The sequence below is a fragment of the Gasterosteus aculeatus genome, chromosome 4, assembly GCF_964276395.1.
Source record: "Gasterosteus aculeatus chromosome 4, fGasAcu3.hap1.1, whole genome shotgun sequence".
NCBI classification, from domain to species: Eukaryota; Metazoa; Chordata; class Actinopteri; order Perciformes; family Gasterosteidae; genus Gasterosteus; species Gasterosteus aculeatus.
Window position 1 is genome coordinate 12,920,138 of NC_135691.1, and position 106,334 is coordinate 13,026,471.

The 106,334-nt window shown below is 43.5% G+C and overlaps 1 protein-coding gene across 4 annotated transcripts; it reads left to right on the forward strand.

Moving 5' to 3' along the window:
* Positions 1–9,474: 9,474 nt before the first annotated feature.
* Positions 9,475–81,391, forward strand: LOC120817163 (glutamate receptor 3). Of its 4 annotated transcripts, XR_013467606.1 has the most exons (17): positions 9,475–9,807; positions 10,260–10,418; positions 31,816–32,055; positions 47,071–47,258; positions 55,872–55,925; positions 56,837–56,998; positions 57,886–58,053; positions 58,459–58,563; positions 60,457–60,561; positions 62,233–62,439; positions 64,637–65,010; positions 65,473–65,671; positions 72,697–72,944; positions 73,734–73,848; positions 76,561–76,675; positions 78,055–78,302; positions 79,605–81,391. XR_013467606.1 is itself a non-coding variant. In XM_040173040.2 (16 exons), the coding sequence occupies exons 1-15, from the start codon at positions 9,729–9,731 to the stop codon at positions 78,298–78,300; spliced, it is 2,649 nt and encodes an 882-aa protein (XP_040028974.1). In that variant the 5' UTR covers positions 9,475–9,728; the 3' UTR covers positions 78,301–78,302; positions 79,605–81,391. The 4 variants fall into 4 exon arrangements, 3 of the variants coding, with proteins under 3 accessions (XP_040028974.1, XP_040028973.1, XP_040028975.1); XM_040173040.2 differs by lacking the exon at positions 76,561–76,675; XM_040173039.2 differs by lacking the exon at positions 73,734–73,848.
* The last annotated feature ends 24,943 nt before the right edge of the window (positions 81,392–106,334 follow it).

Consider the following 106,334-nt stretch of genomic DNA (forward strand, 5'->3'; position numbering starts at 1 on the left):
AGGATCCTGGGAAATCACTACAGCTGCAGATTGTCAGTGTTACTCGGGTCCAGACGGCAACACGAGCTGGCGGAAATCATATAGCTTTATTTTGAATTGAGCAGACGTTACACAAGCAAAAAAGAGGTCCGGCTTTCCGTCTGATGTTGACCAAGGGAGAAATAACATAAATATTTGCTGTAATAATTCTGCTCGCGTGCCAGTTAGAAGGGGAAATGCTGCCGTGGCCGAAGGCTCGCAGGTCACGAGTGGTCGAGGTTATCTGTGTCCGTGTGGAGGACACGAGGGAACATTGTTACATTGTTTTGTCAAGAACTAATGTTTTAATATGAAATCAGCTGAGCACACCTCTTGTCACTTCACTGCACAGTGGGGGCGTTTTATCAGTGATGTAATTATTATGTAAGATCCTACCACTCCGATTAGATCCGATGGAGCTGTAGGAGTATTGTGCAGAATCTTGAAGGCTGGTACTTCGTGCTATGGTGTTTAAAAAAAAGCTATCTGGGTTTCTGCATTAGGAATTTCTGAGATTCTTTTCATAAAACATGTACTATTTTTGTTTTTCTACAACAACACAGATATTGCATTGAAATATGAAAATTAAAACACAATACTGTGGCTGTCTGCCTCAAGCGCAATAGATGCACCACAAGACAGTGTTTAATGATGTAAAGAAAATAAAATAAATCATCATCTAAACGTTTTTTACTCTTACTACTACCACTAACGCTTCTCGTTGAGCAATTCAAGCTTGGCTGGCCTGCTGTGCCCTTTAATGGTTACTACGTTTTGAATGGCCAATTGGTTTTTCAGTGAGGGCTTCAGTCATTTCTTGAGATGTACTAAGAAAAATTTCCAACAACGACGGTTAAACTGCAAAATAAACTACGTTGATAGTATTTCCACCCCTCTGTTGTTTCCAATGTGACATTCTGCTTCAACAAAAGAGCTGATGATCTTATATTTGTGAGACCTGTTTCCACAGTATTTAGATGGGATTTCTATATCTCTTTGAGAAGAAATCCTTTGATTACCTCGGCCTTTTCAGGGAGCCCAACCTTTTAAATGTCAGGTGAAAAGGTTTTAAAATAAGTGTGCAAAATCTCTGAAGATCCCTGTTTTAGGGGCTCATGATGACCTATAAGAGCGACAAAAAAGAACGTCTGACAGTGATGAATCTCACACCTCAAAGCAATTTGTTATAGTTCAGATATGTTTCTGGAAGGTCCCTTCCAAGAAAGAACCCACTGGGACGGACTGAGCTGAGTGTGGACCCCCTTTCTAAACCCCTCAGTAACTCAGGGAATGTGTCAAATTAGCTTTGTGCTCGGTTTTATTTCTACATAACATTAGACAGAAATCGAGGGTTTACTAGATGGGAAACAGGGGAAGCGGTAGAACCGTTCCCCTCTGTGACAGGGCCATTTGTCGCCTCTCGGGCAGATCAATCCAACTCGATCTTCTCTGGATTTCCTCCGCCTCTGTTGTCACCGCTCTAGCTGCCTTTAGTAATAGATAGCTTTCATGTCAAATAAATGAGCTGTTTTATTGCCAGTGTTGCCGCAACTCCACCCCTGTTCAAAATAAATAGAAACGAATTAGGTTTATTTTGCTAGTACGTATGCACGTGCAAAATGAACGAGGACGAGCAATAAAGTCTCCTGTGAGAGTGAATTGGTTCACACGGATGACACATTTGGTGCACTTTCCCTCTAAAAGAGAAAGAGCAAATATGTAAAAATGTAATGAGTCTAAGAGGAATGTGGTGTTCAGGAGTGACATGAGAAATGTGATAAACTGCAGGTTGTCAAAAAAATGCCACGTTTTTTTTTTTTTTAAACTAAAGATTGTGGGAGAAAAAAGGCTGCTTGCTTTGACACAATAAGTGTTAAGATTATGATCTCAATTTGATCATCCTTATTTTTATTGTCAGCACATGACCTTTGTAAAAACACAGCCACTTCAGCTCCACTATCGGTTGAACTGCAGGCAGCATCTTTAATCTCTAGAAGAGCTTGTAGAATCGCCCCTCCAGCTACCAGGTGTGTACCGTATGTTATAGACATTCAGAAGGGCATCCGCGTCTCCTCTGTTGGCATCAGTAAATAATGCACTCCCGTGCATCTACGGCGCCACATATAATGTATTATTCCCACAAGGTAGGCAGCGAGGCAGCCCTCGTGCCATTCATAGTGCACTGCTAAAACCCACTGCAATATTTTGCCGCTGACTTTTATTTGCTCCTTGAAGCGCTTTGTGGCAACTTTGTTTTTTTTGTTTTGCCAAGAGGACCATTATCCTTAGCTTTAACACCTCTTTTTGCTTTGCACCATTACATCACCTATTGATAGAAACCTCTCTGAGAGAATATTTTTAAACACGTGCAGATATGACGTTGAAGGTCTGAGGCTGATTTTTGTAGGCAGGCTTGCAGATGCCCCAAAAATGATCACAGCAACGGTTTTCCTCCGGACCGTTCAAACGCAGAGGCTTCTCTGCGCTCCGACGCCACCCGCTGCTGCCACCGACGGCACGCAACATGAGCATATGCAAATGTAAACAAGGGGGGGGGGGGGTTCCATTAAGCTTCATCTTCCAAGGTGAGGTTTCCGGGGTGATTTGTATTTGAAAAATGCTTCATTCTCATTCACGTGCAGACGAGTGGCCTGGTCTCGGCCTTGTCAAACACTCGTCACTGTAGAAAATACATTTACAAATGCTGCAGTCCAGACTGGTTGGGTTCTTTTCAGCCGGGCAAATGGGGGAAAAAGTGCCTTCATTTCAACTTGCACTGCTAAACTGTTGTGTTGGGAGCATTGCATTAGCTAGATTACAGTTTTATCTGTCAAATGAATGCGCAGAAATAGCTGACATAACATTGTGTTTGCAAATCCAATTTCGTATTGATTGACGGTGCAAGATTCACCAAGCCCACGTTACGGCTTCCTGCACTATTAGAGCGTATTGCGGCATTATTTTTGCATTGGAAAGAAGGGCCATTTGCTGGGAGTAATTAGTTAAGCTCCTGTGACTTTGGAAATGTGATTGCAGGTAGAGTAGAAACGACTAACAATGGGATAACTGAAGCATTACAGTCTGTGAGGGACCAACAAACAGCACTGGAACACACATAAAGACAAACACTAAACCGGCACAGGCACACACATTCTCTTTAAAAAAAGTATTAAAAGAAAAAAAGAAGAAGCATACATCGTCTCCTGACCTCTTGATTCTTTGATCCATTAATAAAATGCAATATTTATACTCCCAGCTACTGAATGTTTCATTATAACTGCAGAGATGTGGAGTGCATTTTTAAGAAGTATGGCACAGACTTTGTACAAATTGTTTATCATTTATCATCTGCTGTAGGCTTAGTGTGTTGCTCTGCTGAAATGCTCGACCTTGAATGCTGCTTTCATGCATCCCTTTATGTTGTAAATGAAAGCATGAGGGACTATCATTAGGTTCATAGCAAGCACTGAATGCCTGAAACCTCTATGTCTGGTATATAAAGATAAATGTTTTCTTTACTCTTTCTATAGTTGTCATAATTTCATGCTCTTTCTGAACACGTCCATTTAGTGCTGCTCATCGTGACTGCAGTTCGGCAGCCTACATAAAACCTTATTTAGGTGTATTGTTGAATCACATTAAACTGCTTTGTTTACTCAAACACAATATCTATCGTTCATTATTTTTACGTAAGATTGATTTATTAGCTGGTTAATGTTAAAAGCCACAATAGCTGGAACATCAATCGCAGGACCAGAGTGTTAATGTTACACAGTGGACACTGTTAATTATTTAAAAGGATCACTGACTGTTAATGGTATTTCTCCTCACCTTTCCCATTATCTGTAGCAACCAGTTTGTTTTCTTCTCAATTAGGCACGCTGGCAATGAGCAACACCCATCTCCTATTACTGGGATATGGCAACAGAGGCCATGGGGGAAGGGAGAATAACACGCTGCTGTTGTTGTTATCACTGCTGCTACTGCTGCTGCTGCATCTGAGGGATTGTTTTTACCATTTTCTTGGCTGGATTTCATTTCATTCTTCTTGCCACCGCACTTTGCCTCTGCTATTAAACCTCTGTCACTCCCTTTTAGAAAGTGACCATGTCACGGAAACCACACCAAGTCAGAGCCACGATGTGCTCAGATTTTTCTCTGGTACTTGGCTGGTGCTGTTGACATACATTTTTTCACCTATAATTAATATTATTAGAATAATTTTTTTTTGTCTTTTGAAATTTACTTTTTACGTAACTACAGTGTTTCAAATAGTTGATCCCATTTGGGTTTTATTTCTTGTTTTTTCTTCTTTCTCGTAACCCTAACCCCATAAGCAAAAATGGGAGCATCTTTATATCAGATATTTATCTTAGCCTGGCGACAGTTTAGCAGGCTCTAATGGCGCCAACAGCCTGAGCAGCAGCAAAAGTACAGTGTTTACCTGAGGGAGGAACCGGATGGTCCGGATGGCGTTTTTCAGCCATAAGCGCCGCCTGATTCGGTGAAAAGAGGCGGCCGTGAGCTGGCCAGCGGGCCACGCGTCGCCGGCCCCGGCCATGTCAACAAAGCTCGGTAAAACTTAGATTACGACGCACACGGTTAAGCGGGCGGACAAGAGGGCACTTCAACGTGACAAATTAAACTCCCCTGCACAATTATTTCCTAGGTTCTTGATTACTGGTTAAGCTGACACTTTCCAAAGGTTGCTCAGCCCTGCAGCGCTGCACAACTCAAAGGCTCTGAGAGCATTTACAGCCAAACGTGCCCTATGGTTTCATTTGTGCACATGTGCGTGAACATCTATGTCCAACACACATTTGCGTACCCTTCCCCCATGCAGATGGCCCGTTCCGTGCAGCTTATACCGCGTGCGGTGAAGATGTCTTCCTTGCCGCGGGTGAGAGTGAAATGTGTCAGCCTGTGCAGCTGATAACGCCGCCTCCGTCACACTCAGGGCCAAAGAGTGTTTGCCGGGGAGCCAAAGCGCGTGATGGGTTTTGTGACGCGGTGACGCGGCGGCGTTCAATTTCCAAATTTTGCCTCGTCCCTTGAACTATGTCACGTAAATTGTTGCGTGCGACGCCAAATCTTTCCATTTTTTTCTCACGCGGAGTTCACAGCGATTCCTCCCAAGCGTCTGGCCCACCAGTGGTCACTTACTTTGAGTTTCATCTCACTGGAAATTTTCTTTTGTGGTTTATTTATCACTGTTGTTAAGCAAATAGGATTTGCATATTTACATATTTGTTTGTACATAAGGTTATTTTACACTAGATTCTACAATGGTAAGTGCTTCATATTTCCTTAGGCCATTGTTGTCCAGGAGTCTCTTTTATAGGAACAGGCACTCACAGAATAAAAAAGCACCTCCTTGAGAGTCTTTTATCAGCTTCCAACATCTGGCCGAGGCTGATAGGTCCTTGGAGTAGCTCTCCAAATATTGTTTGAGATGCATAATGCTTCCCACAATAATTATTCAACCCCTTTCAATAAGTGTCTTTCCCATTTCTATGATTACTGAATTTAGTTTCTCAGCAGGGTCGTAATAATGTGATAGAGTGTAGTAAATGAGAAGAAAAATACAATTTAAAAGAGTCAAGTCACATGTTTGAGCAAAGAACCTGACTGTGTTAACTGTTTAAACGTTTGACATGAAAAGCAATTTCCTTTTGGGAGGTAATCTCGAGGCGCCTCATGAACAATTTCATTTGAGGGCTAGAATGCAAATATTTAACGATTTTTGATTCCTCTTGTTGCATCTAAAGTTTCCTTTGTAGTCATTATGACTATCTGGTATTTTTAAAACACCATGTATTTGTAATGATTCATAATTTTAAAAAAGGAGGGTTACATTTCCAAGCTTTGCAAAGAAAACCGACAAGAAAATAAATCGAATTGGGCCTCTAACAGCATCCTTGGAATGAAAACACTGAATTCTGTGTGTTCTGAATCTTTTGATACGAATAGCTGCCCTTCTTCCCAAATAATTCATGTAGACTTGTTTTCAGAAAAATGTCTCTGTCGTAGTCAGACCTTTCTGCTCCTGTACAAACTTAAATTTAATTTAATTTAATTAAAACGTGGAGATGAATGCTGTATCACCGTCCGAAAGTGTGCAAGTTTCCGTCTACTTCAAGATTCCCTTTGTCCTTTTAGGGTTTGGCAGAAGAAGGAGCTAGATGCTTTCATGCATAAGCTTCTAAGCAAGGGGGTGCCGGTCGGATTGTATCCAAATTGGATTTCTCCAGCTGAGTCCTGAAAACTCCTGTAAACTCTTTTGGTATTCAGTTTACAACGAGAACAAGACTGTCGGTTGCGTTGAAGGCCAGTGGGAAAGGACGGCCCGGTGACAGAAGTGTCACGGGCGATCATAGCGATTAGAACCGTGCCAGGGATTGTGGGTCATTGAGTTTCCTGCTTCGAGTCATAATCTTTCAAGAGAGCATCTAAGAATCTATTTACCCCCCCCATCTCACCCCTAATGCGCCGTTTTAATTGCAGGAAAATGAGCCTTGTTAAAGCTAGTCATCACTCTAGATTAAAAACGTATGCTCTTGCTGCACTGCACCACATTAGATTAAAGCTCTGAGGTAATCTGCAGCTGATATAGGAATTCATCCCAACAGCTGGTTCTGTACTTGAGCCTCTGAGCATATGTGTGATACTGAGACACTCTCGTTTCCCAGCATAGAAAGGACGGACCTTTTTATTAGCCTCATTTTTTAGTCACAGGTTGTTCTTCTCACAAAATGTTATGCATTCTTGTGATCATAAAATAATAATTCCATAACACAATGCAATGACCTAACAATAAAAGGTGAAGATTGGGATGTTGTTATCTAATCTAGGCTCACTTTATTGTGAACGCCAGTTGCAGCCACAGTCTCCTCTATAATAGTGCTATCTGCTGTTGTTGTTTTTTTAATTTATAGGTTTTATTTTTGTCCTTTTTCCTCAATTTTAGAGGAAAAAATCCCCATGCGGTGCAGACCCTGCCGTGGTACCTACTTGGGAGAAAACACCGATACGCATTGGAGCCCCTCTGTTTCGTTTCACCTTACAGCGCGGAGGGTGCAGCACAGGCAGAGGTTCAAAGAATCTCCCACAGATGTTGATCCAACTGCACACAGCTGTCCTGACCAACCAGTAGGAGTCACCAATGCGGCTAAAAGGAACTTCAGCTTCTGGGTTCCCACTCTAGTTGCATTTGAGCAACAACATTGGCTTTTCCGTTCTTCCGATGTCACAACACTTTGCTGTTCAATCGGTACTCGAGGAAAGAAATTTACTTTTCATGAAGAACCATTCTACTTTTCCGTGGTTCTGTTTGAATGAGGAACTATACAGCTCTTTCATTGAAGAAATTAGTCAAAAGTAGGTCTACTACACAATACACAATGTATTTATTTAAATACCAGATACTTACACCTCCTTAGGCAACAAAGGATTCTTAGTTTCCATTTATTTCCCTTCATTTGACAGTCTTATAGATTGAGACTGGAAACATGAGGTAATTGCATTTATGTGCCCTGCATGCTCACAGTCGGACATACTTCTATATGTAACATTGCTTCATTCTCAACGCCACCCCCATTACTTCATTTTTCAATCAGTAAGAAAGGACCAGTTTAATTTTCAACTAAATCGTCCCAACCAGCACAGTCTCAAATCTCAATACCAATTTCTATATTATAAATATAAAGTATCAGCACAAGCCGTAAAGTTTTGTCATTTTGCTGAGTAGTATGACTACTTGTGTTTTTATCGCTAGACCACAAGAAGACTGTTTGTGGTAAATCGTGATTTTGTGCTCACAAGAAAACGCAAGCTTGTTATGTCAAGATGACAACATGATTATACAGTAATCATGAGCAAAACAACCCTAAAGATAATCACACCACTGGCTGCTGATTGAGACAATAGTTGTTTCTAATGAAAGTTTTTTGTTTTGAACTTGTTTGCTTGTGCAACCGTAAAGATGAAAATATAAAGATTTCTCCCTGTTGTATTAGAACAAGATGGCAGGGAACAAATGGATTATTTTGGCTTGTTGAGCCTTGCAGTGCTCAGAGCTGTGGCCCGTGAATTATCATCATCATGAGATAAAAGGCAACATCTTTTCATCTATTTTTCAGTCTTTCTCACTTTGCCTGTGAGAGTAACACTACTGGGAGAGTTTTCCAATCCAGAAAGGTATAACAGGAAAGTATTTGTTTTCATGTGGTTCATATCTAAGAATTTCCATATAAAATTGAATTTCTTGCAGAGGTTGAGCTTCGAGGATAATGCAGCATGGCCAAAATGCCCTAATTGCAAATACAGCCGCGCAATCATCACCATTTAATTTCAATTACATCCAGGCCTTATCTCAAATGCTCCGGCTCCCCTGGTAGGGATTTTTTTTTTTTCTTTTCTGGTTTTGTTTGAAAGGCTGCATGATTAACTCAAGTCACAGTGAGCACCGGCATGCACTGTAAATGACCAATTAAACAGCTTCTTTGGTATTCTGTAAACTAAACAGCCTGTTTAGAGACCAACATCACAGGTGGGCTTTTATTCTTCAACTAAGAGCAACCTTGAACATCTCGGAGCAAGGTATAACGTGTTATGAAAATGATCCAACTCACCATCCTAATCTCTCGACTCTCAGGTAGTTTATGTTCCTTTGAAGACAACATGTGGATTTATACCCCCTGTACTCGGTAAATCACCTCTCTTCTGTAGTTTCTGTACAGATATATTTTTTTTAAAGTTGAGAACCTGACCCAGTCTGTCATCTGTTAAAAGACACTGCCGTATCAGTGGCTGAAGCCTAAGCCATTTCCGATGCAATTAAAAAACTCCATTTTCAAAGCGTTTTCCCAAGAGCGATAAATGGGCAAGCGATCCCTCGATTGTTCTCCCTGAGGCGGAATGGCGGGAATGATAGACGTTTAATCGTCGACGGGCAAAATCGAGAAGTAAATAAAATAGGGTGGATAGATATCGACTAGTTTGCCATGTAAGAGACCTGAACATGAGGCTGAACGTGTTGCCGGCGAGACAAAAAAAACAACAACTAAACATGGAGAGCCGGAATGTTTTCAGGACCACGGACAGTTCTGCACTTCTCCTCTCCGCTTAGTGCCTTACCTCTTTCTAACCCTAAAACAGCTGCAAAACCCACAAAGTTTATCGTTGTGTAACCCCCCCCCCCCCTCCACCCCCCCCCTTACACACCCCCCCCCTCCTCTCTGGGGACGGACGCCGGGCCATAGTCGGGATCATCGTCCCCCGGAGACTGCAGCGTTTCTCTCGGTCCGGCCGCCGGAGGGCTGCGGAGCGCTGGGAGGTTGAGCCCCCCCCCTTTAAATTTAACGTCAGATCAAGTTTTCACGAACACTGGACCGCCGCGAAGGGTCCAATCGGAGTACAGATTCCCCCCCCCTCATCCTCACGCACCAGCCCTCCCCTTCTCTCAACCTCCCGTCTCTCTCTCTCTCTCTCTCTCTCTCTCTCTCTCTCTCTCTCTCTCTCTCTCTCTTAGTTGCCAAAAAAAAAGAAAAAAAAGCTCTGCAGCTGGACTGCACCTCGATGAACCTAATTGGTACACTGTGAGCGACCACCATCCCTCCACCGGATTTCCCCCGCGCCCGACTTCCACCCAGAACCTATGCATCTGCTCAGACGGACCCTTTTGAGGAGTTGAACAGATCGGTTCGGAGAAAATGGCACAACGAGTGGTTTTGTTGCTCCTGTGGCTCTGTGACGGATCATTCGCAGGTTTCCCCAATCAGATCAATATCGGTAAGTGTCTTTGTGTGTGTTCAAAAAATAAAAATAGGCTGCGGACTGTGATTTGTATGGACAAAGGTTGCAGTTTTATTGGGGGGGGGGGGGGGTGTGCACGGAGCGCGCAGCTCTGCGCAAGGATAGATAGGAACTTGATAATACGCATGCCGCGATCTGACAACGCGCTAAATCCGGTAAACTGTAAGATTAAAGCCTCCCGCATTGTTGTATGTGTGTGTGTGCCAGATATAATGGTGGTAATAACGATAAGGAGGAGGACGGGAGACGATTAGTTGCCCCGCTCGATGTGGAGACTTTCAGACAGGCGCACTGGTCAAAAAAAAAAAAAGCCAGCTAGTTATTCTTTCAAATACCAGTCAACCTCCTTCTTTTCCCCAATGAAATGAGGTGTTTCACTTGACGATGGCACAGATTGTCTGATCTTGGTTTTCATCTTCTGAATGAAGGGGGGCTGTTCATGCGTTCCACGGTGCAGGAGCACAGCGCGTTCAGGTTCGCCGTCCAACTCTACAACACCAACCAAAACACCACGGAGAAGCCTTTCCACCTCAACTACAACGTCGACAACTTGGAGTCCTCCAACAGCTTTTCAGTCACCCATGCGTGTAAGTGTACTTCTATTTCAGTCATGTCCAGCCCCCCCCCCCCCCCCCCCCCCCCCCCCCCCAGACCCCCTCACTTATGTCTACAGCGCGGCGCGCAGAATCATTTATGTCTTGACTCATCCATATGGAGCTTATAGAGGCTCTGATCTCAATCCAGGGAAAGCACTCAAGTTTGCCTCATTTCACTTTCTCTCAAAAAATCCCAGTGGGAATTTACAAATACAGATTTGTCAAATGGACAGAGTGTTCCCTGTCACATGTATCCTTGGTTTTGCTTTCATCATAAAATGAAGACATCTTTCTTCCTTAAATGTATGGTTACTTTTTAAACATTTGGACCGTTTGTAGACAGAATATTTGGTTGGAAACCAGATTCACCGTGTTTGTGGCTCCCTGAGTTTTCCAGAATTGATTAAAAATACATGAATTGCACATTGTAAAATAAGTACCATCAACATATACACGCTGGGCGTGAGAATGCAGCCAATTACACAAACCCTGTGTCAAGGATTCAGAGCTGGAGGAGTTATTGCGCAAATGGAGCAAAGTTGGATGTTTATTTCATATTGCATATGTTTTATGAATATCTTTATTTTTCCAATAATCCACTATTCAAAGGAAATGACATAAACAAGTAAAGTATCCATACAGTCCATAACACCTGATGCTTTTATATGTGCCCCCGCTCCCTTTCTTTGGCCTCAGTTTCTGGAAATGAAATCCGCAAGAAACAAAGTGGACATAAAGGGGAAAAGATAGAGCCGGGAAGGCCAACATTGTGGTGTCATTTTAAATGATGCGTTCAGCTCAGCTGAAGACGCGCTCTGTCTGACTGGTGCGTTTGAGTCCCTCCGAACCCTGTGTGGCTCGTTCATAATGGCCCCTCTGACATCTCCTCCTGCGCCCTCCTCCGACTCCCCCTGTGTTACAGAGCATCTACTCCAGCATTGCAGAGTCAGCTCATTAGCACCCAGCCCTCATAGCACCTCACATGCTGTCATTGGGTAGAGGGGGGAGGGCGGGAGGGGGGGGGTGAATCGACTGCTCCCCAACCAACATCCAGCAAATGAGTTGTGCTCAGACCTGCAGAGGAGGTGGGTCTGAGCAGCAAGCATCATATCACAGACAGCAGAGCTGCAGGGGCCCTAACGAAGGCATCCGTAAGAAAACAATAAGCAAATGAGAGTGAATAAATAACAGATAGTGCCGTGCAATTTCACGCATGTTGAAGAGGAATGGAAGCTTAGTAGAAAAAGGATTGATATCAGAATCCAATTAAATTCAGGGGCAGACAGCGCTTTAGTGAGAGGAAGGGGCTCCTGTGGGAGCCGTGGCCCCGTTTCTTGTTTCTTGCCGCCACGTCTTAGTGTATCCATCAGGAGCTCTGTCTCTGGACTGGCTTGAACTTCTGATTGGAGAAAACTATGAGCTTTTAATCACTCAAAGTAACGCAATGCTGAAAAGAAATGTACTCTCAGTGTTGCGAGAATAGGAGAGCGATTTAAAAGTTTGGTGAGAGCGTCTCTTTTGCTTTGAAGTTCATATAAATCTGCGCAGTTGCAATTTTGTCTTTTGTTCAGTCTGCTACATTATACGATAACACAATTTATTATGGATAAACCAAAAGCCATATTTGTTGTATTTGTAAAATAATATACAAACACATGCAAAGACGGGCCTTAAAATTGTCTGATCTGTGGTTTTCTCTCTCGGATCTGATTTGTGTAATGTATGATCAGAGACTTTTGTTAAGATAGTGCCCTGAGACTCTTGTCAAACTGAGCTCTCAAACCGCAGACAGCTCATGCTGAGCTCACAACAGTGCGTAAGCACCTCGGATTGTCTCTACCAATGTAGTGAACAAAATAGAGATGACGGTTATTAGATATCACTTATCTGCTGACTTCCAGGTCTTTGAGGCTTCGCCTCTGGTGAGTTCTGTATTTTATATTTGTCGTCGCACATGTTTGTTCTGCAAGCTGTCATGATTATTTAGCGGACATTCAAATTTCCTTCGTCATCAACGGCCCCCTGTGGTTTACTCAGACCTTTGTCAGCAGTACATCTGGTTTATGAACTGGTCTTTTTTTTTTCTTCTTTTCTTTACACACGTGGCATTCACGGTGGTTCGGTGAATAAATCTATTTTGAAGTTGCAGTGCGTTGACCAAGATGCGTTCTGGCTGCCTATACTGCCTTGCAGAGTGGTTTGAAATAAGAGCTTTTGTGTTGTAGTGTCCGGAGACCCCGTTTCCTGAAACTGACGTTCTGCTTCAGTGTGCATTCTCTCTTTACAGGAGGACAGATACCGCCACAGCCCTCTGACTCATTATGTAGATCGCTCCTCCTCGTGTGCTGAACATCCTTTAAAAGTACCATGACACAGAGGACATGCGTGCGGCAAATCAAATGAAGCTTTGTGGACTTTTCTTTTCCTTTTAGAAACAAAACGTGGGAAATCTTAGACGTGATGAAGGCACAGACTTGTGGCGCCACCACTCCTTTCAAGTTGCTTTAAAACGTTATGCTATTAATTGAATTAGTGGCTGGCAGCAATACAATGTGTGGCTTCAGTAATCCTTAAGGCTCAGCTTTGTACTGCAGAGGCATGGTGTGTGCTTTGGTGACAACAATGTTGTTGCTTTGAAGTGACATCAGAAATTGTGAAATGTGTAATTACTGGTGCTGGGTCCTTAGTAGCGATGGAAACTAGGAGTCAGGTCTGCGCACAGAGAAGACAGGGGTAGTTCAAAGCAAAGAGTACCGGTTTGAAGGAAGCAGAGTCGACAGCATTAATGTTCCTGATGGTCACGGCCAGCCAACTTAATGACACCCCCATCCTTTTCCCCACTGTTTACCCTTCTTCTTCTTCTTCTTCTACTCCTTTTACCTGAGGCGCAGAAAACACCCTGCCCGCCTTCTCATAGCCTCTCCATGCAATTTGTTAGATTATTGGCCTTGATTTGTGTAAAAGGCACATTTCGCAATGCTTGGCTTTTGAATCTCGTCTCACCGTTCCTCGTTCCTCATTCTGTCATTAAGCTAATGGTCTGTGTCCCCTTTCTGCCAGCCCTTTTACATGTGCCTACCCCATTTTTTATTGAATACTCCAGGTCCTTAAAGCCGGGCAGTAGCAGATGCTTCTTTGGCAGCACAATTCAGCCACTGTCTCCCACGCCAGTTAGCTACTGTGGGCGAAACCACTTTGCTCAAATACTGCGGGGAAAATAACATTTTGAAAACAGTCACTGTGAGTTTTATCATTTCTTAAGGGGAGGAAGAGGAGGGGCAAGAGAGAAAGCAGAAGGACTGCAAGGTGCGATGCATCTTATTGTGATTAGAGACAAGAAGCAGTTAAAGGAATGGTATTACATTTTGGGAGATTGGCATAGGACATTTTTTACTAGGAGATGGACTTTCGTCATCCCATTGAATTTCACTTAACACAGAAAGAAGAGAAAGAAAACCAATGCAGATGTTTCTATGTCAATGTGGGATATCAAGGTAATTGAATGAGGTCATTTTTATATTTTGTCTAGACATTTTCTTAAAAATGTATTTTTTTACTGACCGTTACGCCGACCCAGAGAGCGTTAGCTTCGCGCATTTGGGCCAGAAACACCAACGGTCTCTTTACACCGGCGGCCCCACACTTTGACTGAGCACATGTGGCAAATGGCATATGTTGTGAAGCACAGACAAAAGGGCCCGCACCATATCTTCGCCTGTATTGTTCTATGCTCAGCTTCTGGGACAGTAGTTGCAAGGATACATCAAAATTTATTTTCATACAAAATACCCCTCAAATGAATGTAGTCCTATTCAATAAAATACAAAATACTGGTGGCAGAAAATGTAACAAAATACCATTATTATAATTTTTTAACACATGGACATCTACTCTCATAGCTTGGCTGCATAGCCTGAACTGTGAACTATATTATCTACCAGTGTGGATATGGCATTATGACGATAACGTTAACTTGCTAGGCACTAGCCTAGCACTAGCGTAGACAGCATGCTAGCGTCATTAGCATTGATTGCTAGCTTGCTCTAATAACCATCACCATGTATATACAATAGGCTTTGTTTCCAGACCCAGACATCAATTATACATCAACCTAGCTGTCACACTCAAATAAAATATTTACCCTGGCAGACAATCCGTTAAACTTGAAGATCTGAGACTGAACCTTTTTTGATTCCTGGAGAAAGTATTTTGAGTATTTTAAATACAAAATTACTCTGCTCTAAAGTATTTTGTTACAAATTACTTTACTTTATTATTATTTTTTTCGGCCCCTATGAATTACAAATCATAAAATTCTAAAAGGAATTGAAATACGTATTTAGAATACGAGTAATTGAAATACTGCCTATTCCTGCATGGTGGTGACGGTGTGTGAATGGACGGTAAACACAGCGACAGGAAGGCATATTTTTGCAGCGGATGGCCTGACAGATACAGGCTATGGTCGACAGAAGCTCCTCAGGTGATTGTAGTGGCGCTACACTTCTTGTCCTTGCAGGCTGTAACTCAGCTTGAAAGGTGTGACTGCGAAAACATGGCAGGAGAAAGTTGGTGATGGAGAGTAGTAGGGGTGGGAATCTTTTGGCACCTCACGATTCGATTAGACTCCGATTCAGAGGTCAACAATTCGATTCTAGACCGATTATCGATTCTAAACTGATAAAAAGAAAATCAACAGATAAATTACCTTCTCTCATTTTTTATAAGAGAAAAAAAAATCTTTGTCACAAATATGATTTTCTATCATCAATGCAAGAACCAATGCAGCTTGCATTTCAACACAATATGGAAGTAGCCTATGTAAAAAAAAATTAAACAGATTCATTTTTCTTTTAAATGAATAAAAAGCTGCTCTTAGTCTCAGACCGGTCCGTATTTGTAAAATACCGGGAAAAAGTCCAAATCTGTGAATATCTTTCAACTTTCAATACGGATCGACTTTTTGGAAAATCTAAATAATGAGGTGAGATATGCGCAGGCTCCTCCATAGTTCGGTAAAGTTGGCAAGATATTCAGATTCAGACTGACGGACCGGTCTGCGAGCTGGACGCATTGCTCTTAATGTGCCGGTAATGATGGTAAATGATGGTTGTAGCTGGTTGTCATCTACGGTCCACTACGATTACCGAAGGGGGGCATTTGTTTTTTGACAACGTTTTATCTCATAATTTCGACTTTCTATCCCCTTACATTAGTGCGGAAATGGGCTTCTATAGTTGTGTGAATGCATCACTCCAGCCAATCCAAAGACGGGGTTTGAAACCAATCAGGTGTAGAGACCATGGTGACTGGCTCCGCCCCCTTACTGTCAAAAAGAAAACCAGCGAGCGCGTAGAAAACACCTTCGAGCGCGAGCAGAGACTAACCTCGCACCAGACAAACCTTTTTTTTTTTTAATTCCGATTAATAACTTTTCTGAATCGAGACCGAATCGTTCTAGAGAGAATCGAGAGAAATCAAAAAAATGTTCCCCCACCCCTAGAGAGTAGGGGGGAGGAAAGGGACACAGCCTGCAGTGAGAGAACGCAAGATGAAAAAGAAATCTTTTGGATAAAGGATGTTTTAGAAGTTGCTTTTACTGACTAGCTTTGTGCACACGCGAACGCCTGTGTGCGTGTGTGAGTGAGTGAGTAGGAGAGTTCTCCGGGCTATGAGGGGAGGGAGGGGAGGCCGGCACACGCCATCACAGTCCAGTTGTGTTGGAGGCACAGATGGAGGTTTGTTTATGGACGCACATGCTTGTGCATATGCATTCGTGTGTGCGCACATATGCACACAGCCACGCACACAGAGAATGTAGGCGAATGCAGTCACACATGCGTGGACAGAGACACAGCCAGTCTCCCATCCTCACATTCCAAATTCCACCGTTTTTGTGCCGTAGCTCCCTTGACGCTCTTCATCATTCATTTCAAAGTAAAGGTCACAGTAAAAAATATTGCCGGCTCTCTTTGTGCTAACACAATTTTAGGAGGTACACTGTTTTGAAGGGCTAGGATTTGTGTGAAATGCAGAGAACAGATGAGCATATTTGATGTAGCACCGTGACTGTGCAAAAAATGTTCTAAGAGAAACACGAGCCGACCGCAGTTTAATGTGATGGTGTGATTTGGAGGCCAGCAGGCCAGGCGGTCTCAGAGGCAGCCGGATCACGGGTCAGATGAGTCGTACTGTAACGGCCCCGGCTGAGGTTACACGCTGTGGGAACAGCACTGCCTCTGAGAGGGGAGCAGGACGTCAGCAGACGGGGATGACTGACAGTGTAGTTAAGGTAAGGGAAGAAAAAAAAAATGGATGAGGCAGGGAAGGGGAAGAGTTTCTGTCACATGCAGTCACATCTTACTGTCTGACTCAAGCTTAAAAATGTCTGGCAGAATTACAATCTTTTTTTTTTCTTTTCGGAACATTATGTCAAAAAATTCAGAATTGAATTTTACTTGTTAATACAAGTGTAATCGCCTCTATACTACAGAATAAAACTATTCATGTCCTGCTGAAATTCAGCACTTATCTTACATTTGTCTGGCTTGCGGAACTGCAAACGCTGCTAGCGTTTTGATGCGGCCATATGAGGTCACATCTTTCTCTTCCATCCAGAACTTAAGAGGCCAAAAATGAAACATTATTTTGACCTAATTTTCCGGCCATGAGATGCCATCCGCTGTATTTCCTATTTATTTATTCTAAAGTCAGGCACACAGCTAAAGCTGTAATGAGATTCAGACTGGAAAACATAGAACACACTCCGAGGCAGATTCAACACAATGAATTTTTAATCAGAATATCAAAAGATCCTCTTAAACCCAACCTGAGGAGAAGTGTTGCTGTCAGACTGCTATTTGTCTTGGAATCAATGACGCTGGCAGCTGTTGTTTGATAAAACAACAGCTTTCCTCCCTCATTGCTGTGGTGGCCTCGAATCTCCATATATCTTTAACAAACACCAGCTATGGAATATAAAAAAAAAGGAATCAGGTGCAGGGACAGAATTTTTGATTTAAAAGATAAGCAAATCACATATAAGCACAGATATATATATTGGTAGATTTATTCAGCCCTGACGCTTATCAATCATACTGTATGTGTAGCGTTAAGACCTGTGAGGAGGTTGGTTTCCAAGGATGTATTTGCATTTTTCTTTCTATTCATATGCCGGATCTCCAGCGGCATATGGGAGAAAGAGGGAGAAGAGGAATAAAAGGGAAAAGATCTTTTTAAGATAAAGCTTTAACACAAACATGTCGACAACAACATTTCCAGAGCTATAAAAATAGCCTCTGCCACAGCTGACAAATAAAAACCTGGATGTTACCATTAACCAACCAGCCTGCCAAGAATGTATGAGAATAATCTGTGCACCGCTGACCCATATGTGAGCTTTATGGCAGGCGCACAAAGGCGTCGACCGATTCCGCGGGTGCAGACGTGATGCAACATGATAGCGCGTCCATGCGCCGCACTTCTTTTCCCCACTGTTCAAATAATAGGTGGGTTTCTGAACTATAAGTCAACAGCGACGGGCGAAGCCTGTGTTCCCTTATTGAAGATGATATCAGCGGCATGTTGTGATGAACAGGAGGCGCTGGCTGACCGTACAAAAGGCAAATACGACAAACACACCATGAGGGACCGCACACAGTGCTAGTGGTGCATGAGATGAAAAGCTGCTGTGCTCCGTGGGAGGAACAAAAAAGGGTTGATAGGAAAAAATAGCCTGCACTCGTGGTGCATTTTGAGTCAAATGAACAGGGGGCAAGCTGCCATGGTGAACTATTCATCTCAGGTGCATCGGGGATGCGTCTGCCAGCAGCTCAGCTCCATCGTCTGATGGCTGTTTTCCATTTTGTTTCCTCAGCGAGCAAAAGAGAGTGGAGCACGTTGTTTGGGGCACAGATTACTTTTCATTTGAAAATGTAATTTACCCGCAAGTTGTGAAAGGACAGGTAGTAAAGAAGAATAAAAGAAGACCATTTGAAAAATCTCCTTCAAAGATCTCTTACATTGCAGTCAGCGTTTTACTCTATTTTTTACTTTTTCTCTGTCTTTCTCATTTCTCTCTCCCTCCTTTTATATGTACTTAATCCCTCCCACAAAGACCATTACAGCGATGTCCCCGCAGTCATTGCAGTCACACTCAGCCATTCACTAGACTCCCCTACAATTCCCCTAATCACTGAATCAGTAATCCCCTACTTGAGCTGGAATAGCACATCCGCATCGTGCCTCATCGGAAGTTGCTGCATTGGCCCGGCTTCACTGGGTCCGAAAGAAGCTCTGAAGTCGTGTTCAATAGGAGATGCTGACTGCATTGTCCTATGCAAGGTCAGAGCAGCTTATGAAATGAAATACTTTTCAGCCTTTTCTGGCGCAGAGAAAAAGCATTAATTGGCACCTATGTGCTGTCCAATCCTTTCGGTCCTCTTGGACTGCGTTATTAGCTGTTTATTGTTCGCTTCCCCTCCCGGTGTGTGTGTGTGCCTTCTTGGGGATGATTGTGTGCTAAAAATGGTCCAAAAAAATCCTAAGACATCGGGGCGGCGTTGTGGTGAATACCAAACATCAACAGGGAGTATCACGACGTACTCTCCCAACTAAATATTGGATCGCAGTGCGACGGGGCTTCCAGCATCCAGCCCTCCGTCTGCCGACTGAGCAGATTGATCTGCGCGTTTTTTGGCCCGCTTCAAAAGAGACAGTCGCTATCAGAGCTCCGCCAGAGCTGCATGTCTGTGCAGAAACAAGGGCTCCATCATAACTGATTGCTTGTGACAGTTCACAGTCGCCGGGCCACTGGAGCATTATAACCTTGTGAAACTAGTGTATGGGCACTCTGGCATACGAGCTGAAGGAGAGGAGGAAGAAAAAGGAAGATATTAGCATATACCTCGCAGTGACGCCGAAAATGCAAATCAGACTTGCCCCACCTTCGTGTTTAACATCAAACGCATCGTACGCAATGACCGGGACAATGCAGACCGACACGTCTGGCAACAAGCAGGTTTTTATAGACAGATGTGATAGAAAAAAAACCTGCTGATGATACCGAGGCAGAAATATCTCCCGGTGGGTTTGAGGAGGAGCGGACCCAAACCACCCAAGTCGTTCTATCCGTGTCGTCACCATGACAAGCGGTGCCTGTTCACTGATTCACGTGAGCTTTTTTCCAACTGCGGACTGAGAAGGCGTTTTAGTGGTGCGTGTGCCGGAACAAAAGATTAGATTGTGACGCAGATGGGGTTCTTCTACTTTACATGCTTCTTATCACGGTTCTCCTGTCTTTAGTGCTCACTATCCCCATGAGTGAGAATTAAGTGAACATGATGTGCTCGCTCAACCAATCCACCCTCCGATGGTTAATTCGGAGAGTACTGTTGTGTGGCTCTTGCCATTTCACACATGGATACATAAAACCTGTGGGCGGTTGCTCCCAGGCCTCTGTCCGTGTTTGTGTTTCCATGCATGGCCGTGGGATGAAATATTGAAGTGTTGTATCATCGACCATTGGGTAGCCGCCGGGGCGATTTCCGTCCCTTAATTTAGTTTTTTCCTCCAGTCTTTATCTCGGTGGCGTGGATCTATTTTCTCCGGCGTGGCGTGCAGATCAAGAAGGCAAACCTCATCTGGACCCATGACAGAGCTAATCCATTGCAGCTGCTGAATGAAAAGGCCGTTTGGAGTGAATCCATTCCAGAGGCCTCAATGAAAAGCTGCTCTCAAATGCCGGTGCCCTTTGCAGCTCTGACAGTGCAAAAAAAAAAAAAGAGGAGGATGAAAAGGGACTCTGGAGAGTTCAGTGGCTTATAGCTATGTTTATGAGAGGAGGGAACAGTGGTGGGTAGAGGCGCAGTGCTGGAGACGGAGAGAAGAAGTGACCGGCCATTGTGTTTGCGTGTGCCCGTGTGTGTGATGTGAACTGGATCGCAAGACCACAGCACGTCTCCCTCCCTCCCTCTCTCCCTCCCTCCGTCTGCCTGCCGTCTATCGCGGGCTGAAGCCAGCTGGATGTCCAGAGAATGCGGTCTGGTATTGTTAACTACGCATCTGTAGTTGAGCCGTACAGATTGAACAGCAGACGCAGAAAAGTCAGTGACGTCGCCAATGTTCAGCGGCAAGATGTCCACTTCCAAAATGAGCGTACTGGAAAGGAGCGTACAATGTGTGTGAGATAGCGCGTTCTTGTGGAAGCGGGAAGCAAGATTTTCCAAACAAGTATGCCGAGGGCACCGAGAAGTCTCTGCTTTGTTTCTCTTTAGCAAAATGCACATTGCACATTGTAGGGCCGCCGCCTTCCCAAGTCCCATCCCTGAGCTGTAAGGGGATAGACTTTAGGTCTTTACGCATAAAGAAGCTTAAGTTTGGAAATTGCTCTCAAGTGGCCAAAGTTTATGAAACGTCGGTGAACATTTCACCCCCCAATTTCAGGGGTTTGTCTCAGAGTTAAGCTTTTCAGCCCAAGACTCCCTGTAACTGAAAGGAATATTTAGTTGTTATGTGAAAGAGTGGGATTGGCACAAGGTGCAGGTTTAATACAAATATAAATAAAACTTGTGTATCACCATCTTTAAGAGTCGGTGGACTCACTGTTACCTCCTCCCGCCTCCACCCAAATACGATGGGTATGATTGGAATATTTATTATAATATGAATAACCCAGAAAACAACCTTTTATAACAAGCTTGGTTTTGGATTTTACCGAATAATAATTTGGCTTGTTTGTCTGACAAAAAATGCAACAATAACATACATGACCAAAAATATAAAAGTTCTAATAAACCCTAGCTTCCCTTTCAATCTTTTTCTTTCACTGTTTCCCTCAAGAAGGTTTAAAGGGAACCTTGGATTACCCGGACTAATAAACACATTATAATACAGGATTGTGGTTAAACTAAAAATCCATTTTATCTGGCAACTTCATGACCCTACTTTGAAAGTTAATTTTCTTCAAAGCAGTTTGCTTTTGATCCGTCTGCCATGTGGACCCCGTCCATTTCAGCGTGTCTTTATCACGCTGTCGTGAGACGGACAGCGTCAAACCCGAGACTTATTCTGACTCGAGAATCCATCTTTTCATCTAATATGAGAAAACCTCTTGCTCTCCTCTCTTTCCAAGCGGCTTTGTGAAATGGCTCTAAATCCGCTCTCTAAGAATCTTTTATATTTTTTTTGCGAGAAAGTTTGCTTCAGAAAAGTAAGGTGAGTAAGGGTTTAAATGCCAGGGCCTCGGCATATACAGGACTGCAGCTCGCTCAATGTCATCGCTCTTTGTTTTCCCATATGTCACTCTTTCTCTCTCCCCCTTCTACCTCCAGCATTATCATTCAGGGACGAAGCGTCATCTCAGCAAGGGCACTAATAAAATGAAAAGTGGTGCTGGACTCTACCTACTTAACCCAGCCTGGATTGAGGCTGAAAAACGAGAGGGGAATGTCTGAGAAGTGATGTCTTCAAGGTTAAATAACTGGTGCCTTCTTATTCTATAATCCTCCGCAGAAAGGCGACGATACGGGAGAGGTAATAATCAGACTGCACAATGCGTTTTGTCTCATCGACGTATGGATGTGAAACGCGATATGTAATTTGATTAGAGGCACTGGGGGGCAAAGGCTTGGTTTACATGCGCTGGAAGTGGAACTTGAGAGTGGCAGATCGTCATCTCATCTTGTTGGACCTGTGCGAAACGCGAGAAATTACGGATCCAAAAATCCCCCATAGGACTGAATCTAGCAGTCAGGAAGCATTACACTCAGATGGTTTGCGCTAACCGGAATATAGACATTTCAAGACTAGACGCAGCCTCGTCTTGCAGATCAGGAAAAGAGAGGATGACAAACAGAAACTAGTTTATCCTGCAGAACAGATAGAATTGATGCAGGGCACAAAAAAACAATCCCGCGTTTTGACAGTGATGGAAAAATATATGTGCCTGCCAGACATTTACAAAGTTCCCTCTGCTCGTTTTCTTTTCTTCCTTTCTCAATCATCTAAAACAAGGAGCCCGCGAGGATTTCACCTCACAAGTTATTTCTCCCGCCGTGTACAATTGGATCCAAAACAAGTCAGTTGAGTGGATACGCGAAACAACGGCACGCATCTTCACCCAGGCGAGCCGAGCTCCGCCGAAGTCAGGTCCAATCAGTTCGAGGCGTCGCCTTAAACAATCCCTTTAATCTCTTTGATATGGCTGAGAGTGTCCTCTGTGTGTCCTCTTCTCTCGGAGGCATCTGTCACGGAACCTTAAAGTGAACCGTTTCCTGTGATTCGGCAGAGCTAATCCCCCCCCCTCGTTTGTTGTGAAGGCAGAACCCCTGACCGCTTCTGACAGCAACGGTTCCAATGTTTGCCGCGTTGGTTCCGACACGTTGAACTCTCCTCTAACCGGCCTCGCTTCCCATAACGCGGAGACGCTGATTAAACACGTCGGCATGCCTTCATGCGGCGCAATTCACACCCCCTCGCGGTTCCCCCGCGTTCTTCCTCCTGGGTTCATGCCGCTTCCTCTGGCCTCCGTCCTCTTCCCGCTCCCTTCCTTCCCTTCACATTCATCTGCGGAGAAGGGCACGCTTTAGGCCCGCAGTGTTGATCGGGAGGATTAGTGGTGTGTGAGGGACTTTGTCACCAGCTTTCTTGGAAATCCAATTACAGAATATCATAAGCCTTACATGTTTCATACGCTGCTGAATCCTCTTTAAAAAAAAAAAAATTAAAGAAATGCACACACTCAAAAGGGTCAGTGTTCAGCAGCGGTCCTCGCCTTGCTGACATCGTCCTGAGAGGTGAGAGGAAGTGATCGTCTCTGTAAAGGAAAGTCCTGTAGCACTCCTCTCGCCTCTGCATTGCAGCAAATGGTGGCGTGCGAAAGAAGAAGAAGAAGAAGAAGAGAGGGGATTCTCATTTGTTCAAGCAGATGGGCCGGGGAGTCCAGAGAGCGTCTCTCGAGGTCGAAGGCGAGGGCCAAGGGGTTTATGCCTACTACCCACTCGCATAGATAAGTCTTTAATTGCATGTGTCGAGGAAATAAAATGCAGCGGACGGGTGCAAAGTGAGGCGTCTGCATGCAAATCCTCCCGAGGTTGAACATATAGAGCAGTTGCTATGCGAGCTACCCAGTGTTTAAAAGCCGCAGAGTGTCTCGCTCTGGGTTCAAACAAAAAGCATTAGGGCAGGACCTTGAAGGTGAACAAGGTCTGTCAGAAAGGAGACGGAGCCGAGAGTCATCGACTCCCTTGAGGATTGCTCACCGGCCACTCTCACAAGCACAGGACTTTATCATCAAGATGGCAGGTGGAGAGGAGAAGGAGTTGCTGGTTGAGGGCTGCAAAGAAAAACATGAGAGGAAAGAGAAAAGCTGATGTACTGCAGCGATGGGGAAGTACATGCTTGCAGGCCACACCTCGACCTGACCTGACACATCTATGAAAACCTTCTATGAGAATCAAGTGTAGAAGAAGCGTTCCGTACAATGAGTATAGGATATAGTTGTATGCACTCATACAAAACTATAACGATGCGTGACACGAAGAAGCATTTTAAAATGACTTACCGGGAGAAGTATAATAATACTTAAGTGCTAGTCACTCAATGACATTTTTTGCAAGAGTTATAGTGTATGACTATTACTATAATTGTAACATAATACAACGCTTTTACGATGCATTACATCACTGCTGCAGTGCATTGTAATGTGATTATAAATTGCTTCAAGAGCTCATTGCTTGCTTGATGTAAAGTTAAAATAAATTGTTCTGTCTTGCATAGATTGAATTAATGTATTTCCACTTTACTGCAAGCAAACAATGCCCAATTAAGCATTATTAGTACATAATAATGTATTACAGTGATGATTACAGTCACTTACAAGTGTTATTGTACTTGACATTATATGACATTATAGAATGCTTTATAATCCACAATTGCTAAAATTGCTTTAGTATAATGGATAATAGACATAAAAAGTGTATATTGCCAAAGTGAGTTACATTGGGTTAAACAAGGTAATATCAAGGAACAAAGAAAAGCTTATTTTAACTTGATAATAATATCTCTGTTGTCAGGAAACCTGTTATGAAAGTTTGAATACAGTGTTTAACATCTAGAATAAAACGATCGATAAATAAATACATGTTATTGATAAAATAAACAAGAGTCCTACTTGGTTTTATTAGTATTTATTTTTTAATTCTATTAAGACAGATTTCAAAATTGGAGTAAAATTGTCAACAATCCGGTTGAGTGTGAATATTCTGTTACTGAAAAAGCAGCTAGTTCAAATTGTCATGAGTAATCTTTCCTTTGATGGACACAATAACGACACATAATTCATATCTGGTGTCTCAGTCGTTGCTCCTTGCTAACAGAGCAGAAGTCCACTCACATCTCATTACAACTGACTGGGCTTGTACTTGAGCCTTCAAGGTGCAGGCTGGTGTGGGATACTTTTTTTCCCTATGGATGCCTTTTCAGCCCAATTCTTGAAGCTTCAAAGAGAATGTAAATCGTGCTAACCCGAGTCAGAATGTTACGCCTTCACACAGATTTCCATAAGGTCCTCGTCAGTTGGATTCCCCACTCTTCAATCAGCTCAGAGAGGATTAAAAAAAAAAATCCTAATCGTAAATTTAAATTTTATAATTTCATAAAGATTTCCATTAATTGCTTCTCAGAGGATATTCTACTAGTTACCTGCACCATGAGCGCGTGTGAACCATCTTTTCTTATGGAATATACTGTGATCAGTTTCAGGAAATCCTCAGCTAAAATGAATACTGTTCATGCAGTTTTGCTCAGTGTATAAAATTTTAGTAATGAAAATAATCCTGTCAATATTGTCCGATACTACTTATTTATATATTTCTTTAAATATTCTTGATATTTATAATAATGGTAACTGTGAGCGAGAAACTCGACAGGACTGCCGTGCTCTTCTAGTTGGCCTTCTTTCTACTCCACAACACAACATTTATACGAGTCTCCTTTGTGTAGAGTGTGCCAGCATTTACAGAGACACACTCATTTCAGCCATTCAAAGTTATTGGCCAGTAACCTTTTTTGTGACTTTTACTAATGTATCGAGGGTCAAACTGCAGGTTCACACACAGAGTAAGATACAACAAAAGGTACACGTCCCTTTTCTGTAATCAGATCTATGCATATGCATAACCACAGCACAACATTCAAGCATATATGAGTTTATTCGGTTACAAAAGGAAAAAGTTCAAAACAACAAGAGGGGGGAAAGGCAGTTCGAGACCTCTCCTCGGTGTGTGGAGATGCTTTTCTCTTACTGGGTGAGCTCCTCCCAAGTGATAGAGCGTTCCCGGCACAGGCTCCCTACCCCCTATCATCCATCATACACTCCGACAAACACACGAAGAGGCGCATGAAGACACACACGGTCTGAACTAGCCAGGGGATTGCTTGTATTTTGTGTTTTTTCAAAGCCAAACAGCAGATGAGCTCTCTAGCGGACCGGCTACTTAAAGGAGCGCGAGTGCCTCCTTGTTTATCGCTCTCTCCCCTGCAGTCGGCACAAGTATTAACTGGGCTTCTCGGCCCACCGCTGCCACCAGGAAGCAGTGCTGCTGCGTACCGCTACCAGTTGTCAAACATTGTCTTCTTTTGTAATTTTAATGAAAGGTCATTGAGGGAAATATTTTGTGTCTGTGCGACAGTAAGTGTTATGACACTGCTGTTACAGTACTGCAGGGCCCTCCGTGGCTTGGTTGAAGCAGAGGTGGAAGAAGGTGATCATGATCTTCATCTTCCATGATTCAAGTCCAGCAAGGCCACTTTGTTTCTCTCCCTCTTACTTTCTGAAAACACTATTGATATCATATTGAAGCATAAAATGCTCCAAAATCGTATATATCAATATCAATATTGAATGAACTATAAATAGACAATGTATCAAAATACGACAAATTTAGGCAACATTTTAGAATTCACTGTTATGCATTACACATGAAAACTCTATGTTTATTGTGTTGAAGAACATTGATTACAGTGTGAAATGAAACCAATCTTTTTCTCTAACGATTCACTGAACATCCAATATCAATAACATCCAGATTCGCAGTGGCCCTGCTAGGATACATTCCCTGTATGCAGGATGAGGGTATATTTGTTTCCTCTCTTTCCACCATGCGCCAGTCGCTGTCGTTGAGCCCAGCAGGTGATTTAAAGAGGATGTTGATGGAGAAGGACTTGTAACAGCTTCCTTTTAACGTCTCGCGGCACCATTGCGGTTGAGTCGTTCGTGAATCTAGGTCTGCCATTTGAGTTAACAGTTAGAAGCTCTTCACGTATATGACAAGAGCCGATGCAATCCCCCGGGGCACTCATGAGCTATCTCCCAGTGGCAGCATCCCTTCTTTAGAGCAGGACAGGCTGGTCCTGATGAAGGCTGGTGAAACAGGGAGAGGGGGGCTACAAGAACCGGAAACAACGGAGCCAAAAGGAGAATGCGGGGTTTTTTTGCGGGAAAAAGACAAGGCAAACAGCTGAAGAAATACAATCATCGTTGACATTTACTGTTCCCGGCATCATTCCCAAGGCTGTGCAAAGCTATGGCTCATGGAGCCGCAAAGAGCCTGGGTTCCCAAGCACTTTGAGTGAAAAAGGGTTCTTTTAATATCATTTTTTTTCTCCACGAACTACAGCTCAGAATGCCCGCCGGATACCACATGCCCCTCTGAACTAGCATTCCAGGCCAGCCATCTCAAGTGATGCATCAGAAATGTAACATCCCCGTAGCACTGCCGAGTGTCCTGATTATAGAATGGGAATGAGGGCGGCACGCTGTGTGTGTTTGACCAGTGAACTGGAGATGGGATGCATGGTCCCCTGCAGCAGGAAAGGGGGAGGAGGAGGAGGAGGAGGAGGAGGAGGAGGAGGAGGAGGAGGAGGAGGAGCAGAAGAAACGCGGTTAGCTGCAGAGGAAGAAAGAAAAAAGGGAAAATGAGAAGAGGCAGATGAGAGGGAATTTTTGGTTGTGTTGTTTACCACTTGGTCCCCAAGCAAAGTCCTCTAAGCTCCGTGTGGACGCACATGGCTGTCTGGGGACTTGTGGGGGAAATTAGCATTTCTTAAATTCAAGGTGACACGTGCGGAATCATCGAATTATATTAACGCGTGTGTTATTCGGTCCGAGTTGGAGAGCCGTTCGGTCGTCTTATTTCCACCCACAGAAGATTTATTTGTATTATATTAGACGGTGCGTTTCTCCACAGCAACTCTCCCTCCTGACTGTGCCGTGCAATTTTTCTTCTTTGTCGTTATTTTTTAAACAAAAGTCCATCTCCAATCTGTGCTCCGCTGATGGAGCGGAACGATATCACCGGGAAACAATGTGAGAAGGGAAAAAGAGAGAGAGAGAGAGGCAGTCAGGTGGAGAGATATACTGCCAGGCTCGAACGAGGATGTATGCTTTGGGGGATGACCAGATGGCGGAGGCAAAAGCAGAGGTCAAATAGAGTGATGAGGAAAGTTGAGAGAGACAGTGAAGCGTTGAAGGAAGAGTGGGGATCAGAACTGCACGGGGGAAGTGAAGGAACACACATATATATATGCAGCTCTTTCCAAAGAATCTGATGAATCTTTCAAAAAACAGTTGAAGTTAGGACTTTGCCTCTTAAGAATCGCAAATAATAGGGAACTCAATATGAAACACTTCAGGAATCATGCTGCAACCAGTCCTTTGTGTTAAAACTGTGTGCATTTGTTTGTTTTATACAACTTATTAAGCTGAAATCTTTGTGCAATTCACTCTTATTTTCACTTCAAAGAAATATTAAATTCCTTGAGGTCAATATGTTTCTAGTGATTTCTCTTTTTCCTTTTTTTATGGTTGCTATTTCCTATTAATACACTTAGTTGTATGTGTTTATATTCTGCTTATTTTTTCTGCTTTCATGCTAGTCACCCTCGACTGAAAGGTTCACTGTAATTTAAAAGCGTAAGAAATATGAACGCGGCAGAAAATAACAAGGTAGCAAATTGGTTCAGCTTCTTATGTAAATGCAGATCAATTAGAAAGCGATGCTGAAGGAGGTCAGAAAAAACGCTTGTTCATTTCTGTGAGGAATGAACAAGCGTCTTTTGTTAAGCTGATTTGCGATAACAGCCAACAATCTTTCTTTTTCCTCCAACATCACTGGGTTTGTTCTTTCACACTATTTTTCCACAGCAGTTTGTGAAAGTGATGGTTGTAGCCTTGAAGAGGAAGCGCCATTTTCACTGATGATGGGGCGACATTTGCTTAATTAATTACGATGGACAGTTTCTGCTGGTTTCACCTGAAGGTTCCTGGACATTCAGATCATCTACATGCTACAAACGCCTCATGAAACGCCTCATTTGTTGGCCAGTACTGATTAACAGTGAGAAAACAGGGTTTCTGTAAAGCACAGCTTGTGGCCTAATGAAAATAAAACAACATTGCCTCCATTGTTTGTGTGTAGCGTAGCATTAACTGTCTGGATCTTCTTACAGCAATGTGCATTTGACTTCCACTCCTGTGAGCCACGGATTGCTCGTGAGGACAGAATCCGCCGAAGCTGGAGGCGCCGATGGTGCGGTGCTGTTCTTGTGGAAGGACGCCTTGTTTCTGATGAGCAGAGCTGCAGGATGCTGGCAGATCTTGTTCAGTGAGCCTGGCAAAGCGTGTGCCCCAAAAAACAGAACAGGTCATTCTTAGTCAAGAACATCCACTGCCGTTGGGTGGCCAACACCAGGACCTCAGATCGCACCCTGCAACGCGCTACCATTCCCCGCGCAACAAGGCGGAAGCCCGGAAAAGAGTGCAGCTTCAAGACATCTAATGGGGGCAAGAGGGGTGTGACGGGGATATATCTGTTTCCGAAGCTTGGGTTTGCTCAAAGCTCAACCTAATAAGCAGAGGACAGCTGAGCAGAAAGAAAGAGGCTGCCAGGTTTGGTCCCCCTGGGATAGGTTCTGTGTCAGAAGTGGCCCAAATTAAGAGAGAGTGTAGAGAAAACTGGGCCTCAACGAGGACTGCAGCTCCTTCTGCCTCCCATTCAGTGCGGGAGATTGCACCACTCGCCCTGCAGCACTTGCCCACAATGCCGCTGTCCATCTGTTGATTCACTTATCAAACAGTAGAGTTTGTGTGTGTGTGTGTGTGTGTTGCTGAGAATGGATCCCTATACTTTGGGAAAGGGGTCTGTACCAGGACAGATAGGGAGGGAATAGAATTGAAAAGGATGAGGCAAATCCCGTCAGTGACTCCATCGCTCGTTCTCACAGCATCTGTGGTGGAACACGCGAGCACCCGACGCGGCGTCCTCTTGAGTGTCTAAATACTGTCGCCCTGTTTTTCACAAAGACAAACAACAAAAAAACAAAAAGGTTGTTGCGTGCGTACACGTTTGGTTCCAGGTTCACAGCCCAACGTCTCCAGCACGGATCACCTTGATGAATTTGATGTTCAGAGCAGTGTTTGAACAGGGGCCTGTAAGATGGCTGATGCGTCACATCCTTAACAATTGAATCGAGATGAAAACTCTTCAGCCAATCAGAAACAATAATTTAAGACAGCAATTACATTAGATTGGATAGTGCCTCCCTTCCCCTCTGTCGTACTAGAATCTTCAAAGATTACCCGACTATTGGGCCATTGGGAGCGCTTGATTCTTTTTTCTCCCCGTTGAAGTTTTTTCTGGGGGAGTTCTCCTGTGTTCCCGAAAGAGGGTTTTGGGACAGAGGACGTTGCATATGTACATATGGACTGTAAAGCCCTCTGAGGCAAATTTGTCATTTTTGATTTGGGGCTATACAAAATAAAATGAATGAACTGAAATAGCATAAAGCACCTGTAGCTCCGAACGTTAGTTTACACATTAATGGCTTGTGACGGACTGGAAGTCAGTCCTGCCTGACGAGTTACGCCGTCCCACTAGAGCACAAACACGTTTCCATTTACAAATGCAGTAAATGGAAATGTTTTTTCCTCTCAAGAAATGTCATCAGATGCACACAATAAATGCAAGAGGAAAAAAAGAACATTGGATTTGTGAAACGTTCATTCCCTGAAGTGGTTGTTATAGATTTGTTCGAGCAAAAACATTCAAATAATGGTGTAACTGTTTCTTTTCTTCTACGTTTGGTGGCCCCACATGCTCATTTTCACAGAGAAGTCTACAGCTTGTTGACATTGACATTTTCTTTGTTCCTTTCTTCCTCAAAAGTGGAGTCAATCTCATCGAAAAAATGTGATATCTATTTGTATACCTTGTATTTATGCAAAGCTACCTCTCAGGTACGTGGCTGCATCAACAAACAAAGACGTCGTGGGCTCAAGGTTGCGGAGAGGGAGGCGGCGTTCACTTTACACCGGAGGCAGAAAAGAGCGGCCTTTCGTAGGAGGCGAGAGGAGCGGCGACGGGCAGCTCGCGGCTGCTGCAAATGCTGCATCTATGTTTGATGAGGGAACAGAGCGATCACCGGTGGGAGCTCCTGGTGGGGGACGGAGACCTTCGGTGATCGGCACGGCTTGTCCTATCCATTGGCTGTCACTGTCCCCCCCCCCCCAAAACAAACAAAGCACACTCTGTTCCACTTGCATTTACTGCGGTGGGATTATTTGCCGACATCCTGTCGAGATGCAGATCTGTTTTCCTTCTTATGCAACGCATGCTGTCTTTTTGTGCAGTGTGCACATACGTGCATTTTTCACATTAATGAACGCTATTACGGGGTGTCAAATGGGTTTTATATTGTGATCGCTAGGGATGGGTTTCATTCAGTGCCGCGTCACAAAAATCCTTCCAATTTCTACCATTATTTTCTGGATCTAACGGCCATTCCGGTGGTTTGATAATAATACAAAGTACTACAAAGAAAACGGGAATGGTCAAAAGCAGCAGAAATAGAGATATCCTCACTGACTGACTGACTCAAACTTTGGATCATACATTTCCTACAATGCAACTTGGTTGGGTTTTTTTTTGGACGCTACCTTCTCCTCACCGCCAATTTTATAACACAGCATTCATGTATCATTTTTTGGTGAGTCCAGATGTCATGTCATCATTAGTTGAGTAGTTCTCCTTATCACAATGACAATTCATATAAACCAGGAACGCTAATCAAAGAATCATAGAAGATCAATCAGTTAGCAAAATACATTTTTAACCATGTTTTTAGTAGTTTATTTTGTAATTCATTTTAATACATCACCTTGGGCTGTCGGTAATTAAAATATCCATTGAAGTATTCATATTTTTACAGGACTTGGTCAAATGTCTGTCTACAAGTGCCTGATGTTTTGAGACACACATGTCCATGAATGTCCATATTGTGCCGGCTGACGTCCTAACACTTGTGTCCTCCTGACCTCTCGTTGACCCCGCAGTTTGCTCCCAGTTCTCCCGCGGCGTGTACGCCATCTTCGGATTCTACGACAAGAAGTCCATGAACACCTTGACCTCGTTCTGCGGCGCCCTGCACACCTCCTTTGTCACGCCGAGTTACCCCACCGACAACGAGGTGCAGTTCGTCATCCAGATGCGCCCCGCCCTGCGCGGCGCCGTCCTCAGCCTGCTCTCTCACTACAAGTGGCAGAAGTTTGTCTATCTCTACGACACGGACCGAGGTAAGCGACATGCGTGGGCCTCCGATCGTGACTCCCGGCTCGAGTTGCAGAGCGGAACCACGGGAAGCGCTTGGGAGGCTCAGAACAGCAGCGGCACACCGGGGGTTAGCGGAGGATAGATTTCACTTGTAATAATTCATGAAAGCCCTGTAAGAGCTTGAACTGTTAACACTGCACTATTTTATACAGTAGTTTTGGTTTTATGCAAATGTTAAACTGTATTGGCTGGCAGCTCTTAACTCTCGTAATAGCACATCCCACTTAAAGACGCAGCGCTACAAGGGATGTTCTTTTGGTGTCATCTAATCTTCTGTTTAATTAAAGTTGCAGTCATTGGCTAGTGTTGCACCTGAGATTAGCTGTGGCGCGGCTGTAACTGAAGTGTTTTGTGCACAAACCAAAGTCTCTGACTGTTGGTTGCTGCTTATTGCGATGCGTCAATGAGGGTTGACAGGTTGGACAATAGACGCTGGTTTCATGCAGCAAGACCGACGTGGCGAAGTGTTCATTTCCGTTTCTTTTTTTCACGTCAAACAAGAAATTTCATTATCATTATCTCTCAATGGAATAATGATCCCCTCCTCTTGCAGAAACCAGCACGTGGTCTACAGGGATATATATATATATATATATATATATATATATATATATATATATATATATATATATATATATATTCAGGAAATGACAGACAAAGCTACAATATTTCTTTCTCTTTGCAAGGGTGCCAAAAGGGGGGCTGCGTATTCCTCCCGTACCGCGCCCAGCAGTTCGGATGCCCGTGTTTATTTCCTCATTACGGAAAGGTCCAAAAGTGCTCCGAGCTATCTGCTCCGTCTGTGTTTTTTTCCGGCCGAGCGTCAGGCCCCCTCCTCTCCGTGTCTTGCTCTGAGGCAGAATATGAAGTGTGCTTTAGCGCACAGTCCTCACTCTTTGGGGCTCCGGGCCTGTAGGGTCTAGAGCCGAGGGCCTTAATCCTCCACGCAGCCTGCAGATAATATGTGGTTAATTAGGGTCACTCTGACTAGAACACTCATTGGATCTTTCCCTGCGGATGCAAGCAACCCACGCGTCCTTCAGCAGAGCCAATACTAGCCATGCCTCTACTTCTCCTTCTTCTTGCTGGCAAGTGAGACTGTCTGGGGCAGAGTTGGAGACAAAGCGGAGGTGGTGAAATGAGGCTGAAAGACCAAAAACAGAACAAGTGTTAGAAAAGAGAAATGAGCGATGACAAATAGCCATATACTTTCAAGAGGGCATAGAAGGACGGAGGGCAAAAGAGAGGCAGAGAAAGTGAGAAGGAGGAGGGAACAAAACACTGTTAGAATCCAACAATTAAGCCGACAGCAGGCGCGTGTGATTTACAGGCTGTTACCTGTGTACAGACAATTCCCCGCGTACCAGACACACTCGTGCTGAGGCCCATGCCAAGCCACTTTTACCTCTCTCCTCTCTGCCAGCGGTGTAAGACGATCCCTTATTAGTAGGAGGACATTGGCCCCAGGAGGGGATTAAAGTCGTTTATTGATGCACTCCATCCAGCACTTTGGGGGGCTTTGACACTTGGCTCATCAAGCAGACAGATGTGTCAGGGAGCCTCTACCTTCGCTTATCAGGTATTGCAGCTCCCAAGGCAATATGGACACTGACTGCTGGCTAAACCAGAGGGAGCGACAGGGGAAAATAGTCTACAAGGGTGTATGTTTTTTCTACCCGACGGCCCTGAGGCAAATGTAAAATTGTCAAGACAACTGCTTTTGTCTGTATCATTTTCTAGATTATTTGAGCTATTTATATTTATTCAATGTATTTGTTTACAGGTTCCCTTTTTTTGTCTGACAAGTAACCCTTCAATTGACCAAATCCGCCATGTTCAGAATGTATGTTAGGTAACAACAAATAACAGTTAATATGCAAAATGTATAATTCAACTTTTGAGATTAATAAGCGGTTTTAAGTATCTATACATCACATTATTTAGTTAATTAGTAGCTATTAGGTTGCTGATTATTGTAACAATAAATTTAAAAAAAATTGAACTCAGTTTTAAGAATTTTGGATTGAACGTTCCTCCTTAAAACAATCAACTGATCATCATTTTTGAATACTAGATGATCCACCCCACAATCGTCTTGCAGATGCAGAAGTGTACACTGGAGCACAACTACCTGGTCGGGTGTCACCAATGTTTAATTCTTTGTATTATCTAAGTAATGCTGCTTTGTATCACTTAATTGGGAGTTAATGCAATAGCATTGCCTTGATAGCTGTGCTATTGCATTATAAAAAAGCGGCCAAAATGTAGAAGAAAAGCCACTAAGTGAACTCTGACCGTACCAATACAACCTCATAAGCGATTGGGTGGGTAGAATTAAAATGTTGCCATATAAACTTTGCTCAGGATGCTCGACACAAATTACCTGTACAATTATCTTGAGTGCTTTTTGGTCTACTCATTTGTGTTGGATAAAAGCATTGATCATCCGCAATCGTGGAAGCAACTTTTCAATTATTCTCCAAACTCTGCTACCCAGGAGAGAAATTGCAGCGTTTTCACTTGCTCAGTTCCACCAAGAGATTTCGGTCAATAGAAAAGATTAATTACAGCCACACTATTCATTTGGATCGTATATTGGGCTTGCAAAAAATGCTTTTAGTCCTTAGTATAGTGCTTTCAGTCAGAGAATGATGGTTCATATGCCTCAGGCTCAGATGTACTGGAGGGAAATTAAGGTAAATTTGTACCCTAAATGCCATTACGAGACCGCGGCATGAAGGCAGAAGTTATGAGGAACTGGAAGCAATTGGAGCTTCTGCAGGCAATGATTTTAATGATTGGTTCCTCTTCTTTTATATGATGTAATCTATTGACAGGGAACTCTATGTGTGTGTGTGTATGTGTGTGTGTGTTTCAACATTTCTCTGCGTAGCCAGAGATGAGAGGTCCAGACAGATATGACCACTGGTGCTTTTGAATCACTCCCAAACATCACACATGACTCAGTGGCAAGAACTGAGTGTCCCCGCAGCACTCCTTCATACAAACACCTTCCTTTACCGAGTCCTCGGCTCTCCAAGAGTGAATGTGGTTTATTACGTCCTTCCAGTTTGCATCAGCAGACAAACATCCCCATAAAAACCTCGAGCTGGATAGGGTGAAGGTAGATGGACCTTGCCCTTTCTGTTCTGGCGGTCAGGTATGGGCAGATAATTGCCAGGTCGGTGCAGCAGAGACAGATGATTATAGGCTTTATTATCTCTCCCAGGCACAATCAACCCTGATTCAGCAAGCTCACCTCTACTTGATTTATGAGTCATTGTCCCTCTCTCTCTTGCTCTCTGCACTGTGTCTTTTTAAGCGTTCTCTTGTTTCCCTCCTACTTGAGAGTCGTGTGAGAGTCAGCCAGCTGTGACTGCGGTAGCACAAGAGTCAAAACCTTTCCCAGTTTTAAGTGCTGCAAAGTGGTCAGGAAGAGACATAAAACAAACCTCAAGTGCTCAGTTCAAAATGACTTAAGTGGAAGATTTAAGACCAACAATTCATGCTCTTTTTAGAAACAGTTCAGACAAAGGTAGACAAAAGTGTGCTTGTCATTTATACCTTTTGTTTTCACAACAGCCCCACGGCTTTCTGAGGCAGATTTTATCAGCTAACGGGAACGCCGTCTCCAGCTGACCTCTTCGTTCTTCAAGCCGACCCTATTTTAAACGAGTCAGTAGCAAAAATTATGTTACGAGGTGTAAGACTTCCTTAGAGGTAAGTGTCGATGGAAGCCGAGTGCCATCCCTGAGTCGCTAGAGGGTTTCCAAGAGCATCCTAGTTTGAGGCAGAGGGCCACTGACCTTCCCCCATATTTGGAACAGATACTTCATTACTTACTTTTTGTGCTTTTGGTTTTGGTTTCAGAAAGGCTATCGAAGGACCCAACCCCTTTGACACTTAAAATGTTTCTTAAATGAGTAAATTTCCAAATGTAATTCTGGACACTGTGCCCAGTTGTAGTTGCTTCATAATTGCACCCTCGCTATGTGGGGGAGGGGTTGATAAAAGGTCCAATTGCATGCGTGTCCCTCCCTCATGGCTGCCGTTTCACTCTTCTCCATCAAGGTCTCGCCCCTCTGCCTGTCTTTGCTCTTTTTTGTTGCAGTCTTGAGACAATCCTGTTCACCTGCTGCTGTCACCTCTTTATATCCATAATGATGTTGTCAGAGAGAATTTTAGCTCGTCTGACGATATACATCGCCACACCGAGGTGTTCGTGACACATAAATAACAATGGCATTGTGTCAGCATTTCCTCTAAAATCAATACTACGAATATGATATAGTTTGGAGAGAAACGATCCGACTCGTATCCGCTGCACTCAAGGCACAGAGCTATTTACTTTTTTGAAATGTCATTCAATGTCATAGCCTCATTAGGGCAGCTGGATGTTACATTTTCTATGAACAAAGACCAGCCAGGTGGAAGCTTTCATTCACTCCGTTGGTATTTAGAATGTCCTCCAAATGCCGACAGGTCAATTCAGCAAACTTATGCGGAAAAATAAGGTAGAGGAACAGTATTGATCATTAGCGGTTGCTGTAACCAAAAAGGGAACAGCTTATTATAAAACATGCAAAAATGTGCAAATTCTGACCTACACAATGTGGTCTCGAAAGTGTGTGCATGCATTTATACAGTAGTTGTTCGAGTCACTTGTCTGCCACATGTATTGTTAAAGGTCTTAGAAATGTCAATATTGACTGAAAATCTTATAGCAAAACACAAGTAAGCCCTGACAGTGCAGGGAGGAGTTGAACTACTGCAAATCTCTCCTCAAAGGAGTAATAACGTTTGAACCTAAACCTTTACATGACATGATTATTTGTTTTTTAACACAACATGTTGTTCATACGTTGGATACCAAAGTCACACTGATGGTTAAGGCTGAATGGAGGAAGGAATTTTGTCAATGAAAAAATGTAAACCACATTTTTAGCACATGAAAAAATAGCATTTACTTTCTTTTACTTGTTTTACTTACCATGATGAGGCGCTGCGCATTCATTGCACTTGTTAGCTAGATGTGCCTGAGAATCCATTGTATTTATAGTTTCTGCCTGTATAGTTTTTTTATGGCTGTATTTTAGTGACGTTTCTCATTAGATATAATTTTTCTATTGTTTTTAACATTTCACTTCCAATGTGACATTATTCTTACAGTTTTTAAAAACAATTGTTAATTGAAGGCCTGTACTCGGATTATTATTATTTTTTTCATCATCTAGATATCATTGGGATAAAATGGTATTACAATGATCATAGTCAGTAGACAGATCAGGGACAGTATATTGCCCGACGAACTGATAATATCCTGTCACAACGCCACCTTTTACACTGAATAGCTTTTGTTTTTTTCCTTAAATTATTCAGTGACAATACATTTATTTAACAGCCGAATCATTGTGTGTCTGCTAATTATTAATAATTGACATAATGCAAACTCAAAGAGAAAGCCACTCACTGACTGAGGAACATCGTTAAGCCTGATTGTGTTTTGAGGGTCAGAGGACTTTGACTGCAGCATGTGACAAAAATGACTGAGTGGAATCAGTGTGACATTGTCAGCCGACATGCACACACACTACTCAATTGCTCCTTGTGTGATGTGGCTTGTGCAGCATTTATGTCACATGTAGTTGCAGTGGCCAGTGTAAGAAAACTTATGCAAACTTAATTACTATTATACAAGGTTGCTTTTTATACTTGTTGCTATTTATGCTAAATAGCCTTGGTACTTGCAGACACCAAGTGTTTAATAGACTAGATTAAAGAGAAGATGTGGATAATGGGATTGTTGTCCTTGAAGTTTGGGTAAATGTTTTTTATTATTAGGAGGTTGATGAGTATTCTGACCATGGGATGATTGTCTCTCTAATGGCTGCCGTTGTGAGTAATAATTATCACACAATTATTTACAAACGTGCTAAAACACCCCCCGAAAAATCAGATTGATGAGTCTCTAGCTGCACCAATCAGGACCACTTGGCTGTGAATGAAACCTTGATAACTCACCACAGACCCCGTTGATCAGCTGTTTAACAAGCAGACATGATAACTCCGGCCCGGCACAATTGGCAGAGTGATGCGCCAAGAGGATTGTGGATGTGAGGCTTGGATGGCCGCACCGAGTTAGCCTCATTTTTTCTAGCTCTTGCCAAGCTACTGTCGATAGAAAGATAGAACGACGGATACGACGGGGCGGGCGGAGGCAATCAGGCAGATAGACTTTAACCAAAGCAAATTGGGCTCCCTATTCTTCTCCAACCCCTCTAATTGGCTATCCGGAGAGAGTTTCCTTTGTTCCCTAAAAGAGTCAAATAATTAAGCTCTCCTGGATGCCTCTGATGGCAAACCGAATCAAGTCTGCTCTTTAATTTGACTGTAGTCGTTTGGCATTGCTCTTACGGTTGTAAACAACACAACAAATCAAGCAGTGCGTCAGAATACCAAAAGGAAAGTTCAGCGATTAAACCCAGGTACTGGGACCCTTTTTATTTGACATAATCAGTTAAAAAGGTCGGGTGACATAATTCATATAGGTGCCATTAGTTAACAATATCAGCTAGTCATTTTTTGTGCCACTCCAACACATTTCACACAAATAATGTCTACTCGAGTGCAATGTTCTCACCTGCATTTGTTGATTATATTCTCCGCTCACAATGTGAGATAATAAGTGTGAATGCCAGATCCCTACTGCAACCATGCGTATTTCAGAGACCAAAGCTTGTTTCTTTGGCGCCGTGGTCTCGTCACAGCCACCACAATAGCACATCAGGTGCAGCCAGCCGAGACTTTACGCACACACAAAATTCCTCTTGTGCTTTAGTGGCCCTCTCCTTCACGCCGGCTTCATAACAGCTAAATTATGCATGCATTAGGAGAATAAATCAGCCTGGACATGCTGACAAGAAAGGGCACCCCAGAGAAGTCATAAAATGCACAGAAAAAAAATAATATTAAAAAATCACTGACATTTTTTCTTTCGCTTTGTTTTCGCAGACATAAACAGGTATCACTGCCAAAGTGACAATCCAAATATACAGATTCCAACTTCCAAGAGTCCAACTTACTGTGGCAACCTCCGTAATTCAGTAACCCCTCGAAAAACGGAAATTCAAGAGCCGTGTCCTGCCACAATAAGCACACAATAAAGCTCTATGATTTCTCTGTGTCCCTTTTTTAACTGAACCTGGAATAAAGCCATTTTACCACCTACCCTCTGCTAGCTTCAGCGGCCATGAAATTACTGCTGGGAGCTACTTTCTTTTTTCATTAGAACAAAAGGTCCTGGCTTTTTCTTCATGCCGCCATAGTAGAGGTTGACTTATTTGACGTTACAATATTTATTGGGTTAATTTGTCTGTAAAAATTCTCTCTTTTTTTTCGTTTTTTTGTCCTCCATTAACAGCCAATTAGCAAAAGCTGACCAAACACAAACACACACACGGCTCAATACTGTGTGCTCGCCCTCATGCTCATCAGTGATTATGTGCTGATGCGTCTCAGTGTGCCGTGTGAGTGAGAGAGAGAGAGAGAGAGAGAGCGAGAGAGACACCAGGGAACAAAGACAGCACGAGATGGAGAAGCTCTGTGGGCGGATTTTCACAGTGAGGAAGCGCCACTCTCCTCCCTCCAACATGTGTGCATTCCTAAAGATACAGACATCACGCTGCTTCTGTTTGATTTGACATGTGCTTTCTTTTTGATTAGGACAACACTTGGCAGTGAAACTGTTTTCAGTCATAGGCCCACTGTAAACTCCGCATTAAAGCCTTGGCCAAACACTTTTGGGCTACTTCGCCATTCATATCAAGGCGATTGCTACCTTTCCGCTACGGAGATGAAGCTTCTTTGTCCCGCAGGCGGGGAGAAGTGGAGGAGCTCATACTTTAGCTCTGGCTTTAATGTTATTCTCCTCCACTAAATTACACCAGTTGAATGGACCTGTTTTTGCATCTACCGCTTTTTGTCAGTATTTAAACACTTCCCTTGAATGAACTTCAATTTACGCTTGCGGCCATCCCAAGATTTCATCTCATTCTTCTCAACCAAAGGATGGTGATTGATGATTTGTTGCTTCTGAATATCATTTGCCAGACAAGTCAAGAGCAGGAATCACATATTCCCAGTAAAAAACAGCCTGTTTTATTTAAATTTTAGGCTCGTGCCAGATGACTAATGAGAGGAAATATAAAGCCGTCTTTCTCTCCCAACCAAGGATTTTGATCTCTACTGCGCAAACACCGGAGGGATCCTCAGAGGCCTGTGAGCATACTTAGCCCAGAGGCAAATACTCACCAGGCCCTAAATAGTGTAAGTATTTATTTTGGCTCCCTCAAAAGACAATAGAGACGAGGCAACTGTGGGAATATTTATTAAATAAATTGCACGTATCAATGTACTTAATGAAGAGTGAGAGTGTGACATCTGAGGGTGGTATCTGGTAAGTTCACTCTCCATATTTCACTCCTGAAATGTTCAGTCCTGATCATCGAGCCAAACCCAACAATTAAGAGGCGAAGCCAGTGTGTTTGTGGTTTGATTTCAGTTGTGTTTCGATGCTCTCTGAGACCTTGGACAATGCTCAGCATCCCGTTTTCCCGGCCACAGTGGATTGGCAAGTTAGAAGTGAACGCAGCAACATTTACTATTGGCTAAACAGCCATCGCGTATGTTTCACGGCTAAGCTTTAGACTTAGTCCATGTTGTCTGTGTGTAAAGTCAGTTGCCCGTGGTTCACCTTCTCCATTTAGTAGAGTAGTTGATTGCAATTTCTTTACTTACATTTCATCATTTAATTAGATTATTAGATACCACTTTTGATAGATGTGGATTAGTGTAATACCAACATTGCCAAAGTGAGCTGATGCAGTGCATTATAGGCAAGTTGAACCTAATGCCATGTCAGACGCTTAGGAGAATTGCAATATGTATTTTCTGATTTGCCTAGTTAGCCTGTATCAGCTGTGAGATATGAGAGGAGAGGTGAGAGAGAGAGAGAGAGGCCTCCGACACTGGGCTCTGTACTCTAATGAGAGGCAGGAAAACGAAAGGCGCTGGGCAATGAGATTAGATGCAACTCAATTCAATTACCGCTGCGCCGCCACGGGTGACGCTTCAGAACTCATCCTGTTAGGATCCGGTTCACAGACGAAGAAGCGGACTGCGGCTCTCACTCAGCTGCTGTATGCTACACTACCGCAACTCTCATCTGCAACAGCTCTGATTTATAAGCACACGGGGCGTCGTTAGGCTCTGTTGGGATTTCCAAGCAGACGCATGTTTCTGATATAGATTCAAGAGGGAAATGCTGGAATAATTGAGTTTTCAGTCATCGCAGATGTTTGTATGCTTTTTCAACAACAAGAGAGTTGTTTCAAGAAGTGTATTTCAGATGAAAGAGAAATTGAATAGCCTACCCTGTTTGAGCTTTATAAAAAAAGTATTAAGATCCAAACAGCATATTACTACTATACCAAGGCACAACCTACCCAACTCTGCCACTTATCGACCAACCCTGAGTCTTAGTAACCAATACCAATCCTCATGTTAAAACAGAAGTGACAAAGGCATCATGTACTAATCAATCACAGTCAGAAGACGGCGGGTTCTTTAATTGCTGTGCAGGATTTGTTATTTAGCCCTCCCGAATGCCTGGTCTTTGCCATAAAACCACAACCAGCATATCAACCAAGCTGCTTTTTAAGCGTGTTAGATGGAGGCTGGAATTATGCATCTGTCAAGATACATCTACTCCTCTGACCTAACGCAGAGAAGGCTTTTATGGGTTACCACAGGTCACAAGGTTCCTAAGGAAACAAATATACACAAATACACTTGTAGTCTGGAAAAATAAAGACTAAAATAAACTCTCAATGTATCCAAATGACCTTTGTGCTCGTCCGCCTTCAGTACAGGCATCCCCAGCATATTCCAGGCTTTACAGATTAAAGCAAGCATTTTCTGTTTCTGTTTCGCTTTTCAGTCCATCAGACTGAGTGTGCCTTTTGTTCAACTTAGATGTGCATCCTGTGTTGGCCAGTGGGCAGAGTATGCACTAATTTGTTATTTTCTCGAGCGATATATACACCGTCACACTAAGAACTGCAGCATCGCATTCATGCATTGTTTAAATGAGTTGGATATGGCCTTGTATTTTTGGGGGGTTTACAGTGCAGCATTATTATAAAATACAAATAATTTGTTCAATGCACAATAGCCTGGGATGAATGTCAATTGAAGGAAAATGTATGTACATATTACTTCTCTCCTGTACTGCAATAGAGCACTTATTACCCAACTTAGTCTGAATAATCAAACAATAGCCTATGTGTTGTGAATTGATACCTCCTGTTAGTCGACATGACATACGTTTTTATTTCATAGGTGGAGGTGGAATAATCTTCTGAGCAGGCTCGCTAACACTGACAGGACGGCTTGCTTTTTAAAATTGTACAGTCCCTCACTCTGCTGGAATGTGAGTGTTACTTGAGAAAGTCAACAAATAATGACCCCGTACTGCCAGGAGCGGCCCTGGAGCGGAAGGCTGGCTAGTTAGCTAGCTGGTCTCCAGAGTTCCGCCTGCACTCGTACCATTGAGGAAGTGTCTCAAGTGTAACGCCAGCAGGATAGCATGGTGGATTTAGCTAGGTAGCTAGCTAGCTAACTAACCCACAGCTAAATGAGTAAAGTGTAAACAAACCTTGTTTAGAGGCTTTTCTGTAACTAGTGTAAGGATTATGCATACAAAAAATGCCTAAGGTAGGCTATAGCACGAATAGTATGATCCATGTATCTCAGAGCTGCCAACTTTTCAAAAAACCTTGGAGTGAGATTTTGTCGGGGGTGACCAAAATGTTGCCGCGCACGCAGCCACACGCGTTGGTGGCTCAAATATCAGGAAATTGGAATTCATTTGCCGTAGTACCCATGTTGTACCCTGCATTCTGGTGGTTTGTGGGGCCCAAAGTCGTCGATAGGGGCGGCCTGCTGGAGATGGAAAACATTGGTTTCATTCTGTGAAGCAAAGACATAGCTGATGGTCCACCCCCAGGACATGTTGGTTTAAGTAGATTTCATGCATTCTAGTGGATTTTTGGGTGGTATGCCTGACCTTATTCTGATTCATGTTCATCTGCTCATGACTCGTGGGGCCTTCTAGACTTGAGCTGAACATTCAACCAGAAAACTATTGCTGTGCCTCAATGACTGTCTATGTACCACAATATAGCCTAATTAATAGACCTGTGTTTAAGATTTGACCAATTTAGATTGATTGACATTTTGATTACAATGGTATTCAACTAATTCTTAACTGAAACCTAACCTATATTGTTAATAATTGTATTCTTAAGAGCACTTAATGATTTATGTTCAGCAAAAAATGACAAATGTTATGTGAGCAGCCTTTATAAACGATGCTATGATGTTTTCAGCGTGCAGTATACCAAGAGGTTAACAAGGTGCTCTCCTGCTGCTTGCTATGACAGTTTACATTCACCACTCAAAATCACACGCACAAACACAACTAATCATTTATTTCCAGATTTAAAGTTTAAGAGAGTGAGTACTTAATTGAACCACATGTCATTAACACTCCTTAGTCTTTTCTCCTCCTCAGTTTCTCCCGCGGTTGTGTCTGTTTGAAAATCTTCTTCTGTTGCTGACTGCGGGACTCTTTGGGGTAAACAGGACGTCTATGCAGCGAATAGGTTTACAGACGCGCTCCTCAGCGCCATTTATTGTCGGGGAGTTTGAAAAGAAACGAACGCGCTTCGGCCCAAAATCAGAATTTTTGTTTTTGCCGTGAGAAATTGGTTGTGTGGCGTGAGTGCGTGTGAAAACATGCAAAAGCGTGTGTCACACGGCGAAACCGTGAGAGTTGGTAGCTCTGGTATCTTAAGCTCACATACCGAATATGCACATTGTACTGTTTATATGTTTATAGTACATACTAGCGATAGCGAGCTTTACACCATGTTTAAAATATGCTCTGTATCGATAGCATGATTAGCTCTCAGGAGCATGATCAGCAGAAACCGCTGCAAGCTGCTGCAACATCTGTACAGCAGGGATTTATAGCCAGTGATAAGGAAAACTTGTTGTTGTCTTCCATTATTTAGAAGTTGGCTGTTTTACATTTGTGGATGAGACACAGCTGTGGGGCTCCAGAGGGTAGGATGTGAAAATGATTCATAGCTTTTATTCATGTTAGAAATAAATATTATATAAAAGCATCTATCAGAGGTGTCCAATGCTGTAGAATGAATGACAATAATACATTTCCGTTCATAAGCTGAAGCTGAAATGGACTCTGGCTGAAGCAAAGGTACATTTAAGTAGATAATAACATATTAGAAAAGGAACTGTCAGTTCTGTTGCTGTTGTCACATTAAGTTCCACTCAAGCAATTTCGTTGAAATTTGATTTTGAAGTCTAAACCACTAAACATAAACTTTTCTGCTGACAGTCGGAAAAAAAATAGAGCAAAATTAATCCATTTCTGGACAGACTATTTACTACTGGGAGATTCAATCTTTTAATTTCCATATAAATTTAAAACTAGACAGGCATGGAATCTTGAATCTTAAATGAATCCAATTGTTTTGATACAGTTCAGGGTTTGCTGGAGGCAAGGGAAGATGAGCTTGCACGAATCAGCACTTTCAAAATAAAAGCTCTCTGTGATTGTAATCTGATTAAGAGTACACTGATTCCTTCATTCTTAGAGTTAACATTATTCATGTTATTCTGGCACCTTGAACCTCAGATATGAAAATTTGAAATGCACAGATTTTGTGTCCACATAACACTACAGATAGTATATGAAGCACAAACCCTGTAGAGCAATCCCCAGTAGGCATTTGTATCTTCTTTTGATGTGTTATTGCCTCTTTCCAGCAGCACAGAAATGAATGATTGGACTGATATTTGCAGCCCTGAAACAAATACCTACCCATCATTTTAACCCGTATAGATGGCATGTCGTACACCCAACATGATTACATTTTGCTAAATGGTTCATTGGCATTTTTACCTTTACCAGCCGTAATCTCGTCAGGTTCCAAACCAAAAGAGACGATTTTGACCCAGTTAATCTGCATGACATCTCTTAATGTGAGAGGCTTTTATTGCTGGAAAGACTGCCATGCTATCCAGCTGGCTTGTGGTTGGTGAGGTTCTGAGCATATGCCTGAGGAAAATGAATAATGCATCCATGTTATTCAAACCTTCATTCTTTAACTTTAGCTTTAGGTGGGGGAGATGAGAGGAGGTATGCTAAACGAGAGACTGCCGCTGCTGTGCTCATGTAAAAATGATACCTCCGAAAAGCTTCACATGTTTTCTCTCATTCACAATTCTTCTTTTTTTCCCAGAGAATTGTGGCTTTTGTTCAGTTAAAAATAAAGCACATTTGACGATGTTATGCCTTCCGGCTACTATCACGTCAGATGTACGAATGTACATGCTTTCAACCAGCTCTGCTTAATAGACAACATATGTGCCTCTACACAGCTAACAACATGCAAACACAACGTCATCTGAACTCAGTGTTCTGCTCCTAGGAACATTCATTTACTATAGGTTGAACTCCTTGGAGATGTGACCCGATGACCTGTTCGCGAGATAACCTCGAGGTATAAGAGGCTGATGTCCCTGGGCGCTATGCCGTTGCTCGTCTGGACTGATGACACACAGTGCGTCATCGTCTGCAGCTTGCTGTGTCACACGGCAAAAGATCATCTGATGGAGATGTGACCGCGTGCTGCAGATGCGGCCGCACACCAGGGTTGCAGACTCACACGGCAGGGCACTCGCACAGCATCTAAGAAACGGGAAGGGACCATTCAGAGGGACTAGAAGGGATTTTAAAATCAGGGAAATGCAGAAAGTCACATAGTGGATTTCTTATGTAGTTGTTGTATCTTTGGTGCGTCTGTCGGCTTTGTTGCCTCTCTGCAGGCGGTTCATAGAGATGAGATTGTGGTTGGGAGAAATGCACATGGTAAAAAATATCTGACGAAAGTTTACTTTGCACATTGCTGCTCAAGCAATGTGCATAATACCCAATCACATGACATTAATAAGGATTGTCTGATTTGTGTGTGTCTGAATGCACACCATAATACCGTTATCTGCAGGTCTTTGCCACTTCTTTGAAACGGCTAATCACATGATGGAAGATATAAAGTTAATAGAGAGATTGAACATTATTGTACAACCCATTGGCCAATTCTTGATGAAATACCAGCAGAGTGCTTGATTTTCATTAATAACCTTCATGTCCATTCTCACCTCTTCAATGTTGAGGAAAATTTAAGCCTTTTAAAATTTGCTGTGTGCAATCAATCCCTCTAGGGGTTGGGAATAGAGCTTCATTATTCATTTTTGTGTCATATAATTTGACCATGATGTTTCTGGGCGCTCTGTTAAATGAAAATATTTAACATGTGAATTCATCATTGGAGGGGGTCATTCTATATATATTCTGGTAGCGTAAGGATCTCTTTCTACCAATGGCCTTGATGAATTTTTCATTGTCTTTACCTTTAAATGAGTTGACACAATTCTCCAGGGAGACACGGGCCGGGATGTGTTTCACCACATTGTCAAAGTTAACATGCAGCTGAGCTAAGTGCCATGATTTAATTGATGCCAAGCGCAATAACATCACACGCTGATCTTTTAATAATATGGAGATACAATTTCTGTCCCTTTACTTCATAATGATATTGCTTTTCCATGATGTAGAGGTAGATCTATGATGGCATCCACACTTGCACACAAAGTCTAGGCTCTAGACAATATTTTTCAAGGGCCCGTAGTGTTTAAATTGCTATTTTAGATTGTAATGAGACAGCCTTTAACCTTTGGATTCAAGCGAAAGCCTCTCTAGAATAAATTAGCCATATGCCTTTCTATGTCTAATCCTCTGGGTTTCTCTCTCTGTCTCTCTCGCTCTCCAGGTTTCTCCATACTGCAGGCCATAATGGAGGCAGCAGTAGCCAACAACTGGCAGGTAACCGCCCGCTCTGTTAGCGGCACAACAGATGCTGCGGAGTTCAAGCGCATCATTGAGGAGATGGATAGGAGGCAGGAGAAGCGCTTTGTGATTGACTGCGAGGTGGACAGGATCAACAACATATTAGAACAGGTGAGCCTCAAACTCACGGCACATGTGGCAACAGCTGTAAATAACACCTAATCTGGCACTTTTGTTGCTTCCTGCTGTCACATAATTTCCAGGCAAAAAGGATTTGTGAAATATTAATTGGCCACTGGGAGACAAATTTGTAACAGAAACTGGATGCGCATGAAATAGGGCGGTGCAAAAATATCAATGCAGCCTATTACATTGATATAGTATCAATACATTTTTAAATGAAAAACAAAATCATGTTTTAAACAGATTTAAAATGTCTTATTAATGTGCAAAAAAAAACCTTCCCCTCCACCTCCATAACGCAAAATGTTGCTGCCTATTGCCTTCTACGCTAAAGCCGGTGAATCGGGAAGCGGCCAATATTATAACACGGCGTCTCACAGGCAGGCGGCCGTACACTGTGAAGCTGTGCTGTGTTACCCCTGACCATTCCCGCCGACGCATGATGAATGTAGCAGCAGCAGTGCAGCGGATTTACAAAAAGGTGTAGAAAGATGTCGAAACATTGCCCCCCCCCCCCCCCCCCTTCAAACAGAGTAGCCCTGTTGTGCGACGTTACACGACCAGACCGACAAGTCGCAGGCTCGGATTGCGTCTCACACCGTCGTTCTGGAGTGGGAACTAGTTTCACGTCTTTCGACGAGGCAATGCACAAGGGCCGTTTGGACGGTGACATTGATTTGCTCTAAACTAAACCCGAGGAATGGGAGATGAAATGGAAGGAACCGGTCGAGGCGACAGATAACTGAAGTTTGTGTTAGGACCACGCAATCAAAGATTCATTTTTATTTTCACCTGTGCATTTTTTGTACAGTGACATGACAAAACATCCAATTACAAAGAATTTCAGATCCAAGATCTAAGACTAAGTCTCTCTAAGATCATTTTTCCTGTTCTGCTGGGTGTCTTGCATGTGAGTTTCTACAAATAGCTGACGTGTCGTTTTCCTGTATTCTGCGTTACCTCATAAAGAATGTTTTTAAAGTTGAATGTCAGGCACAGTGAGAAGCTGCTTTGGGGTTTTTAGGAGCCGCGTTCGGTGCCGTTTGGTTGCTGAGTTAGAGGCCGGCTCGTTTGAAAACCACCGAGTGTGGTTGAAGCTGCCTGAGAGCCAGAGGTTGAGGGGTCCGAACTTGAGCCGCCGTTTGGAGAGACCACTGGATGAGGCATCCTTTTTAATCCTCCTCTGACAACCCCCGATCCCCTACTTTCCTCCATCACGGCCACTGCCTGAGGAGGAAATGAAAGGCCCACCAGTCCTTGTAGTAGGGGAAACACAATTACCATGAATAGATGAGTGGCTATTATGCCGCGCATCGCCTCTGCTCCACCGCCCCGCTCCACCACCCTGCTCCACCGCCCCGCTCCACCCGGCTCTCCTCTGCTTGCTGCTGCTCGCAATCGGCTCCCGCTTTGGATTCTGCTCGTTAACATTCATTTAGATATTGGCTTCCCTCTGCGTCCCAATATCCCCTCACCAGGGCTTGTTTCCCTTTTCTCTTAGGAATCAAATTAAGTCATAGTTTAAAGCCAAATGGTTTTAAGTATTATATTTTTGCGTTTAATTTAATTTTTGTGCTTTACATTTCCCTCCCTCACCATTTAGTCACTATAGTGAAATCTGTCTCCTTTTTTGTGCCCAGACTATGAATCATCTTTTAGGAAAAGCATTACAAATCACACGTTAGGCATATTAATGGTTGTGTCTTGTGCCCGCGCCCTATCCTGCAAACAACAATAAGGATGCAGAGCACTAATCTGTTGGACGTCCTTGTTTTTGTGTTGTTTCTCTCCAATTAATGAATTATTTTTTTTCATCTAGAAGGAGCTCTTTCCCTTCCTCCACCTCCAAGTAGAACATTTCTCTCCTTTAACTTTCTTTTAGCCCAGAAAAGGAAAATAAAGCCTTTAAACATTAACCTTCAAAGCAGCAGTGTACTTCATTTTGCCCCTTTTTTCACTGACAACCTCAGTGTGTGTTTTTTTCTTTTGTCTGTGAGGCTAATTGAAATAATCTGTCTTGCTCTGCCAATATGGATGAGCCACAAGCATTCAGGGAAAGCTGCTGGACTTCACTCTACAACCGCCACCTATTGGGCCATACCATTATACATCGAACAAGGGATGGGCTGTCCCCCATGAGGGCAATCATGGCAAAAAATGGCACCCACTGTCAGCTATTTGGAAACCCGCTGCTTCTACCTGTGGTTGTAGTTCTATTAGCCAATGATTGGCAGATAGAGATTCATCTCCGGACAGGAGTTCGTGTGTTGCTTTCAATCCGTCAAGGTCACTGCTGCTGAGGAAGGATCATGAGGTAGAACCGATTCAACCGGCTGATTACTAAGGAAAATGGGAATCAGCTCACTGGTTTAGCTTTATGATTTCTGTCGGAGTAATTCCAACACAGAACGGCCGTCTTTATGCTCTGCGATGAAATTCATGGCGTATTGAATAGGAAAGTGTCGAGCTTCCGTAATTTGGTTCAATTGTTGCACAGAAAGAAAACCCTCTGTGCTGCTCATTGTTAGCACCACTTGTGATCCCGCGGCTGCTAACGCTGCGGTCCGGCGGGGCCTGCGTTCCCCCGGTAGTTCACTGCACTGATCCAGCTGTCCAAGATATCAAATGTTACTCAATGATGAAATGACATTGTCATTGAATTCAGCCTCACGCAAACAAACCATTATATTAAAATGCTGATCCCACTTTGAATATAATTCAATTTTATTATATATATATATATATATATATATATATATATATATATATATATATATATATATATATATTCCATGTGCAGTACACTGCAGTGCTTTTATTTAAGTAAAGCATCTATTTACTCCTAAAATCAATGTATTAAATGTATGACCATCAACTAAATTTGTAAGATTTTTCTGTAGATTCTGCATACCATAAATTGACAAAATGTCAGTTTGAAATCCATCAGTTTGTTGCTTCAAATTATCATTGAATCATTATACTGCTTACACACAAACAAACTGGATGTACCTCATCGTCGCAAGCACACTGAGCTGAATGTCACTTTTATTAGCTTCATTTATCAGTTGACATGATGGAGAAATGCACTAAGGAAAGTATTTGCATAGTGCTGCATCAGGCGTAGTTTTGTTTGCTCCAGTAAGAGCAGTGAGTGAGTCTCCCTACAAATTTGTTTTGGGATGCCGAGGACACTGCCACACCCGGGCTGTTATCATTTTATGCAATAACAACCGTTCAGGATTTATCGCTCATAGGGCTTTTCCATCAATATACTGCACTGCAGATAAATTAACCCAATAGCTTCCATTCCTTCCCTTTCCGACAAAGACGGGAGAGCCTCTGCCGGCTCGGCTCGCTGAATCAGACGCAACAAACGGGGTCCATTGAGCCGTCTAGGTTTATCATATGAGGTGCTGAGGAAAATATCCGCGGCATTAAAGAGAGAGCAGAATAAACAAGAACTACAATTGAATAAAATCATCTCTGTACTACTGCCGCGCTTGGTAAACGATGATTCTTCAGAGCGAGTACCTGTATGGCGGTCCCTCGAGAGCCTGCACGTGTGCGTGTGTGCGAACTGTACATGTGCTCACGCCTAATCGGATCCATCTATGAGATTACACACACAGCGTCATATCTGCCTTTAGGCTCCTTCCTGGCCTTCTTTCCTCCAGGGATTTCTTCGCTGGAGTCTGCTCAAAGGCAACAACCTGCTCATCACTAGTGTAAAGAAAGGCAGGCGAGAAAAAAAAAAGAAAAGAAAGAAGAACGGCGCCTGGGACGGGCCCAGGGCACGCAAGCTGTTCGAAGACAGACAGACAGGGAGCCCTGTGCCAGACGCAAAGCTGCATTTCCATGCAGGGAAAAAAAAAACACAATAAGAAGTGAAAAGGATTCACAGAATGAGGGGGGGAAAGAGCGCTACATTTGGGGATTTGTTTGGACATCATTCTGTCGCCTGCAGAAGCATGAAGATTGGCCACATTGCATCCCCATGCATAATTACAGATCCCAATGTCCCTCTCTCTGCTCTTCAATGAAGCACTGGAAGGAAAGTATGGGGGGAAAAAAAATATTGCTGTATCAAATTCAGTAAACGGGAAAGAAATCTGACCGCGGGTGATAAGGAGTCGTGGTAGATTGCCAGCAGCTGATAGAAAAATGTCAGCAATAAAATGGAGATGCTCAATCAGGCCTGTGGACGGAACAACGAAAAAAAAAAGGGAGCGGTATTTGTAAAGCGGGGGATGACATGTTATCGCTCATGTAACATAAACACACAGTTGTACTACAGGTGTTACTGAGTGAAATAAATACAACGATCAAACCTCCAAGGAAGGCGGTAAGCTGAAAGTGAGCCGATTCCTCTACTGATGTGAAAGGTGCGCTTGGTCTCAACGTCGGCTTATTGTCCACGGGGCACTCAGAGAAATATAGCCGAGCTCCACGGGGATACGGAGGGTTTTTAAATCCCCGGCGCCGACATTGATTGAGGTCCATTTACAAACTGTGATTATAGAATTAAATTCGGATTACAGTGTTATCATCAAACAGAATGTGACCTGTGACTCCACTGAAGGCGAGGCTGAGACCGGTGTGCTTTGATTCTGACAATTTGCATGATTAGTTAAAGTCTCATACCAATAAGGTACGTGTATCAGAGAAGCTTTTTTTTCATTTTTTATTAATCTTCAATCGACCAAAGTTACTCTGATCAAGTTCAAACGCAAGGGCGTCGTATTACAGTGTCGGTGATTCCATCCTCCCGAGCTATCACATTGTTAGCCACGTCACATCAAATGATATGAAGAATCATCTGGATAAAAGTCGGGGGTTGCTAAAATGTTCTGCATTTTTTTCAAAGGCCAAACACTTTATGCGCCTGTTATCTTTGGCCCGATATAACGCGACCGCCAAGAAAAGCATCTTAGCCTCAGCTGCCACTGGCTATTAATTAGAGAGTGCAGTAGGAAGAGCAATTCTACCAAGAGCCGGGGAGCACAACTGGAGACGCAAGAAGACAAAAGTCCTTTTGTGTCAAAGCGTACAGCTCTAATTCATCCTTCTGCCCATGGTGAGTTATGTGTGAAGTGGACCACTTTGATTTCTTTGCAGCCACAAATTATATGCTGTGTGTTTGGTATTAACACTCTGATTAATAATCCAAATATAAATCATAGTGATTTAAGATTGGTGCCAGAAATATGTTCTGTCACCACAATCCCGACCGTGCATCCTGTTATTCTACAGAGAATTGAAGATCGGATCAGTGTTGTTAGAAGGATTTTTATTACTTATTTTATTTAAGCAGAAACTCACTCATTTTCAACCTTCAAAGGTCCACATTTTTCAGAATAAAACCAAACCCAGAGACAACTATTTACCATGTTTGTGTTGTTAACTCCCCCAGTGTGTAAATGCCGTCATTTAAATTATATTTCACATCTTCAGTTTCTTATGAATACTATTAGTAAACAATTACATTGCAGTAACAAATAATAATTTCATTTTTGAAAGCAATTATTGAGATCATTTTAAATTTTAATTTGTGGTGAATGATGATTTTAACGTGCCAATTAATGCTGCTAGACCATTTCGACAGGGAGTCTGAGTCTTTAAGTTTCCTAGCTCTGGAAGAGGCTAAAAGTAATTTCATCATTATTTGCTCCTTTCGCCTGAGCCTCAGCGATTGGAATAATATCTAGGAAGTGATGACGGCTGACCTATCGTTTTCAGTCCGCTTCTCTCTGTGTTGTGGCAGACTCACTGCGCTGGAAAGGTCACACTCGGAGGAAAACGGTCGTAGTGTTTTACTGCGACTATGCAGCTGTAGTTTTACATTCAGAGCTCTTAGCTGGCTCTGGCTCTGCCGAGGCACACCGGGTCTGGTCTGGGGTGAAGTCAAGGTCGTCCCGGTTGTCCGTCTCCATCAGGCTTTAAAAGAAAACTCAAAGCCGGCGAAACGCTGGCTTTCTTTCAGCAGCAGAACAAAAGGTGGTGGAGCCAGTTCGGGATCGATGTGAAAAAGGGTACACTGTATGAAAAAAATAGAAAAGAGGAATGGTATTATTGAAGCCCACTAAACACATTTCTTCTTGTCAGTGTCAATTGGGAAACAGAATAATTGGTTAGTAGCCGTGTGTTTGTATGTGTGTGTTCTAAAGGCGACTAACAGCATCAGAAATCGATTGAATGTGAAGGGGAGACAAAAATAGTCTATGAATAGAAAAGAGTTCAAAGGCAGGGATACAAAATCTAAAAGCGCAAGAAAAACAACATCTTCCAAAGCCACTAGAGCCCATTAATTAACCCTAACCCTAAATCTAATTTCTTTAGTGCCTTCACAGAACAGTGTTTGGTCGATGTTCCTTATGGTGGTAGCTGTCTCCCCTGAAGTCTTCGTGCTAAAGTTAAAAGTGGAGCCCGGAGATGACATGTTTGTTGCTCATGTCAAACTAGATTACACATTTACTTAAAACACACCACGTGTTAATTAGTGTGCTTTAGTGGTCGTAGCTGCTCCTCTTTGTTTCCCGTCTTTATATTAGCTTAAGCTATCTTGGCTCCAACTCCATCGAGATGAGATTATTATCCGTGTTCTCAACTCACTTCTTAAAAGGAAAGAAAACAAGTCTATTCCCCCCCAAAATATGCTTGGAAACACCTGTAAATTAACAGCATGGGCTGCTGCTCTTTTGTTTGGACAAGTAAGCTTATTTTCTCATGTGTTATGAGTAAGTATCATTTCTGTTAATAGTCTGTTAATGCTCAAAAAATTATGGACTTAAAATGAAATTTCAGCGAATCACATCCTACCGACACGATTAAAATATAGTCATCGCTCTCCGCAGTCAGCGGTGCATCACAACAGGTAACAGTGAAATCCGTCCATCTCAACCGGAGCCGGGGTCGGATTAACGAGGCCGAGGCCCGAAGCCCGAGGCGAGAGGTCGGGCGCCGGGTTCTGTGAAGTCTCTGTGTCATCAATGTCTTGCTGCGCTTCATCCCAAGGTTGCGGCTTGTAGCTGTTGCCAGGCTGGCCGTGAGCTGTGGGCAGCTGGGGGAGGGGGGGAGGGGGGGCGGAGGGGGGGGGGGGGGGGGGGGGGGGGCGAGGACTTCTTCTGCCCGGCTCCAGGAGAGGTGTGAGGAGGCTGAAGGTGGAGAGGGGCGTGGGAGCTGTGTGCTTTGTGTCCAAGAGAAATTGTAGCCGGACTGAAAGTCTTGACAGTAAGAGTTCACAGTGGGACAAATTTAGTCCTGATGACGCAGCAGGAGAAGATTTATTTTCATGGAGCTGTCCGTCACTTGCTCATTAGAGACAGATTGATGGATTCTAAAAGCCGACTGGCTTTTTCTGCATTATAATCAGCTCATTTCCCCCCTTGTTTCTATTTCCCTTTCCTGATTTGTTCTCCTCTGTCTGACATCCTGCAGCGTTGGAGGTTTAAAGCCCTAATGATGGGAAGGCTGTCATAGCATACTGACCCACCCAAGCAGCTTGATAGCATGAGTGAAGGGCTTTGTGTGTTTGTACTCCCTCGTGCAGCGTTCTTTGTGAAAAGCACCAGCAATTCCCCTTCATGTTTTGTGAGCAACCTTCAGATTTCCACTTGAGGGACAGAAGTGATTTATTTTATCCGAGAGGATGCTCGGTCCAAGCAAGCCGCTTCTGTGTACAGTACTAGTGCACCCAGGTCAGTTTAAGTTCACCCATGCTCAAGTCATAAGCTGAAATTGTAGTTATAATAAATTGTTTTGCAGCATTGGACGTGAAGATACACGTTTGCATTTCCTCACTCAGCGTGAAGTCCGTAAACGTTCCACAGTAAAACATTTCCGACGTCCCCGGCCCAACGGGCTGTTTGTTTCCGTGAGTCAGAACTTGTGCAAACATGCTGATTTTGATGTAAACTTGTGTTGCGGTGTTTGCAGAACGCGGGTGAGAAAGGAGACTTGCTTGTCAGGTTTCCGCATGGCAGCCATCCGCAGCAGACCGCATACTCGTATATAGCAAACCCCATGACGCCCAGTTGAAAACCTGTGTCCTGTATGTAGAATAAGGCAAAAAAAGACAGGCAGAGTTGGAGTCTCACTATTTGATTTATCTACAGGTCTGGAACAAAAGGAAGGAGAAAATCTAGAATAAAAGGCAGCATATGGTTGGTTCATATGGTTGTTATTTTCAGACAGGCTACGTGGGTTGAAACATGCTGTTCTACTACAAAGTTGTGATATTTTCAAAGCCGAGCGAGATCCACATCTTTCCATTTCGCTGTAACTTCCTTTGAAATTTTTCTTCCTGTTTCTACCTTCTGTCCAACAGTTGTCAAGGCCTCATATCTCTGCACCTTGAATGGCTTCAAAGTATGTTTAAGTGCATTGCACCGTGTTTCTCTCTCATAACCGGCTCCTCCTCAATTATCACTTTCCCTCGCCGTCCCTCTTGATGTTTCGCGAAAGACGCTGCTTTGTTTCAACTTCAGTGGCGTGACAGCAGGGCGCCGCTTCATTTGCGGAGATTGTTGAGGCCACTTGTTCAAGACGTGGCTCTTAGCTCTAATCTCATGGGTGGTTTACTGTATCAATGTTTTTCTCCCATAGTTTGTGACCCTGGGGAAGAACAGCCGTGGTTACCACTACATCCTGGCCAATCTGGTGAGTAATAGCCGAGCCGTTCCCCTGGGATGGAGTGGAACCAGCTTTTTTTTTTTTTTGCTGCATATGATGGGACTTAAGTCTCAGCCTTGAGCACAAATGTGTGCAATAAATGCATTTTAAGCTAAGGGAACACTTGATTATATATTTAATTTTCCCTACTATATATATATATATATATATATATATATATATATATGTATTTATATGGTGTGCTCTGTTTGTTGCTCATGTCCAATCAATCACAATCTGGCAGCATATCGACTAAATTCATATACTCATATTTAAGTGTAGTTGCATGTCTTGAGCAATAAATGATCAGCATTTAACCTTTTTAACCATTTTTGGAGGGAAGCCATCTTTTCCTTCCACTCTCCTCCATTTAGTACTGCTATTAGAATGAGAGTTTTAAAGTGGAGGCCCTCCCCACTCTGCCTCGCTGATCCACTGCTGCTTTTTACAGGACTTTAGAAGATGCGATTATGCAGCAGTTGAACACGTGTCCTTGCACACCACGACACTGTGTTGCTCTTAAAAAACAGCATGTTTATAGCTATAAGGCAAAGAAAGAAATGTACACCCACCTTCAAAACGCATTAGAAAATGTTTTTTTTTTCTATTTTGTTTTTCAACATGGAAAAGGGATGTGAATAAAAGTAGGCCATCTGTAGTAAAATATTCAGCCGATTACATGATCTGACACTAACTATAGAGGCGGGTTTCTGTAAATGAATCCAGACGGGCCTGTACCGCAATTTATAAAGATTTCGGTGTAAAGGCAAGATGCGTTTCTGATGTGTTGTCATTTTGTGGTGCTTCTCACCTGCTTAGACCTCAAAACTCTCAAAGAAAAAACATGTGACGCAGGTCCTCTCCTCCCCCCCCCGTGTGTCCCCTTTGTCTCATCTCAGGGATTTACCAACGTGAGCTTGGACAAAGTCTTCGCCGGTGGAGCCAACATTTCAGGCTTTCAGATCGTCAACCCCGAGAACCCGATTGTGCAGCAGTTTATGCAGCGCTGGGAGCGGCTGGATGAAAGAGAATTCCCAGAAGCCCGAAACACTCCTCTGAAGGTACTTTGCTCACAAGGCTTTTCATTGCGCATTCAGAACACAACCATCATCCCTTCTGAAGTGCTCTCTCTATTGGTTCTTCTCCTCCTCTCATCCTCTGTTTGCCTTTGTCATTCTGTCTCTCGCCCACCACTGGCCTCCTCCTCCTCCAGCTCCTCCTCCTCCTCCTCCTTTGCTTTGCATCTTCCCCAGCAATCAATATATTGATAGGCAGTGCAAGGCAAGGTTATATCGCAGCCTCAATTTACATCTAATTAAACAATGATCAAGAAAGAAATGGATTTTGAATGGCATTTAATTAGATTTTCTTACGGTGCAACGGTCAACAAACAAGTGGCTCAAACCGTCAGCGGGGGAAAGGTCAGGAAAAGTTAGAGGGAAGTGCGTGAGAGATAACAAATCACGTTTACTTCCCCACTCTGCACTAAAAGTTTTAAAGAGGATCTGACTGTCTGACAAGGCTTTTTTTAATCCCATCCGTCTAATTGAACTATTTTTATCCAGGGCAAAGCGTCCAAGCTTGCACACGCCCAAGTCCGACGGGGAGGTGACTGACATGCAACGGCCAAAAGCGATCCGTCGACTGCCCCACTTTATACCGGGAGTCCTTTTACCGCACGCTAAAACATGCCGTCAAAACTGTTATCTAAAAATATTCTTCTCCGACCAAAGGGTTTTTAAACTATTCTTCTTTTACTCTAAGAAGATATATAGGGCACCCTTTTGCAGTGTACAACGTATTTAGACAGTGTATATATGTACATATAAACCTGCAAAGGCTTTGCTACAATAACGATAATCCCTTCTGGTCTTCTCCCTTTCACCACGACGTCCTGTCTCACAGCATTCGCTGCGTTCTCTCTCTCTCTCTCTGTGATTTTGTACAGTACACTTCAGCTCTGACCCACGATGCCATCCTGGTGATAGCAGAGGCTTTCAGGTACTTGCGGCGCCAACGCGTGGACGTCTCTCGCAGGGGCAGCGCTGGAGACTGCCTGGCCAATCCCGCCGTACCTTGGAGCCAAGGCATCGACATCGAGAGAGCTCTTAAAACGGTAGGAAACAGAGACGGGGGAAGAGAGCGAGAGAGAGAGAGAGAGAGAGAGAGAGAGAGAGAGAGAAAGTGGCAAGCTGATAACTAAAGAAGAGGCTAGAAGAAGTGAGGACGGAGAGTGAGAGTGTGATAAAGATGGGAAGTGACAGAGCGAAGGGAAGAGAGCACAGAGCTGTTCTCCTCCCTCTGCCCGCAGATATCTCTGCACAGAGCGAACTCAAATCCAGGCCCTCATTACCATAAAACCATCTTTTATTAAAGCACATCCAGTTTGTCATTTGATTAAGAGGCTGCGAGCAGTATAGTACGTCCACGAACGCGATCACCTTGATGCAAGCTAGATATCCAAAGTGACGGCCATTAAACATGCCCCTGCGTCTGTCTGTCTGTCTGTCCCTCGTGGTAGGTTCAAGTGCACGGTATGACTGGGAACATCCAGTTTGACAACTACGGCCGCAGGACCAACTACACCATTGATGTTTATGAGATGAAAACAGGTGGTCCGCGGAAGGTGAGTCGGAGCGGTGACCTCTGTCGACTCTCATCCGTCAACCGTCAAATCCGGGCCTGAATAAAAACCCTGTAGCTAACAAACAGCTTTCGCCCAGCGCATTGATCACCCATGCCGAAGAACTAAAGAGCGAATGTTGGCCATGTGTCAAAACGTTGCCCTAAACTATTTTTGAGAAGAACTGATTGAGCAAGTTGTGTTGTGTGTGAAAGAAGACATAAAACAAAACAAAAAAGAAAATCGCACTAGGCTCTACCTCTGTTCACTAAAGGGCTGAGGGCTTTTCCAGTCATGTGGGACCAGCAGGCCTGACGGGACAGTGCAGAGTAATGCTAATTGCCTTTCCTCTACCTCTGTAAGGTAGCGGCAGCGATGTGTTATCCCCAGACTCGCAAGCCGCACAAATCACCCACAGCCGGCTATCAGATAGCTCAAACTGCACCGTGAAGAGAATGATGCGAGGCTCTTTCGGTGCTGCGTGATAACGCAGATATATGATTTCTGCTCTCTCTCGGGACAATAATTACCATTCAGATAAGCAATTATTATAAAAGTCATTCAAGAATCCCTCTGGCTCTGCTTCAAAAACGGCAATTCCCAGCAGTACATTCACTTTATAACCGGTACCATATGATGACCTCCGGTTTTATTTTATAACCTCGCTCGAGTTTCAAGCGACGACTGTGAATTTCTCGTTTGCTGGATAAGTGTGGGCCCACGCTGCTAATGCCGCCTGCCTCCCAGGCCTCACATAGCCCACACTTTAGCTGGCATCGCACAGCCTTCTCCACACTGCCAACCAGGGCCGATAGAAGGAGTGTGAGAGAAAGGAGGTCAAGGGGAGAGAGTGAGGGAGTTAGGCAAGATGAGGCAAAGCGGGGCGGCGGCGTTTGTCAGGACCTGCAGCCTCACTGACAGTCAGAGGATGAAGCTTCTTAACTGTGACTGTCACGAGTGATGCGTAGGGCTGATATCTGTCCGAGCTGCTCGGGGTGAGATCGGGGCTCTGACTTCGGAGCAGCACTCCATGGCAACACTGGGGCGTGGTCTCGCAGTGCCCCCCCCCCAATCCCACCATCAGCACTTCTCAAACATCACTGTGTTTAGAGCTTTTTGTTCCAGTCTTGCACTAACAACATCCATAACTGCAACCACAGTTTAAAACTGAGGAGTATGCTGCTTTCTAGCGCCTCCAATTGGTGTCAGGAAAAACTCTCCACTGCTGTACACCTGTCTGGCCTGAACATTTAAAGATCTGAGGCACCAAAAAAAAAAAAAAAAAGAGGGGAAAATGCAGACCAGATGTGTCGGGGAAAGTCCCAGCCAGCAACAGTTAGAATATTGGCAGCAACATATGCAACACGTTTCATCGTGAGCCAGAGCAGCCATTATTTCAGATGGGCAAACAAACAGTTGACATTGGTTTGACTTAAGCATCTGCACAGCAGAGTACGGAGAAACTGCAACGGCAGATTGTGCAGAAGAAACCGTGGAGCCACTGGAATATTATGCTAAATTATTAAACGTGTATGCAGTTCACAGGCCTGAATATCAATTATTTACTATAAAACCTGGGAAGCTGAAGGTCGGGGAGGATTGAAGCCGTCTGCTGCGTGCACACGCAACTAAGTTCCTGCACATTTGGCTGTTCGAACGCACTCTCTGCATGTTAAACGTATTAATATCAACTGTCTTTTTAGCATTCTGCTCATTCGCCGGTGTTTTGTTCAGACTTCACAACAGCGGGCCTCTTTGTGTAAAACTGTGTTTTTTTAATGAGCCCGGCAGCGAGACGGTTCCCATGCAATACTTTGACGTGTCCCTGCTATGTATACATATTACATATCCTCAGTGTGTGGCAATGGATCACTAACCACTGTTTTCTCTTTGCAGATCGGGTACTGGAACGAGTACGCACGATTTGTAAATATTATGGACCCGCAGGTCTCCAACGACTCCTCAGTGGAAAACCGAACGATTGTTGTCACTACTATCATGGTACACTTTCCATGCAGTTTTAAATGTTTCACGTATTCTGCCACTCAAGGTCATGGTGTTGATTCCAATGAGCGATCCATTCTGTCCTGGGCGGGTAGAACCACATCTCTTTTGTGTTGCTTTCCATCCACTCACTACACGTTGAAACAGTCGGCCCGACACGGAGTGTTTCAACTGTATCCGTGTGGGTGTCAAAGCATTTTGATTTTCCATACTTCAGTGGCCTGTCGTAGCAGTGACATCACAATAATGGTATAAATGATAATGGTTGACTCCATCAATTACCAAAAGCATACAAACGCATACGTAAGTAAACCTGTCTGTCCTCATCAAGTAAATGTTCAATGACACCTGGGATAGACGGGCCCAAGAATGACCAGAGGATTTTACTTAAACGGTTTCTCAAGCTGGGCAAAGCAAAATAAACAGTATTGGAGGAGGGATAAGCAGATGTGGTATTTTTTTCCTTGTTATCGCCTCTCCAATATATTTCGTATTGCTCCTACATGTGTTCTGTGTTGAAGTAGAACTTCCATGCAGTGATTTCAGATGAATCATTTTCTGGGAATTTTTTCCCATTTTCAGGGTGATAAACAAACAACTTTCAAGTAAATCATTCAGGCTCATTGGATAGCTGGACAGCCATCTTTTACGTTTGCGCACGTAGATCATCTGCATTCCGAGGCGTAAGCCGACATCGCCCCGTAGCATGAAGAGCACATTTAAGATCTGTAGATGAGTAATGCAGTGAGGAGTTAACATGTGTTAGACTCACTAGATCCAAGGTGAGGGGATACGTTCAGCACAGAACAAACAAACCATTGCTCTCCTTCTTGCACTCTAATTGTGTGTGACTGTAATGGCAATGCCTGCTCTCCTGAGCGTTCCTACGGTTTGAAAATGATGATCTGCTCAGTAAGAGAAAAAACAAGCTGCACCAGCGATTTGGAGAGGAAATCTAGCACGATCCTACTCTCCCGATGTAATTATTTCATTTATGGAGCTTTTCTTTTTGCATTTTTTTGGAAAGCAAATAACGGCTCGTATTTTGTTTTGTTTTTTCTTTCTTTTTTTGGAATGAAACGGCCCGTCAGTGCGCATTGGTGCAAAGTGCTTGAATATGTTGAGAGACTATAGGCACTCAGATCCCTTTCCTGTCACTGGCATTTACTTATGAAACCCATCCCCATTCCCATTCCCACCTCTGAGCTGACCCACACCTTGCCTACCAATGACTCCCAGCCCTATTAAAACTCATTCTGGCCTTCTCTCTTCTCCTACAATAATTGAAAAAAAAAAAAAAAAAAAAAACCTGAACCCTCCTTTATTATACCAGAGTTGCACCCCTGGGCTCAGATGGGCTTGGTGTCTGCTGGCAGCCACCACTTGATGAAAGCAGGGTGACCACATGTTCATGCTGCTGTTGTCAGAGTGTAGTTGTGCATTTGCGGGGCATCATCTGTATATGCATGACTGCATGGATGTGGATATAGCAGCTAATGATATTTTGAATCTCTGTGTGTGAGTGTGTGAGAGTGCGTGCGTGTTTGTTTTGTGTATGCGCGTGAGTGCGCACGGGCACATATGAGTGCATGTATGCATATTTCTGTTGAACTGAATGTGTTGCCAGGGCATGGGAGTGAATAAACCGGCGTATGTTTGAATCAACAGGAAGCTCCTTATGTGATGTACAAGAAAAATTATATGCATCTGGATGGGAATGACAGATATGAAGGCTACTGCGTCGATTTAGCATCTGAGATCGCCAAACATGTTGGAATTAAGTACAAACTGTCTATAGTAATGGATGGGAAGTACGGAGCCCGAGACCCCGAGACCAAGACGTGGAACGGGATGGTGGGTGAACTGGTCTATGGGGTGAGTACTGGGAGCCTTAATTTCGCTGATTACATGACAGTTTGCAAGGAACTTCAACATGAGAGGAGATCTCATTTTTCTGTCTTAAGGTCATCACCAACCCGTTGTGAACTCATCAGCTCTTGCCCAGTTCAAAGTCTAAGGCTGTCTCAGCTGTGAGTGAATTTGTCAAATGCAGCCTCAAGCATTCGGGGGGTTGGTGATCATCTTGAGACGGAGAAAATGAAATCGTTTCTCAGGGCTGTTCACTGCCATTAATCCTACATGCTTAGCCTAGAAAGCTCTCTCTCCCTTACAGTCACAAACAGAGGTAGGTACATGAAAACAATGAGTCCATATGGCAAACACACTGTACTCACTTTGATGAATGAAAGATTGTGCGCCTTTGAAGTGATCGTGTAATTATGTTCAATGTTTGATGTGTATGATGAATATGCCACGTTGTAAATTCACAGCTGAGAAAATGGGCTTCAGAATCAACAGCTAAATGGTGGTTAGCGGGTTGAAAAACAAGATCCATATGTGCTGCGCTTCATAAAGGTTGACGCTCTCGCGTTAAGGAAGGGGTCACGCCGTGTTTTACATCTGACACAGTGCTCAGGCTCTCGCAACACCTCAGGCATTCCCTAAATTACGGCCCCCTACTTTTCCCGCCTTTCTCCGAGGCCACAGTAGTCGAGCGAGGGGCCAAATCCAAAATGCATGAGGGTGAGGTTTCCTCATCTGTTCAATTTCCCAACTATCAGCCTGAGAGATTGCTTGGTTTGATGTGCTATCGGCGCCAAATTATCTTTCAAATGGGAAAAGTCCACTCCCTGCAGATGGATGGGGGGGGGGAACACCCCTCTCACGTTGCTGTCAAGTCCTTCATGCTCCATAATTTCAAAGCAGGTGGGCCGGGACTAATAGTTCTGTACATTTTGACCTTTTGACCAGTAAATTAATTTGATTTTAGTTGTCTTTTAAAGGTTAGGCTCGAGGCTGCTCTTTATTGCTTTGTTTGCCTCAACATTGATTGAGTGTTGCTTACGCCTGCACGAGGATTAAATGGTTATAGCTCCTTCACAATGCCGCGTTGACAGGGTAAAGAAAACAGCCGTGTTTATTGGGCCTATTTGCGCTGCTCCTAGTTTGACCTCGTAAGAAACATGTTCTGCGCGGCGCTGCTTCAATCCAATGTTTTCCCTCGTTTCTCATTTCGACAAAGAGAGACAATATAGACAATACAAAAGAAGTGTCCTGCTTTGAAGAGGAGCAGTTATTTAATTACCCACATCCACTTTAGCTGCAGTAACACTGTCTAATGTGATTAATTAATTTCCTCCTTTTATACACGCTTTTAAAAAAGAAACCCATTGTGATTTCTAAAAAGGCGGCAGCACCTCTGTGGATGTGTTTTAATAACATAATTTCATTGAAGCTGCAGAGCAAAGGAGGCAGTTAGAAGAGAAACAGCTTGGAAAAGTAAAGAATAAATAAAGCTGATGCCCAGAATAAGCCGTGTTTGGAAATCCAGCCCACTGAGTGAAAGTTTTCTCCTTCAGGTACTCGCAGATTCCCCCCCCCCCCATTTCACAGACATCAACCTCTTTACTGAATGATCTAGAATTTTCACTGCACCCATTACACCCGTCGTGAAGACGTCACTACATTTGAGTATAAAAAATGAAAATCAATGAAACAGCAAGTCGAAAAGTAACACGTGGTAAAAAAAAAGGTGCTGATTTGATTGCACAATTGAAAAGTTTCCCCCCTAGTATCTCCTAGGGTCCTGATTAAGGAGACATTAGTTCAAACATGACTCAAAGTCCCATCTGCCTGGGCGGATTCTCTCCAAGCTGTCTGTCTGAAAGTCTAGCAGCGCTCTCATGAGCTTTTCCTTGTCATTTCCGAATGTAGCAAATTTGCAGGAAAAGATCAGATAAATATTACAGTTTGAGTGTCAGGTGTATAAGCTAAAATCCGAGGTCACATCCTTGTGCCAATGTGATTGTGCTTTTCTTTGTGTGGTTATTTTCCAGCGTGAACTGATCAGTTTTCGCGGTTGGTGGTTCATTTCTAATCGTGTGTAAAATGTGCTAACGCCATTGTTTTATTTTTCTCCCCCAGCTTCAGTCAATCATAACATATATTTAAAGTGACACGTTTCTATATGCAGGTCTTGACTAATGCTTGCTGTGCATGTCCCTGTTTCCAGAGAGCAGATATAGCTGTTGCACCTCTGACCATTACTCTGGTTCGAGAGGAGGTGATAGACTTTTCCAAGCCCTTTATGAGCTTGGGCATCTCCATTATGATAAAGAAGCCACAAAAGTCCAAGCCGGGCGTTTTCTCCTTCCTGGACCCGCTGGCCTATGAGATCTGGATGTGTATTGTGTTTGCCTACATTGGGGTGAGCGTGGTCCTGTTCCTGGTCAGTCGGTTCAGTCCTTACGAGTGGAACCTCGAGGAACAGGACGAGACTAAAGACCCCCAGACGCCCCCCGATCCTCCCAATGACTTTGGCATCTTCAATTCCCTCTGGTTCTCACTGGGCGCCTTCATGCAGCAGGGCTGTGACATCTCCCCCAGGTGGGTCAGCCTCATAGCAAACACAAAAAGTGAACGACAGACAACAATACAAACAAAATGTAGCCGAAATCTAATGTTGCGATGGGTTCTCAGTAAGTACACGGAGTAACTCAAGTGTCTTTGTTTCCTTATTTTTTAAGCTCAGCTCATTTCCCATTTATTTGGGCTGTAACACGTATAATGTGGTAGTTTCATCAGTTTGTATACTGAAATTATCATCAGCAAAATGGTTGCCAAAATACTTTCTCCAGGCTAAGAAATGCCCCTGCAATTAAAGGCTTTGATTAGAGTACATATTAAACAGTGGAAATGTGCTGTATTGGAGGGGTGATGCAGCACCAGGTTGATTTACAAGGACATTCTGATTGCCGGAGAAATTGGATACATTAAACACAATTGTTAGCATCTTGATGCGCACAACGTGTACCTGTTTAATTGCATTCTTTGTTCGCCCTCTCGCAGGTCTCTTTCAGGCCGTATCGTTGGTGGTGTGTGGTGGTTCTTCACCCTCATCATCATATCCTCCTACACAGCCAATCTGGCTGCCTTCCTGACAGTGGAGAGGATGGTCTCTCCTATAGAAAGTGCCGAAGATTTAGCCAAGCAGACAGAGATCGCATACGGCACTCTGGACTCAGGCTCCACAAAGGAGTTTTTTAGGGTAAGTACGAGAAAACTGCTTTGCACGCAAAGCTGGTGGCTGAAATGTGCCGAAAACATGCAAAGACATAAACATGTCGCGCTGCGGCATGGCGCATCGTAAGAATAACTTTGTGTAACGTCCTTCACCAACTCCTCCCCTCCGATTGTCCATTTTGTACCTTTAGTGCAGCACTTTTGACCCGCGCAAGATTGCTCCAAATGAGGCATGTTGACAGAGAAGCAGCTCTTGAACTCTTATGACATCAACGTGAAATTTATGCGGCACAACTGCAGTGTGCAACCTTGAGGCACCGGGGCTGTCAACGGAAAGTGTGATAACAACGTGGAAGACTCGGAGGTGATAAAAGCAGGAGGCTAATCAAAGCGTCCACATCAGGCTGAAACTCAGAAGGGTCAGCTCACGAAATATAATTAGCTAGCCGGCCGTGGCTGGCAAATTGGACCTGATGAAGAATAGTCCCGTAGGTCAAACACAGCAGTCCCAAAGACGGTTCAGATGGAATAAGTAATATGCCCGTCGGCGTGAGGGACTGGCCTGGCAATTAAGTAATAAATGAAGTAAAATCTGAAGCGGAAGTATATCTCGGGTTCTGAAAAGCAACCACATGCTCGCTGCGCGGTATTTAAACGACGCTGCAGATCTTTAAGGCGATCAACCTTCTGCTGAGAGATCCGTAGATGTCGAAGCCGGTGGCGGAGCCGCATCAGCAGTCCAGTCTTTTGCATTTGCAGAGCACGACGTTGGAAACAAATTAATGGAACAGCAATCTGCCTGTGATGACAAAAAGGCAATATGACAGTCTTTTTTTTACCAAGGCTGCCTCATTACTCATCGGCAGGAGAGAAACGATTCATATGTTTCACAGCTGCAGACTGTTGGCAGAAAGAGCAATTCATTTGTATTACCCCTGGGTTGAATTGCTAAGAACAACCAAATGCAAAATCAAATTCATGTTGGGCTGTTTTTTTCCGGGCAAAGAAGGACAAGACAGCGTCTGCGGGGTTTGGTTTGTGAGTGAGGTTTGTTTCTCCGGCGCTTGTTTTAACGGGCTGCGCAGCGTGAAGATAACAGTGTGTGTCCCGCGAAAACACGCACGGTGAATGACACGCGTGACAAGAAGCGCTCCGTCCTCCATGCAGCACCTCACAAAGCCCATCCTCAATTCCATGTTCAACAGAGATGCTGCACAGGTGGATACACGCCGTATGTCTTTGAGCCACCTACGTGATGGATGCCAATTACGCATTTGGTTTCCAGCGTGACAGTGGAGCCGCGTGTCCCGGGTCCGCTGGTACAACTATCCGAGAGTTTGTCGCGCTTTCCTGTATTTTCTGTAACGAGTGTCCTAGTTATGTCCCCATGTTTTCAAACAGGAAATGGCATGTGTGAACTGCTACTCCGATTTAATTAGAGCCGCGGAAAAACGGACAAGGAGAAAAACACACAGACTAATAGGAGTTAAAGTTCTATTTCAAATCTGGTTCTCATGAAATACATTCATTCTTAATTAGACCCACACGGCATCAGCCAGCTGGAAATTTTAAATTAAGTTCAATATTTCAAACGCAACATATGTCATCATCTCTGAACCTCCTCCCACCACCCGGCTTCAATTTTTGAGGTTTTCACCTGGTTTATGTTATGTTTATGTTTGAGCATGAATCGTTCTGCTTTCTTTGGAAGCATAAGTAAGAAGCACTAACACAAATATGGCTCGTAATAATGATCTTTAAAACCTTTCAACTCCTATTACGATGGTTTATTTTTTCTTCATATCAGTCATTGTCTTCAGTGAATTTGAGATCTTCTGTTCTTTTCAGCACCTGAGACATTGACACGGACACAGACTTCCGTCTCACTGCCCCATAGTGGCAATATTCCCGTCACCGTGTGTGTGTGTTTGACTTCATTTGGTGGTGAGAACGAGGAGAAGCTGCAGAGGAATTTTCCTGGGGAGACGTGTTAGAGTAGAGACCCCGTATTCGGCTGCTCACAACCAACTAGGACAGATGGTCTGGGAATCCTTTGACGTGCCCGGTGGAAGCCTGAAGGACTCCAGGCGGCTTCACCCGAGCTCGGCTCCTCTTCCCCAGACTGCCCGACTTGTTTGAGCGCCCTCTTCCCCTCTGTGTGCAGCCTGTCTGTTGCTTCACCTTGAGACAACGCCGCATGGCTTGAAGCTTTCGCGCTGCACTTCCTCGACATAACAGCTGTCATGCGCCGCTGCACCACTTTGACTCGTATCATTATTTTAATTCCTGTCATGGATCTTTTCATGCAGTCGGATGAATATTTGTGTTCTGGATGATGATGAGAAAATGATGAATCGTACCAACAAGGCCATGTTTATCCCTCTGATGAGGGTTTTAGCCCATCAGAAGGTTTGACTCGGTTCCATTGTGAATTGTTTGAAGGAGAGGCTGGATGGTAATAGGGCCGGGATGATAAAATAGGCTGATGTGGCTGTTTAATTACGTACAAAGACCAGGGCGAGACCATCAAAGTCAACCACACTGCTGTCCCATCGTGCACCTCATTTAACAGCCTAACAATGAAATAATGATAATTGCACTGAAAAATGAGAGCAGCATTGTTTTCTGTTCCCCTCAAACGATTATACATCACCCAGAGCCTCAGCAGCGAGCACCGTGCATCTTACTGATCTGCAGGTGTAGCGGAGATGGAAACAACAGCTCGAGTGCAGCCACCAATGCATTTTACTAAGCATGAAAATCAATTTCACGTCTCAGCACCTGTGCCACAGACACTATAGCTTCTGCATGGTTCAATACGATGTTTAATAAGATGTTTTTTCGTGTTTTCTTTCATGCAGAGCAGACCTGCATTAGGCTAGGTTTGCATGAAGAGAAGCCAGCAAGCAAGCATTTACCGAATTAAAACCTAAGGTTAGCCTGCAATCCCATGCAGCACAATCCCCAGAGCTCTTGTCACTTTGTGTTTTCAATACTGTACGGAGTGAAGGGGGGGGGGGGGGGAGGGGGCGCGATAAAGATTAGAGCCTGTTTGCATGAAAGAGAAAGCTGACAAAAGTGATGATGGACTAGTGCGAGATTGGCGTCACCTCCGAGGAAATGCGCCGTCCTCAGCGGGCCTATTCCAACCTCAGATGAGCAGCAACAGCAGGCACCGGAAGATCTATTGGAGTCCGGCAACCAGCATCAAAGACGAGCAATTGGTATTCAGGGCGTAGCGTGTGGCACTTCAATGACGAAGTACACCCCCAGAGCCTCAACTTTCATTTCTGCATACTTGAGATACAGGTACTCCTGACATGCAAGATAGAAAGGGTGGGTGTGGGGGGGGTGTTGTCCACAAACCGAAATGTAAAGGAAGTAAAGTAGGAAGGAAAATGGAGTTGTGGGTGTTTGGAGACGGCCTTTAGATGCCACACATTCGGTGAAGCCCGTCCTGAGGGGGCCATAATGAAAGAAGGCTGCTGCAACGCCAAAGAAAGAATAAAAAGCAGGCTGCAGTTCGAAGGGTAGTAGACGGGCTGGAATCGCTGCATAACTCAGATCAATACATATTAAGTGGTTGTTTAGAATGCAAAGGGCAATGACTTTGACTTTAGATTTCAATATCTTGTCTCAAATGCTTTAATCGCATTTTGGGGAATTTCAGGAACGTATAGAACATATAGAGTATTTTCTAATGCAATTCTAGGATAATAGAGGCCCGGGACAAATTTAGCACTGCAGCAAAATAAAAGCTTTAGCTTTACTGCTGAAGTCCAAGTACAATGCTAGTATTACGAATGACTTGTGAGTACTTTTGAATTCAAACACAGTACGAACTAGTAGTCTAAAAGAGGTGGTGGATAACAGCAGGACAACAGTACTTTTTTAGTACAACTGAAAGTTTTTGTTGTGTTTTGTTTATTGAAGAAAAAAACACTTCACGGATCCTTCCCCCTGGTTGCCCCCCAGTGGAAAACGCTAATTCTTGTACCTAATTGCTCTTGTACGTAACCAATGCTCTGAAGAAACCTTAATTTGTATGTGCATGCAGCAGAGTGCCTCTGCCTATTTAACTGTGACTTAGACTTGGTGATTCGTAAGACTTCTCCCCATAACAATAACAATAAGCACCCTCCAGTTTTGCTTTTGTTTCCCTCTAATCTTGTCTTGCAACGTCCTATTCTCTTTATTCCTCATCTTAGGTCACCAGGCTGCGATAAAAGGCCTTACTTTGTCTTTATTACTATTTTGAGATAACAGGCAAACCCACAGCCTCAGACAGACTTGCAGGAGGAACACCTACGCAGATGATGTAACTGTGTAGGTAGGAGGGTTGGCTGGGATCGACTATTTAGGTGCTTCATTACGAACGGAGTAATATTATGATTGCTTATATAATTTGAAGATATTTTATTGGTGACATTCAGATTGACATTAATATAGCAGCAAGCCACTGTGCGCTCAGTAAAGATGTGGTTGATTAATTAGTCTACAGCTACTGCGCTGTGTGCTGCTCTCATGCGGCGACAGCAGCTTACAACCAACCCAGTTGTTGGTTTTCACCCCGGCTTTACGCTTTTAACTCTGTCAGCGATGTTGCCGTTGTTTGCGCCATCAGCTGTGAGCCACTTTTTCTGCTTTGCACAATAGCTATTCGAATATGATTTTAAATGCCGCCACTCCCTTTTAATTGTGTGGAAGCTCTAGCCGGGCAACTGAATTGTGAGAAACTGTGTGGTGAAGCTGTATTTATGGACGACTATAATTGCTCAACCAATTGTCTGTTCATTGATGGATTTTTGCAGTCATTATTCCTTAATTGAATTTCAAATGACCACCGTCGACCGCAGTGTGAATGATTACATTTCAAAAGAGATGAGAGTAGCTTTTCAATTAATCTGTTTGTACCGTGTGCATGTGTTTGAGTGCTTCTGTCAGTATGCATGTTTGCTCCACATTAAGCAGTCAATAATCAAATATCCCCCCCCCACCCCTCTCACTGTATCTTGTTTTATCGCTTTCTGTGTAGCTGAAACTGCTTTAAGCATCTCAGCTGTGACTTGCAATGGAATCGGCCCATTTAGGTTTCGGTCGCACTTCGTCCCCGCTCTGATATTGATGAATTGACTTCGTGAAGCACTGAGGTAGCACACTCTGTCGTCAGTAATCAATGCCCACATCCATTCTTTTCTCTTCATTTGAGGAGGCGTCTGCAGCTTTCCCACTGCGGAGCAGATGAGCTTGGGAAATTGCCCTCTAAACTAGTGTCCTTCCCACGATGTCTGACACATGCAGATTGAACACATTTAACAAGATTGTCAACAAAAACATCACACGTGACTCCAACTGCCTCCCATCCGTGGCATGAAAGCAGAATGGTCATCACCCCAACTTGAAGGCTTTTTCACCCCAGCAAAGGGCATTCATCATGCAGAATTTATATTTTTTGTTGCTATCTCATCTCTTTCTCCCCCTTTGGCCTGATGCTCTGTGACGGCTGCCTACAAACACATTGTATGTGATTACATAAAGTCAGTAAAGCACTTTAGTTAGGTCAAGGTTAATGCTTTTGTTTATTAATAGGAATGCATTAGGGATAGAAATGCTCTTGTTAAGGGCGGTTTTACCGACTAACGTCAGTATTCATCATAACTTTCATTCATTTTTTAAATTAAGGACATTTAGTTTATAAACTGTCCAGTATATTGAAACATTACCGTTGCAATCTTCTGGAGGTCAAGTTATATTTTAACAAAGACCTTTGAAAAGCCAGAGGCAGCAAATGTTTTAGCATGTTTAGCCATGCCAGTTCGCTACGAGTAATTTGATTTATAAACTCTAAACCAAATTAAATGGTACATTACAGTGTGGCTGTGGACTGACTGATTATTTTCAGTCAACTAATGATATCATTCACTGATTATTTCGCATGTTATAATCACTGCGGGCTGACTTTGATGGCATGTGAGGTAAAATAAAAAGAAAATTAAAAAGCACATACGGGGAAAGTATTTTCGACAGATGCTGGTATTGTTAACAGCTCGTCCAAATTCCATACACAAAGGCTTTGGTTGACGGTGGATCTTTCAATTCAGCTGGTTGTTGAAAACCATCCAAGCCCCTTCGTCTCTCTCTGGCCTCCACTAAAAGAAAGTCTATTTTTCATGTGGGATCCAGTCAGCTGTTCACAGAGTGCCACTCGGGAACCGGCTCATCGCTGCTTGGACCAGGATCTGTTCAAAGTGTGAAATGCCTATGCCAAAATAAATCCAGCGGCATTGAATAATTTAATTGATGCTTATTATAGATAGCGTTCAACTGCCATAGATTTTACAGGCTGGCTAAGCCTTACCCCGGGCTCATCTGTGTCACTTTGTGATGGGCTGCCTTGTGTCTGCGTAACCCGCTTTCTTGTTCACTTCTCTTAAATGGTAAATGCACGTTGCCTCTGAGTCACAATTGATAATTTACATACAGGACAGTGTTGTTGAAATGAATGACCGTAATAAGTTCCTCAAGTTGAATTAAAACTATCAACCAAGGCTCAGGTTCACCAAGACAATTGGTCCAAAACTTTTCCAAGTTTCCATATGAATCATCATTATCCACACTTCACTGACACAAACGTTTAATAACTGAAGATATTTTTGCATAATCAAGTCCAAAAAATGCCAGTGTTTCTACGATAACCCAATTTGCATGGCATTATTTGCTGAACAGGTGATGTGTGGTTCTCATTCACGCTCGGTGAATCCGAGCCTCAAGCTGCAACAACAAATTTGTTATAAAGAGTACATCCGTGCTGATGAGAAGAAATGGATTTTTTTGTTTATTTTTGTACTTCATGATCTTGTAAAGTCGACCAGCTATATTTTCCAGAAGTATTTAAAGATATCACACTACCTTTTTACCCAAGATGTCTATAAATACTTCATGATGTTTAAACAAAGTGATCATTAAGCACAAAAATCCCACAAAATCCATGAAATGCCTACGTTTGTTTGTATTTACCTAAACTACTTCTCCCTTTTCTCCTCTGCACAGCGATCCAAAATAGCCGTGTACGAGAAGATGTGGTCATACATGAAATCCGCTGAGCCCTCGGTGTTTGTTAAGACCACACCCGATGGCGTAGCCCGGGTACGAAAGTCAAAGGGCAAGTTCGCCTTCCTACTCGAGTCCACCATGAACGAGTACATCGAGCAGCGGAAGCCCTGCGACACCATGAAAGTGGGCGGGAACCTCGACTCGAAAGGATACGGCGTGGCGACGCCCAAAGGCTCAGCATTAAGGTGGGTGGAATAATATAACAATATCCTCCATGTTGTTATAGTACTCCACCTACCCTGATGTCCCCCTGTTGTCATTCTCTTCTCTTCCTCTTCTTGTTTTTTTTTTTTTTTTTATGGACACAGAGGTAACGGTAGTATGCCTTTAAATGCACTTGGATACAAAGGTTAAATTATAATCAATGTTTACTTTTTATGTGTTATAAATGTGTGATAAAAGCTGACAACGTCCTGTAGAGGAATCCAATCCAAATGAGAAGGCTGAAGCTAACAATCATTTCATATTTATGTCTCTCTTACTGTTGCTTTTCTCTCTCCTTCGATCTCTCCCTCCGTCCCGTGTGTTGTCCTACCTGACTGTTGTGTTGTCACTTTTAATTTAACAGTTCAATGGTTTTTCAATTTAGCCTTTAAAAGCTGCGCTGTCACTCGTGACGAATGTTAATTGCATGATGTTTTGTTGTTGCTTTTCTTCTCAAAGACAAGTGTCCCCATCCCGCACACTTCAGTTCTGAACTACGTAACCCTTCAGGCCACCTTTTTCCAAGATTTAACATTATCTTTGCCTTATTCTAGCCTTTTCTTATCTCTCCCTATTCCTTTAAATTCTCAAACAATTTGTCCTTTCCTAGACCATTCTGATTAACAGATTCTGTGCCTAAGCCCCTGCTTAGAAAGTGGTGGTCTCACTGCCATCATCGATCATTATGATGCTTGGTGCAATTATTACTTTGCATTAGATTTCTCACGGACCTGTGCATTTTCTTACAAGTTATGTTTTATCGTTTCAAGAAATGCTGTTAACCTGGCAGTTTTAAAACTGAATGAGCAAGGCCTCTTGGACAAATTGAAAAACAAATGGTGGTACGACAAGGGAGAGTGCGGCAGCGGGGGAGGTGACTCCAAGGTCAGCCTCGATGTCACCACAATCGGGTACCATAGTGCAGAGTAATCGGCAAAGCTGTTACACCAACCCAACCAAAACCAAAGCAACTGTCCGCCCCCAACCAACCTGCCACAGCCCCACGGCAGATTACCAAATTGACTACCCGTCTGACCAGATGCTTTAACAGCTCAGATTGACTGAGGAGCCTTTGTGTAGCCTACACCAGACGAAAGAAAAAACACGATATTTGTGGTTAGTGAGACTATAATGTTCACAGAAAGAGTTTTCTTTGAGATTAATGGGAATCCTCTTAAAACAGGGAGACTATTAGGTGAATGTGGCTGCCCTGCAGTTGTGAAAGGTTGAGCTTCCTTTATTCACCCTTACGCACGTGCAGGGTAGATCACCAGGTTGCAGATATCAGGGCTCCGTCTAGGTAGCTTGAAACCAGTTGATGAAGTCACACACAGGTGATTGAAGGTCCGTAAGTTTGCCAGTGATTCGATATTTCCACATTGAAAAAGTCCCAAACCCTCCAGCCTTCCACCCTGAAGTTGAAGCTTTCCAAAAGATGGGTCTTTTCTAGCACTTCACCGCACAGCTGCTTCACATCCACGACACTGGTCCACAACCTGTGAGCTTTAACGCCTCAAAATGGCTGCTCAGCTGCGGCTGACAGGGAAGCAAGGGGAACAGCTGCGTCTTGAGGGGACTAAGCATTGCAGGCAAACGTGAGAATTCTAATTAAACGAAAGACAAATGATTTTGTGTTGAATGAGTCATGTGATAAACCACCTCTGGTTTGATTCCTCTACATGCCGTTCCTTCCCCATCCCAGTAACAACACAGCTGTGACCCCTTTGACCATCACTCTTCCTCTTCTTCTGTGGTTAAATGATGAACGATTTTTTTTTTTTCATTGGGGAAGCTGATGGTGCCAAGTGCGTAAACTCACTCGACCATGAACACGTAATGTTACTGGATCACGTCGCATTTAAATGCGTGCTATTTTCTCTCGATCACACGAGGCCCACTAGCGATACTCTTTACACCGCCGGTCAATCTGCTAACAAATGAAGCTGTCAGCACAAATGTGATGATATGGATCTGGTAATTGGTGAGATTACAGACAAGCTGCAAAGGTCCCGTGGACTGCAGATTGTGTCATTACACACTTAATGCCATTTTTCATGGATTGGCCGAGCCCAAAGTGAACCGTTAAGCTGCTGCCAGTCATTTTTAAAATAGCGCACCACAAGAGGCTGCATGAGGCACGGATCAAATAACGCCAACGCTGAAAGCCAGTGGTTGATTTCGGAGAATTCCTTTTCTTTCATGTCACCCTTTTTCAATGTTTGCATTGCTAACATTGTTATGTTCTGTAGTCACTGAGCTCTAGAGGCCTCCTTGTGCCACTGACGCTCAGGAGCCATTTGAACGCATCTGTCTCTTGCGCTGCCATCGATCTATTATCGTGCACAGGTATGTACTGTCGCTTTCCTGGCCTGTTGTGGCTCCCCAGGACTCAGTGGAAAGGCCCCGATTAGGTGGAATAAAGCTGCCTGGAGCGCTGCGCTCCAAACGGGGCACCGCTTGGCCCCGTCCCAGTCACAGCTCCATGCTCCGACAGACATTGGGAGATGCACATAATCATGCACACACACACACACAGTTAGCACAGCACTTTCTCGTCCTCGGGCACAACACAGTGCAGCCCAGATTGAGTTTCAGACACAGAGCATGATACAGGGTAATTGCATTGTTAATCAATGTCTCTCCGAGCCGAGACAATAGTCGGGTCTTCACAGTCCGTTTCTCCGGATTGGCTGTGAGAGACATACAGTGGTGTAATCTTCTCTCAGTGCATTACGCATCGCATGAGTCCCTTTGGGGGACATTGTTTCCAAGGAGCAGTGCTCCTTTATTTTTCAGTGGAGATTGATGTGAACCGCAAATAATCCACTTTTATATTAGGACTACAAAAAGTGCTTTAGAAAAATGTTACATACGGTAGTTCGACGTCATGTAGATATGAAACGCCGCAAAAAAAAGCTGTGTCAGACATTTAGATTATGCAGCCACAGGGAAATATGAGATAAATTATTCCACTGATACTTTTGAGCTTAGTCCTGTAGCTCATCTGACACTAATCTGCGTAATTGGGAGATAAAGTTTTCTTGGCGATATGTCGGGATAAAACACGTAAGAATTAATTAAGCTTTCACTTTTTGGGCAGAGCTGCTTGGATGTGACATTGGTTGTAACACCTGGTTGTTGTCGTGCTGGCCGGCGCCATTAGTCATCGCAGGATTAGGCCGGTATTGTGGAAACGGAAAGGCTGCGTCCACCATCTTTCTGTCTGTTTACGACAAAGCTCCCGTTGAACTGAACCTGTTAAACGCTGTTCAGAAAGCCCCCCGTGATCTGTGTCCCCCTCCTCCAAACCGATGCACCCCAGTGCTTTTTTTTGAAACCCACAGACTTGCAGATTTGTACTTTGTGTACCTGCTCGTCGCCCCTGTCAACAGCGTCTGCCGATTACTCAAAGCGATATGGGTAGGTCCTGGCTTTAGACTAGGGGTCATGAAGGTAATAGGTAGAATGCCTGCTCTCTGTGATGTTGACATAGCCAGGAGCCCTGCTTTATCGCTTTGTAAAGTATGTAGTAGTTTAAAAGTTGAATAACATAAAATAACATAATATAATGTTATTTATGTTATTTCCCACGTGAAGAACTCCTGTAAACCTTGCAGTATTGAAACTCAGTGAACAAGGCATCTTAGACAAGCTGAAAAACAAATGGTGGTACGATAAGGGTGAATGTGGAACCAAGGACTCTGGAAGTAAGGTCAGTCGCTGCAGGTCTTTTGTACTGATTCCAAATTGCATTTTGACGTATTGTTCATATGCAAGACAAGACTCTATATTATACATTTTGCTTATTTGCTACACATAATTTTGTTTTCTTCTTTTTGTTAGTGCTTTTTCTGCCACAAGCTGTAACACAGTTTATATGTGGCTTCAACACAAGGCACTGCTTCCCCAAATAGATTTTTTTTTCTTTTATTGCAATAGAGATGAGACATTTTTTGGATGTAACATAACATCTAGAAAACACTCTTTTTTTTCTAAACTGTAAGGATAATAATGTGGGGATATTCCCAAAGTGCCTTTTAGATACACTATTCCAATTGAATCACAACAGTTGTTGATGAATGCTATTTTTGCTCATTTTCACTCTTGACATTCATGATACTTTGACCATTATGCTGCTGTTCCTATAAACCAAACTGTTAATGAAAATTTGATTTATTTGTGTTATTACTAGTTTGCATTGCGATGCGTATATTAGATTCTTCGGCCTCCTGTGGTGTGATGAACAAGCACAGCCTCTTATTCTGATGAGTTACTCAGATTCAACTTCTCTATGCGGCGAGAGCCCTGTAGGGTTTCCTCCCAATCTTGTGGCTGCTCGGAGTTGTGATTAGAGGCTCTGTTTGCACACGACAAGAAATTGGGGAACGTAATAAACTCATTATTTAACCCTCTGAGCCGAAGCCTCAGATCATAGGTGACGGTTGCCCGATTTCCTCGCTCATGGGGTTAAACTGCAAATAGTAAAACCCTAATGAACTAATTTTTAATGAATATGTTTGGTAGGTAAGCAGCAGCAAAATGGTTTAATCTTTAGTGTTATTTTCTTAAACTCTAATGGAATTATCATTCATCTATTATGAATTTGACTGTACTGTATGACAATGTTGCCGTGAGAGTTATACGTACATGTCGCCAAGAGGATGAATCCTTTTTTTTTTTCTTCTTTTTTTTTTTTTAAAGATAGGGATCTTCAGAGCTGTCGACCTATGCGATACTGACCACCTTCCTCACATGGTCAAGAGCAGAAGCGTTTTACATTCTGTCCATGCAGAGTAGGGAAGGCAAAGCTCTACATTCACCAGCAGACAGAGCCTCAAGGCTTCTCTCTCCTCACTGGAGAATGGTTGACTCGGTCTCTACGACAACCGCAGGAAGTCAAAATACTAGCCTTACATCTTCACATTTTTGCTCGCCTCTAGCTTTTGGCGTCCGCAATCTGCCACAGATAGAGTACCACGACGTTGTAGAGCAGTCTTAAGTCGAGGCTACACCAGGCTCAGTTTGAAGCAGGCTGTGTGTTGTTCTTCTACCCTTGCAAAACCCTTAACTACGTTATTCACTTCCCCCCAGGACAAGACAAGTGCTCTCAGCCTAAGCAATGTGGCTGGTGTCTTCTATATTCTGGTTGGAGGGCTGGGGCTGGCCATGATGGTGGCTCTGATAGAGTTCTGTTATAAATCAAGGCAAGAAACCAAACGGCTGAAATTGGCCAAGAATGCCCAGAATTTTAAGCCGGCTCCCCCGACCAACACCCAGAACTTTGCCACATACAGAGAAGGCTACAACGTGTACGGAACCGAGAGCGTTAAGATCTAGAGGTACGTCGCCTCTGCTTACCGTCCCGCGCTCGTCCCCCCGGGGGCCCCGTGGCAGATGAATCATTTAGCCGGCTGTCACACCAGCCAGAGTGAGAAATCCACTTGTGTGTGTGTTGCTGTGGGGCTGCCGCTCGTGAAATTGTTTGCGGTTGTCGTGTTGGGCACAACAGGACACATATGCCCTCTCAAGTACGAACCGCAGAGATGCCGTGGCGGCCTTGTAACTTGGGTCGTGCCTCAGGGGACGCGAAGGGTGCGGCACGCAACCGTGGCAAACTATTCACAGCGCACCTTCATCACAACCGCACACAAGTAAAGTTTTTTTCTGTCACTGTAATTGGATTTTCTCCCAAATTACCATTAATATTCTCACTTACCTTTAATGGTTTCTTATACAGATATTTGGGGTTTTATGTGCAAAAGTTTGGATAGTTGCTTAATTATGTTCAGCAGTTAGTTTTTTTAATTTGATGTTATTTCGCGCCCGGCAGGTGTACAACAATTTATTGAAACTTGAAAAAAGCTGGTTGTTACGTCTGAAAACATTTACTGAGGGGGCGTAAACAGTAAAGCTGTGAGGCAGGAAACCAAAACAATGCGCTAAAGCTGAGGAGTTAAGTGATGTGACACCATGAGGGACCCCCGTCACCTCACACACAGTTGCATAGTTTATTGGAGCTTTGAAAACTTCAGCAGTTTTCCTTTTAGAAACACACTTATTCTTCTGCACGATCCACACTGTGCACACTGTGAACTGCTTTCACGAGGACTACTTCTTCTGCAGAAGTGGTAGTTCCACTGGTAGTTCCACTGAAAGCTCACTAGAGGTGAGTGGGAATGAAAAGAATAGCTCCGTACAGCAGTTCTACGGCACTGGACCAAAGCGAGGGGACCCTGAGGAGTGCACCGTTAAAGGAGTTTACAGGAGCACAGCTGGACAGAGCAGCGTCTAAAGGCCTTGAAAACATATTGAAATTCAGAAAGCTGTAGATTAATAACATGAGAGTCTTGAGGCTGGGCGGATAAAAGACGCCCCTGTACGGCACGTATGTTTATGTTGCTTGGGCAGACAAGTGTTTTTTTCAGTGTTAAACTGAGTGACAAACTTTAAATGTCATATCAAAATGCCCAAGGGCTTTGGACGATATTGTTTAGAAAAGAAAACTCTTATTTCAGATTGATGGAATTTCCCAGAAATGTGATGATTTACTTTGATTCAGGTACTACTTAGTAAGTAGTCAATGCTATCAACATGTACCTCAAGCCTTCCCACTTTTGCCTCTGCTCTGTACGTCAACACAGGTTTAGGAAACATTTCCATTGTCCCTTACAACTGTGACTGAACATCTGGAGGAACGGACAGGATCACGAGGATTGAGCTCCAAGCCAAATCTTCTCGGCCGCGATAATCTGCAATGACGACACGACTGGACTGGTCACGGGAAGAGCCGCTACGGTTCCCTCCTCTCAGTGCCTTACGGAACTCTGAGTCCAATCAATGCAACTCATTCACACAATGATATTGCTTTTTGCTTGAAACTCATACGAAAACAGAAGAATGGTGCAGTGATTGAAATATATAAATCTATGTATATATAGATATATATATATATATATATACATAATACATTTGACATGTTTAAATGAATGAGAGAACTAAAGCCATCATTTGCAACCCTAAGCACACTTTGAAGTGCCAGAAAGACGACGAATCTTGTACAACAATTGTCTAATTGGTTTTCTTGTAATCAATATGATCAGATTACTCTTCATCCTTCTGCTACCAGATTTTCACTGGTTATATATGTTCAAATCATTTTATTAGATCTATTCAGTGCACTGTAAGACACTGGTTAGTTGACTATAGCTTTTATACTGCTGTGAGTCACTTATAGTGACTTCGTACCTGTTTTAGAAGACAGATTGATCTTATTGGAGCGAGATGCCATTCAGCCCCGAAAACAATTATCAGTGTGTCGTTTGGACTCTAAACTCTGGTGCTGCTGCCACTGTCTTCTGAACGTTTGATGGGACTCGTGAAGGCGAGACAAGGATCTGGTTTGGCTTTTAGGCGCTACAGAACCAGGTCGTAATTCGCACTTCCAATACTGCCAAGAGTGAGTTTTGTACGATAAAGAGGGTTTAAAGCAAAGTATTCATGCTTGAGCTAAAAAAGAAATAATGTTTGTGATCTCCAGTTTGTAAAATATCAAAGGAGCACTGATTCACCGAGGTTCGTCTCTTTGCAAAACAATCTTTCTTTGAAGTTTAGAGTCATTCGAGTCTCCTGTACGTGAAAGTTAAACCAAACAAAAATGGTAATTTAACTGTAGAATAACTGCAATCCAATTAAAGGATAACAGTAATGGCTTTGAAACTGTAGTATTTTGGATTACTTTACCATTTTCTTTAACGGTTGCAAATTTTACAGCAAGTGGTCTGCTTTTAATTTAATTTCCTCTAATGAGCATTACAGTGTTTGGTAACTTCACTTAGTAAATGAAAAATGTATGAATACAACGGAAAATAGATTTATACAAGGTTATACCAGGGAGAGCCCTGAAGCTTAGCACATTTTCATATCGCTGTGATCATTTCTTTTCTTTCAAAAAAACTGTGATTCCATAGGATTTACAAAGATAGTTATCTAATCACCTGAACCTATGGACAGATTTATATATCTATATATAAACTGATAATGTGAAGAAAAGCGAAGAAAGAGCTGAGAAAGATGTGTACATTTAGATAAATTACAATTATTTATATTACATGATGAAAGACTGGTTTCCCCTTTATATTTCTTTTTTTTTCTAAAAAATTGCATGTGAATTCAGTGATGCTTGACGAGCTCTGCTACTCACAAACTGACCGGAGGTTAATGTCCAGCCCCGCGTATATTCTTTTCACCTTGTTTCTTTTTTGTATACGCCTCACCTTCTGCAACAAAAAAAAAAAAAAGAACATGACCTCGTGGGGCGTAGTAGTGGGTACAAAAGAGCAAGAGATGCATGCTAATTTGCTGAACCTCGTTAGTGAGGCGCTGTACAGAGAATTTTAATACATTTTGTAAATAAAATGTACAGAAAGGATTCGGTGTCTCTGTTGTCGTTCTTCCCCAACTATCATCGCTGAGTAATAATGCTGATGATTTTGCGACCTGCTGCGGCTCAGATTAAAGGGAGGGGAGTTTAACTCCGGCGTGGCGGATTGTCTGTAGCTCCCCTGCAGACAAATATACAAAGTAATATGTCCCGTATTGAGCCGTAAGTCCGTGGAAGTGTGTGTGCGTGTTTTGGATCAATAGTGAGCACCCTACATTGCATCCGCTGATTGAGGGCTCCATTGACAGCTTCATCTCTCTCTCTCTCTCTATAAAATCAATAACACAATCAATAATGTTTTATCTTAGAACTTGTGCTGGAATTATAAGCAGCGCAGCATCCATGAGCAGTATGTTGGTGGTTAAGCTTCAAAAAAGTATATTTTAAAGGAGGATGTTTTGGTCAGGATTTGCCTAAGTAGATACAGCACAGGGGAATGTTAATCATTTAAACCCTGCTTATTCCCACAGTGTAAATTCTCACATACAGGCCTACTGTAAATGAGCACAATGCTCAATAGATTGCCCAGGCGGCCTGTGTCATTTTACTGGTCTCTGGGTCTGCATTGTGCGGTAAAATGAAGATCCAGCCTGCCTGCAGCTCAAACAACAAATCCCACAAACATGGCAAAAGACCAGTGGGTATTTTTCGCTTTCATTTTTTGAATGCAGACACTATGATTTGGGATTTATTCACTGCACCAATCCTGTACAGTCCAAACCACCTATTTCTGACAAAGCATGAAAGGATATTGCTTTTTTTGTTCTTCCTTTGCTTCGCTGCCTTTCCTTTGGTGCCTTTTTCTTTTCTTTTCTTTTCTTTTCTTTTCTTTTCTTTTCTTTTTGATGCCTGTACGGCTTCAAAACAGGAACGAGAACGCGGAGGAGTGGCGCGTGAGGATGGCACTGCACTGATGCTCATGAGACTGTTCTCAGGAATTAGTTTACTCACCTACAGCATGAGGTGGTTGACGCGGTGACCGCGCTTGGCCCCAAAGAATGGGACGAGGCCTTTCATTGCGAGAGTACACAATGAAAAGGATCTGTTCGTCAGGGCAGAGCTCACTGGCTTCCACCAGAAGACGACTAATCATCCAACACGCAACTGCCCAACTGTGCCGCTGTAGACTGGCTCGTTGTGTCGCTGCCTCCTCGGGCCTGTAGCGGCGAAAGCTCCTCTCATCTGACTTGGGCTCCATTGCTAAGAGGAGGGTGGTTCTATGTGTGTGTGTGTGTGTGTGTGTGAGTAGGGAACGGATGTAAGGGCAAGAGAGAAATAAAGAAAACTCAAAAGGCTGAAAGAAGTAGTGGAGATACTTTGATTACTGCTACAAAAAAAGAAGAAAATAGACACTTTCTGGTTGACCAGCTCCCTCGTTTTGCTGGTGTATGTCTCTCTGTCTCTCTATCAAGGACACTATGACTACATTTCTTCCATTTTCCTCTTTTCTCCCCTTTAGCATCAAGTGCATCTGGAGAGACCTGCACTCGGCATTCAAGGTCATTTGACATTGGTCCGCTTCCAAAACAAGGATCCTGTTGTGTAAAATGATAGTTATATTATTTTTAAAGCCAGGAATCAGGATAAGTGTGTGTGTGTGTGTGTGTGTGTGTGTGTGTGTGTGGGCCCTAAGTTTGAAAAACAAAAGTCCAGTTATGACGAATCTACCCCATAAGCAACGTTCATTTGCTTGTCGAAATGTGGAGGTTGGTGCCGTTTGGACCAGTTCAATATTAATAAAAACGTGAATAAAGCATCAAAGCATCAAAGCCCATATTAGTGAACACGAAAGATAACAGATGTGGAGAGATGACACATGGAGTTTATATGTGGAGCAGGGTCTGTCCGAAACGATATGTGGAAAAAAAAATATATATATATATATTCATATCAACATCTTGTGTATATATATATATATATACACACACACACATATATGCACTGAAACATCATCTGCATCGTGCATTGAATAAGCAATAATATATGCATGAACCAGGGCCCAAAATGCACTTTTTAACACCATAACTGTTCCATAAAAGACGTGCGTTCGTTTTTGTATGTCTCCTATTCATACAAAACCGCACTTCTTCAGAACATGATTAGCGCAGGTGGGAAACCGTGCAGATAGCAAGCGCAGATCCTGTTACCGTTTGACTAAACCTGAACGGGCAGGACTCCCGATTCCACTTTGAACACTGCTTGATCGCCGGCGACGGATGTGACGGATCCAGCATCTGCAGGGACAGCTGTCCTTGCTGATATTATAAGAGTTGTGTTCATTTCCCCTCCACAAGCCTCAGTGATGCACCCAAGGTCATCATTTCTTACATTTCTCCTATTTCCCTTTAAAGAACATGTTGAACCCATGGCCTTAAACACAAAGCATCCTGTGGCTGCATTACATTATTGATTGTTGAGTCCCTCTGGAGTAAATGGTATGTCTTCCTCTGTAGCAGTGATTAAAGGCCAATGTTGCTATGCTGTGGGGTCATTATTACATTTTCCTTTCATCAATAATGCCAACATTATGATGAGAAAAAACATTAGTAACACCAGCATTTATAGGGGCTTCCGGAGATTCTATATTAAAATTTTGTCCTTGAGTGGGACACCGAACAATGAGCTCCCTGTTTGATGAACAGCGGACCACTGCTCATAAAAGGTCGGTTCTACGGCAGAGGTCAAACGTCACGCTTATGGCGATTGAAATTAGGTTGAAGAAGCATCGTTTTATACTATTTAAAATGACTCAAAATCTACTTAGTCTACTTAGGTTAAGTCTCACATATATATATTTTCTAAATAGAGATCTAGTGTCACGGACGTTGCGTGGGGAAAAAGGCAGGACTCAAACGCAGAGTTTGTGGGAAACAAAAAGTCACTTTAATAGTCAAAACTCAAAAATTCCAAGAATACAAAACGTAGTCGAGAAACGGCAGACAGGTACTGTGACATGGACGTGCGCTTCCGGAAACTAACAATGACGCGACAAGTGACACAAGAGACACACGGCTTAAATACACTAGGAAGGTGCAGGTGATTGGACACAGGGGAAGACAGGACAAGGCAGGAAGTGAAGTTACCCAGGGAGACAAGAAGCAGAAACCACAAAATAAGACGGGAAATAAACCACACCGTGACATCTAGTATGTAGAACACACTGTGCTTCAGAGTCTCGAGTATCGGTAGTAATGAAAAGCCAGCTGAACAAAGTGTGTTAAAATAGAAATGAATGCAGTGAACGACTGAAGTACTGACGTAATGACTTATGGCTTAATACGTCTATGAGACACTAGACACGTGGACACAGTAACCGTTGCGTCTGTTTGTGGTCAGCCGCTTTGAAGCCTCAGATTTGGCATTTTAACCGTCGCCATCTTTTTCCCTTTTTTTTTCAACCGGAAGTGAAAGTAGAGATTGGAGCTAAGTACAACTGAACGGTGAATAATCAAAAGCTAATAACGTTTTCTACAGTAACAAATAGAGAGGGAAGTAGGGTGATTTTCGCATCCAGAGGAGTCACCCCCTGCTGGCCAAGAGAGAGAATGTCGGTTTAAGGGACATTGCATTAATCTCAAAGTTACTGTCTGTTTCCACTAAGCGAAGCTAACAAGATGCTGGCTGTAGCCTGGATCTTAGAAGGATGTCCTCCAATTCTCCGCCAGATTGACCAAAACTGTTCCTTTAAATTACAACCATTAGGACATGGATCTTAACCAAAAAGATCACCTTTGAAATGAGCGTTTAAAAAAGTGTGACCAACAGCCCTGTGGAGCCTTTTGCCGAATCGGTGCTTTTACAATTTCTCCTGCTCTGAAAGTAAAGTGAAAAAATGAAGAACCAGAAAATTCTCACTCCTTGTTTACGGTCACTTTGATTCGTCATGAATGTAGTTATGTGCTTTCCATAAACATGTGTAGAGCTAAAGTGACTGAAATGGATCAAAAGAAATGAAGAAAAAGTAGCAGGGGTTGAAATCCTGCAGCGCTTCATTAGTACACCCCATTAGAAGTGACAAGTAGCTCAGTGGGACTTCACATCTGGACATTGCACTTCCTCATTGTAGCTCAGGGCAACAGGCTCTTATACAGAATACTTAATAGATTTTCCAAATAGCTGACTGCAGAAATGTTTCCTTTGAAATATAATTCACGTTGACCCAAATACAGAATAAATTTATAAAATGAAGTGATTGTCAGTCACGGCAGCCCATGTGCCTTTTGTTTTTCACAAAAGGAAATTGCTTTTGGTAACTGTTTGTTTATTTGTGTTGTGCTGGTCACTGGTCTGCAGCTTTGGCTTTTACAGTGATTCGAACATTAGAACAGATTTCGTATGCTGCTGTAATTGCTTTCCACAATAACAAAAGGGAATATGAGTCGGCTGTGGTCCATCCCTAAAGAAAACACTGATTGTTTTTTGATGAGAGTTCAATTATATTTTGTTACTCGACTGCAGCCCTTCTAAATAGCGCTGTTTGGGGGCAATGCTAAATGTTTTTTACTAAACTGTGGGGAACGATGTGTTGTCACGTTCTAAATAAACAGATCAGCACGTAGAAAGGTCACTACATTGTGTGTTGACTCATCCGTGAGTCAAATGAAATAATGTCTGAGACTGATCTGGGCCATGTTTCCCAAAAGCATCTTCAAGCTAAGATTATTTCATCACACGACATATAATCATAGACGTTCTAAGCCTTGAAGGAATAGTTTGACATTTTGAAAGATAAGCTCATTCTTTTATTTGCCTTTACATAATAATTCCCACTATTTAAAAACAGATTTAGTCACTCCAAGGTTGATTCGTTTCCTGTTTTTCTTTCATTCTATGAGGCAGGTTGATACAACCCAGGCATGTTACACCTGGTAAAGTAACAATATCATCAACGTTTGACAGAGGCATGCGGTCCTGAGTAAAATAATGAGATTATAAGAGCATGGGGGTTTTTTTGGGGCCAAATGGACGATAAAGAGTCCACGAAGGCGCACAGGTGCAGGCACTGGTGCATATGTAACGTATACTTATACTTAGACGGACCTGCCCTGTGAAGGGGAGTAATTTAACGATCTACATAATTCAAAACTACAGCAGTTGTGAGTTTGCCAGTGGCGCGGCTTCTGTGGATTTTATGACTGTGCGTCAGTTAGCCCAGAAAAATGTAGCCTTTCCACAGAAGATGCGGTCTTACACTTTGCACAATAACATTCACCCCTTCACGTTTAAGATCATTATCATTTAAATCTGTCTTTAAAAGGATTGCGATGGATGTGAGCATACAGCACATACTGTACAACACTTTGTTTTCAGTACAGTTCATTACTCTCTGCAGCACTAATACATAGATGGACAAGATGAGGTCGTCATGGCATGTCAGCGTCATGTGAGGACGGAGGAGGTCAGAGTCCTCATAGCTGAGGGGGAAAAAAGCTGCTGGTGAAAGCGTTTAATCTCAGTGGACCCGCGCGCCTTCCTGAGGGAAGCGCCTGGAAGAGGCGACGAAGAGGATGAGAGGGGTGACAGGGTTTGAAGAGCATCGTCTTTGCCGGCTCACGGTTGTGCAAGTATGTGAAAATTGAAGTAGAAGTTGAAGTAGAGTTGTTAATTTTTAGCTGGATTCAAACAGAAGCTTTTTCCCTTCTGATGGTAATGGCATGACCTTGACTTACTGTGTATTGTTTCTCATCAATAAATGCCACTTATATCATTCTTTAGTTTTTAATTGTGCAAGTGTTCCTTCACCAGCCGCTTCCTTTTCCGGGAATTTCCAAAACACAATGCACAACAGAGAAGTTCACGCCAGGCTTGTTATGGGTTGTAGGCAGGTCAGATTTTGCTAGACTATCCCCCCCAGTCCTTACAGTTTCTGCAATAAATTCAAAATACATTTTTTTTAAACATAACTGACAACTGATTGCACTCGATTAGGGGAATGTATGCGGGAAATGCTGCCACACAACATTTGTGCACTTTCGCAAAGGTTTAACCTTGGACTATGGTAGAAGCATACTGGTATTGTTGCTCCGTTTTATTTTTACATTAGATAGTGTTAAATACAATTATGTTTGAGTGTGTTTCTGGAACCCTTTTATAGGTTATATGAAGGATAAATTAATTCTACTGATTAGTTAGCAAGAACTGGACTAATTAACCTAAAGTTAGTTAACAAACACCATTCTTCTCAGCGTCAGAGTAGGCCAGTCTGTAGAAAGCTCAGTGTATCGAAAGCAGTGCCATTGACAGAACATGAAGTCCTGTCTTTGTTTTAAAATACCAGACTTCAACTACAACTGCTGCAACAAAGTCGAACACGGTGCAAGCCGAGACATTACTTGGATATCACGTTTGAGTGGAGCCAGAGAAGTAACGTCTCTGGACTGTGTGACAGTGAATGTGTGCATTAGAGGAAACAATGTATTGTAACATCCTGGTTGTTTCATGTTTATAATAACTATTGACAGCATTTACAAGATAATTGCATTTCCTTTCAATTTGACAAGACCATGAGCAAATAAATAAGAATGTCTGAATGTAATGAGCAACAGAAGGAAAGCGCTCCACTCATTACTGTCAGAAAGAAAAGAACGTGTACTGTGGATGAGCGACACGGTCCGTGTCTTTGAACAGGAAGCGATGTTCTGTCACAGCAGCTCCTCTGGAACCTAATTAGAGCTCTAAAGGCAGAGCGACTCTTTCTTGTCGGCCCCGGTACGTGTAGACGTACCTCAACGCACCTTTGAGCAATCATCAGAACTTCATTCAAAGCTTGGATTTAAATTGCTTTTCTTCACTCCCTTTTAATGACACCCAGTAGGTTACAGTAGATTAGATGCTAAGTGCAAATACCATCTGTGCTTTGTGTTTTGCATACAAAACAGTCGCTAATGAAAAATCATTGCAAGCACATGTATGGGAAAAAAAAGGGATCCATTATAAAGAGTGTCTACATATGTGTTTTCAAAGTCGGCTTTGCCACCGTTGTACAAACACACCGGCTTTGCAAGAATGCCAGTGGCCTTTTAATGAGATATTTTAGCCTGTGTAGGAATGTTGCTTATTGCCAAAAGGCCTCCGGTTTTGAATAGGAAATTAATGAGGTGCTGCTTTATTCTCCAATTTGAAGGCTGGTGAGGGGCATTTAACAGAAGCTCTGCAGCTCCGTCGCTGAAAAGCACCAGAGGTCGGGGTAAGGGTGTCCACCAGGAAATGTGCACGAGTTTAAGGGGACGTGGTGTGAAACTCTGCCCTCGCTAAATTCTGAGGAATTGCCGCTTTCAAGTGGAGCCATCAGCATATTTTCAAATTCACTGTCATTTCCCTCAATGACCATTACTCTGCTGCTTGACGGGCTCTATTCAACGGGGAGCGGATGAATAGGAGCGTTGAGCCTGAGAGAAGGCGCGGTGCACGGACAGGCGCGCCGGCCCGAGACAGAAAGAGCCCGAGCAGCGGGAGAGATATTGTTGCTCAGAAATTGCATTACAGGAATACGTGACATAACAATAGTAATAGTAGGTCTGGCTGGTTTATTCTCTCTAAGTGTCAGAGAGACTTTCTTGGTTACCTCAAGCAAAGTGAAAAGCGTAAAGTGTTTTGAAGAAAATAGGATTTAGCTACGTGAGGTAAAATCTACGATTACCGACTTACACACTGTAGAATTGCAATACTTCTTTTTAATTTTTTTTTAAACACAAAGCGCTTCCTCACTGATTGAGAGGGAGAGAAATATATCTTCAGTCCTTTGGGAAAAATGTTTAGGATTTTTCAATTGTCTACACATAACACCCATGTCTTTTACGGAAGGCTATATTTGAGCCATCTCCCACAGCAATATCTCAATTTAATAGAACAGTAACGGGATACTAGCCTAGAACACTGTTCAATTTGATTACGCAGTTCATGGGGACTGCAGACTTTGATAACGGATTGATTTATTTTGCAGGGAGCTTGAAATAATAATCCTCTGCTAAACCTTCATGGCCCGCAGGCTCAAACTTTTAATAACGTTATGAGAGAGATGAGCATACTGCATCACTCCGGGCCGGGTGCGGCTCTGCTCAACCGTCTTGTACAATAGACTCCTCTCGTAACCGCGGGTGTCTCTGCATGATGGCTTGTTTGTTTCAGCGTGTTTGCAGGTGTCAGAGCCATGGAATTGGCCCTTGGGTTTCATTTGAAAACTCTTATGTGCTCTTAAATTGCCCGTGCCGTAAATCACAGTGGTGTCGAGTGTTCAAAAAATGCAGTACTTCTTTGTAAATGCTGCACCGTCCCTTTAATAGTTGTGGAGTTTATTAAAGAGCAGCAGAGGGGTTTCAGGCTTCACTGGCCGCAACCCAATGCAAAATTAAGAAAGGGCCAGGATTAGGGCACACGGGGGAGAATGTGCTATAAACAAGCTGAAACTGCCTTGAACTGCCACTGGGGGCTCATAAAAACTGAATGGAGACTGTGAAATGTGTGAATTATTTAACTCGGTGCAGCAAAGAGCGTACGGATGCTGCATTCTCAATGAGCACGTGTGGACAGGTACATAATTGCTGACATGACTGTCAGCCTGCAAATATTAGAAAGGTCAGTAGAAACCCGGTGAAGGTTTTGTCATTTAAAAGGAAAACTATATTACTGTATTTGAAGTTACTGACAATAATAAGATAATTGAAATAGTCAAACCTGCGGTTGGGAGATGCTTCACGTAAATATAAAGTCATGTAAAGAAATGCTTCAACATCTGGACAAATGGCTGATGGACTTTCCTGCTGAGAGTTGAATGAGTAGATCCAACAGACATCGGGACATCGCCTCTAATTCTAATCCAAAATATTTACGGGCACACACTGTACTGTGTATTTACGTACTGTTGTTTTTTAATTGGTTAATATAGAATACGTCCTTAGAGATGATGCGTTTGTAGGGGCACGGTGGGGAAGAGATTTGCAGAGACAAGGCACCAACTTTGTGATTGTTTTTTCTGTCAACTCAGACACAGCATATAAAATAAAGGTCCTGTATCGCCTCGAACCAACGATTTCTTTAGAAGCTTTTAAAGCCAAAATGGAGTCTGCACTCACCGCACTCTTTGCGCCAGCGATGGAACATATTCCGTTGAAGTGAGCTGTGGGCCCGATGCTGATGCTAAATAGAGCTGAGACGAACAGCAGAGGGTAATATTTCTCTGTGGGATTGTCATTACGAGTGACCCCTTTCTCGTTACAAGAAGTTGTTTAATCCATAGCGCGCATGAATATATTGATTATAACCACTACAGGGAAATTAACTCACATATGATTTGAGACTGTCAGATGAAATATCATGTATCTCAATTCAAAAGGCATCAGTGCTACGCTGTGAGACACTGTTTGCCCATACAACCGCCCACCTATCACACCTATTAGGTTTGGGGGATGAGAAAGGCGTCTGGCCTTATACACGCTATCATCAGACCAAGATGTTATTATTTCACCAGCCGGTGCCCGTCTCCCACGACCACAAAAGCTCATTACGATTGATAAGTGATAGCATCACTTAATCATGACTGGACAAAGGCCACGGCCATCCAAACAAGTCCCCCGATTGAATTAATGGTATTCATTAAGCCCCAATGAGAGCCTTTACAGATGCCGCGACCTTATCATGCCACTTCATCTTCCTGAAGATTGACTGAGGTAAAATAGAAGCACAGGGAGTGAAAGGAGATGGCAGAAAGGAAGAGAGAGAAGGATTGAGATTAGCGGAAGATGAGAGAATGAGCCCCAGGGGAAAGGAGGAGTGTGAAGTATTAGAGGTGTTCACTTCCCCGCAGGTGGATTAACACATTTCCACTGGGAGAACGGCTCCAGCAAAGATCGCACCAGAGCAGATTACCATTAACGACGCGTCGACTTGAACACGCTCAGACTAACGTCCCCTCCAATGCCGTATTCCGTCAAAAGTCTCTTGAAGCATACAGTTTGTGGACAACATAAGATATTCCTCATTACTGCGAGTAACCCGAGGCGTAATGTCCACTCGGGGACCCCAGACCTTGAGTTAGAGGACATATTTCAGCTGCTGCCTTAAAATCAGCACCAACATGAACGTGCCTGCCTGTAAAATATGAATCATTTACAGCCGAGCCCCCCGACTGCTCGCTAATACGCTGCCGTGCTCTCGGACTCCCCGAAGCAACTCTGAACCAGCAGCCCAGGAATACACAATGATTTTGACCCCTGAGGTCCATGCACAGAAGGGAGGTTATGTAGTTAAGGCAGCAAGCCATTCACCTGATTGGTGGGCTGGCTGTTAGGTCGCGGCTGACTGCATTCTTATTCTTCTGACGGCGCTTTGGACGTGGTTGTGGCTCAGCTGGTTTGGATCGGATACCATGCATCAAGTTCTGTGTTGGTTTTGTCATAAATGTGCTTTGCGATCCCAGGACATGGATCTTTTGAGAGATGTAACAACTAAAAGCTTTGCTTAATAAATAACCCCTTTCAGACGTGGAATATCTGACATGGCTGCTTCTTGTCTGTAGTTATGATCTGTGTTTTTAGTGAGCCACGCGACTTCCAAAGACTTGATGCAAACGTTTCATGGGGCTTGTATTATGCAGTGAAAACAAGTATTGTGTCGTGTGTGCTCAACAACATTATGTAATACCATTTAGTTCATTATTGCCTTGTTAAGACCATGTAATATTGTTTAAAACTCTGAAAACAGTTCAAGGTTTTAATAAAAATGTGATGCTATCTACTCAGGAAGTGACGGACATTTATGAAGTTTGTCAACATAGAGAAGGCAATATATGTGATAAATACGGCATTAGAACACGAATCAGGGGGCCGGGGGCTCATGTATATAAATCAACTTCATTACTAGTCTGAAGTGGCTCTTAAAACCTCCATAACAGTAAACTAACACCCACAAAAACATGTTACCGTCATCCGCAGCCACCACAGCGATGCACGGCATACACAGGGATGAATTGGGGACATCTGCAGTTGCATTGTTGCACATTGCGCCCGTTATGAGCCTTAAACCCCGTCGATTCAAATGAGTGTGCAGCCACGTGGGTCACACTGTTGGGGAACCTCTGTGCGGCCCCCTTCTGTTAAAACAGCGTCACCAGGCTTTTTTTTTTTTGCTGACTTAGTTTCAACAGGAATTCTCTGAAGTAAACAAATCAATTTTTATAACGCTGTTGATTTCACACTCGAGAACAGACACGGAGCGTGTGTTTGACAAACAATCACACGTCCATTGAGTTGCAGAGTGCGCGCGTGTGTGTGTATATACATACGATTTAGGCTGGCAGTTACACTCTAGATAAAAAGTTGGAGAACCGCTGAACCTCTGTACACGACAGTCATTCATCATTGTCAGCAGTCAAGTCCGGGGCCAAACGCCCCCCCCCCCCCCCCCCCCCTCTCGTGAAACATATTGTTGACTAATGCAAACACAATTTCTTTCATTTAGTCACAGCTCAGTTTGTAATTACACAGAGGGATGGCTATCAGAGCAGCATGCATTGTATAAAGCGTTGGTGCAGACAGCGAGGGACGGGGAGGGAGGGACGGAGTCCTGCGTAAACCTTTCAGGGAATCAGATTTGCTAGCAGAAGCGGTGGGAAATGAAAGAGCGCAAGCCTTGTGAGAGCTGCTGAATGTGTTTGTGGTTATTGAGCGAGCGGTCAGGATGTTGTCATTAAACAAACATGCTTGGTTGTCCGTGGGTGCCATTTTTGTGGCATTTAATGGTTTAATCCCTTTTTTCTTTCTCCTGCACATCAAAGTCAATGAGGGAACCTACCCTTTCTTAAGAGGATCTGAAGTTCACGGGTCAAGCTACTTTATTTTTACCCTCTCCCCTTTTCTTCCTCTTTTTCCCTTTCGCCCTCTTCCACAGAGACTTGGTAAGACGGCCACGAATCATCCGCGAGCCCATTAATTAGTCCAATCACTGGCAAACAGGCCCGCGTTATCACTGCAGCACGACAGTCTTTTGGAGCTGAAATTAAACCGTGCACACCACTGTTCCGGTGCCAAGGGGGCGTAGAGATTTAGCTCCACTGGCGCGGCGCGCGGATAAATCACCACCACTAAGCAGCCAGCCGCACTGCCATGGCAAAAAAAGCAGGGGGCAAATAAAATGCGCTGGTGTTTATGACAAAAAAGGCCATTATGTGTGATGGCAAACAAGAGATGAGCACTTTGGTTCTGAAAGAAATCGCTTCAAAAAAAGAGGGAATGCCCGTCGGAATGAAAGCGGATAGATGTGATGAAAGAAAAGATAAAAACTGAGAAGACTTAGGAAACGCGTAACTGAGAAGAACAGAGATGCCAAAAAGATCTTTGGGAAACAAGGACTCCTTTTATCGAGAGAGACAGATGAAAGGCAATATGTCAGAACTAAGTGACAGAGAGAAGGACAAGGGATGGGAAAATGCAGTGATTGAAGGTGTGTGCAGTGGTGTGTGTGTGTGTGTGTGTGTGTGTGTGTGTGTGTGTGTGTGTGTGTGTGTGTGTGTGGTAGTAGTAAGTGGGTTGGAGTGTCTTTGTGCACAGCTGTGTGCGCACGTGCCCAAATATTTCCCGGGCCAGACTTTGGGGTTGTGTGAGTATCACAAAGCTTAGGCCCTGTTTACTCTGCCCAGAATTCAGATGTTGGTAATAAATCCCGTGTTTGCTCATTTATTTTGGGGAAGTGCACCTCGCTTATTAAACCCATCCATCACTCACGGCTCCTGAATCAATGACATGCAGAGGAGAGCGGTGTCAGCACAGAGGCACGCGGGGAGAATACCATCGGCCCCTACGGAGGGGGCGAGGAGCGCTGAGGCAGGAATGGATCTAAGCCTAAACTCACTTTCTTGTGGGCATTACTGAAACCAAAAAGGTGCCCGCGCCTTCCACACGGTTGATGGTTTAAATATTGCAAACTGCAAAAAAAAAAAAAAGAAAGGTATATGTAAATGTAAACCTTAATTAGGCCAGGTAACTCATTTACCTCCACCTGCATTTGGTATTCAGATATTCAGCGCTATCCCGTATGGGCCTCATTGAGGGGAACCAGGGGTGACACCCAGCCCATCTGGAGGATCCCTCTCTGGGATTCACTCTCCTGTGGAAGAAAAGGGCAGCATCAACCTCTTCTCCACAGCAGCTGCCGCAGCCGCCGCCCAGCCTGCCAGGCGCTTGTTAAATAAGTCTGTCTCAGCCTGCGGACCTGAGCGAGGGGAATATGGAAGAGATGTGGTTCAGCAGAGAGAAGAAAAGTTGGAGAGCAGAGTGGGAAGTGAGAGTGGGAAGGGGAGAAATGGGGAGGGGGGGGCGTTGGGAAAGAGTCGGTATGAAGTGGGACATCAAAGGCTCACGATTGTTTTTTCGTACTTTTCGGTGCCGCTGCTGATCGGCTAAAGGAGAGGAGCATGTCCGTCCCCCCGGTCAGCGGTCAGTATCTGTCCATGAGTTATGAGTCCGTCCACCTGACTGCTTGTTTATTCGTGGGGAGAGAAAGTGGAGGGAGGCGCCGGATTTCACCTGACCTGGAAACCCGAGACCACACACTCAGGTCGGACTGAAATGTACATTAATCAATACGATCTATTTCTTGTTTTGCTCACTTGGGGCGAAGCACAAACAGCTGTAAACGCAGAATTGTTGCATTAACACTTGCCTGAGTTCATATGATGAACATGTTGGCAATCAGTTCCACATCTAACAGGCAGAGAAGCTTCAACGTTTATTTGGAGTCAAGTGACGGGTCACCTGAATGTGAGTCACAAATTCCCTCTTTTTAACCTCTTGTTTTGGCTTCTACAAACTCCCGAGGGACACATCTGCCCCTTAGCAGCAACAACCTCCACTCTGTTTACCAGCTAGCTTTGTTTGTCTGGCCGGGCATCGTACAGTTGATTCATTATTTCATTCTCAAAACAATAAACAAACTGCACCCGCAGCATTTGTCTCCTAACGGTTACGTCTCAATACAAGAGGGAGCCATCTTGTCAAATACATTTAGATGTTTTGTCGATGATTACGTTTGCTTTTGGCGAATCACATATAGGTTTCTAACCAGTTTGTAAACGTCTGTGTAAAGGAGAAGGTGGTGCATGAGTCAAAAAATGATGCTGTTTGTGTCCCGTGGGAACCAATTACATTTGTTGCCTAACGTTGTTGTATTTCTGTGTCAGTTTTTAACTAAACTTAACCAAGAGGTTTTTCAGTACTTTCAAACCGTGACTGTAATCTGTGAGAAAATTCATTTTCTTGGAAACATTATTGATGATGCAGTTTTGTTGTATGAAAACATAATTTAATCCAGTTAAACAAAACATTGATCCAAATGCTGAGTTGAGGGGAACCTCCAAACATGGCGTCAGTTGACCTACATGAAAATATTGATTTGTGCAGCTTAAACTTGCAAAGTTGCGAGACGTGCTGTCCGAAGACATGAACTTGGCTTGAGACAACTGAGACCTTCAGACCTGACCTTTGCTTGTAAGCAATTTCCAGATGCTCGTACTTTAGATTTACAGGCGAGCAATATGAATTATGTTCTACTAAAAAGTGCATGTAGGCAGCATTCAGTTAAAAATATGCCGCGTTGATTGATTCAATTATTAAAATGTACTTACTACATGGCTCCACCTCGACGAGCCAGAGTAATATATTTTTGAATCATTAATAACATTCAAAACAACTCTGTGCTGCACAATGAGTACGTTTACGTTTAAATCAATTACACTTTTGAGTTAATTACATTTTTCCAATAACATTGGGTTCAAAGACAAACTTCCACAACTGCATAAAACCGAGTCATACGGTTGATTCTCTGTGGAGAAAACTTGGGGGGGAGTAAACAGACAAGTTCATCATCATCTATCAGCGCCAAGAGGAAAAGCTCTAGGGCACGTTGGAGAAGCCACACACACACACACACAGTCTGGGAGGGCTTTTCTGTGTTTATCCAAAGGGTCAACACTCTCCTGAGATGAGCTCACTGGAAGGTCGGTGCGACCATCACTCCTGTCGCTCTCAAATAACCATCAATCACCACGCTAATGCGAGAGTAATGCTGGCAAGTCAGCCAATTACCAAATCCTAATTGCAGGTAATATCAGCGAAGTCAACCAGAGACATGCGACGAACTGAATACCGGACTGTGGACTGGGAGCGAAACATGGTTTGCAACATGGTTCATTTGGTAAATATTCAAACAAACGAGCCACTCGTATCTTATACCTCCGTGTTAAACACTTATTCAGCTGAGTTCCGGCACTTTGGAGAACGGCCCAGCGAGGGAAGCAGCGTGAGGGGCTAGAACAAACATTTTGAGAGCGGACACAAAAGTTTTAATTTCATAATTTCGAGGACTTCTGTTGGGCTGGGATGGTCTTAAGGTGCCATGACGCTCATGCATAAATCATGCAATCATCGTCAATGCATATTCAGTGAGGCTGCATCGCTCTGCGTCTCTATGGGAGATTAGAGAGGAGCCCGGACTGTGACAAAACCCAGCTGATTGTAATGAGCTTTTTTTTTGTGGCTTCCTGCGCTGACAAAACAAGCCTAAATTAATCATGATACCTCCCTCCTACTGCGGCACGGAAGACTTGCGCTTCCATCGCTAGTCCCAGCTGTAAATTGGACCCTGAGACAAACATTTTCTCTGATGCGAAGTGAATTAGGCTTCAAACGGCTTTGATTTAAGTCATTCACAGCAAATCGGTGAAAGAATGTTTTCAATAATTGGCTTGCCTTTATGTAACATGAGTGAAATGGTTGTAGTTTGTTTGTTGCAACATCTGCAGGGAAAGGCGTTAGATAAGTGACAGCGATGAGGGACTAAACTGAAACCTACAGTTTGTAACTCAGGAAGCAAAACACCAGAGTGTGCGTGCAGGCTCACACTCCTTCTTTTTGTGTTTCTTTGCACAGCTTCATTAGCTTGCATTGGCTTTTTATCTCCACCCGACAGTTTAAGCTCCATTCATTACTTCAGCATTAGAGTTGAATTTTCAGGAACAAAGGAAAGGGTTGTAACATCTAACTTTTCAGGTAGAATTCATCATATGTTGGTCAATTTAAACACTTTTTTACTTTGCCTATTGTCCGTTTCTCAACTACTACAGTTGCTACACCTGTCAAGCAACTCCTACACCTTCCTCACACGACCCGTGAGGCAGTAATTCCAAGGCTCATTGACCTCCCCAGCCTAGAACAGGTTGCTAAACTATGGCCTGTGAAACCCCCGTTTGTGGGAGTGGGTTTGCTGAATGTCAAATTGCCTAACATATTAATTTGACGCCAGTGTTGCCCAGCTCCGCAACAGCGGAACCTGATCCAAAATAAGCACTGACTGCCCAGGCTTGCCAATAACAGCATTCAAATAAATACCCACACGACTAAAAACCCTTGACGGCATTTTAATTGCACTGTTAAATGACTTCCTAATTGTACTGCAGGCGGTGAGAACTCGCAGTACAAAGTTCAAATGAGGGCAGCTGCTTTAAATTGGTCAGATGTGTTATTTCTTCGAGAACATCATCAGACAGGTAATGATGTTAACTTATCAGCTTATTCACCAGCTTGGGGGCGTTCTCCTGGTACGGGATGGCGACTCCGGGGGTGGGGGGGGTTATGGTTGGACAGGAAGCCAACGACATGTCTCATCAGACTCTCCAGTCACACTGAGAGAAGACGCTCACACCCTTTCTGTCCAACTGATTCTTGCCTCGTGATTCCATCAACCTGGAGTGCCAGAGGGCCGGCGGCTCGCGAGCCATCTACACAGGAAGCCGAGAGGTAAGTGAAGGCAAGGGTTGGAAGAAGGAGGGCGCTCAGCGGACGAATGGAACATGAATACATTAAACACATTTGAATGCGTTATTCTCTGCGAAACCGATTGCCTGGGTTGGGTGGATTTCATTCCAGCCACATGCCTCCAGGATGTACTGGGTGTTCTCTTTTTTAACTCACATCTTTCCATTTTTTCTTACTGCTTGCTGAACATTTCGCGATAATGGAGGAACTGGGTCAAAACGGCCCTCTCTGATTCTAGTCACATCATTTTTAACGGAGGAAACTCCGAACTTTTAAAGCATTTGCATTTGGGTGATGGAAAGACAGAAGTTTTAATTCAGTGAGTGAACTTTGGTGACTACTGTTTTCCTGCAGGATATGAAAGGATTTAGTGTTTGACCACTTAGAGCTAACAGCTGTGGGAATAGAGGGAGGTGGGAATAGTTGTACAGATTACTTCTGCCCCAAAACCCATTGCCTGGAGGGCAGGTTATCTAATCCAAAATCTCACGATTGCTGCAAAAGTCGGCTGTACTCAACACAGAACAGAAATAACAGAAATACACACATCCTGCTGGTTCAATATGAGAACAGGGATGCCCCAAAGTAATTTTGTTAGAATGACCCACACTGTAGCACATGAATAATGTACAAAAGCCATAAAATGGCACAAAAAGAAAGAACTTTAATGGTTTTTACCTCGCCTCATACAAACTATCCCAAGAGAAGTCACATTACAAAAAAAATCATATGGAGACAGCCGGCAACCCAAGCAATAAAAGCCACAATAAACTTGCTGACTGCAGAAAATATGACTCTCATCTCACCATTCTGTTTAAGTGCTGCTGAAAAGCACTGAACTGTAGACTGGCTGAAGTGTCAAGGAACTCGATAGTCAATGCGGAATCGGTTTTTAAAGAAGGTTTTCACACAAAAAAATCCCAGAAATGGGACGCAGGAGTGGGGGGGGATGAGTGGATGTGGGAAAGAAGGAGTAGGATTGACAATGAAAGATCATAGGAGGGGGGGCAGCGAGACATCGGCACTGGGAATGAGCCTGTCTAACTGAGTGAAGACTGTAGGCAGCTATTTGGACAGCATCCACACACCTGGAGTTGTTATCAGGTCGCGGCGAGTGGGGCTTTCAGGGGGCCGTGAATGGGAAGCCGGAGCTCAGCACTAACAGGCATTCTGAGGCTCTTTTCCACTGATGATGGCGCTTTAAAGCAGGTCAAGCTGACAGGGCAGCCGCCAGGACCCCTGTGATCGCTCCTCTTCAAGGAAACTTCAGAGAAGGAAGGGAGGACTGTACCTTTTAACCGCTAACGCAGCGCCTTCGAGCCACATTACACACACACACACACACACACACACACACACACACACACACACCAGGAAAGAGAACAGTTTATTGCAGCTATAGTGATACATCATGCAAGCAATGTGCATCAGTATTAAACTGTATAGAGACACCTACAGTGAATAGCTGTGCAAACAACCAGCTTTCTAGTTACCGACTAGACCACATACCCATGGAGCGTGGCTAAAAAAGGTTACTCACGCCGCCAAAAAAAGGATACATTTTATAAGGTGCCATGAGAATTCGACTGCATTTCTCAGACTAACGGTAAAACAAAACAAAATCGACTTATGAAGCATTTTCACTCACATCCCTTTTCATTTGCAGCTTTTATTTTAAAAATTCTTCAAAAATATCAAACAGTCATTGCTGGCTCACTACCAATATGTCGCTATTCACTAAACTAACCGGAGAATAACCGGAAACACAAAAGGCAAACTGTGGAAAGAATAAAGGGAAAATAAAATGTTGGAGCGAATATAGAAAAAAAAACATTGTCACGTCATGTTGTGCAGTCGGGTGCCAGTTTCCTCAACTTCAGGCAACTATTCCCAATGTGCTGAGGAATAATCACAGAGAAGAAGTCACAGAGAAGAAATTTAAGGTGCGAAGGTGAGTTAAATTTACATTTCTGCATTGTTTTTACACAAGTAAGTAAAAGACAAAAAATGGTCTTTTTGCACTGTGTGCTTTAAAATATGCAATCATCAAAAGCATCATACTTAACTAAGGCCTAAAGAGTGAACCTGTCCTGTTAGAATGCAGAAAAAGTAATAAGATATTTTATTTAACTAAAAGTTGTTTCACCTAAAAAGGCACCAGGCACAATGGAAGCCTGGCAGTCATTCATTCATCTTTAGCGGCTGCTCGGGCTGAGCGTAGCTGGAGGGGGAGACAGAAGCCGGAAGGGGAGAAGAAGGAAGATATTTTTCCTCTGAACATTTGTCCTTGGTTCTGTCAGTCAGTGCTGATCCAGCCCTTTTTTTCCCCGAGCTCATTCCTCTTCTATTCCCTCTGAAATGCTAATATGGCAACTTAGTGCGCCAGCGTCAGCCTTTCTCAGCCTTTGCCTGACGCCTCACATCATTACATCTTCTGGATGAGACCTTCCTCCCTCTCTCTCTCTCTCTCTCTCTCTCTCTCTCTCTCTCTCTCTCTCTCTCTCTCTCTCTCTCTCTCTCTCTCTCTCTCTCTCTCTCTCTCTCTCTCTCTCTCTCTCTCTCTCTCTCTCTCTCTTGTTCTATTCCAATGTCTTCTCTTCTGCACTAAAGCAGAGCTTGTTTAAAATATCTACCAGCTAAGGGAGAAGGTCAGCAGTTCGTACACATTTCGCATCCAAGATGAGGGAATGAAAACAACAGCCACATTTTTTTTTTTTTAAACGCTGCTCGTTATCACATTTCGGCATCACCGCGCAGGTACATTTTTTTGTTCTATAAAGAGCCAATGTCAAGCACCTTCATTCGCCTTGCGTGTGGATGAAAGGTATAATTTAAGCTTCCTCGAGACGCTCCTTGGCGAGTTCATCGAGTGGTGTCCCTGAATCCCCGGAGTGCTCACTGGAATACAAGAGAGACTTGTGGCACCGCATTAACATCCTCTGGACCGACAAATTAAACTACGTGGTCATTCAATAAAAATAAATGTGCTGTTAAACATGGTGTTATAGATATAACGTAAATGATGTTATAAAGAGAAAAAGATAAAGTGAAAGACAATCTGCAACAGGCGGGGCCGATCTGACCGGCCCGAAGAGCTCTGAAAATGACACTTTGCGTGGTGATTGCGGCGTGCTGTGACTGCACTCCATCAGGTCGGCTCTTTGCTTGGCCGAGTCCTTCCCCAGTATCTATTCTAATAAGCGGGAGAGTTAATCGAGAGCATAGACCAACACAGCTCCCCACCCCCCTGGGAGCAGCCAGGCAGTGCTGCTGACTGCGGCGCTGACAGCCAGAGAGCATTAAGCACAGCGTTACTGCCGCCCGGTGCAGGCGCTGAGTCAACCATGACGGTGTCATTTCTTTTAATAGGGCCTCTTTCTCTTTCCCTCTCTTTAAGTCTGTTGCCTTCTCTCTCTTCTTCTTCTTCTTCTTCTCTCAGCTATAGTTCCTTTCTCCTCGGGCGCGCTGCCGGCCTTGAACCCTTCCCAGCCTCCTACAGACCTCTTATTTGCTAGATCTCACGCTCCTTCCTTTCTTGAATCCCGGCCGTCCTCTTGCCTGTTTAGAATGCAAGTCGTGGAGATGCGGGTTGTTGCCGAGAACCCCAACGGCGTGTGGGGAACTCTAATTGGTTTGCTTAACCTTCAGAGCACAATGAGCGGGCTGTAATGAAGGCTCATGATTCATGGCCAGGTAATAAAGCTGAAGAGCGCCATTTACCCAACACCAACACACACACACGCACATACCGCAAGACGCTCTGAGTAATACACAGCTGCATATGGGATTTAACACAACATCAGGAGTGGGTTGTCAGGCGCATGGTCCCTAATAAAGCCCTGAGCTGTTCTACTGAGAAACTAGTGAAAGGCATTCCTCCCTGGCAAATCATTTTCATCAAAAACACGCAACCAACATGGCGACCAGGTGTGGCTGTAATGTTATCGGACGATGCCAGAAGGGAAAAATGATTCAGGCCACGTGACGGTATAATGTAAAAGAGTTCAGGGTCAGCGGCTCTGCTCGTCACGGACCCAAAGGTGCACGCGGGCCGCCCGGCTGGCGGCGGACGTTACGCTCATTCCTTACGTTGCAGGCAACGTCTTGTCTCGCGGGCTGAAAGCCGATCTGAATTGAATGCGGTATTTTCAGACAAAGGCCTTTCACGGGGAGGCGGCGATGAGATCGTGCACCCCGATAAGGCACAAAAGACATGAACTAAAGGAAACTTGTTAGCACCACGGGGCCAAGCTTCCCAGAAAGCTGAATTAGCTTGTGTGTGTGTGTGTGTGTCTGTGTGTTGGTGTTGTGCATGTTTGATGAGGTTTTTTAATGAACTGGCGGACTCCTGATGGATATCGCTGTGTCAGGGTATAGTCTGCCTTTTAAGGGCCTCTGAATAAGTTATGATATTTGAAGAGATAATGAGATGGAGGAAAAAGCGATGAAGGAGCTGTGATCATCAGCAGAAAAGTCTTTACACAAACTGACAGCTGGAGGTTTGAGGCACTTTTCAAGGTCAAACTGAGATGTCTTGAACAAGAAACCTGCCGTTTTTACTGATTGTTACAGTCTTAGAAAGGCATTCATTTCATGTCTACTGGTCTGACATAACCTCTTACTAATTTCAGCATATACCACATTAAAAAGACTGCTTGGCATCAAGCCCACTTCTAATTACATCATAACACTCTGACTGCTTTGCTTCCACCTGAGCATCAAGGCAACATTTCAAATTTACTCCCCTACCAGCATGTGTTTCCACAGACACACTACAAATCAGATGAGCCCTGATGCTCTGGTGCACAGATGTGCTGTGTCATATAGATGCAATGAATTATAGTCATTGTAGTGTAACAGGCTTTCGGGGCTTGGCAGCATTAAATCTTGCTAGTTTGAGCAACAACATCATCGAGAACCGCAGGCTTCATGTATCACAGCACCAGCAATAAATCCAAAACAAAGGTTTAGGCATTAGATTGTTAATTTAGCTGGTAATACATCCTGTGACGCATGTGTTTGTCATAAATAACCGTGCCTTTGCTGGGCCAGATTTAATAGACTACCTGTTTCCCCTAATCAATACCTGTAAAGAAGAGGGTAGAAGTAGCCTTACCTACATAGTGTGGGGTCACAGGAAGCACTCAAAAACATCTTTGGACCGTCAACATGAAGGTGAGGTTTATGCTCTAATTTATTCCTGGGTTTTAAGCGGCTTTTATTTGATTTTACAAGAGACAAGAACTCAACAGCGCATATTAACTGGTTGGTTTGTAAAACGTACGTGCGGTTGACTTCCCCACCTGCATCAAAAAGCTGGGGCGTTTTTATGTATAGCCAACACATGATCACCCCAAATGCATCAATCGTTATTGTCTCTGACTGTAATGTTAATGTTAATGCTTCACACACTCACACTAAACGTGCATCGGCAAAAGGAACTGATCTCGCTGCGTTATTTGATGCTTGGGCAGTGAGAGCGGGTTGGTAAAGCCCAATCAACGCACGTGCTGGAGAGGGGAAAAAAAGATGAAACCCTTGTCATTATGTCACCAACATGATAACAAGTATGTCATCACCCAAACAAAGAGCCAGAGATGACCTTACAATAATAAAGCCATATAAATAGGTATTCTCCAGGACTTGAACTTGCCTCTTGGTTGGTGATGTTCCTGTTTTGGAGGAGTTATTTTATTTATTGGAGTCAATGGAATGGTTTCACAATGAGGAAAAACCTGTTAAGAAAAGGTTAATTACTCATGTCTGGCTCACCAACAGTTTTATTCCAAGGCCTTAAACCCCACATGGGGCCATGTTGTCATACTGATAGCATGCACCTTGCTCCTTAACAGAAACCAACACCGACTGTAAATAATCAATCCACCGGCTTTTGTTGAACCCAGGCTCCATTCTTTTCCGCCACATTTATTCCCAGATGCTGCAATTATGTTTCGTAGCCATAAATACAAGCAACATGGGAAGAGACCAGTTGGGAGGCCCGTCGTTTTTAATTGTAACCTGGTGCTGTTTTTTCCGCTAAAAGTGTTTTCTATTTTTAGCCAGGCTAGTTTTGCGGTCAATCCACCACGTTGGTCCAGACTGAGCTGTATCAACAGATATTCAATGGACGTCCACAAAATTCTGTACACATGTTCATTGTTCCACGGAGATCAATTCTACTGAAGTCGGCGATCTTTTAAAATTTGTGGGTTCAAATGTCTGGCGTGATTTCGAGACAATTAGGCACACATTGAGACATCCGTGTCCCCTTTAGGACAATCTCAGAACCCATCCTCTCTTTGTCTGACGATGAAAAGCCTGCTTTTCTGTGGTTGCGCTTTAACCGGCGGGGATCCACGCTCGGGCTTCCTTCTCCCCCGACGGCTCGTTGTTTACAGTGCAATTAGCAACTTGAGATGTAAGGCTGAAGTTGGAAATGAGAGACAAAATGTACGACCGGATTGCTCAATGTTTCAAACCAATTAAACGCCAAATCCTCATGAATCGATTAGTAACAACTGCACAAAATACAAAGAGAATTCAGGACACGTTTGATGCCAGATTGTTGTCCCGACAGATTATATATGGATTCAGAATCTGTTTATACAGATTACTCTCAGGCTGAATTTTAGTGACTTTTTATTTGCCGTCATAGTTGCGGCAACACATGTGGTTTACAAATCAAATTCCATTAAATTGACCCTCAGCTGTATTCTGTGTTTGGTGCTTCATTAGCAAATGTAAGTGTGCTAAACTAAGGTGGTGAACATGTTTACATTGTCATTGTGCGAATGTCAACACCGACGCATTAGGCTTCAAACACGGCGGCGCGTGAGCCACGGGGGCGGCTGCTGACTCTTTGTGTTGCGAGGAAACTGGCGGCGACTAAAAGGATGACTGACAGCAATAACCTTGTCTAGTTTCCCACAAGAAAAATGTGTTTTTCATGAATTGCCATATACAGTATAAACATGGTGTGGAAAACTCTTCAACGTACGCCAAAGACCTGGTAATGTATTTTAAGATTACTCACAGGATTTCTTTCCCACCCAAAGCAAGTAACAAAAACAAGTTGGGGCCGAACGCAGTTCCTTCACAAGATATTTGAGCAGGAAAAGCTGGATTTAGCTGTTGTATCCATCCCATCCAATGTCCCTTTGATCACTGGTGAGCAAGGCTGGTAGAGGCGAGAGTGCCTTGTGTAGTTTACATTTCATAACATGGTGTCTGGGCATCAAAGTCCATGTTTTTCAAATGGTTTTCTCCTGCTGCCTCTTCAAGTGGGAAGGTGGCTGCTGCGGCAACTTTAATACCAGTATTTGCGCGTGAGACTCGTGCTGCCACATTTTAAATGAATTCATGAGTTCATTCTGGCTGATTGGAGCTGTGCCGCATCGGCCTGGGCGATTTGACACGTCGCCACCACAGCGCGTGCCGCACGTCCCGTTTCTCTGAAAGTTGGCGTCATTCTCTCCGGTGAACACAACAACAATTCAGCTTTCGGCGTTTGGCCTGTTTCCCCATCTTCCATTGGCGATTCTTCAGCCGCTTGGAGGAAGGATCGGGTCGTTGTGTTTTTACTGCAGCCGGGTTCCCAGCGTGAGTGCTCCACTCGTTCGTCACGTAGAGCGCAGGTGAGCTCACCCTGTGAGGAAAGAAGTGTATAAACACTGACCCGAGCAAATGGACTTTTTTTTTCTTCCCAGCCACGTTCGCACAGGGAAATGGAGAATAAAAGTGCAAATTGAGGGAGACAGAAAAAAAAAGGTGTGTGACAAAGTGCACAGTTGGCAGTATATGAAATGGACCGAGGTCACCGGGTCCTGGATGGGAAATGGAAAACCCCGGCATGTGAGAGTGTTAGATTGTCATGGCACGATATCGTTGAAGCAAATAAACAAGGGGAGATTCTTCCCAATCCAAACTAAGAGAAAATATCAGCAAGTATAACACAAAAGACAGCGATAAATAACAAACACAAGAGCACAGGGAGAAAGGCTGATGGGTAGATTACCTCTGGGTTCACCCCAGGAGCGCCTCTAGATCAAACTGTTGCTCTGACTTAGAGGTGTTGATGTGTGCGCTGGCTGTTTATTGAAGCCGGCACAGGTTGTGCTCTCGGAGATGAG

Excerpts from the sequence above, each read along its gene's own strand:
- LOC120817163 (XM_040173040.2), top strand. The coding sequence starts at position 9,729 with ATGGCACAACGAGTGGTTTTGTTGCTCCTGTGGCTCTGTGACGGATCA. Across the intron at positions 9,808-10,259 it reads CCCCAATCAGATCAATATCG|GGGGGCTGTTCATGCGTTCC; the intron begins GTAAGTGTCTTT and ends TTCTGAATGAAG. Across the intron at positions 58,054-58,458 it reads TCGAGAGAGCTCTTAAAACG|GTTCAAGTGCACGGTATGAC; the intron begins GTAGGAAACAGA and ends CCCTCGTGGTAG.